The 114400-nt window shown below is 30.2% G+C and overlaps 10 protein-coding genes and 1 long non-coding RNA gene across 19 annotated transcripts; 3 read left to right on the forward strand and 8 right to left on the reverse strand.

The window, feature by feature from the left end:
* Positions 1-5103: 5103 nt before the first annotated feature.
* LOC126677601 (aquaporin TIP1-1) lies at positions 5104-6298 on the forward strand. The gene is made up of 2 exons (XM_050372291.2): positions 5104-5583; positions 5691-6298. The coding sequence occupies exons 1-2, from the start codon at positions 5203-5205 to the stop codon at positions 6060-6062; spliced, it is 753 nt and encodes a 250-aa protein (XP_050228248.1). The 5' UTR covers positions 5104-5202; the 3' UTR covers positions 6063-6298.
* Positions 6299-17707: 11409 nt separating this feature from the next.
* On the reverse strand, positions 17708-19293 carry LOC126678485 (carbonic anhydrase Nec1-like). The gene is given in 4 exon segments (XM_056105517.1): positions 17708-17899; positions 18471-18635; positions 18791-18861; positions 19230-19293. Coding segments are annotated over 4 exon segments (492 nt in total).
* Positions 19294-34057: 14764 nt separating this feature from the next.
* On the forward strand, positions 34058-40502 carry LOC126676221 (probable pectate lyase 12). 2 transcript variants are annotated; one of them, XM_050370380.2, is made up of 5 exons: positions 34058-34436; positions 35708-36171; positions 37557-38005; positions 39370-39578; positions 40112-40502. In XM_050370380.2, exons 1-5 carry the CDS (start codon positions 34303-34305, stop codon positions 40317-40319), a joined length of 1464 nt encoding a protein of 487 aa, XP_050226337.1. In that variant the 5' UTR covers positions 34058-34302; the 3' UTR covers positions 40320-40502. The 2 variants fall into 2 exon arrangements, with proteins under 2 accessions (XP_050226337.1, XP_050226338.1); XM_050370381.2 differs by having other exon boundaries at positions 34060-34436; positions 37563-38005.
* Positions 40503-46018: 5516 nt separating this feature from the next.
* Positions 46019-49275, reverse strand: LOC126677948 (transcription factor MYB27-like). Of its 3 annotated transcripts, none has more exons than XM_050372768.2 (5): positions 49192-49275; positions 46984-48278; positions 46769-46898; positions 46575-46672; positions 46019-46490 (listed from the first exon to the last, which is right to left on the reverse strand). In XM_050372768.2, exons 2-5 carry the CDS (start codon positions 47120-47122, stop codon positions 46114-46116), a joined length of 744 nt encoding a protein of 247 aa, XP_050228725.1. In that variant the 5' UTR covers positions 47123-48278; positions 49192-49275; the 3' UTR covers positions 46019-46113. The 3 variants fall into 3 exon arrangements, with proteins under 3 accessions (XP_050228725.1, XP_050228724.1, XP_050228723.1); XM_050372767.2 differs by having other exon boundaries at positions 46984-48712; XM_050372766.2 differs by having other exon boundaries at positions 46984-49220.
* A 90-nt stretch (positions 49276-49365) lies between these two features.
* Positions 49366-52055, reverse strand: LOC126677949 (uncharacterized). The gene is made up of 3 exons (XM_050372769.2): positions 51661-52055; positions 51484-51552; positions 49366-49597 (listed from the first exon to the last, which is right to left on the reverse strand). The coding sequence occupies exons 1-3, from the start codon at positions 51919-51921 to the stop codon at positions 49547-49549; spliced, it is 381 nt and encodes a 126-aa protein (XP_050228726.1). The 5' UTR covers positions 51922-52055; the 3' UTR covers positions 49366-49546.
* A 712-nt stretch (positions 52056-52767) lies between these two features.
* Positions 52768-57059, reverse strand: LOC126677945 (serine/threonine protein phosphatase 2A 57 kDa regulatory subunit B' beta isoform). The gene is made up of 2 exons (XM_050372762.2): positions 55391-57059; positions 52768-53331 (listed from the first exon to the last, which is right to left on the reverse strand). Exons 1-2 carry the CDS (start codon positions 56552-56554, stop codon positions 53005-53007), a joined length of 1491 nt encoding a protein of 496 aa, XP_050228719.1. The 5' UTR covers positions 56555-57059; the 3' UTR covers positions 52768-53004.
* Positions 57060-75538: 18479 nt separating this feature from the next.
* On the reverse strand, positions 75539-77430 carry LOC126677943 (protein NUCLEAR FUSION DEFECTIVE 4-like). The gene has a single exon (XM_050372760.2). The coding sequence runs from the start codon at positions 77353-77355 to the stop codon at positions 75622-75624; it is 1734 nt and encodes a 577-aa protein (XP_050228717.1). The 5' UTR covers positions 77356-77430; the 3' UTR covers positions 75539-75621.
* A 5190-nt stretch (positions 77431-82620) lies between these two features.
* On the reverse strand, positions 82621-84499 carry LOC130015445 (uncharacterized). Of its 2 annotated transcripts, none has more exons than XM_056105596.1 (2): positions 83654-84499; positions 82621-83421 (listed from the first exon to the last, which is right to left on the reverse strand). In XM_056105596.1, exons 1-2 carry the CDS (start codon positions 84395-84397, stop codon positions 83413-83415), a joined length of 753 nt encoding a protein of 250 aa, XP_055961571.1. In that variant the 5' UTR covers positions 84398-84499; the 3' UTR covers positions 82621-83412. The 2 variants fall into 2 exon arrangements, with proteins under 2 accessions (XP_055961571.1, XP_055961570.1); XM_056105595.1 differs by having other exon boundaries at positions 83599-84499.
* A 1420-nt stretch (positions 84500-85919) lies between these two features.
* LOC126677946 (uncharacterized) lies at positions 85920-87679 on the reverse strand. Of its 3 annotated transcripts, none has more exons than XM_056105644.1 (3): positions 87215-87679; positions 86911-87032; positions 85920-86829 (listed from the first exon to the last, which is right to left on the reverse strand). In XM_056105644.1, the coding sequence occupies exons 2-3, from the start codon at positions 86958-86960 to the stop codon at positions 85956-85958; spliced, it is 924 nt and encodes a 307-aa protein (XP_055961619.1). In that variant the 5' UTR covers positions 86961-87032; positions 87215-87679; the 3' UTR covers positions 85920-85955. The 3 variants fall into 3 exon arrangements, with proteins under 3 accessions (XP_055961619.1, XP_055961618.1, XP_050228722.1); XM_056105643.1 differs by having other exon boundaries at positions 87257-87678; XM_050372765.2 differs by having other exon boundaries at positions 86911-87679.
* Positions 87680-88741: 1062 nt separating this feature from the next.
* On the forward strand, positions 88742-96696 carry LOC126677944 (uncharacterized). The gene is made up of 14 exons (XM_050372761.2): positions 88742-89077; positions 92628-92844; positions 93523-93660; positions 93849-93930; positions 94063-94139; positions 94692-94807; positions 94912-95023; positions 95224-95340; positions 95431-95522; positions 95666-95732; positions 95808-95889; positions 96025-96116; positions 96212-96355; positions 96437-96696. Exons 1-14 carry the CDS (start codon positions 88962-88964, stop codon positions 96581-96583), a joined length of 1599 nt encoding a protein of 532 aa, XP_050228718.1. The 5' UTR covers positions 88742-88961; the 3' UTR covers positions 96584-96696.
* Positions 96697-96774: 78 nt separating this feature from the next.
* On the reverse strand, positions 96775-98351 carry LOC126677950 (uncharacterized). Of its 3 annotated transcripts, none has more exons than XR_007640650.2 (3): positions 98241-98351; positions 97103-97371; positions 96775-97022 (listed from the first exon to the last, which is right to left on the reverse strand). It is a non-coding gene; the product is annotated as an uncharacterized LOC126677950 (long non-coding RNA). The 3 variants fall into 3 exon arrangements; XR_007640649.2 differs by lacking the exon at positions 98241-98351 and adding an exon at positions 97589-98221; XR_007640648.2 differs by lacking the exon at positions 98241-98351 and having other exon boundaries at positions 97103-98234.
* Positions 98352-114400: the final 16049 nt, after the last annotated feature.

Here is a 114400-nt window from a genome sequence, read left to right on the forward strand (position 1 = left end):
TTTGAGTGTTGATGATAATGTGTGTGAATATGCATACCTCATGCTCCCTTATAGTAGTGAGAGCATTACCTAATAAAGTTCAGATAGGAATAGGATTCCTACTTCGTAGTAGATTCTCCTAGTTGAATCAGGATTATCCAGTAGGCTTTCTAGAATGTTTAAATTTTCTAGATGATTCTAGAATATTATAGATTGATAGAGTTAATATTCGAATAATGAGTCCATGCTTGAATAAGAAGCGTCGGTCTTTTCCGAACCTTAGAGGACGCAGTCTCGGTAGGGCGAATCCTAAAAGGCTCGCTTCAATGGCGGATTCTTTGAGATTCAGGCAGTTTGTCATTAAGTTGATTGCCTTCTTTTTTGTAGGACTCAAATATATGGATCTGAGATTGGACCCTCTTGTCTGGTTTTCATCATTACCAAAAAAAAAGGGTGACTATATCGTTTGATTTCAAAAAAAGAAAAAAATAATGTGAATTATAGCACATGTGGAGGGCCTGCGAGTAATACTTTCAATTGAAATCATATTTTTATGAAAATAAATAGCTTAATAAATCTAATTCAATATGTTTTTTTTTTTTGACATTTAAGTTTTGTACTTCATTTACTCTTTAAAGCTAAAAAAATAAAGAAATTATTATCTTCAAAATATTAAATGTTAATAAATGTTAAAAAATAAATTGAAGTCGTTAAATCATTAATTTTTATAATAATATTATTTTTATTTGAATATTAGAAATAAATTTAAGGAGTAGATTGAACTTTAATTTTTTTAGTTAAGTCATTCGGTTTAGTTTCTTAAACACCAAAATTAACGGAATTGACTAAAACGTCAATAGATGGCCATATTATTTGATTTTCAATTAATAATGACGAAAGTGTGAAATATGATATATGTGGAGGAGAGATTCTTAGATAGACTTAGTTTATCACGTCATCCGTAGACTAACCTATCATATTTTGACACGTCATTAAAATAATGGCACTATCGTAATTTTGTTCATTACTTGTTTACACCTTTGGATAGTAATATTACGATAGTGCCATTATTTTAATGACGTGTCAAAATATGATAGGTTAGTCTACAGATGACGTGGTGGACTGAGTCTACCTAAGAATTTCTCTATGTGGAGACTTGAGAGTAACTTGCTCTAAAATATATCGAGATACTTCAATATTGGTACCATTAATATAATTTTTTCTATATTTATTTTGTTTTAGATATTTATGAAATGTTTAATCTCTATATATGAGAATGAGTACTGATTTTCTCGCTTATAGAAGCTTACAATCAAATAATCAATTATAATGTAATAAAATGACAATTAAAACTTTGATACGAATTTTATTTTTTGAATAAGTTTATATTAATTAAAGTTATTTTACTTTTATATTTATTTGTAACAGCACTTTGGGTTTATTCCATGGAAGATACCACCCAACCAAAAAAAACATGAAAAGGCCTATCGTTTTCTAAATTAAAATAAAACAATGCCAAGCTGGGTAGATGTACCATGTTCTTATATTGTTTATGGGATAATGGTAGGATCATTCAAGAAAATGTTTTAAAAATAAATGTTCATTTTAAAAGGAATTGAAATTCATTACTTTAACATAAAAGAGATTTCTCTAATCCTTTCGAGCCATAAATTCGTTATAAAATATGTGGGTAGACTTTTCAGTATAAATATATATGTATCATACATGTAATGATGCATTAAATAATAGTTTGGTCGGTTGCAATGTCTAAATTGATAATAATCTAACAGTAGTAATTATCGTTTAATTCCAACTCATTTGGCTTCTTTGACAAGCATACAACTTATAAATAATTGGATTAATGTTAAAAAAAATTACGAACTGTACATATTTTTTTACTTTAATGACGAAGTTTGAATTTTGCATTTTCATGCATAAACTACCATTCTTTCCAAATTCATACACGGTACTGAGGTGTCACTCATCTATTGGTGTAAAATGACCTCCACCTCAGCGAACTATACCAATGGAGACGTGACACCTCAGCACCGTATATGAATTTAGAAAAAAATGGTAGTTCATGTATGAAAATGACAAAATTTAAACTGAAAATTTTATGTTGTATGATGGTGTTAAGAGATCATTTTTTATACTTTTTTTACATTTATTCACATTTTCCAAATATTATAAATCTATTTCATTTGATCAATTCGTTAAACATCTATTTTTTGACAAACATGATTTGGTTGTGCTTATTTATTAATTGAATATATAATTTTTAGAATTAAAAATAGAAAAAACAAGGGTTGTCAATTAGAATAGTATATGGTTTAGATAAATTAAAATTAAAAAATTAGATAAATTTTCAATAAATGAACAATTTGAAATAGATATTTTAAAAAAGCTTAACTCATGTAGAGATTTATGTATTTTATATTTTTTTTTTATATGTCCTTATTCTTTATTTTTGTATTATATGATCCTTTTATTTATCTATTTTCGATTTTCAGGTTCTTTTTAAGTCTTTTTCAGTCCTTTTATTTATAATTTTTTTGTCCTCCAGTCCCTCTGCTTACAATTTTTTTTTCCTCCAGTCACACAAAAGAACTGAAAAAAACTTAAAAAAAAGCTGAAAATAAAAAATAGGTAAATACAGAGACCAAATAATATAAAAATAAAATATAAAGACCTACGTAAAAAAATGTAAAATACAAGGATCTCTAAATATGTTTGGCCTTATAAAATTTAACGGATTATAAAAGCCACTTTATGTGCAAACCGTAAAGATACATCTTATTTACCATTTTACTATTTTTTTTCTCTTTTTTATCCCACATTATACTGACCTGAGTGTCAGAGCGGACAGGCGGTAAACCCCATCGGCGTTCCTTCTGACCTTTGTTTTTTCTGTTTTTTAGGCTACTTGGAGGACATCTCGATTGTTATTTATAACTTATATATACCGATTTGAGTCTTGCAGCGAATATCCATAATTCCTTTCCGGTTCATATATTTTGTTATACAAATCGGCTTATACTATCACTATTACTCAATGATTTATGCCTTATTTATATTTTTTCAATAAAAGACAATTCAACTAACAAAATATTATTAATTTAAGATAATCATTTGGCCAAATTCATCAAAAGCCATTGTACTAATAGATCTTATTTTATTTGATCCTAACTCAATTTTTCAATTTTAAAGAAGTCTTTTACTGTTAATTTATATAAATTCTTTTTCCTTCTTTAACAGAATATGTCATTATTTCATACAAATTAAAATAACGGCTATTTATATAAAAAGGGACTATAAATAAACACAATTATCAGTATTTACACTTGCTTAAATTGAATTATTTTAAATTAATATTAAATAAAGTAAAATTATTAGTTTAAGAAAATTTGAATAAGCCTAATTATCTACATGTGATTTTGTACCTTTTTGTGCTTAGATAAAATGTTTTTTTTTATCAAAGTTAATATTGTAAAATAACTCCATGGAACATTTTCTAAACATTTCGTTAATAATATAATATTTTTTTCTGTTAATTTTTTTATTAATATAAAAAAGACAATTTTTTTGAATCACAAAATATAAAAAAGTGACGAAAAGGGAACAAAAGGAATAAAAATAAATTGGTCTAATGCCTTAAAAAACCCAACCTTTTAGCTACTTTTCGATCCTACCCTGACGTCAAAAATTTGCCAATTTTACACTCTTTCACATTTTATCGTTTGAATTGTACTCCAATTTTTTTATTTTTGTCAGTTTTTTTTTACTTAAATGATATGAAATCATTCAATTAACAATTTTTAAATATAAAATTAAATTTATTTTCATCCAAAATAGTACAAATAAATATTTTATTTTTAAAAACCAACTAAAAATTATATATAGTCCAATTAAACTAATTTATATTGTTAATTAATTGAACTAAATCTAAATAAATTTGAAACATGTATAATTAATATACGTTATACACGAAAAACATTTTTGATTTTTTTTCAAATGAAAAAGACGTCAACTTAATATTTCAGGATATAATTGAAATGATAAAATGTAAAATAAGATAAAATTGACAAGTTTTCAGCGTTAGAGTAAGATCGAAAAAGGATTATAAGGTTGTAGTTTTTTTTAAGGTGTTAGGCTTAGGCCAAATAATTTTGATAAGATAATTTTGCATTTAATTTTTTCATTAGTAAATAAGGATTGAAATTCTCTCAAGTTCATTTTAAATTTGAGGAGGTTATATTCACGATCTACACCGTTCATTATAAAATGAACGGTATAAATTAAAAAAGTACAATTTTAATTAAATTAATTTAAACCGTTCATTTTACAATGAACGGTGTAGATCGTAAATATGACCCTTTCAAGTTTATTTGAACTTGAGAGTATTTCAATCCAATAACTAAGTATAACAAAATATAGAATGACGTGCATATTTGGTAGTTTAAAATACTTTACACATAAGGCATAAGGAACATTAGTTTTTTAGCGCACATAAAATGAAAATTAATATAAATTATCCTTCCATAGTTCCATCAATCATTAATTTCTAAATAAAAAATTACTGATACCTTTATAGGCCAAACTACCGTAAACAAATGAATTTAATTATTAAACTATTAGCTAAAAAATTAATCGATCATTCCAGAGATAAGATAAATATTCCACATCAGCTGCACGTTACGTGGCCCCTTTTAAAATGTCCACGTTTCAATAGTTATTCCCAGTATTACACAATTGCCAAGCTGTCTGAAAGTGATCACCGGTAGATAGGCTTAGACCATAGTTATACAAACTTAAAATAAATAAATTAGTTCTTTTTCCACCCTGTCAACCAATTCAATTTTAAATTATTTATTTTATAAGCTTAAATAATTATACAAATTTAAAATAACCAAAAAAATTTCTTTTTCCACCATGTCAAATAATTCAAATTTAAATTATTGATTTTATAGTCTTAGACCATAATTATACAACTTTAATATTTATTTTTCCACCCTGTCTAACAAATTCAATTTTAAATTATTTATTTTCATATTCAATATTTGACCGGTAACCGGCTATTACAGGTTTTTCCGGACCATTCTTTCAATATAAGTTGGCAGAAGTGGAGACCAGTACTCGCAGAGTCGCTAAAGAAACAAAGACCACACTCTCTTCTTCTTCTTTAGTGTCATTTACACCGTTTGATCTTAATCAGACGATTACAAAATGCCGATCAGAAACATTGCCGTAGGCCATCCAAATGAGGCAACTCAACCCGACGCTTTGAAGGCGGCGTTGGCCGAGTTTATTTCAACTCTCATTTTTGTTTTCGCCGGAGAAGGTTCCGGTCTTGCATTTAGCAAGCTTACCGCAGGTGGTGCAGCCAATCCCGCTGGCCTTATTGCCGCTGCTATAGCCCACGGTTTCGCTCTGTTTGTTGCTGTCTCCGTTGGCGCTAACATCTCCGGTGGCCATGTCAACCCTGCTGTTACCTTTGGTGCTTTCGTCGGTGGTAACATCACTCTTCTCCGTGGTATTCTGTACTGGATTGCTCAGCTTCTTGGCTCCACCGCCGCTTGCTTGCTTCTAAAGTTCAGCACCGGCATGGTTAGTAGTTAGTTAAACCATGCACGTATAATTCATTTCATTATATTAATATTTTTAATATTAGAAGTTAATTAATTTTTTAAACTAATTCTGACTGTGTCATGCAGACTAGCGGTGGTTTCGCTCTCTCCGCCGGAGTCGGTGTATGGAACGCTCTCGTTTTCGAGATCGCGATGACATTCGGACTTGTGTATACAGTCTACGCGACCGCTGTCGATCCAAAGAAGGGAAGTATCGGAACTATTGCACCCATCGCAATCGGTTTCATCGTCGGAGCTAACATTTTGGCCGGAGGAGCATTCACCGGTGCATCAATGAACCCTGCAGTTTCATTTGGACCAGCTTTGATTAGCTGGAGCTGGGAAAACCAGTGGGTCTACTGGGCCGGACCTTTGATCGGCGGTGGCCTTGCTGGGCTAGTCTACGAATTATTCTTCATTAACAGCTCACATGAGCAACTCCCTACCACTGACTACTAAGCGAGCGGTGGTTGTGGTGGTGGTGGTGGTGGTCGTGCATGGATGATATGGTGGTGGCCCCGCGGCTTTTATTTTCTCTGGTCTTATGTATTTATTTTCTTGTTTGTTTAATTTGTAACCGTTGATCTTTTCTTTTTTTCCATCATCGTCTGATCATCCAAGGGTGTGATTTGTGTATTCTGATCCGGTTGTATTATTCCCATTTTAAGTCATCATCTTTCCATTTTTTAGTCTTATTTCCAAGTTTCACTTCTTTGCCTTATCAATTCTTGTTTTAATGTAAAATTTAATTTTATCATAAGAAAATTATAAGAACGTTTAGTTTGAATGAATTAATTATTGATAAGTTTTTCTTTTGAACCCAAAGTAACTGCTGAGTTTATGAGCTATAATATGTAGCCTTGTAAATTAAAGAAAGACAGTAACATAATGGATACATTTTCGCTTAAATACTATCAATAAGTCAATAATATAAAATTATAATATATTAATTAAATAATTGAGGTTTTTTAATATAAAATTATGTTAAACAAATTATAAAAAGAAAATATGGAACTTTTAAAATAAAGGATAAGGTAGAGAGAAAAGTTAGGAAAGTTAACTTTTTTTTTTCTCAAAAAAATAATGATTGATGCATGACCATACATTTATGTAGAAGAAAATATTTGTAACCGTTAGTTTTTTTAAAAAGAAATTAGAGACGAAGAAGCGCTTATGGAATAAATTGAATTTACGATTTTGATAGTTTACTGTCTATTACTTATATCATTTACTGTTCGCTAGTTTAATATAACTGCTAAATCTAAAAAGATTTATGAATTTTTTTATGTAACCGTTGTTTTTTTTAAAATAAACTTAGAGAAGTGAGAGCACTTGTGAAAGGAATTGCATCCACAATTTTCATAGTTTATTGTCTAACATTTATATTATTTACTGTTCGTTGGTTTTTAGATAGCTGGTAAAAAAGGAGAGATGGTAGTTAAATATTTTATTAAAAAACATAAAACAATATATATATTAATTATTAATTATTCAATAAAAATAAATTAATATATATTTATTATGATTGCTAATAACAAACTAGAAGCTTCATAAGTTTTGAGTTGTGTATCAATCATTAATAAAAATTAAATATTGATCGGTCCATCAGATTAGGAATCAAATAATTTGCTTTATTCTATATACTATTGTTACAACTATAGAGCAAGCAAATCACACTGTTGACTTTTGAAAGTTGTCTAATTGAGTACTATGCGACAAGTCACTCATGAATATACATTTAATCTTAACAAATTACTGTGACAGCCCCTTATATTTAACATAACTTATACTTTAATTCTTCTAATTTGAAAATCAAATAATATGACTCCTCATTTTTACCTTTGTCAACTATTTAGTCCTTCTCTTCATTTTTGGTGTTAGTCAAAGAAGTCAATGAAACTATATGGTCTCGCACTTTTATTTTTGTCAACGATTTCGTCCCTCAATTTTATTTTTGTCAACGATTCCGTCGCTCATATGCAAAAATTAATTAACTCCTAAGTCCTTTGACTTAGACAGAGGGTATATTTGTTCCATTTTGATAATATTAAGGTCATTTTTAAGACTCAAAAAATATTAGGGGGTCAGATGAACCACAAAATAAACATTAAGGTTATTTTTGTACCTTATCCCAATAAAAAAATGATTTGGTAAGATGAATTTTGCGTACCAAACACAAAACAAAACTTTGTACCTAGAGATTCCTTACTGTATCTATCAATTATCAAACTGAAAAGAAGGAGACCACGTGAAGCTTTGGCTCCATTTTCACTCATCAATCTTATTTTTAACCCTTTGAGACTAGGAGCTGGACTCAACTCCTTTACATGTCCTTTTTTAATAATAATTCTCATTCTGAACCGTAAATAGGATGATTTTTGTTTTTTTGTTAATAGTTTCAAAATTGAAAATTAGATTGAATATGTTAAAATTAAAGGCAAAATTTATATTATTATACTTTTTTCATATTAGGTCCTTTCACTATAGTTTGCATATAATAATTTCTTCTATTTTTAATTTTATAGATATTAGATCTTTTCATCATACAAAAACTTTTAACGCTATCAAGTCACAGAAAAAAATCAATAGAAAAACTTAATAAAAATAAAAATTTAGAGATCCAATTTTAAAAAATTAATATGAAAAAGTAAATAAATTTTTTTATTTCAATTGTACTATCAACACGTGCAGTATAAAGGAAATTAAGAGTACCATATTTTAATTTTAACAAATAAATAAAAGAATTCAATTCAAAGAATATAACAATGCATATGTTCAAATATAAATTTTGCTAAAATTAAATTGAACCTTTCAATTTTAAGTTCAAAAATTGTTTTTCTATTGGGAATTCGGGGGGTATGATTGGTTAGAGACCTTTGAGCATTACCCAATGAGAGAATGTAACGTGGAAGAAATATGTCCACAATCAATTTGGCAATTGTGGAAGAAGATCAGTGAAGTGGATTTTAGGACCCACTTTTATAACAGCGTCGGTTCTAAATAAATGTGTTTTTATTACAAGGTATGATTGTCCCATAACGACATCCCGATTTGGCCGGTGGATATGTATAGTATAGAACGCCAAATCGTGGACTGTCTCGAACACTTGAAAACAATTACAGAAAAGAAAAGAAAATGTATATAAAAGAATTTTACATTTTATCAATTTTTTTTGAATACTAGGATTTGTATTAATTAAGAAACCGAATACAAATTACTTAACAAATATACTAGAATGTTTGGTTCTCAAAAGTCGACATCGGACATGGAATATGAGTCTCACGTTTACAAGTGAGCAATCATATTCGTAATCTTCTGATAAAAGACGATGAACTATTACGAAAATGACTAAGTAAAATCCTACTATTTTATAGAATATAACAGATATAAGAGTTATTAATATCAACCGTATAGAGAGCCTCAACAACAAGTTTGAAATCTGACTCAAACTTAACATTAAACTTGTTAAGTGCCAAGTCACAATAATCAGGGCCGGCTTTAGACGAAATGAGATTCTGAGCGGTTTGTTTTGGGCTATCTATAAAAGTATTCATTTTCGTCAAAGTGTTTTAAAAATACGCTCCATTTTTTTTTCCTAAACTATGCAAATTTTTCACTTTTTAATTTTAGGAAAATATGTATTTGGTAGATCATTGGAAATTTTTTAAAAAGCATATGTTTGCGAAAGAATTAAATTAAAAAAATGTATTTTTACAAAAAGTTAAAAACAATACAAATATTTTTTTAATAGATAGAGATAAATTAGGCCTTAGACGATGAAAAATATATAAATTATATATTATCTTCGATGGTATTAGTCAGAAACTACATACGTATTATATGGGCTTATATTTATTTTTAGAGTAAAACTTGGAGCACCCATTACTAAAAGGCCCGACAAAATATATATATATTTTAAAAAGATTACTTATATAATTTTAAATGACCTAAGATAAATATGAGCCTTTTAAAATTTACGGCTCTAATTATTAGAAAATCAAGTTAATTTTTAAAATAAAAAATTTAATAAATATCACTAAAAAGTTCAATATATATATATATATATATCTATACTATATATAAAAGCACGGATGTGGGGGGGATACAAGCAAATTTACCGAATAATCCTTTCTAATATATCATTAAATAACGGTTTTATGGTCATTAACAAATTATTTATTTAATTTATTACTGAAAATATAATATGGTTATCATTCTAACTCTAATAGAATTAGAGTCCTACTTAGAATTGTGTTATATTATATGTAATTTATTTATTTAATTCTTTATAAGGACCTAAATTTTAGAAGTTAACATACATATGGACTGCTCTCAGAGAATAGCCTTCTCCCATTCCTTAAATGATATGGCATCTAGGCAAAAAATAATTAGTGATCGAGGTACCAAACCAATTAAGTAAAATGGGAGAGTGTTTTGTAAAACAAAGAACAATGAATAATTAGGTGGCAGTTTTTAAGTCTCTCCAAACATTATAAATCACAAAACATAGTACCAGAATGCTCTAAAGTCTCAATAGAAAATTTAACTATAAAAAATAACTTCCAGCAATAAAGGTAATTCATAAAATAGTAGTCCTGAATGAAGCATGGCATATCACTCTAAACAACGATAACAACTCATTTTATCTAACATTAAAAAAAACAATCAATGATTTACTGTCATATAATCTCAATCTACTGAAAGATCTTTCTACCTCTTTTAGTCTCAGGAAGTCGATGTTATAAAGTAAAATTATATTTTAAAAAAGGCTTAATGTCTTAAAAAAAATCCCGAACTTTTATCCCCTTTTCAATTCTACCCTGACGTTGCAAATCTGTCAATTTTACCCTATTTTGTATTTTTTCATTTCAATTGTACTCTAGAGCATAAAATTGATCTTTTTTTATTTGGCAAAAAATTTCTAAATTGACCCTTTTTGCATTACATTAACTTTTTATATTAAATTGACCATTTTTTAAAAAAAAAATATTAAACTTTTGTCAAATAAATAAAGGTCAATTTTATGCTTCAGGCTACAATTGAAATGAAAAAATGCAAACTAAAATTGACAATTTTTTAACATTAGGGTAGGATTGAAAAGGGGATGAAAGGTCAGGGTTTTTTAAGGCATTAAGCCTTAAAAAAAATATAAAGGAAACAAAAATGTAACATTGATTTAATAAAAAAATGAGTCTTTGACATGGATTGGAAAACTACACTATCTATAAAAGATTAAATACTAAAACTTAACAAAATTAACATTTTAAATTACTACTTGCTACAAAATATTATTATTTATTTTAATTGTTTATTGTATTAACTATAGCTATAAATAAAGATAAATTCCCATATATTTTTATAATATATTATTTATTTGTCCATGTAAAATCAATAACAGAGAACTATTTGTATAAATTAGAATTCTTTTTATATATAACTATCTATTTATATTAAATTTAAATTATATCATAAGTTATAAATAAACGTCAATTAATATATCAAATAAATATTTGACGAGTCACACTACAAGCCACGTGTGAAACACGTAAAGCGACACTAATATATTTAAAAGGCCTAATGTCTTAAAAATCCTGACCTATAATCCCCTTTTCAGTCCTACCCCGACGTTGAAAAATCATCAATTTTACCCTATTTTTCATTTTTGTATTTGAATAGTATCTTTAAATATTAAATTGACGTCTTTTTCATTTAGAAAATATTCAAAAATGTTGTCTATGTCTAGCATAAATTAACTGTATATGTTTACAATTTATTGAAATTTAGTTAAATAATTAAGAATTTAAATTAGTTTTAATTTGATTATGGTTTTTAGTTAGTTTTTAAAAATAAATGACTTATTTGTACCTTTGTGAATGGAAATGAATCTAATTCTATTTTTAAATTTAGTTATTTGAATGATTTCATCTTTATAGTAAAAAAATTGTCAAAAATTGAAAATTGGGGTACAATTGAAAATGAGAAAATGGAAAATAGAATAAAATTGATCAGTTTTCAACCTCACGATAAAAATAAAAAAGAGTTAAAAAGTTGGGTTTTTAAAGGCATTATTTAAAAATAAATAATTTGTTTTCGAAGGAACCCGTATATATAATGGGACCCTTCTAAATTTAGGGTCTTAAGCATAGGCTTTAGGCATAGTCCTTAGGGTTTTTTTAACAAATATCCTACATGTGTCAAAATAATCTAAATTTTACTAGAGCAAAAAAGAAAATTGAAAAATACAATTACCAACTTTCAAATTGCACAAATAACTTATTTAATTAAAGAAATACGGTCAACTATTATTAAGGAAACCAACTGTTATAAAATTAAAAAATCCTACAAAATCTCAAACTTACATATATAGAAAAGATTTTCAAGAATATTCAAGAATCATTAATTACAATAATAATTTATTTAAAAGCAATTCCCATTTATAGCGACAAATATATGATTATTCAAATACATGATTCTTCAAACCAATAACAATTTATTTAAATCAACTGTAATTATTTTTTCAAAAAAAACCGATTTGAATTTTTTTAAAATAATAAATTTTTACTAATAGTTAACTAATGGTTAACTAATATGAAAATTAACAAATTTTTTATTTTATAAATGCAGGAATGGCAACATTGAAGGTTCTGATTTATTATGACGGAGTTTGAAGGAAGATCTTTATGTGGACATTGAGTTTATTTTCAGTTAACTAATAGTATACTACTACTCATTAAAAAATATTAATTTATTTTTAATAACTCAACATTTGGTTGAAAAGTAAAGTTAACATGAAGTTAACATGCAGTTAACTATTAAGATATTATTATATAATCCATTCTCATGTTATCTATAATATTACTACTTCAAAAGTTTCTTTATTTTGACATTGTGTTTACTTTCAGTTAACTAAAAGTATACTATTACTCATTAAAAAACATCAATTTGTTTTTAATAACTTAACATTTGGTTGAAAAATAAAAGTTAACATGAAGTTAACTTGCAGTTAACTAGTAGGATATTATTAATACACCATTGGTTAACCAACTAGAAAATCAAGCCATAAAATACAAAAATTGAGGTTGCTTCGCGGACATAAATTACAACGATTATATCAGATTCAAATGAATAGAGAATACAAAAAAATCGAATAAAAGAAATACAAAAACTCCATCTTGTTAAAGAAAAAATAGCACTTTTGATTCCATCTTGTTGTTGTTAACAACGAATCATCTCTCTTCTTTAAAACAATCGGAGCCGTCGTCGCTGCCGTTGAGAAAGATAAAGAATATGGATTTGCTGTTGTACTTGGGGATGGCACGAACGGTTGGCGATGAGTGGGTGGCTGCCGGAGCGGAGATGAAGAGATCGCCGGTGGAGAGAGGAGAGCCGAAGGAAAAGATTTCGCAAGAGGGAAGAGAAGAGATCGCCAAATGAGAAGAAGATGCGGACCGCCGTAGGAAAAGGAAAAATTGTTGGAGGAAAAGGAAAAAGAGAGAAACAATTAAAATGAAATGGAAAGATTTGGTTAATGGGGTAATGGAGAGAAATATGGCAAAAATCTATGAAAAATCTAAGAGAAATGGAAACATGCAAATCAATTATGAGAGTTTACCAATAATGAGAGAATCATGGGAGGTTACCATTTTAAGTAGTTGTATTTTGCTAATTTAAAAAGTATCTTTGTGCAAAGCAAAATCATTAAATTCAAATTAGAAAATTGATAATAGTATAATTCAAAATGGACTTTTGCTCCAGTAAAATTCAAAATAAAATGGCCTAAGCTAGTAACCTGGGTAATTTTCTCTAGTCCTTAGTGGCCTATGCATGCATAGGGCCGGGCCTGACGATAATGCCTCTTTAAGGCTAAGACCATCTCCAACCCATACTTATTTTTGGGTTTGGATCTTGATTTTCAACTCCAACCCATACCTACTTCCCACCCCATTTCTTTGTTTGTGAATAGTAGCAACCCACTTCTTGATATGCACTATTCACACAAACCCATTTTTTGGTTAATTGGATATTTATTTTTTAATTACAATTTATATAGCTAACTTTGTAAATGTTCATTTTGGTCCAACTTTTCATTTAATTACTATTGTACAAACTATTCATGAACCACGTACTCCGAAAAATAAATATTTTGCCATAAAGCAAGAAGCGTGTAGAAAAGATGTTGAGCGAGCATTTGGAGTTCTACAAGCACGATTTGCAATTATTGTAGGACCGGCCCGTTTTTGGAAAAAAGATGTATTGCATGATATAATAACATCTTGCATAATAATGCACAATATGATAATCGAGGATGAACGCGATTTAAATGCAACAATAACAAATTCAATGGAAGGAGAAATACCGCAAGTTGAAATGGTATTAAATGATGATGCTCGATTTGAAAAATTTCTTGCTCGCCACAGACAAATCAAGAACAAAAATGCACACCTTGCACTTCGTAATGAATTGATTGATCGTTTATGGAAAAAATATACTAATGCGGAGGCATGAAGAAGATTGTTTCAATTGTAGTTTTATTATTAATATTTGAATGTAATGTGTTATTTTATTATTAATATTTTAATATAATGTGTTATTATAATTATAATTTTATTGTTTCAATTTTAATTATTATTTATTTTATTTTTTATAATTGGACATTAAATAATATTAAAAAAATTAATATTTAATTTCATATTTTTTAAGCATTATTAAATAAATGAATAGATGAGGATGTATGTGTTTAAAATATAAATATAGATGTGAAATGGTAAATGATTAAATGTAATAGTATTAAATATAAAAGAGAATATATAGAGAATATTCTTTTGGTGTGAAAAATGGGGTAATGGGTTGGAGTAAAAACACTGTAGCAAACCTAAAAGTAGGTAAATTGAAACTTAAAAATAGGTTTTGGGTTGGAAATGCCCTAAGGACCTCTGCAAGAAACGGGTCAAAATGTATAGCACAGAAGTGTTATGAACTCTTACAGTCCGTCTGCTTGAGTCTGTAATAATGCAACCTGTACCAAGTCTGCATGCCTGTGCAAAAACTGCACCATCAAAGTTGCATTTCAGGAAACCTTGCTCAAAGAGAATTCCATTGAAGTCGGTCGTAAGCTTTGCTCATAACGACGTTAAGAACCGCTACACCATCCTTCCCTTGCATCTTACGATGTAAATAATAAGAGTCCAACAAAAGAAAATCAAGAGCTACAATAGATACAGGACTTGAAATGAGAAGGCCTGCTGAATATGCATGTAATGTGCAGGAAGGGACTCCAAATAGAAATATTAATAATATATGAAAACCTCATATAAGCTAAAGGTCAAATTAAGAAAAAGTCTGATTGTGGCAAAACATCAACACATAACATGCACTCTAAAGTAATAAACTAAACTGCATCAGCTCATAAAAGTATTACAATTTCTTTTTTTGATAATTGGGGAGGGAGAGCGCTTGTGGGAGGAATTGAACCCACGACCTTGCAGTTTACTGCCTAGCGCTTATACCATTTGTTCTGAAGTGAAACCTAAAATAGATATCACCTCGTAGCATAGCCTGGATCATCGTTTAATATTTAGGTTTTGTACTTATTTACATGCTTATTGAATGCAATATTTTATTATGATAGGTCTCCAAGCAGCAGTACCATTACGATGAATATGGCATTTGCAGGTTAATGTGTTCTTTAAACTGCTCCTTCTTGTTCTCCTTTAATCAGTGAACATAAATTACTTTCATATTTATCGTTGTTTGCTGACCCCTTGTTTAATTTTTGCTGTTTTTGGTGGTGCAGTACTGGAGGCATGGGCGGAACCAGGGAGGGTCGAAGAGGCTCGGCCAACCCTACTCACAGGAAAAAAAATTAAAAAACCAACAAATTTTTGGGAATTTTTCCAATGACCGACCCTAAAAACCGCCCCTACATGTGTTAAGGGCGGTTAAAACCGCCTCTACAATTGATAATTTACATATTTGATCTGTTTTACAGCCGTTTATTTTTTTTTAATTGCCGAACGTAAAAAAATTGACCCTCCTAAATTGGAGTTCTGGTTCCGTCATTGGAGGCGAGGAGAATGTTCTCCACTGTAATTTTTTTAATTTCACGCTAATATTTAAAAATTTATTTTTTCTGTCTTAAATTGATAGATACTTTTTTCATTACTTTATCGTTTAAAATCTAAATATTTACTTTATTAAATAATTTTTAATATATTTTTATTAATTATAGAGAATTTTTTTTTTTAAAAGATAACAAAATTCACAAAAGACAAAAATTATCACTAAGGACAAATATGGTATTTTCTTATGTCTTAATTTATATTATCTTAAAAATTTAAATGTTATAATATCCGTATATATACTAAGTAAATTTAGAACGGAGGGCGTATTAAAGAAAAAAATGTAACTAAATAAAAAGAACAACATTCACATCATTTTAGCAGCCAAAGTTAAATCATAATCGTATATTACGACAATTGTTGTAGTGCCACTGCTATTACATATATACTAGAACATAAGATATTTTATTACATTAGAAACACATAAGAGTAGCTGCAAATTTTATAAATTGTCTATTTTTCAGTGGTCAAGTACATTAATTATTGACCAATAAATTATAACTCAAATAGTATAAACGTTGAGCAGCAAACTGCTAGGTCGTGGGTTCGTTTTCTCCCACAAACGCTCCCCTCCCCAAATTATAAAAAAAAATACATTAATTATCGTTTAGAGAAGGCGGAGCAGTACAGCAGTGAGGTCCATTATATCTAGTTATTTCCCATTTAAGCGAACATATTTTCTTAGTTGCGCGTAACCTCCAATTGCACACATCATCCCGCTTGCATACTAACACAATTGAATTCTTCTTTGTTTCCTTGCTCTTAAACTGTCGTCCTACTCTGCTTGAATAAACTTTAGTAACGTTTTTAACTGCTTCTCTTGAAACAAAAACCATACCCTTACACAGCTCTTTCCAAGGCTCCCATTCTATTTCATCCTCATCACTTGAATCCATTTTTACTGTAAAATCATCAAGATCCACATGGCTACAATGATAAGGAAGTTTTGATGCCATAACTATCCTTCAATACCTGTTTAAAATCATTAAAAAAACACAAAATTATTATAAGTTCATGATACAATTATTTTAAACATTCATTAACAACAACAATATTTGAAACCAATTTACAAAGCCTGCACGCGAGCATCCATATCTAACAAAACATACCTCGTCTGAGATTGTTCTTCTAATTGATGGATAAAAAGTTTAAAAGCCCAGATAAAAAAAACAAGTGAAATTTTGGAAAACAATTTTTTGAGTGTGTGCTGAAAGGAAGTAAAAGTATTGTTTAAATAGAATGGTGTGCACGGTTTCTAATGACGAACACCATTGTCCGGTCAAATCTCATAGCGACTGACGCTACAGTCTGTGGCAGAAGCCATGTGACTGAGTTTTCTGCGATGGTCAAACGGCGGATTGACTCGCGAACAGAAAAAGTTGATTGTCTCGGGCAGTAAAAAAGTTGAAAAGTATTTGTCCGGTAAACAACTTTACTGTACACAATGGAGGAGAGTCTATATGTTTCTCTGGTGGATCAGGAACTTGGGAATTTTGGGTATGCTTCAAATTCCGTACATTAATCAAGCTTTGATATTCTTTTAGGCAAAATTCGTATGGAGGCTCCCTTATTTTACAAGTTTTGTTCGAGAAGCTCTTATTTCAAATTTATTTACATTTGAATTCCTGTACCTGGCAAAATTTTAATTTTTAGGTCCATTTAAGGGGTTGGAAGAAAAATAAACTACTATAAGTAAAGTACTCCCTCTGTCACAATAGAGTTGTCCACTTTGCCTTTATCACACAGTTTAAGAAAAACAATTATTGTTTATAGATTTTGCAAATTTTTCTTTACTTTTCTTGCCATACCCCTATTTAATATAGGGACCACTAGCAATTTACTTTTACTTTATTCATTAGTGAATTTTAAATAAGGGTTACATAGGAAAATTGGGTGTAAAAATTGGTTACTTTTTGCAAGTGGACAAGAATTTTGGGACAAAAAAATTTCTCAAAGTGGACAACTCTATTGGGACGGAGGGAATAATTAATATGCAGATATCGAACCAAATACCAACCTATAAATAGGAGCATTTCTACTCTTAGCACCATAAAATTGAATTTCACTTTTATTTAGTGGCTGCACTGGTCTTGAATTTTATATAAATTCTGCTAATTTACTTACATCATGAACAGCCTCCCTCAGTGCTTGAACTTGCTCTTTTGAAACAGTCCTTATCTGGAGTGAAGTTCAAAATGATTTTCATTTTATGAATGTAGAAAGTAAAGTATTTTGAAATTATATGTGACCAGGAAAGTGCAAATTTCGAGCTACTCCGAATAATTGTATCTAAACGATACATTCGCTTCAATTCAATTTGATATTGTAAACGACCCGGTTTTTCGGTTTAATATTATATAAAAGTTAGTTTTCAGGTTCCGTTTGATTTAAACATATAAAATTTGAGTTTAGTTTAGTGTAAATTGAACCAAAAAATTTACCGAACCAGTTAGTTTGATTTGATTTGGAAACAAATAAATTCCTTAAATTTTAATTCGATTTGCAAAATTAATTTTTAGGCCGGTTCATTTCGTTTTGGTTTGAACTGAATGCACACCCCTATATGTGATTATACTAATACAAATAGGGATGTGCTCTCGATTCAAACCAAATCAATTCTGAACTAAATTTGCACGTATGTTTTATTTTTCAAATCGAGAACTGAATTGATCTTAAATTAATTTTTTTATAGTATATATCAATTCAAACTGAACCTAATTTGCGTGTACACTCTTAAATACACATGAACGTCCTTGTTAATGGTCCAAAGAACAGCTTCAGTGCAAGGAGGGACAGTGAGTGAACCTTCATATCTATAGTATTTCTTGCCACCCATTTTTATTTCACTTGGGTCTATCATTCCCATGGTTTTCTCTTGTTTTTCATCAATTAAAGGCATCACAGTCCCCAGCAGCTAAAATAAACAACAATAACTATAAATTATAAATAGGAAACTTTTAAAACGTTAAATGATGCTTTCTACAATATAGATTAAAAATATAAAATTTTAATAGTGTTTTAAAATATAAAATGCCGAAATATAGAACTCGATACATTTTGTATGTTAACCCTGGAGAGGAAAGCATCAGGTTGACCAATCTTGTAAAGAAGTCCAATGACAGCAAACTTGTTTTTAATATGGGTTAATTTTTTAAAAAATCACGAACTTTATACGAAATTTCATTTTAATCATGACTTTTAATAGTTGCCATTTAAAGGCACGAACTTTCATATTGTTTCAAATTCATCATTTCAGTGTATTTTTATTGACTAAATTCTTCACTAACCATTAATAAAAGACCCAAATTATTAATCAACATCAAATCTTATTATCTTTCAGTTAGATTATATAGGATTATAAATTTTTAGTCAGATAAAATACACCGGATTTTATTTTGGTTATATATTTGAAATAAAATGAAAGTTCGTGCCTTTAAATGACAACTTTTAAAGGTCATGATTAAAATAAAATTTCGTGTAAAGTTCGTGATTTTTTTAAAATTAATCCTAGGGTCTGCGCATTCATGAACCATGTGTAGTTCCATGTCATACCTATCAAACAATATTTCCATCAATTTGCTCAACTAATTTTATTTTACTATAACAGTCTAATAAAAAAATGAAATATAATTTATTTGGTATCCCTGAACAGTAAACTATTAAATCATGAGTTCGATTTCTCTCACAAACGCTCTCTTCCCTCCTCCAATTATAAAAAAATGAATTTTTTTATTAACTTTTATACACTTGGTATGTTCCCTTACAAAATAAAGAAAGACGGTCATTAAATAATTAGGGCTGATAATTTTCTACATGACCCGTTAACACGATAAAACACAATATGAAATTAAGTGGGTTCGAGTTGAGTTTATATGAGTTTTGGTCATAAATGTGGTCAATCCGTTTATGACACGGTTAAATAGCGGGTTAAACAGGTTAAACCCGTCTAACCCGTATAAAACACGTTTAAATTTATAAATTAATTACAATAATTAATTAAATTATTATATATAACCAAATATATTATATATGCATATCATTTATCAAGAAAAGCCCTAATTGGAAAACAAAGAGTATATAACGGATCCAATTCATCAAATGAATTCTTCTTCACTTGTAATATAGAAAAATTATATTAGCATAGATTAGCATAGTGTATCATTATATATAATCAGAAACTTGAGATTTAAGAATGAATTATATGGAGTCAACAATATTAGGAATCTCATTTTCATGTGTTTGTACTCTTTTCGTGTGATTTCTTTTATCATTTTTACTATTAATTTTGCTAGTGATAAGTGACTAAATCCTAGATTGGGGATTGACATTGAATTTTGTTTAGGCTAAACCCATGTAGAGACCCTTGTACTATATCATTTTTATTCAAAAAGCCCTTTTACTATTTTTTTGTTCTTCAAGTCCTTGTACTTGACAAAATTCTGATTTTCAGGTCCTTTTAAGGGACTGGAGGAACAAAAAAATTGTAAATAGAGGGACTGAAAAAAACTAAAAAAGGACCTGAAAATCAAAAAATATGTAAGTAGAGGGACTTGAAGAACAAAAAAATAGTGCAGGGGTTTTTTGAACAAAAATAATATAGTATAAGGGCCTGTAGATGGATTTAGCCTTTTGTTTATTTGAGTCAGTGAAGTATGGTTTTTATTGATGTTGTATGTTGATTATGCGTGCTTAGTATAGTTTGGCCAATTAACCTATCATGTGTTGTGAAATTGACTTGAACGAGATTTTTAATTCAATCAAAAATCCACTTTTTATATTGAAGTTGAATTACATTGGTGTTTAGTTGATCGATAACCAAACTTCACTGTCTTTTACTACTTGTTCAAAATCCGTATATTTGCAAAAATATGTCAATATAAGTGAGGGTCTAGACTAGTAGCCAGTTCTTTTCATATACTTCGAGAGATCACAAATTATTTTCCATTATATAATCTAACGTCTGCCTCAGTCCAATAAATAAATAAATATCACACCAATGCAAATGGAGTTTCATCATGATCATACCATTTTCGAATTCTCCATTTTATGTAAATTAATGTTGATAAGCATAAGAATGTTATAGTATTGATTTCTTTCCCATTAAATTTTTTGAAGTGCTACTTTATATTTTCTTCTCCAAACTTCTAAAAAATCACATTGTTATGATTTTTAAGTGGCCCATTTCCATGGCAAGGTGGATCTTTTTTGTTAGGAAATGGCCAGAAAGTGCACCATTAACTTGGTGTTGTTACTTCTATACAAAAAATATCTTATCAGTGTACATGTAATCATCAATCAATCATTTAGGTCAATGTCTTGAGAAATGTACAGAACTGAACTGAATAAATTTCATTCAATTTTTTTAAAAAGTGAAGAAAATTTGAAAAACAATAACAAATTGTTTACACCGGCCCAAAAAATTGCTAGGCAAGGATATCAAATGAGTTTACTAGAGATTTAAGCCCAATAGAAAGCCTTTTTTTATTAGTTTTTTGTTATTCCTCTTCTTATTAAAAATTTGTAGCTAGTTAAGAGTGTTTTCCTTCTTAGAATTTTAATTCTAGTTAAATTAGGAATTTCGATTAAAAGGAGCTATAAATAGCTTAGAGTTTCATTTTTTTTGTATCAATCAATCAAAAACCAAGCCCAGTGCTTTTTATCTCGCAATCTTCGGATTGTTTTAACTTAGGAGTAGTTTTTGGTATTAATCTCGTCTGAGTTCGTAGCTCCCATATTATTACTATTAGATCACATGGTTAAGTGTATTTAACCAAACAAGCCCTGCAAATATCTACATAGGTTCGTTAAAGTATCAAACCTCAAACCGATTCCTACTATAAATTCAAAGATTCGAGTCCGGAATATTTCCAGGCGAACACAAATTATAAAAACCGTCTAATATTAATTTACTAATTTGAGTTTGATTTATTTATTAGTTTATATAAATTTATTTTCTAATGAAAATTTTATATACGTATTTAAACTTTAAATAAATAAACGTATTATATTTAATTATTTTTTTATTTAGCTTATTAAACGGTGGTTGAATCGATTTTCGTAAATTGATGGCCACATCGGTTCAGTCCCCGATTCAATTATAAAACACTAATTAATATATAGTCTATTTTTAAAAAAATTATCAATAGCTTTTCCTTACTCGACCTTCACAATCAGATATATTTATTCTTTCCACCCACTTATTTTCTCATTCTTTTCTATAAGTATTTCACCTTCTAGCACATGATCAAAACATAAGTTTGTCTTCCACAAATGAGCTAAAGGTTGAATTAAATAGAATATTTTGTCACTATGAAATTCATAGCATTCTTGTTGTTTCTTCTTGCAATCACAAATTTCAGTATTGCCTTGAATAGAAGGATGAAGGTGATGACTGGAGATAATATTTACCATGCGATTCAATGCAAAGGAATCGATATCGCGAGGTTGGAGATGACGGAAAATATTACAGAAATGGAAGGTGAAGTAGATTTGAATAATCATCATGCCTTTCCTAGGCAATCTTTTGGAGGTTATGTAAATAATCAAGATGGATCTTCAAGAGCTAGTCCTTAAAATACTCTATTTATTTTGATGTATATATAATTATATGTTTAAAAGTTATGCAATGAAGGGCATTAATATTAGTATTTTAGTATTTAGTAATTTAAATTAGGCCAAATGTTGTAAAAAGGCCAAACTTTTCACAAAAATTTCACAAAAGTCCTGAACTTTCAATTTTATCGATTTTGACCAAAAATTGATTATTTGGTTTCACAAAAGTCCTGACCTTTCAATTTTGTCGATTTTGGCCAAAAATGGATTATTTGGTTTCACAAAAGCCCTGACCTTTCAATATTTGGCATGCCACATAGACGTCACATAGGTTCCACATAGGCAAATTGATATCAAATTGAGAGTTGGCCACAATTGAAACCAAATAATTTGTTTTTGGCCAAAATCGACAAAATTAAAAGGTCAGAACTTTTGTGAAATTTTTATGAAAGGTTTGGCCTTTTTAAGACATTTGACCTTTAAATTAAGGTTTTAGTATATTTAAATTCATGAATTCTCATAAAATCATATCCTTCACCCTTTGTGTATGCATATAAACCTTTGTCATGAACGTTTGATTCAGTTTTGATGCCACTTCGTTGGAGTACTTTTCTCTTCGATTACTTTTTTAAGTATCCAGGTTATTAGGCTTTATTAGTTTGGGAATATCTTTTTCACTATGGTGAATTGTAATGAAATATTGTATTATTATTATTTTTATTTATTCTATTTGATTGGTAGCGAGAAAGATGATGCATATGCTAAGAGGATGTCAATCTAGTTGACATGTTCGGGTGCGATTTCTGATTTCTCGACTACAATATTTTATGGAAAATATATATCTACGTAATTATATAGCTATAATCAATTAATACTTCAATTATATATGGATTTTTTTCCGATTTTTATTTGTCTATTACTGATACATCTTTAAAGACTCCTTACTTGATCAAAATCTTTTGGATTTCCATATGAAAAATCCTCTATCAGAGTAAATTTATTAAAGCTTTCTCAAATTATATATTCAAAATTTCTTGGTCCGGCCAAGATCTTTGAATTAATTAAAGGATGAAAATTATTTTGATATTTAACAAAATGTCTGGCTGCTGTGTTGCCTAAAAGGATTTATTGATGGTTTATTTGAATAGATATAAAGTTACACCAAATCAAACTCTATATCGGCTTAATCGAATGAGATTAATAATCAAACTCTTCACTTCAACTAAACTTTGTCTATTATTGTGGCATTTTAGATTTAATACCTTAAAAAAATCTTACCTTATAACTCTTTTCAATCATATCCAGACATTGAAAATTTATCAATTTTATCATATTTCGTATTTTATCGTCTCAATTGTACCCTGAAATATTAAATTGATATTTTTTTTTATTTCAAAAAATTTCAAAAACGTTCTTTATGTATAGCGTATATTAACTGTACATGTTTAAAATTTATTTAAATATAGTTAACATAATTAAGAATTTTAATTAGTTTTAATTTGATTATATTTTTTAGTTAGTTTTTAAAAATAAAAGACTTATTTGTATTTTTTTTAATGAAAATGAATTTATTTTTATCTTTAAATATGGTTAATTGAATGGTTTCATCATTTAAATAAAAAAATTGACAAAAATTAAAGAAATTGGGATACAATTAAAACGATAAAATACAAAATTAATAGGGTAAAAGTGATAAGTTTTCAACATCAGGGTAGGATCGAGAAGGGGTTAAAAGATCGGGATTTTTTAAAATATTAAGCCGATATTTTATGATACTGTGCGAAATTTGTTATTTAACTCGTTTTATTTTGATTAGTTCTTTCTTTCCTAGGCTAAAATTTGTAATATGACTAATAATGTAATTATATATATTTTTTTTCAATTTGGTCTAAATAATATGTGAGCCATTTAAATTTATTTTTGACTAATTTTCGGCAGTTCAGACTTGATCTTCCTCTAGCAGAAATGGATTACATGCATGTTCATGGGCTGGGCGGGCTTTTTCTTTTATGTTAGTGCAAGCCTGCCCTGAGGCCGTTTCGGACTTCAAATTTTCTAGAAGAAATTACACCCAACACTTGATTATCAAAAATAATTTTAAAAATATTTGAGCATCTTTTTTTTTCTGTCAACACTTGATCCCACTTCTTAATTTCATCTAGCACTTGATTCCACCTTTTTATTCCATCCAGCACTTGATTCCACTTTTTTATTTCATCCAACACTTAATCGAATTTTTTTATTTCATCCAACATTTAACTCCATTTTTTTATTCATCCAACATTTAACTCCATTTTTTAAGATTTAGAATTTAGATTTTAAAATTTTAGAGTTTAGGATTTAGGATTAGGGTTTAGCATGATTTAGGATTTAGTGTTTAAGATTTAGGACATAGGATTTAGCATGATTTAGGGTTTAGGATTTAGTATGATTTAGGGTTTAAGATTTAGGATATAGGGTTTAGGGTTTAACATGGTTTAAGGTTTAGCATGGTTTAGGGTTTAAGATTTAGCATGATTTAGAGTATAGGGTTTGGTAGGTTTTAGGGTTTAGGATTTATGGTTTAGAGAAATAAGATTTTAAGTGTTAGGATTAATGTTTTTATTAAATCAAGTGTTAGGTGCAATTTATTTATTTTTTGTAAGTATTGTCCGCAAATAAAAACGAAGATAAATATTTTTAAGATTATTTTAACAAAATCAAGTATTTTTTAACTTTTCCTAATTTTCTATTCAATCTAACCCTTACATTCTATATATATGCGGGATCGGGTCAAAGAATTTGAACTTACTTAAAGAATTACATAAAACTAAAAGCCCAAACCTCCCATAAAATTGCAGGCTTTTTTCGGATTGGGGCTCGAACCAAACTTTATCCGGCTTACGTGAAGAATAGTATAAAATTAAAATTCCGAGCCCGTCCATAAAATGACATATTTTTTCGGGCTTCGGCTCGGGCCATATTTTAAACGAAAAATCACTATTCAAACATGACGTTAGGGTGTGGGCTTGGACAGAATACTCAAGCCCATGAACAAGTTTAGAGCATATGTCCGAAGGCCCCTTCCAACATTTTTTTTCCTTAAAAAATCCTTAATATTTCCTTTTGTACAAAAACTAAATTAGTTGTCAGGTTAAATTGTTGTATAATTAACTTCCCTAGGCTTTTTTTCCCTCCAAAACATCCCAGCAATTTTATTTTTTTACGAAAAATAATTATTTATACTATATATAAAAGCACGGATGGGGGTGGAGACAGGCAAATTTACTGAATAATCCTTTTCAGTTTACTACTAAATAAAGGTTTTATAGTCATTAACTAATTAGTTATTTAATTAATCATTATCATAATTAAAGTTCTAATTAGAATAGGTAGCTAAATAATCTCCTAATTATAAGTTATAAATAAAGATAGCTAAATTCTTGTAAAACTCAAAGTCTAACTATTAGTTTCATTACATTTTATATTTTAAAACAAATGTTTACCATTATAGTTTCCTATTTATAATAGATATACATAATCCGTTATAAAGGTTTTTAGTGAGTTGTGGTTTAATGATTAGAAGTTTGCCTCCTTCTGCAGTTCAAAGTCTTACAAATATATTTTTCATTGCATATCTTAACTTTGTTCTCTTTCTTTAAAAAAATATTTTCAATTTGCTCATTAATTCTTTTTAATTAACTAATATATAACTTATAATAAAACTAAAGATGACATCAGGTGCAGTTTATTTCAAGGAAAATTTAGTTTTACATTAATATGTGTATTTACGAGTTTTCAATTTACGGAAATTATATATTTAATTTTATTATTCTCATTTTCAATTATTCTTATTATAAAATAAAGATAAAAATTTAGTTATATATATTATTAAATTAATTTTATGTCAATTATAATTAAAATTAATTGATATAATCATAATATATTTAATTAATACATAAAGCGACGAGTTATACTACGAGTCACGTGCATAACACGTAACGCGAAACTAGTTAATATAAAATTTTATATATATTTGATCCCTTTTAAATTTTAATTCTGACTCCACCTTGTCCCTCTAGCAGTAGCTTCACTAAAATTCTACTTGTTTTTTTGAATTTTTTTATGCAATTCGGATTAAATGTTACTCAAATTTGATTATGATTTTTATACTATTTGTATTCTATCATTTTAATAAATTTTATTCATTTTCGGTAAATAAAAAATATTATGATATGGATAAGTTTGGAGGAGAGAAAAAGATGACATCTGAACTGAACCTAGAAATCTTGACTTTGCATATCCAATAATAACTTGAGATATGAGCCAAGCCAAAGACAGGAGGATGCAGAAGAACTGAAAAACTTTGACAAAAAGGTTAAGGGCGCAACGGCTAAAGGCTAATATGACCCTACATACCATTATTTCTATTTATATATGCTTTGGTCCTACAATTGAAATTTATAGTCAAAAGTGAATCTTTATTTAGGTGGGCCTCATCAGGAGAGCATAATAGCCAATGTAAGCTTAAATTGGATGGCAAAAACACCACTAAATCCATTAGAAGGTTATAAATTCAAAGCACGTTTCCGTAGCTAGCAAATTAACAATTGAGACTTTAAAGAGTCGATTATCATTTTTAACAACAAAAACTCCATTAATATATCTACTCTTTTCAATTCACTAATCGGAGTAGTTTTCTTGGATTGTGCATTTGAATTAATAGAATTGAATAATTCTTTTGAAATGAAATTGAATCAAAGGGTATAAAATTTTCAAATCAAAATGAATTAAATTTTAAATGATATAAAAGTTTCAAATCAAACCGGACAATTCAGTTTAGTTTATCTTTTTAATTCGGCTCAATGTTTTTAGTTTTGTTTGTACCAAAATTTAACTAAAACAAATTAATATTCAAAACCGAACCAATTAAATCGCCTCAGTTTATTTTTTTTAGTTTAGCTCATTCTTTTAGTTTAGTTTGCACTAAAATTTAATTGAATTTTTTTTATTCTGAAAACCAAATTGAATTGAAATGTCAAAAAAATTTATCATATCAAATTGAATTTGTTGTTTTGATATGGTTATTCATTTAAGTTCAATTTTTGCACACCTTACTAAATAGTTATAAAAGATTATAAGCTAGACTGTAAGAATTATTAATATATTTTATGATAATTTTTTTAATATATATGACAAAATTTAAACCCTACATGTCAACAGTAATTGAAGAATTTAGAAAACATTCGGGAAGTTTAGGTATTTACTCAAAAATGAAAATATTTGCACATTTTACCTCAACACAGAAAAGTTGCAGAAAATACCTCACGTTTTATGTTTTTACTCTGGGTTTAAAAATATTTATGATTTTACTCCGTTATCATCTGGTTATCATAAATCCTTCTCTAAGCGCACGTTATCATCCAATTATCATAATCTTATCATATTTCATTGTCATCTAGTTATCTTACTGCAGTGTTATGATAACAACATGATAATATACTGATACTGAGATGATAATCAGATACTGTTTTATCATAACATAATCATAGATATTATCATAACATTATCATATTTCATTATCATCTAGTTATCTTACTGCAGTGTTATGATAACAACATGATAATATACTGATACTGACATGATAATCAAATATTGCTTTATCATAACATAATCATAGATATTATAATAACATTATCATCTTGATACCATAAAATATCATCATCTCGGTATCATATGATAATGTTATGATAACGAAATATGATATTATTATGATAACGATTTTATAATCAAACATTATTTTATGCAGAATTTTTTTTCCCGCAATGTTATGATAACTACATGATAATACAGTGATACTCATATGATAATCAGAGGCTGTTTTTTTATAAAAAAAAATAATTTTTTCTGCAGTGTTATGATAATGTGATGATAATGCAGTGATACTCATATGATAATCAGATGCTGTTTTGTTTGCAGAAAATCGTTTTTTTCATCATAAAATCGTTTTTCATGCAGCTTTTTAGATCTAAAATTAAAAAAAATCAAGATTAGTTTATTTAGATCTGAAAGTTAAAATGAATTGTATTTATCACCACAAATTAAGAAAAAAATCGCTAAAATCAAATATGAAAGAACGGCGGAGCGACGACGAAACGATGGCGGAGCGACAACGGATCGATGAAGGAACGATGACGAAAAAAAGAATAAAAATGGAGAAGAAAAGAAGAAGAAAGAAGAAGAAGAAGAAGAAGAAGAAAAAAAATGGCGGAAAAAAAAAGAAAGCAGAGAAAAAAAAAGAAGAAGAAAGAGAAAAGAAAGAAAAAGAGAAAAAAGTGACAGATAGTATATTATTAGAGTAAAAGAAATATAATTAGAGTAAAATAATAATAAAAAGTAGATATAATTATAATATAAATATGTCTTAGAGTAAAAAAATAATTATAGTAAAAAGGTGAGGTATTTTCTCTATCTTTTCCTTCTTGAGGTAGGAAATCCTATTATTTTTAAGAAGAGAGTATTTTTCCTAATTTTCTCAAAACATTTCAATAACCTGGCCCAATTTTAGCTAAAGAGAGTGTGCACCACTTTCTACCTTTTTTCTCTTTTTCAATAATTTGTGTTTGTTTTATTTCTTCTTTTGATAATCTATAGCAGTAGAGTATTTCTGCTTTGCATGCTGAAGAGGAAAAGAATATACACATACCTACATTTTAGAGGTGCTTTTCCAGACTATTACAACATTAAAAAAAAAAAAGATCAAGCCATTTTAAGGTTTTTGAACTTTATATTTTTAATTTATATGTTCCTTAAATTTTTATTTAATTTTATTTGGTCCCTAAATTTTCATTTAGTCATATATGATCCCTGAACTTTACGTTTTTAATTCATCTAGTACATGAACTTTCATTTGGTCTTATCTGGTCTTTGTATTTTTTTTTTCGCTTTCTCGGATTTCAAAAGGATGAAAGTTCAGATTGATAAACTAAAAATATAAAATTTAAGGACCAGATAAAATTAAATGAAAGTTTAAGGACTTGATAAACTAAAAACGTAGAGTTGAAAGACCTTTAAATAGGTTAGTCCAAAAAGAAAACGATAAAAGGTTTAATACTCCTTCCGTCCTACAAAATAGACCAAATTGCTATTTTGGGCGTATCAAAATATGAACAAAGTTTCCATTTTAATTTTGTTAGTCTAATAGAGAGGTCAATTTTGCCCCTCATACAAATATTAATAGCAAGTTTAGTGTTTCAAAATTATTTATAAGCTTAATAAACAATTAAAGTTTTCGAAATATATAATTAAAACTATTTAACATGTCTAAATAATTAATCTAAGGTTATAATAACAAGTTAATCAACACTACCTAATTTACCTCCTATTTTTTAGTTCCCGCACAAATTCAATTTGACCTATCTATATGAGACGGAGGAAGTACGTCTTTTAACCTTCAAACTTATATTTATTTTCTTATCTGACTCTTATCTTTCAGTTTAATCTATTTGACATCTAAATTTATAAATTTTACCATTTCAATTTCCGAAAAAAAAAGATTGAGACATAATTATGTTGATGGGATAAAAGAAGGCTGACTGAGCTACCACATCAATAAACAAACCAATTTTTTAAAAATAAAAATCAGATGGGTTAAACTGAAAAATTTAAAGATAAAATGAGTGAAAGAATAAAAGAACTTTAAAATAAATAAACTAAAATTGTTTATCAAAAAAACTCATAATTATAAAAAATTAAAACTAAATGCAATTTAAAAAAACGATGGGCGACATTTTTTTTAGTTTACGAATTATATATTGAATTTTTTTATTTGTAAAATTGATTTTATTTCTAGAGTTGATTTTATTTTTTTATGATTACTATTCTTATTTGTTTATTATATTCTTTCAATAAATTAATGGGAACAAACATAGAAAAATAACAATTAATGCTTTTTGATATTCTAAAATGATAAATATCATGGATCAAAATAAATATTCTCAAATGCAATAAATATTTTGAGACAGAGAGAATTATAATTAAAAATAACAAATTTAAATTTGAAATGTATAAGATTTTAGATATGTATTTATTTGAAAATTGAGATGTTATTTTTCCTCAACTAATAAAGATAATTAAATATAGTAATCATAGCATTATGTTTTTAAAATTAAATCGATTATCGATCCGGTGTGGCCGCCGCCGATTCTATTTGTTAAATATAAAATAAATATAATTATATAACATAATTTTTTTAACAGTTAATGTCAAAAAAAATCACGAATTTTACACGTTTTTTTTATTTTAATCATGTAGTTTAAAATTTTCTCATTTTCATGCACGAATTACCATTTTTTCTCAAATTCATGCACGGTGCTGAGGTGACACTCATTCATTGGTGTAAAATGACCTCCACCTCAGCGAATTACAACCGGTTTAACCCAGAGAACCGGCTTGGTCCAAAAGTGCAGTATAAATATATTAGTTCAAAATTTTATGCAAATTCGGATTGTTCATATCACATTTGTCCCAATTTCGATTGGCTTTCCGACTACAACAGAGTTGATAGCGGAGTTGGTGTTATGGTCAACAGTCAAACTTGCATAATTTTGGGCAGTGTTTCAGTCAAAGATCAAGATGCATGATGGAGAAGTTAGAACATTTATCAACGATCGATATGTTCCTGAAATATGTAATAATCTCACCTCTCTATCTAATGTAGAAATTTATGGATATGAGTTTATGACAAGAATTGGATTTTAGATATTGTGAAATATGTCGTGGTGTTATTGAAAGCTCATAAAGTTGGTTGTTTGTATGAGATTGGTGGATCAGTTACGAATTCGCCTCTTTCGCCAGATTCGACTAATGACATTGTCATAATCAAGGCCAACAAATTCGCAACCGCGTGCTAATTGGTTGATAAGTTAATTAATTTATCTTTTCTGTCATTTTGCATTGACAAGTTCAAGATGTTCATGGACTTGTTTGGAATTCCTCAATTGTAGTAACCGGTTATGGTAAAGTGGAGAAGATAGAGTCTTATTTTTTGTTGAAGATGCAAGAGAATTCTAGTTAAAAGGGAGATTATTAGGATTATTCTAAAATTCTCATTAGTTTAAAACTGTAATTTATCTTAATCTGTGTTGGATATTAAGTATACCAATTGTTGGTCAGAGTGTAGGGAAAGAAAGTTTAATCCTATTGGGATTTAGATTCTTTATTATTCTGACATATTTTGAACTCTATAAATAGACAAGTTACAACTTGTAAAATTTAAGAGTGTGAGGCAGATTAATACATCCAAAACATTATTTGGCTTTATTTTTAGATTTAGACATTAGAAAAATATCTACCATTTTTTTGATTTTATATATTTTTTTCTAAGCTTGATTTTCTAATTAATTTTCTGCTATTTTACAGCGGTTAATCTCACAATATAATTCTATTTTTATAATAGATCCATAACGAACTAACACCCAATTTGCGGTCGAACCAATGAAACCGACCAATCCGGTTTGGTTGCTAAAAAACTAAATAGAATATGAAAGTGAAATTAGTAGTAATGACAGAATTGGAGTGAAACAACCATAGCTTCTTCCCATGCCTAATTTTGATTATTATGAAATGTAAGCCTAGAGCCCCACAAGAGATTCATAAATTTTGGGACAAAAACAGGAAAAAACAGACACATTTAGTTAATGGGTAATAGTAATTTTCTGTCCTTTTGGCTTTACTTTATTGTATCCTCCATTTCCATCAAAAGAAGAGAAATACATGCAATAAGCTCCATCGGCGCCCGCACAACCGCAACAATATTCATACTATATATACCTTAATTATAGGTTTTAAAAGGCGAATTTATACTAACAATGTTTAAACTTTCACGAATCTACTGTTTAGATACTTGAGCTTTTTATTCATTCATAGTGGTGTTTCAACTTTTTCAAATACAATTAAATAATTATTTTTATTTATTTTTCTGTTTTAGGAATTTTAAATAGACCAAAGAAAATGTTACATTTGGTTAAAATACCTTTCTAGACTTATACAATTAAGTTACAACATGCTTCCTCCTCCAGTCCTAATCGACTTCAAAAGAATATCCACAATTTTGAATTGCTTATTTATTTATTTATTTTAAAAATAAAAAAATCAGAATCTCATTTTTTAATGATTTTTAATTAATAATACACCATGGAAATAATTTTTAATTATTTATAAATGCTTATAAGTATATAAATGAAAATTTATGAATTATCAAAAATTTAAATATATTTTTAAAATTTATATGAAGTTAAAGATATTCCTGGGATATTTGTGTTACTAAAAGATTAATGAAACTAAAGAATAGACACTTTTGGCTTCATTGTTTGCCATTGCCCCTTTGAATACTGATTATTGAGGCCATTCCCTTCTAATAATATCCTCGTCTTTTTACTAATTATAACATGGTGCTAGGTTTTTTATATGGAGACTAATGATTTTTAACTCTCGTGTAAATTTTTAATTTTATAACCTTAGCAAAATACTGAAAAACCTGTTTGTTTCAGCTGTTTCTTGTAACGAATAGCAGTTAGCTCGTAGTAGAAATCTAATAGACTGTACGTATTTAATAAAATTTGATAAATGTTGATGTTTAAATATAAAATAACCTTAAAGAGTACAATTTTTATTTTTATTTATTAAATTAAAGATATATTATATTATATTTAAACTAACAAAAAAAATTAGAGTTAATTTTTTATATATAAGAGGCAACATCTACCGACAGTAAAATTCCGATTTAGCAATGGAGTTCAATCTTTTAGTGGCGGGAAAGTGATATATAGATGTATTTTAGCATTTTAGCGACAGAAATATCCATTACTATAAGATTGTTTTCTAGTAGTGTAATTTTAAATTATTTATATATTTTTTGAGAAACTTATAATTTATTTAAAATATTATTGAAAATCATAGCTACTCTAATATAGATAAAATAATTTTATATAATTTATAAATGATTAGAGTATTTAAAAATAATTTAAATAAATTTATATATTATAAAAAAAATTTAATAAAGATAATTTCATTTAAAAAATTATAAACAACTAACAAATGTTGGCAAAAAGCTCTAAAATGAAATTTTGTCTACGACAACCGTTGAAAGTTTAAAAATCTCCCAAAAAGAGCTACTATTAGAAAAACTTTACTAAACACTTAAGTAGAGTTTTATAAAAAAAACAAAAGTTAAAAATGCCACTAAAAAATTGAACTAAACGCCCATTAATGTCTTTTGAAATACATTACTACCTCACACCTTAAATAGTAGTAATTGATTTGGTTAAATCAGTTTCCGTTAAAATTAATGGTTTAATCGGTTCAGTTGGAGAAATTAAAAATTGTAGTAGTAATTAATTAGATATTACTCCCTCCGTCCCGTAAAGATAGAAAAAGTACCACCTTTTTTTGTCCCATAAAAATAGAAAAAGTGGAGTTAATTAAGTCAAAAATTATCAAAATATCCCTACATGCTTATCATAAAACATTAAATGCATATTTTGAAAAGATAAATAAATGAATTATAAGTGCTATAACTAGTAAAGTGGCTTTGGGAAATGTACATAACTAATTGATTACAGGGGATAATTTAGACAAATTATCACAAGTTACCTATAAATAACTACTTTCTTAATTCTTATAAAATGGGTGCTTTTTCTATCTTTACGGGACGGAGGGAGTAGTAAAATAGGTTGATTTTTAACCAAATCAACGAGTTGCTCACTCAAATTTCAGGCTGCTAAAAACTTTAGAATTAGACATAAAAACCTGAAAGAAAAATGACACCACCTTTTTCCTCGAGATTCTCCGAGTGGAAAAACCACAACACAGTCACTCACTCACTCCCTTTTTTCTTTCCTAATGAATAAATGAACCCCAAAAGTTCAGTAATTTCATGATTATATATCAACACACTCATCACCAAATGAAGACTATTAAATTTCTAGAGAGAGAATAGAGTCGAATCAAAAAATTTAGAGGGAGAAAATTAATTTAACATTTGAGAAAAAATGTTGGAAAGAAGCTACATTGTGTTTATTCTTCTTCTGAGCTCATTTTCTCAGCTTGGATTTGCTATTTATTCCAACCTTACATTTCCCACTCCTCATCCCAATCCTGAACAAGTTGTTCAGGATCTTCAAAGGTACTGCATTATACTTTCTTAAATTACTTGCCTCCGATTATTTTTAAAGAACTTAGATTTTTTAGTTTTTGAAATTATAAAGTTGATGGTTAATGGTTTAGTGCATTTCGTTTTGCTGTTTTTCTTGGTTTTTTCAGTTTCTTCCAAGAAAAATTTTCTTTCTTTCTGCCTAGTCTTTTTAGTTTTGACAGCATTTATGATTAGTGAGTTTGTTTTACATTTTAGTTTGCTTATTTTGGTTCGGTTTCATAGTGAAAATGTCAGAAATCTTTGAAGGAAATAGAAACTAAACCAAATTAAAAGCGTAAAATTTGGTTTGCTTATTCATCAAAAAAAAAAAAAAATTGGTTTGCTTCACTTTGATTTTCAGCTTTACCAAAATGTGTGAGTAATTAGCTCTTTTAGTTTTGTTTTTGTTATTTAGGTTCTCAATATTTTTAAACGTTGCAATAAGCTTCTTTTAACTTTTTGAAAAGGGCACTTAAGTCCCTTTAGTTTATGTTTTGACACTTTGCTCCTTATATTTTAAATTATTTATGTGTTTTTTTTTCAAGTATGGGGTTTATTTTCACCATTTGAAAACATTGAAAATTTATGTCGTCAAAAAATCTTAATGAGTTTATATGCTCTTTTTGAATAACGTGAAGAATTACTTTTACCTTCTGCTTCAAATTAAAGAAAAATAAACAATTAAGAGATATTAACTGTGTAAACGAAGGGGGATTGAAAGGTGAGGGATTTTCAAGAGATTAGCCTATTATAATTAGTTATAAAATCTAGACTAAGTTATGGAATATCATACATTTTAATATTTGAATACTAATGTTACTGTTAAAAAAATAATGTTATATACGGGGTTTGGTTGTTTTGAAAACTAAGAACCCAACCAACAATTTTTGATTTGATTCGGTTCAATACATGCCCCTATAGCATTATCTTATTTCATTGGAAAAACTACAAAACTATAAAAAAACTCTAAATTTTCATAAATACGATTTAAATTTAAAAAATTCACTTTTTACTCTTTTACTTTTTTTTTTTTCAATAAACAATACATCATATATATATATATATACATTATTAACCTTCAAGATATATATCTTTGATATATAGCGTGTAAAGTAAAAACATTTTAGATATAAAATGTAAACAAACTGAAAAAGCGGAATTTTAAAAAAAAAACTCACCGATCTTAAACTATTTTAATATTTTTTTCTATTTTACTATTGTGATTTATTTTTTCAATTAGTTCGTCCTTTTAACATGTACAGAAGAGTAAATGGTTCCATGTCAAGGAGGCAAATGCTAAACCTATCTCAAAAAGACCAAATAACTACATGCCATACGGGCAATCCAATAGACGATTGCTGGAAATGTGACCCCGACTGGCCCAGCAATCGCCAACGACTAGCCGATTGTGCGATCGGGTTCGGCCAGTACGCAATGGGAGGAAAAAACGGTGAGTTTTACCTCGTAACCGACTCGTCCGACGACGACGCAGTTAATCCAAAGCCAGGAACGTTAAGATATGCAGTGATTCAAGAAGAGCCGTTATGGATAGTGTTTCCTAGTAATATGCTGATTAAGCTAAAGCAAGAGCTGATTTTTAATAGCTACAAGACCGTTGATGGACGTGGGGCTAATGTGCATATTGTGGGAGGTGGCTGCATTACTCTGCAGTATATTAGTAATGTTATTATTCACAACATTCACATTCACCATTGTGTTCAGTCAGGTATGATCAATCTTTTTGGTTTTTGTTCTTTTCTTTGCGCTAAATATAAATATTTTTTAATGTTCATATCGGGTAAATACAGCTGCGGGGTGAGCAAATGATCGATTAAACTAGATTAACTGGTTTAACTAACCTATTTCAATTAGTTTAGTTAGTTCGTTAATAAAAGATGTTAATTTGGCTACCAAATTACTGAATTTATAATTTTATTTATTATATTTTATTTTATTTATCATTATAACCGAATTAAATAAATTAAATGACTAGTTAAGTACTATTATTGTCATGTAACATGCTTATGAGTTAATTATGACTGTCATTGAACGAAAGATGCAAGAGTGAATTTGGGGTAAAAAAAAGACTTAATTATTGAATAATGCCTCATATTTTTGACTTTTTCGTTCATGGTTTAAATTTTTAAAATCATAAATTTTAGTCTATTTCTTAATTTCCAATTTTAATTATAGCCATTTATTTAAATTGAACCGGAAAAAAGTATAAATTTGCCCATATTTGAAATTTTGATGATAGAAAGACAAATTGGAACAATATGAAGGGCATTTATCCACTACAAATCGCTAAAATTGAAATTGAAAATTTTAAAAATTGGCTAAAATTGACGATTTTAAAAGTTTGGACAAAAAAATAAAAAAAAGTCAAAAATATGAGGCATTTTTGGATAATTTAGCCAAAAGGAAAAAGAAAAACAGAATTAGAGCTAATGTTATGATTAAAAATACACAATTCCACTTTTTTTTTTTACTTTGTTTATGTGGGTCCTTAAGGTAAGCTGAATAAAAAAATGGGTCCTTAAAGTAAGATCAAGACAAATGTGGGTCCTTAAAATCCTAAAAGAACGCCCAAGATCTCACATTATGCCAAACTGAATTCCTTTTATTTGAAAAGAGAAGTACTGAAAAACCAGTGTTTTAAAAACCGGACCGGACCGGCCGTTCAAACCGAAATCCGGCCTGTGGTCCGGTCTAAAACAGCAAAAAACCCGGATTTTTTATTAAACCGGGTTGGACCAGTTCGAACCGGATTGAACCGATAAAAATTTGGTGTTGAACCGGTGAACTGGAGGTCGAACCGGTAAAAAAGCGGCGAATCCAAAAAAAAATTGTATTTTTTTTAATTTGTTAAACCGGTTGATTCGGTCATTGAACCTGTTGAACCGGAAACCGGTGGCCTCACCGGTTCGGTTTTTAAAACACTGCTCAAAACATTAGTTTTATTTTAAAATGAGCCGTTTTTTTTTAAAATAGTACTAAAATCATTCATAAAATTGAAAAATAAATCATTTCAATATTTGATTAAGGTTCATTTTTATTTACTTGATTCAGACTCATGTTGATTTAAATAAGACATTTACGTTGAATTCTAAGTTTCAGGCAACGCGAACGTACGATCGAGCCCAACTCATTACGGGCACCGAACGGAGTCGGACGGAGATGGAATCTCGATTTTCGGATCACATGACATATGGATAGATCATTGTTCGCTATCACATTGCAAGGATGGGTTGATAGATGCAGTAATGGGATCAACAGGAATAACAATATCAAACAATTTGTTCTCACATCACAATGAGGTGATGCTATTAGGTCACAGTGATGATTATGAGCCTGATTCAGGAATGCAAGTGACCATAGCTTTTAACCATTTTGGAGAGAAATTAGTGCAGAGAATGCCAAGGTGTAGAAGAGGATATATTCATGTGGTTAATAATGATTTTACCCAATGGGAAATGTATGCTATTGGTGGCAGTGGTAATCCCACCATTAATAGTCAAGGCAATCGATACACTGCTCCTTCTAATCGTAATGCCAAGGAGGTAACTACTATTTCTTGATTTTTTTTTCACTTTTTTTGGTGAATTTTTTTAAAAGATAAAAAACTACCGATCTATGAATTTAGGACAATTTTCATATTAAATTCTGATCTTTTACATTTGTAGTGATTTCAACCGGTTGCTTAAAATGTTGCATTACTCACTTCATTCTTTTTAAATTTAACATTTTATAGCACACTTCTATATTCAGGCATCGTTTTATATAAAACAATATTATTTTAGTACACATTTTGCACCTTTATATTTCGTGGAAAATGGAAACGTGCGAGGAAATGTAAAATTTAAGAAGAATGTGATGTGTGATGTAACGTTTTAAATAATATATTTAAATCACTATAAATCTAAAAAGTCGAGATTTAATATGCAAATAATTCTGGAATTCATGTCTAAATAAAAATAAATTGATATGCTATCAAGTTCATTTCAACACACTACAAGAAACTTGATTTTTGAAAACGTGAGTTGTCGTTGTGAAAACCTAAAATATGGTTGTTAAAAATTTTTAACAACGACAAATGTGGTTGTGCGTGTTGGCGTAATGTAATGTTTTTTATAACGACTTTTTTAAATAATGGTCGTTGCTATAGGTTTTACAAAATCTATAAAATTGGTTGTTAAAAGTTATTAGTAACTATAAAAAGTCGTTGTCAAAACATTATAATATTAATTATTATTTAAATATGTTATATAATTTTAGATTTTTTTTTATTTTTATAATTTAAAATACAATTATTATTAAAATTTAATATTTTTTACTTTTTGATTGATATATTACAACAAAAATAAAAATTATTTTTTAAGTGAAGGGTGGGTTTGTTTTATAGTGAGAATGCATCATTCTCATTTCACTTATTTTCAATGTGGGATTTTCAATATTCCTTCTTTCTTTTAGCAACGAAATTATTTGTCGTTGTGAAATGATAATATTTAAAAACGACAAATATTAAATCGTTGGTAAAGCAAATAACTTACAATGACATGATTAGTCGTTGTAAAAAATTTATCTTTAAAAACGATATGAATTAAGTCGTTGCTAAAAGTATAACTTTTAATAACGATTTTATTAGGCGTTGTAAAATAATTATATTTAGAAACGACATTAAAATAATCGTTATAAAAGGTATATGTATTGTAACGATTTTAATGGTCGTTGTAATAGACCGTTGCTAAAACTCACTTTTTTTGTAGTGACAATTGGGTGAATTTGCACTTTTCTTTATAAAATGAAAGGTATAGATAAAAAAAGTACAACCGATAAGTAAAACCTGAACCAAATCGGGATTTTTTTTTTGAATTAATTAGGTAATTATGTAAAGAACATAACATAATAATGATTGTACATGCAGGTGACAAAGAGAGTGGAGACAGAGGAGGGGGAATGGAAGGGATGGAATTGGAGATCAGAAGGAGATATATTGGTGAATGGAGCTTTCTTCATAGCTTCTGGCCAAGGTTTAGAGGTTAAGTATGAGAAGGCTTACAGTACTGACCCCAAATCTGCTGCTCTCATTGATCTTCTCACTTTGCATTCTGGTGTTCTTGGTGTTGGTGGCAGGTAATTTTTCATTTCTTTCTGGAAAAAAAATACCAAATTGAGTTTAATTCAATTTAAAATTATAAAATAATAGGCCTCCCTTGTTTTACAATTTATATACTTCCCAAAAAAATATAAGTGCCGGAAAGTTATTTACTCATAAAGTCATTGTCCGGAATATAGTTAATATTGGTTTACTTTTTAACTTCCCGAAAACTTGCATTTTATTTTTAATTTATCAAGTATTAAAGAGAATAAATTCCTCATTAATTAAGTTCCCTTTTGATAGAAATTGAATCAAAAATAAGGTTAGAATTAATTAATATAGGTTGGTAAAATTTGATCTTTTAAAATGATTGAATTTGTTATAAACTGTCAAAATATTAAAATTAATATTATTATTATATGTATGATAATTGAACACATGATACAATAGAAGTTTGCATTGGTCTAATAACAATAAAATGCTATTCTAGCAACCAAAATTAGAAAGTAAATGAACTCAATTTTGGCATTGTGATTATGGCATGAAACATATAATATTGAATGAACAGGGACAACAACCTGGGAAAGTGGAGCACCGGAGCCAATGACGGCGCCGGTGAAACCGGCCAAGACTCAGGGACCGACGACTTTTTCTACGATTATTCAGGAAGCAGTTCTACAATGTCACCATCTCCGGCCAATGTTCTAATTTTTCTTTTGATTGCAATCTCTTGCTTCGCATCTTTTCGCATTATAACCCTCACTTCTATGTTATAGCATTAGCAGGTGATGAACTACTTGTAATTTTTCTTCCTTTTAATTCAAATCAGCTTCGAAGACCAAAACAAAATTGTACATTATCTTTGTCTCCAGCTCCTGCAAGCAGGAGTATGCGAAAATTGACTCAAATCGATTAACTGAACTGAATCGATAAATTTAGTTACGTTCACTTTGACATTATGTTTTTTTTCTTAGGTTTAGTTTGGAAAACTCTAAATCCTTAAAAAAAATCAGTTTGATTCAATTTTATAAAAAATTTGACTTGATTGGTTTGATTCAATTCAAACCGAATGCTTGCCGCTACTTGCAAGATTATCAGCTTAAATTTCTGCATCAAGCATCATATGTCAAGCATCAATACACATTCTGTTTATTTTTTTACTTTAACTATTAAACTGTTGATTGGAAAAAAGATTACTTGATATCTAAACTTTTATTGTTTTTTTTTTATAATTTAAGTATTCCTAGTCATTTTTGAAGCAGTCAATATGAAGAACAAAATTCAAATTTCTTGACATAGTTTGTATTTTGATTTACATAGACAAATGTATTATCTGTTTACATTATTTCTAATATAACAATAAAATTTAAGTAGCATGGAACTTTTTTTTTTGACTTTTGGTGAAATAAAAATTTATATTATTGATATATTTTAAAAAAAGGCACAACATTTTATTGAGTTACCGGGTCTACAAATAAATTACTTGCATTACAATTTGTGTCTTTAACTTGTAAGCAATGTGTAATTAACATATAAATTAATTTTGTGAGCAAATCAGTTTTGAAGTCGGTGGTTATGGTCAATAAACTCCGTTTTTTCAAAATAACTTATAAGTTGAGGGAAAAAATGTCAAAGACGGAGTTAATTGACGTAAACGCTAATTTTAAAAATGATTTGACCATAAAATTAATTTATATTGTAGTAGTCCATTTTTTTGGGGGCCAAATTGCTATTAAATTCCTAATTATTTTATTATACATATCTTTAGGGAACCGATTTGGGCCTATCATGATAATAAGCATATACTTATCTTCTAGTGGGAAATTAGTATTGTTATTTAGAACATAATCAACAAGACATTCTCAGGATATTCAATGACAAGTGCACTAAGGTAATTGTACACAAATTAAGTTGAATACATATAATGATATCTTTTGGCTTTTGCTTTATTCATTCTTTAGTCAAAAACAAGTAACAATTGTGGGTAAAGGAACATTTTTTACACAAAAGAAAACAAAAATCAATTAGAGGCACATGAGGTCTCAATTTTGTTGAATGGGAACAATATATTAAATTAAGGCCTAATGAATATAAAAATTCAATTTTTTTATATAAATCTAATTGAATTTTAGTTTTAGTAATTTAGAAAATTGACACCAATTTTAAAAATTATTTAAAATAGCATGTATCGTGATATATTAACAAATTTAGTAGTTACTCGTTTAGATAAATAAAGCTTTCTTTTGAAGAAAGATAAATAATGCTATACTTTAATATATGTATATTTTTGTATATGTAATTTATTTCTCATTAAAACTATAAAAAAACACATCAAATTCAATAATGAGTTAAATGTTTTTATTAATTCGGTTTGTTCAATTAGTTTAGTTCGCCAATAACTTTTTTCAATTTGATTATTGATGGATCCGGCTACACAAAGAAATTATAAAGAGCCAAAGATCAAACCGAAGAAAGATTTAGAATACACAAAGTTGAAGATTGTATCTGTAAAGAGAAATTCAGTCATACAAGAAAAATTTAAAGAGTTAAAGAACTCTAAAATGAAGAAAAATTCAAACATATACAAAGTTGAAGATCGTATCTTGAAATGATGAGAGATTTACATATATAAGATCAATATTAAAGAATTTGAAAAATGAACCTCCAAAACAATTAGGTATACGACCTTATAAAAAAGCAAAATCAGAAAACTATACATATAGGAAACCATTCCAAATATAAATATTTGCATGATACGATACTGCGGAAGATTAATGATGGAATCTAATAAAATCTCACAATGACCACTTTATAGCCCAAAATGACATTGTTAGTTTACAAGTAAGTCAGCTCAGCAAGTTTTCATATAAGGCAAGCGAACGTATTATCATAGTAAATGAAGTTTTATTACCTCTTTTACATATTAATTTTCTATATGAAAATTGATACTTGCTTAAGTTTTAGAGTGGATTTCGAACCAAGCGTCTGAAATCTTATCTAACATTATTTGTCTTATAGGATATAACTCAAAATTTACTATTATCAAGTTTATTACGGAGCGATCCAAAAGAAGATAAACTTGCAGCAACCTGGAAGTCATAACAATTTTTTACAGGATCCGTCAATATAGTTAAGAAGTTTATAGATTTTGATTAACCAAATAATTTATTTTTATTTATTACTTTTAATACTTTTATCAGTTTAATCTAATCATTCGATCAGTTTAATTTTAAAATTTAAAATTTTGAGTAAAATCAAAAATTAAGCCAGTTTAATTAAAAAATTGATTTATTTAATTTTTGTTAAATCGGTCAATTTTTAACCAAACCTTCTGTTTGTTCATGCTAGCAGTGATGGAACCGCTTACAGGTGGAGCCGTATGCCCGCCTACGTCGGGATTGGTCAGAAGTGTAAAAATATTTAGAGAATTTTTCGATTATGAGCTCCGAAAAATCGCGGATTATAATTTTTTTTATAGTTAGCCTCTTCCAATTAAATTTTCTGACTATGTCATTGCATCATACTATTCTACTAGTAGACCTTAAATTAATGCACATAATCCTGAAAGATGAATGGGTAAGGAAGAACCTTTTGTCCATTAGAAAAAGGGGAATTGTGAAGATTTGATATTGAAAGAAAAAACAAAAGGTGACCAACTTCAACTTGTTACTTTGCTGATTGTAGATATTGTACTTAATATCACTTCAGAGATAGAACTAGAAGATGATGTCTAGTTTCCATTCAATTCTTATACATTTTTTTTAAAATTTAAAATATAAAATGCAACTTTGATGGCTCTTTAACTTTCTATCCAATCTAGTTAAGTTATTCTACTAATTAAGTCATTATGCAATACTATGTTGACAGATTTAAGAACTGATGATGTATGTCTTAGTAGGTTTTTGTGCTAAATTTGGTTCTTTCATATTTTTCTTTAAAAGGAAATATAAGGTGGTGTTCCCTTTAAATTATTTCCTTTTGTTTAGAAGTGTCCAAATATTAATTAAATCAAACAAAATAATCGGATTGATAAATTTGGTTTGATATAATAAAATATTTAAGCCTTTTTAATTCGATTCAGTTTTAGATATTAAAAAAATTCAGTTAAGTTTTAGTGCAAACTAAATAAAATTGAAAAACAATCGACGCAAATGGGCCAGGTCAATTTAGTTCGGTTATTATTTTTAAATTTTAAAATTCGGTTTGATTTTTTAAAAAAGATAAGTTCTGATTTGGTTTGGTTCAAATCAAATGCACATTCTTATTTCATCTCTCCTTCCCAGTTATCAGCTATTTTCCGGGTAATTGATTTTGAAAGTCATTGAACTTTCGAGTTTTTTTTCATTTCAGTTACTAAACTATTTTTTTTCTTTTTGATCACTGAACTTTTAATATTTTTCATTTTTCGTATTTTCCGGCCAAAACGCTTAGGCGGCAGCCAAAATTAATCTTTTTTTCCCTGAAAACTTGCCATATATGCATAATTTGACCTAAAAACTCATTTGCAAAAGTGAAATTATGTATACGTGATAAATTTTCAAAGTAAAATAGTAAAATCCGGTTGCCACATATTAATTTCTGGCTGCCACCTAAGCATTTTTTACCGGAAATATTAAAATGAAAAAAAATGAAAGATAAAAAAAATAGTTTAGTGACTGAAATGAAAAAACTTAAAAATCTAGTAATTGGCATAATCAATTACCCGCTATTTTCCTACTCTATCTTTTTTTTTCCGTCATAATATAAATTTTGTTTTTGTTCAGTTCATCTAGGCTCTTTTCTGGTTAGATCTTATAATATATATTTTCTTGATAGAATAGGTTATCTTTTTGCATATTTATCATAGCACACCGCACGATTGGCCTTTAAACGATTACAGGATCAAAACAAAATGTGATGCTCATGGCTTTTCCAATTTTAAATTATGTCTGCTGCATGACATGAATAGTGTAGAATGATGTTTCCAATCTCAATTCTGATGAAATTAACATTAATAAATTGATGATTTAATAGTTAGATTCAATCTAAAAAGTCCATGAATTTTATAAATTACTTTCTCCATGGATAAGAATTGTTGCATTGCATGTTCCAGAGAGGTTCAAAAATACATATCTGAGAAATACTATAAAAAACATATTTGAATATTATTTCCACTCCAATTTGGACAATTGGCTAAAATCATTGAAAGTAAAAATAAAAAAATTAAAAAAAAAATTAAAAATTAAAAATTAAAAGATGTGATTATAAACAAAAAAAAATATATTTTGAATAATTAAGTCTTTTATTTTTTACAAAGTAAATATACTAGTCCCTTCGGTCCATAATATTTGTCGCATTTGAAAATTTTTTTTGGTCCATAATATTTGTCACATTAGAGTTTCAAGAAAGCATTAATTGATATTTTTCTAAAATTATCCCTAACAATAAATACTTTGTAAGGTTAAAAGAACTTGTCAAACATAAAACAAGTGGTAATTAATATGGACAATTTAGTAAAACTATACACAAATCAAGACATATTTATTATTTTCTTAATATATGTGAAATGGCCAAATGCGACAAATATTATGGACCGGAGAAAGTACTTGTTAGTATTTTATTAGGTTGGATGAATATGAATCATGATCACAATCATAATTAAGGTCTCGCTTGGTTCGTAATTATGCACTTTTTGAAAAATAATTTTTCAGAAAGTTAATTATTATGGAAGTAAGAAATATTCTATTTAGTTTGTTTTTCAATTTTATAGGGAATTTATTTTTTTATTTTTATGCATTAAACGAAAAGACAATAAAATCTTTGACAAATAATTAAAACAATTAAATATAAGAATATTATCGTATTTTACATTTATTTACGTAGAGAAGTACAACTTACTTAGATTTTTTTTAAGAAAGTTACTTTCCTAATTAAGGGTAAGTTTGACTATTAACTTTCCAGAAAGTAAGACATAAAATGAACCAAACAAATATTTTTTATCACTTCCCGAGAAGTTTTACTTCCCTATTTAACTTACCCCCAACCAAGCGAGGGCTAAGCATTAAATGAATAAACTACACTAAAAATAATTGTTTATGTCACAAAATGGATGTGCCACGTCATTTTATAACAAGGCAATTAGCATTTGCGATATAAAATCTATATTTATTACTTATTTTTTTTTATTATTAAACATTTACACACACTTCATTGGCTTGTTGCACGAATGACGTGGCGCAACCGTTGCGTTATATAATTATACAAAATAAGTTAAAGATCTTACGGCCAAAGTGCTACATTTATGTTGTTGCAATAAATATTTAGCTGTAACTGCAAAAGTTTTACTAATTTATAAAATTTAAAATATTTATTAGTTTTCTCGCAACGGCTATTCTTTTTGTTTTTGTGTTTTTTAATATACTTTTGCAAGAGTTCTGAAATTGCTATTAAATTTTTTTGTTGTCATGGCCGGATTAGAGATAGCAGGGAAAACTGTAAAAGAACAGTTTAATTTGTACAAGCTGCTATTTAGCATTTAGCTAAGAACATCTCTATTTTACAGTTATCACATCAAAGAAAATGCTTCAATAGTTAATTCATATCCCAAACTGAGCCTAAGGAATCCCAAATGCTAAGATCTTCAGCATTCCATTTCATGAGATAACAAGAACAGTTACCAAAGCCACCACAATCACCATCACTTTTGATTCCATTTTGCTCACTTGATAGTTCTGAAATCCAATCATAAATCCTGGATTCGTATGGTGAATTTAAGCATGTTAAACCTGAAAACTCGTATCGCTCCAAGGTAGAATCTGTAGTCCCCGAGTTGTAATTCTTATCCATTTCTTTCACGGATTTAAAGTCTTCTTCTTCTTCTTCTTCCATGTTTGAATTCCAGGAACTCGTATCACTTTTCTGATACAGCAAATCTTTCTTTGTATTGTTCACTTTGCACTGATAACTTCCTGCTATCAAAATTACTATTTAGTAAAAAGAATCCATGTTCCCATGTCAGGTTAAAATATTAGAAAAATTTGCAAAAATTGCACCTTCTTGAGCTTCTATTTTCTTTCTTAAATGACATCTCCAATAGTTCTTTATCTCATTATCAGTTCTTCCGGGCAATCTTCGAGCAATTTTCGCCCACCTGAATGCGAATATCAATTAGTAGGTTAGCCTATGTAGCACGGAAACAGAAACGCCGAAATAAAAAAAGAATGGTATTCTACAAGCAAGAACATACTTGTTACCCCATAGCTCATGAAGTTGGATAATAATCTGTTCTTCTTCAGGACTAATGTGACCGCGCTTTAGATTAGGACGAAGATAGTTCAGCCATCGCAGTCTGCAACTCTTGCCGCTCCTTTTTAGGCCTATAAATAAAATCTTGATTAAGTAAAAGAGTTGATCTAATAAAATCAAGAATGGATGAATATAAAATTTCATATTATAACATACCAGAAGCAGATGCAACGAAGTCCCATTTTCTATCTCCGAAAATGGTTATAAATGTGACTAATTGCTCATCTTCTTCCTCATGCCAAGGCCCTTTACGCAGACTTTGTCCTTGAATATTAGATCCCACTTTACTAGCCATTATTGTTTGTTGTACTGGCCGTATCAGTGAGTTATGTTCATTCTTATAGGGTGGCAAAAGTGTGCAAAGTTATTAAAAAAGCGAAAAAGGGTCATTTCGGTTAGTATAAATTTATGTGTCTGAATTAATCAGGTCTACTGTTTGCTATTGAGATCAAATAGATTCTAAACTTTATAATTTCAAGTTAATTAGATCCAAGTTTTCTCATTCTTTTGGATGATTTACACTAATTGTCCCTGAACTATCTTCTCTCTCATAATCATTCTTAAAACTTTAATTTGTATTATAATTGTCCTTAAACTTTTATTTAAGAACTTGGTCGTCCCTCTTTTTAAAATTTTTAACTCCGTTATTTTTTTTATTAGGTGTCACCTGACTTGATAGTTAATTTGATGACATGTCAATCAGGTGAAATCATATTAAACATATTAAAATCTCAAAATTTTAATTGAACCTTCTAAAAAAAAAAGTCTCTCTAACAATGTAAAGTTTTTTGAAAATTTTAGTGGGTTCAGTTTTAATTTTGAGATTTTTTTTATAGGTTTAATATGATTCAATCTGGCTAAAATACCATCAAGTGTCTATTCAAATTTAGATCTATTTGACCTAATTTTGGCTTTTCCTTCTGGAGCTATATGGACATAATTGCTCAAATTGAATCTATTTAATTTGACAACATAAGTTTAGGGATGGAAATAACCCTTCTCTCATAAACCAAAAGAAATAGAATGACCAGAAAAGCTTACATGGCAACACAGGTGGATAACACTAGTTTGTGGGAACTCCACCTTTGGATTATGTGTATGAGTTCAAACTAAGCATATGTGAGAGATCTGTCTTTAATTAGGACAACCTTCGGCTTCTACTATTTTTACCCTTTTTGCATCACAAAATTTGGCTTTATTTTTCAAATATTGTCCTTCATTTCTACTACTTGTACTTCTAATTATAACACTTTACATTTAATATTATTTTCATTTCCTTTTCCCCAAGTGGATTAGCTAATAAGAATGATAATGTAGCTTCTCTTTTGCATGATGTGATAGCCGAAAATACCGTTAGAACTTCACCTAACAGTTTGAGCTTTTAAATTAAGTGATTATTTGATATAGTATGAAAAATATGATTGAATGGTCTAGAGTCGATCGTTGACAACCTGAAAATCATTAACATAGAAATTGTCTATTTCTCCATAGAAGAAATTTGTTCAAAACATTCTCGAGAAAATGTTGCTTGTAATTGGTTACGGAGAAAAAAAAAATTAATTAGAAAAATTAAACTTTTGAGTGTATATTATTTGACGATTGGAAAATTTTAATAAATAGAGTTATCAAATGCTTGTAATTGTTTTGTCTACTGATACGCAAGTCGTCTTGCATTTCAAGGTTTATAATGCTGAATTCCACAATTCTTTAAAAAATTAGACAAAGATTGAGATAGTCCAAAATCTGTATCTCATCCAGATCTTTGATTAGCTTTTAGTTAGATTTAAAGAACATATAAATTAAGTCATGTGGGTGTAAATTGGCATGAAGTGATATATGACAGCTTCACAAGAAATGCTCACCCATATTCTTTTGGTCTTTATTGCTGGAAATCACTACCAGTTAATTAGCATTTTGAAATTTATTTCTACATATATGACTATATGTTGCATGCATTTCTCCTATAATTTTTATAATGTGCTAAAATCAAACTATGCTATAATAAAATTTAGTTTTTTTTTTTCCGGTAAAATTCAGTTTTGAGGGTAAGAAAAAAAGTTTAAAACGAAAAAATCAACTGAAATGATCAGCTCAGATTGAAACATTTGAAATTCTTATAAAGCCGATTAGCTTCAGTTAAATAAAATGAAAACATCAGTTCAATATGGTTCGGTTTGAACCGAATGCACACATTTTTTTTATTATCAAAGTTTGAAGAATTATGAAATCAAAGAACACAAGAAAAACCTACCCTGAAACAACCTCTCATAACCTGAATCCAGGTACGAAGAAATCCTCAACCCCATAAACATGCAAGCGTACTTCAAATCAATAGAAAGGCGGTGGAGGAAAAAAAAAACTCACACAGATAAATGGCAAAGTGATTCGCCTTATCATCAATGATTTGGAGACACTTCAAGTAGGGGGTTTAACAATGAAATTTCATGCCTGATGCAACACAAATGAAAAAAAAAATCTATATTACAGAATCTCTGAAAAGAAAGAGAACAATAAGAACTGTAGAGCCAAAAACACATGTAAGCAGCAAAATCTTCTCATTTTCAACAACCAATGTGGATTACCTACGGAACTTGTAAATTATTATTAGAGCATACAAAATCATTGTAAAGGGAGATTTATTTACAGTCACTTTGCTTAGCTAGGCTTTTCTCTTGACAATCCAAAAAAAGACACTGCCAGCTGTAAATTCCAGGCTATACTAGCGATCTATAAATGATTTGTTCATGAGGTTGACCGCATTATCCATAAACTGCACAGAGAAGCAAATATAGATCATAAATCAGACATTAAACACGGATTACCAAGTTCTTTGTTTCAAAAAAAATAACATGATACTATAAAAATGTTAAAATGAGCATCAAATCATTCAGGTCAAAAGACTTGAGACCAAAGTAAAAGAGTGAAATTCAATGATGTTTCATGTTCGGTGCTTGAATGTAGTGAGAAATAACATAAGAAGGCTCTGTCCGGAAATATTCAAGTTGCACCCAGACGATGTGATTTAAGCTTCAATAAAATTTACTGCAGAATTGAAGGACAGTTAACGACTTTCTTTAATCAAAATAGAACATCATAGGGATTTAAATCTCACCTAGTCATTGCCTAACCAAAATCAACAACTGTAAGAGTCTAATACTGGAACAAGGCAACAAGCTCTGTGAAGATCTATTTAATGGCATCTGCAAGGAAACTCCAAATCTAGATTCTTATACCGTAATATGTTTCTACTCCCCCAATCAACAGTTTCCTTTTTGGGTATGCCATTCTAATTAACAATTTTCATTTAAAGAATACTTTTTACATTAATAATCTCTATTTACCCTCTTCAATTAATGTGTTATATAAGAAAATTGTTTAGGAAGATGTGATGCCGTTAACATAAGATAAGGATATAAATATAATATTACTAAATTTTCTTAAACGATGTGCAAATGGAATTTTCTCAATTAGATTAGGACGGAGATAGTATAGAATTTCTACATGATAATAAATAATAAACCTTACTCCCTTATTGATAAATGTTAGAATCACACCTTTTTAGTGCTTCAGATGCCAAAAGAAGAAAAGAAAGTTTCTGACAGTCAAAATCTTTCCCATCGAGCACATAATATTAAGTCTTTAAACTGGTCATGCAAACGAGCTGCCTACAATTGCAATTGAGAATAGCATTTGCATTGCACCCATATTGATTTTGAAGCATTTTGAATGCATCTATTTGTCTAAAACTTTGTGAGATGGTTCCAGCTCAAATCATGGATCAATTTATCTAGAATTATCATTATTTCATGTTCCACTTCCATCATAAATATGCATATGGTCAATGTCAGCTAATTATAAATACATATCAACTCCTCTCCACGGCCTGGACAAACAAGGTTACTAGAATTGATTCAAGTAAGTCAGAGTACATTTCCCGTATGGAATTCATTTTTTTTCATTCATAAAATACAACCATAATAAACATTACCTTTATCTAGAAAATTAAAGTGGAATGCAATGTAAGTGCTGATATTTACTTTATGTCACTTCTCAGACTTTATTCGTTAAAGCAGAAACTAGAGCTTGTTATGCTACATTTAAATCAGCTTCATATTTCCTTTAAACTTCTCTCCAAATTCCAATCTAATGCCAATTTTGGTAGCCTCAACTAAGTGGTGTGCATTTGAACCCACCCCTTAATTAGGACATCAATCAAGAATCAAAGTTTGCCAAAACCACGCCTAAGCATGCAGCCTAAAGGCCTTCATAAGCTATAATCATCACACAAAAATAATCTAGCAATATAAGGGTCCAACAACCGCAAAACATTATGTCCTTTGAGCCAATATACTACCGCACCTACATTGATGCTCATGCACCCGTATACGCTAGAGGCGCCTTGCACATAGTTATGGTTTTATGATTTTAAAAACAATGTTCCACTGCTATTAGGCTATGTTTGGTTCATGTCATGGAATGGAATGGAATAGCATGGAATACAATAGCAATTCCAACCAAAGTAAAGAACAATCATTCGATAAGGAATAGCTATTCCATTCCGCACATAATCCATGAAACATAGCCATAGGTCCATCCTAAATCCTAAAACATAATGCAGAACCCAAGTATTCCTATGAAAGTATACAATATGGTTACCTTCCCAAGCAGCTTAAGTTCTCGTCCAACCGGCTCCATAAACTTTAGGTCAACTTCTACTGGCCAAACCTGTCCAAGAACAAACAAAAATTAAACACCATAATGAAAATGAATAAAAATTGCAGTAATATTTCAGAGGAATGAATTGAAATTGAGATAAGAATAAGAATAAGACACCTTAATGCCGAGTAATCGGAGCGGTGTAATTTGACCGGGGACGATACAATCAGGGCCGGCGGATTCCAGAATGGCCTCAGCGGCTAATCCGTTTCCGATGGGATTAGGGTGCTTCAAGAGGGAGATAGCGTAGCTGGAAAAAGGAGTGTTGGAGACGCGCAGAATAGGAGAGTGGTGAATTTTAGGTAAGGGTTTAGTAGAAGTGGCTCGCCACGGTGCATCTTTTTGAAGCGTAGAACCACCGGCTGCCTTTTTAGACATTTTAATTTGATAAGAATGAAGATGATGAACGGAGTGACTGTGTTTTAAGGATTGGATAAACAACAAACTGCCAAACTCATTAATGGATTGGGTTTTTTTGAAGCTGCTCTGCCCTCCTTTTATTTAATTTTGTTTGTTTTTATTTTATTATGTGAGGAAAAACTACTATTATTTATTTATTTCCACGGATATGGTTATGTAATTAGGGGGGAATTATTTCCATGGCCATGAACAAATTAGGGGGGGAAAAATCAATTTATGCGATTAAAACCTCAGTTCCAAGTGCTTACGAAACTTTTTCAAATAATTCAATATTTTAAAAATCGAGCTGGTTACTGAAATAGTTTGGCCACGAGTATATCAAATTTAACTATTGATGAACTGGTTAAATAAAAATAATTAAAATATAGAATACATGAAAAATATATATTTAAAATATAAACACATGAATAAAATTTTAATTAGTAAAATACAAGATGAATTTTACGATTTAACCAATAAAATATTTAATGAATAGATTCTGAGAATTTTTACAATTTAACCAATATAATAATTATTAATTTTAGATTTTTATAGCTTTTCAGTTTTAAAGAACCGAACCGAACCAACCTAAACATCGACCGGTCTACTTCTCAAAACACTGATTTTTCTTTTAGAACAGAAATTTACTCCATTTCATTGAGAAATTTTTATGTACACTCAGTCTACCACGTCATCCGTGGACTAAATCAATCATAACACCTCGTTAAAATGAGGGTATTCTTACAATTTTATTTGTTATTTGCATACAATGATATTACAATAATACCTCTAATTCTCTATAATGTGGAAACAAGGAGGACAAAATGTTGTAAGAGAGACCTACAAACAATTCTTCATGTGCAAATTGTGCAGCATATTACTAATAAATTCAATACAATTTTTAAATTACATTTATGATTGCTATTTCTAATATCTTTTCAAGGATTGGATTTAGACAAAAAAGAAAACTTTAAAGACAAAAAAATTGCAAAAGAATAGCATCAAATGAGGAGCACTACTTCCAATAATCTCCTGTCCATAACTATCCAACCCTCACAATAATCAGTTAGCAGTTACCATATCCTCTCCCCCTCTCCGTGCTCCGGCATCGGCCAGTCTCTTCCATGTCTGTTCTCGATGCTCTTCCACTTCTTTAGCCCTTGATTCTTTCTCTGTATACTGCCTCTGGCACTCTTCGAATAACTCCGTATCCATTTCTAAGAACATCTTTCGAACGTTCACTGTGAGTCCATGAACTGCCTGGTTCCAATGGGTTTGAATGTTTTTCTCCAAAGCCTCAAATATAATCGGCAATATCACACTTCGGTTCTGTGCAATCAGGCTTACAATGTGTTCATTGTTCCACAGGAACAGGGCCCGTTCCGCCACCTGTAACACAAATTTGCATAAGCAAAATTTTGATGCCAACAGAAAAAAAAATGCCATTTCACTGCAGAGACCACAAAAACATACTAGTTAAGCTGATTTTATATCTGTTGAAATTTCTCTAGGATTTCTAAAAAATGAATGGGACAAAACACTAATGAAATGCATTCAGACATGCAACCTAATCGTAATTCTTAACCTAGGAAGCTCCAAAAGAATCACTTCGGGATTATTGTACACCTGATTTTCCATTGCGCATTTTATTGATGCGGGTGCATAATTAACGATGTAGAAAACTAGTTACAAGTTTTGAGAGAGTAAGAAATTTTGAGGAAAAACTGGACGCCAATTGCTTAAAAGGTTGTGTCAAAAACTTTTGCTTAAAATGTAAATGTTGGGTGTTGGGAAAGCTAAGCAGCAAACAAGTCCCCTGAACTGATAAAAAGAACTTGGTGCCTTCCATACCATGATCGTGAACTTGCTAACTGTGTTAGTGAAACCGTTAAGCATATTGTGAACTTGCTATTTGTGCTAGTGAAACCATTACGCATATTGTTAACTTGCTATCTGTGTTGGATAAACCATCAAGGCATTAACATTATCTTATAGGATAAACTTTTATAAATACAGACAGGAGATAGTAAGCATGTATCAAGATGCAAAGATATGCCAACTATTCTTGGATCACTAAAAGTTTATCCTATAAGATAATGTAAAAGAAAATTCAATTTCTGATCTCAGATCTATTACTATATATATAGTCATGTAGTTGCTAAAACATAGAGAGTTCTATTAAACAACAGCATAGACAGCCATCCGTCAAATGGCAGTAACAGCAACAGCATAATCCCATTGTAGATACTTCGTCAAGAAAAAAAAATATCATCAGAGATGACAGTTGGATAATCATTAAGCGTTCGTGTGCTCAAGACATGTGGATCAAAGATGATAAAAGTACGGAATAATAATTGCAGTCGTACATATACAAATAAGAAAAATTATAATAATTAGATTCTGAAGCCAACTCCAAGGAGATGGTAAGGTGATTGCACGTTATATCTATAGTAGAAAGTGCAGTTGGAACACAAAGATGATTTTTCAAAAATTATTCATCAAAATTCCTTTCCTTTTTGGATCACATTAAACAAATTAGTCATGTTTTACTCCCAAGAAAACAATGTTTCATAGATTTGAAGTAACAAAAGGCCAGTTTTAAGGATAATGAACAGTCCACTAAAAACGGCCAAGTGAGCAAAAAGTAGCAATTTGATGCCAGAGAGAACGAGATAAAAGAATGGACCATCAGAACATGTTAGCTGTCCAATGACATGACATATGAAAAACCAAATAAAATATCTTCATCCATTAGATGGTCAGTTATCCACAAATTGAAGTCGGTAAAAGGAGCAATTTTGATATTTTGTATAGATTTCAAGACTAATTTGAGTAGAAACAAAACCACTATCATGATTGAAGAAAACTATGCAAAGAAGATAAATAAGAAAATAAGCACAATATCAACTAAGAGATAATACATTATTTTTTATGATGTTAACTCTTAAAGAGAATGTCAACCAAAAGTTGTGCTAGCAACAATTAATTAACAGGAATAAAATAGAGAATCCACATGGTACTTGTAAGTTCCAGGTTACAGAACAGATTGTGATGAAACTTATAAGGAATGTCAATTGACTAAACATCAGCCATAATCAGCAGCCATAAATCAACAGAAAACGTACAATGCATGAACCAAAAAGTAGAGTCATGTGCCATGTGCAAGGGAAAAAATAATGAGAAGATACTACTAAAATTAAACATAATTTTTTTTTTTTAGAATAGTGAAGAGCAAAAACAACCATTAATTCATACAAAGTGAAGAGCAAAACCAACCATTATTTCAAAAAGTCATCATAGCAACAAATTAATATTTAGCACTCTGAGTTTCAGATTAGCAACACTGTAAATCCCATCCCAAAGTACAATTTGTAACCATGTCAAATTCTAGCATGCTATCATGTATTTTAAAGCAACAGCATTAAATAAATGGGAAATATTCAAAAACCTGAAAGTGGGAGCTAGTCAGGCAGCGGGCAATCTGTCTAAAAAGAGGCACCATACAACGTTGAAATTCTGCAGACTGTGTTGCTTCCAGCACTTCTTCAAGTTCTCCAAGAAAGAGAACTTCTTTCTGACAGTTGGTCAGAGGCCAATACTTCAGCAAACCTCGAATAACTGTATCTGCAAGCTTGTAATCCTTTTCCACAAACTGGACAATACAATAAGACAGCTGCTGATGATAGACCGAAATTGGCTTTGGTTTATGCAGTGGCATAAGTGCCCGTACAAGAAACAGCTTATGCTCCTCTTTCATAGGCAACGCAAAACCATTTATAATACTTCCTAGAATTTCCAAAAGTTCTCCTATCCCGCTGTGCCTCTCTGTCTCATATATAAACCGATAAAATATATTATTAATTGCCTTTCTAATAAAGGGGCGATGTACCATGAACTTTCCGTAAATCCTATGAAGAATAGTCTTCAAATACTCCCTCTCTCGTGGATCCTCAGAATCAAACAAATCAAGCAATTTCAACACAAAAGAGTGATCAATATACCTCTTAGCAACCTTTGTGTCCGTGTCCGATGAAACAACATATCTCAAAAGTAACTCATAAACAAGTTGCAAATGCGGCCACGAAGGTTCCAAATAAGGCTCCTCCTCTTCAGGGTCTGCTGCTTCTTGACCCGTATTCTCATGAGATGCTGGCGGCAAACACCGAAATATATTCACAGAAACCATTTTAATCATTTCCTCCTGACAAGTCTCCGTGATCTTCCCCGATCCAGATTGAATAAAATCCACCAATTCCAAAAGCGTTTGTCGCTTGATTTCCTTTTCGCGAACAGCTTTTAGCGTGTCAGTGAAATCCAACTGAAAGCAACAAACCTGAAGCTTCCTTAAAAACAAATTCTGTCTCTCCGAAACCTGAACATCCCGAAACAGCGGAAGTGGCTCTATAGATTGCATTGGCGGAGGAGCCACAACTACTGGTCCGACATTATTAGTACTTGCAGGAGCAGCAGCAGTCCGAGAAGCATGATTAACCACCACGTTAGAAGCAGGACCCGACCCGGGACGATTCCCACCGGGCGGTCCAAACCCGAAGTCATTACCTTCAGATTTGGAGGGCTTTTTATGCCCTCCTTTCATAATTTTCTTCAACATTTTTTAAAATACTTAACAAACCCTAGAAATTAACACTTCTCAGCTCCTAATAAGAATCAATAAATTTGAATTGGACGGTGATCCTCCGAATGTTCAGCGAATTACAATGGATCGGCATGCATGGGATAATATCTATACTAATTATAATAATAACAATAAAACCGAGAAGCGGATCAATCAATGAATCAAGCCATCAATTGGATCTAAAAGATGTGGAATTGAAATTGAATTTTACAAATTTACGTAGCGAACGGAAGCAGAAGAAGAATCGAACCTTTCGCGAGTTAAAAAAGCGAGTCATTTGCCGATAACCGATCACCGGAATGTTGGTCAGCTGAGCGGACGGTGGTGATTGATGAATCTGATAGAGATAAAGGAGGAACGAAATGTTAATGTTAGAGAGAGAAACTTTTTTTTTGGGTTTTAGAGAGAGAAAATATTATGCGAGGGACGAGGATGAAAGAGAGAGAAGGGGAGTGAGTAAGAGAGAGAGAGAAAGGATAATTAAGGATAATAATAAATTGAAGTTTGTAAAAGCAAATATTGCTTTTTAATTTATGGCTTCAACTTTTATTTATTACTTTATTTAGAGATATCGAGATGTTTCATAAAGTTATTTTATTTTTAAATAACAAACAATTTATGAATAAGTTTATATTATTTTATAATTTTATGAAACTGTTGTTTATTAAATTTCTGGTATTTAACATTTTTATAATATATACTTTAATGAAAAATATCATTTTTAAATGTATTTTTATAAAATTAAGTGAAACTATTCTAAAGAAATAAAATAATTATCAAAATTTGTATAATTTTTTTTTAATTTTTAAAATAACATTGGATATAAAAACTCTAGAAATACATTATCTAGTGCTGCTATTATTATTGTAATGAATAAAAATAAAATCAATTTATTGAAAATACTTCAAAATCAAAGAGTAAAAAGTGATTTATATTTAATAAATAATTTACTATTATAATGGTAGACGAAATACAACCTTGTAAAACATGTATTTGTTAATCACTCTTAATTTTTAATCTAATTTGGGTTTTAACTGTTTTGATCATTTATACTAAATAATACAATAACTTAAAACAAAAAAGTTTAAATAAAGAATTTAAGCATTAGCTCAAAGAAAAAGAGGAGAAAGTATTAAATAATAATTCATGGACTAATAATGCTATTTATTATCAAATAATTTACATTATCTCAAAGAAAGTATTTTAAGTAATTTTTAGTTTTAACTTACAACAAAAATTATTAAGTTAATTATAGGCTTAATTGCTCTAAAAATCACCAACTTTCGCGTGTTTTTGTTATTTGACACAAACTTTTAATTTTGGCATATAAATACACGAACTATCAATTTTTTGCATATATAACATGGGCACCATTTTTAACATAAAACGGCAGTGTTTTATACATAAAAGGGCACCGTTTTTCACCTAAAACGGAGACTTGGTTATATATGCAAAAAAATTGATAGTTCGTGTATTTATATGCCAAAATTAAAAATTTGTGTCAAATACTAAAAATATGTGAAAATTGGTGATTTTTTGTGCATTTAAGCCTTAATTATATACTCATTCTGTCTCAAAATTGATATTGAATTATTTTAATTTTTCTATTTCAAACTATAGACAATAATTATTTTAAAAATCAATTATAATTTTTTATTATATTAAAAAAATTGAAAAGTTAAAAAATAAAAACTACTACTATACTAAATAAAATAAATATAATACAAATTTTAATATTTATATATTTTGATTTTTTTTATTAATTTGATACATAAGAATATTAAATGTTATCATGGTCTTGTTCATATAGAAGAAGACACAAAACTACAGAAAGGGCATGACAGTGCCAATTATGGATTTTTTTAGAGACATATATAGCCTTATCTTGACTTTATGCAACTAATAGCCATTTATTCTAACTAAATAGTCAATGATGCCAATATTACATTATACTAAAAAAATACTATATAGAAGGAAAAAATTATAAATAACAAAACGAGAATTTTTTAGGTAGACTCAGTTTATCACGTCATCTGTGGACTAACCCTGTCATATAATGACACTTTATTAAAATGATGACAGTATTGTAAATTCGTTATTTATTTACATATTTGAATAGTAATATTACAATATTTTCATCATTTTAATGACGTGTCATTATGTGATAAGATTAGTACATGGATAACGTGTTGGGCTAAATCTACCTAAAAATTTCTCAAAACTTTAATGTTTTAAAGTTTGTTATAGTAATTTATTTATGGTAAAATTAACAGTAGTTTCTTATTGAGTTCCATAATCCATACTATTGTTAAAAATCATGTTTAATTTATCTATATAAAATAGAGTTAATGTAAAAAAAAAGTCACGAACTTTACACATTTTCTCATTTTAATCACGCAGTTTAAATTTTCTCATTTTCATGCATGAACTACCACTTTTTCTCAAATTCATGCACGGTGCTGAGGTGACACTCATTCATTGGTGTATAATGACCTCCACCTCACTGAATTGCACCAATAGAACCATGACACTTCAGCACCATGCATGAATTTGAGAAAAAAATGGTAATTCATGTATGAAAATGAGAAAATTTAAACTACATGATTAAAATGAGAAAACGTGTAAAGTTGGTGAATTTTTATAACATTAACCCTATAAAATAACATGTCTTTATCCAGAAAACAAACTAATAAGATAATGTATGCAAAATCTCGAAAAAAATGTATGCAATATACAGAATACAATTAAGCATTTACTGTAAAAAAAATTATATCATAATAAAATATTCTATAATAAAATAAATTTTATTATAATAAATAGATTTATTATGACAAAAAAAAAATTATAGCAACTAAAATAAAAATAAACAATCGATAACTTTATATTTTGTCAAATATATTTGCTACCAGATTTCAATTCTTTATTGAGATCTGCAGCTTTGTTTTCGCTATAAAAAGCAATTATTTCTTTTGTGACAAAGTATATATTTGTTGTAAAAATTATTTTCTCACTATATCTATATTATATATAAAAGCACGAATGAGGGTAGGGGGAGCAACATTTACGTTAATATCCTTTTCAATTTATAAAATATAATTATTAATTAAAAACTATTAAAATAATATTAAAATCAGATAACTAACTAAAACAAACTATTATATTAAGATAACTATTAAAATTACTAATTAAAATAAAGGCTTAATACATAGTTGTGTCCTTACACTTCTTATTTTTTGCACTGGAGGTCTCTGCACTTCATTATCCTATTATAAACTCCTGCACTACTTAATTCAGCAGCCCGTGTTTCTTGAGTTCAAGCGAGTGTTGACGTCGTTAGAGACTTACATCCATCTATATACATGTCAAATACAGCTCTTTATGTGGCATATGACATGGCAAAGCGTTTTTCTTTGAGTGTTCTTTTCCCCTCAGCAAATAAGTCATTTGGATATGACTTGGCAGGAGAGAGAAAAGAATATGTCATTTTTTCTTTTTCTTTTGTTTGTTTTTGACACTCCATTTTCTATATTTGTTGTTTTGGTTATTTAATACTTGAATTGGAATTTGTAAAATTTATATTTACTCTAATGTGTGGGGCCTTTCAAAGTAACATCAATAGGAGGCAAACATTATTATGTTTCCTTATTAATGACTTATTTCACAGAGTATGGGTGTATACTATGAAATTAAAGGATGAAGTTTTGAAAGTTTTCCCGATTTGGAAAAAGATGGTGGAAACTCAAACTTGTTAAAGGCTCAAATGTCTCTGGACAAACCATGGCGGAGAATAAACTAGTGATCCTTTTATGGAAATATGTAAAGATGAAAGCATTGTTCGACACTTCATACTCATAAATACACCATATCAGAATGAGGTAGCAGAACACATGAACCAAACGTTACTGAAGAAATTTTAGTGTATGATGTCCAAAATTGAGTTGGACATAAATTTTTAGGCTGAGGTTGTAACTTATACTTCTCACCTAATTAATCGCCTACCATCATTTATTATTATTGGAAGACACCTTTAGAAAAAACGTATGTAAAACGTGATAAAGATTATGTTTCTTTACATGTGTTGGTTCCATAGCATACTACCACATAAAGAAATGAAAGTTAGACGTAATAGAAAAAAAAGTCACTCTTTATGAGGATTAGCCAAGAAGTGAAAGTCTATCGTCTTTGGAATCTGGAGAGACAAAAAATAATATTTAGCAGGGATGTTACCTTAGATGAGTTTTCTATGTTGAAGAAGGTAACATCTCAAAACATACAAATTGATGGTATTTTACAACACGTTGAGAATACTCCAAAACAGGTGGACTTTGAAAGAAGAATTGTTAACCTGTAAGTGAATGAAGAAGTAGACGAAATGACTCATATTGTAGAAAAAGTCAGATGAAAAAGAGGTTCAAACCCAAGAACCTCCACCGCAACATGAATCAATTGCATCAATTAAAGATAAATGGATACAGAAACTTCCAGCTCGCTATGCTAATTTGGTAGTTATGCATCTTTAATTACAAATAATGAGATTCTTACCACTTGTTGTCCAAACTTCACTAGTAGAAAAGTGGAAGAATGTTATGCATCAAAAAATGCAATCTCTTTATGAAAATCAAACTTGGACTCTAGCAAGTCTTTGGAAGGGAAAGAAGGAGATTGGATGCAAATGGATATATGCAAAAAAATAAGGATTTCATGATAAATATATTATTCGTTGTAAGGAAAGGTTGAAAGCTAAATGATATGCTTAAACAGAGGGAATGACGAGGTTTTTTCTCCAGTTGTAAAACAATCCTCCATTAGAATCTTGTTGGCCATAATAGCATAATTGAATATGGAACTAGTTCAGATGGATGTAAAAATAATGTTTTTACGTGGAGACTTGGATGAAGATATTTACATGACTCATCCAGAGGGATTCAAGATTGCTGGTAAAGAGAAATTGGCGAGTAAACTTGAAAGTCGTTGTATGAGTTGAAGCAATCACCGAGACAGTGGTACAAGCGATTTGAAGAGTTTATGTTGGGGCAAATGTACACAAAAAGCAAATATGATCATTATGTGTATTTGGGCAAACTACAAGATGAGCGTTTCATATATCTTCTCTTTTATGTAGAAGGTGTGTTGATAGCTTCGAGGAATAAATGTGAAATTGAGAAATTGAAGGCTCAACTCAGTCAAGAGTTTGAGATGAAGAATCTAGGTAAAGCCAAAAAGATTCTTCGTATGGAGATGTAATAACCCGGAAATTAAAGAGTTAAAATATAGCCACGTGTCTAATATTTTATTAGACGGGGGTAGGTAAATTAAATTTAAAGATAAATTTAATTTACAAGTGTCCCTAAATTTTTAATATGGCTATAGGATTGCAAATTTAAATTTTTAGAATTTAAATTTGAATAGTTATATAGTTAACGGAGGGAATATGGATTTATGAATTGGGTGCAGAATAATTCATAAGTCCCTAGCGAATATTTTTGGTACTAATATTCGCGAAATATTTTAAAAAGGTTATCGTGAAAATTTGATAAAATTTGGAAGCAGAAATTTTATCAAGCCCAGTCAATGCGGGCTTAATAAATCAAAAATGATTTATTAAGGGTAAAATATAAGTCGGATGGGAATAAAAATTATATTTTTATTCTTGTTATATTTTATTAGATTTTTGGTAAAATTTTCACGAAATTTGGAAGTCGTTTTCGTTTTGGCTACGAACGACTAGTTTAGAAGTTGGTTTAAAGTGCATGATTGAGCTAGTATTAAAGCGCACTTTAACCAATAAGTATATATATGTTAAGTGGTAACCAAAATCAAGCAAACATTTCATTTCTTTCTTCAGAAAGAAAAGAAGCAGCTACTTGCTTCTCTGTAACTTCGGCGAGTTAGGGTTTCGAACCACTTCGTCCATTTCTCGATTCTAACTCAATTTCTTCAACGATTACTCACGTAATCGAGGTATTATATCCGTATTAAACGTTTATTTCGATTTATTTCGAATATAAACTCGTTTATAAACGGTTACCGTATCGAATTATCGTTTTAAACGTCCGAATTGATTTTAAATTGTGTATACGTGATTGTGGACGTTAGAATAGCGTTTTTGGACGTTTTAAGCAGGACGGGGGGTCCCGGGAATTCATTTCCGGGGCTGTGCGGGTACGCAGCCCGCTGTGCGCGAGCACAGCGAGCTGTGCGACCGCACAGCATGGTGTGCGTTCGCACACCATGCTGTGCGAACGCACAGCATGTGCTGTGCGGGCGCACAGCAATGAAATGCTGTGCGACCGCACAGCCAAGCTGTGCGACCGCACAGCTGCCCCAACGAGCGGTCTGGGGTCGATTTTTCTTCGGTCATTTGAGGACTTTCCGGGGGCGATTCCGACGTGCTTTCGCCTAATAACCCGAGGTGTTTCCAAACCGAAGCTAAAACATTTTTAATAAATGTTTTTAAACTAAAGTTAGATATTTTAAAATGATAACTTGTGTTAGAAGAAAGTGAAAAGGTTTTATATACTAAACCTAAAGACTTTTAAAAGGAGATTTTAAAAGTAAAGTTAAACGTTTATAATGGACTTTAAAAGAGTTAAAGTCAACGTTTAAACGGTTTTAAAGATTTAGCAATCGGTTTTGCTAGATACTTAGTATATGACCGAGAATTGTTTTGACAATTAGGTCTATACTATAAATGGTTTTCTTAGGGTATTGTGATACCTAAAATAACTTCCAGAGAGAAGTTAGAAAGTTTTCTCAAAACGATGGTTTTAAAAGAAAACAGACCATAAGTGTTGCGTGTTTATATTATTATATGTTTGACCTAGATCTGGGTTTAAGGACCTAGAAGTTTTATAGGAAACATATATTGATGTGTTTTATCCTGTTTGCTTTGTGTGTTTAGTCCGACCAGCTAGCGAGCAGTCTGACCACAACCACAGGATTAAGTTCCAGACCTAGCGGTGTTTGTGAGTTCATTTGTTTACTTTTGAATATTAGTATTCAATTGTTTTTAAATCCATAAATCGCACTAAGTATGAAACTTAGCCAAGGAAGATCCACTGAAACGAGCTATCTATTGGGCAACAATAGGACTGTGTGATCACCGGTGTTAATGAACTAGATGAGAGGTATATATTATAAGCATACATATTGAGATTAGGTTTTAAGCCAGATGCTTATAAAGCGGCTTAAACCTAATGGGTAGTCCTGAGGTGGCAGTGATTTAAGTTCCGGCCCAGCAACCCTATACAGAGTCAAGATGGCTGTGATACATATGTATACAGCTCATCCTGTATTAAACAAGAGTTGTGCATATGCATTATATATATGATAGCACTATAACGTAATCAGGATTAGGGTTTCATTTGGATCGAGGACTGGTAATATTTTTATATACCGATATTTTGTATATACGCGATTTTGGTATTTAACTGTAAACCTATCTACTCACTCAGAAATATTTATATTTCTGACCCCGTTGTTGTTTATCATTTTCAGGTACCTAGCTACCGGGTCTGGTCGAGCTTCCATCCTTTTCCGTCAGGGAAGCTTATCTTGTTGTTATGTAAATAACACTTTAAACTCTTAGCTGCTGCAATAGTGTATATAGGTTGGATATGCCTGTGGCCACGTCATGGTTCCTTTGTCTATATACTCTGATAGGAACCTGACTTTGTCTAGCTCTAATAAGTGGCTACTTAATAGGCATATGGTGTTTTATGGTGTCCCCTACGGGTGGGCCAAGCTTCGTGTCTTTGGTCTGCAAAGACACTGTATGTAGTTTTAGCTGGCCTTGCGTTTGTGTGCCTGCTGTGCATATTTTTAAATATGTTTGATATAACGCTTTGAAAAGGAAAGTGTTCGATATATTTTATTAAACATATTGTTCGGGTGCGCGGTTTGAAACAGGGCTGCCTGCGAGGCAAGGCACGTGAGCTAAGTCCCTGTACCACCGCACCGGTTTTCAGAAATGCGTGTGGGTCAGAATAACTAGGGTTATTCAACCAGCATTTCTGAAAACGCGATATCGCCTATATGAATATTTTCAGAATGTGTTTTTCACGTTAAACGGAAAAATGTTTTAACGATATTTTCTGAAAACGGGTCGTACGCGAGGTACGATCTAGATTTATATATATTTATATTTAGGAGGCGAAAAATTTATAGAGGTTTTAGGCTTGCTACGGGTTTCGGAACAACCATTCCCATTCCCTAGCGCCGGTCTCGGCTCGGGTTTCGAGGCGGAAATCGGGTCGTGACAAGTGTGGTATCAGAGCAATGTTTTAGGACTTGAATGTCTGAAGAATTGTTGCTGATATTTGTTAAGTAGAGGTACTAGAAGTCATAAGAATTCCTAGTGAACTATTGCAGCAACATAGGATTCGAGTCATGTCTTGATCAGTTGTCAGTTATTGAATACATTCAGCTATAGATAGCAACTATACATGTGTGTAGTGTGTATTGATGTTTTGATCAGGAACACATGAGTTGTTCTTGTGTTAGAGATACGTTACAACTGATGGAACATGTGAGATGTTCCTAAGTTGGAAACACGTTACAATCATGGAGTGAAATGGTCAGAACAGATGACCAGTATTCGAGGAGAATGGTTCTGTTTGAACACAGGACAAAGCGAAGATTTCCTTTGAATTTTTGTTCGAGAAAATAGTTAGATTTTCTCTGGATTGTGTGTGATTGTTATATGTTTTGCTTATATAGGTTTAATAGTTGATACATGTTATATGAAAATGTGATTTTTCTATAACTATTACATACGGTACTTATGCTGAAATTTCATGTGTTTCAGTATGTCTGGGCCTAGTAGAGCTCATACGCATGTGGGGTCTGATCCACATAATGTACCAGGTTTGCCTGTTATACCTGATACATCTGTTCCCATAGAGGCTGTTGACTCAACATCAGCATGTGACATGGACATATGGGAGGATGCTATTGGAGTAGAGGAATTAGAGAGAATGTTGAATGAAGACATAAACAGTACTGGAAATAGCCATAGCTCTGTGTCTGAATCGACTGCTACGTCAGCTTATCTGGGATTTAAGGTAAAAGAGTTCTTAGCTGAGGTGGACCATCTAAGGAGGGTTCAACAGCAAATAAGACACTCGCCGAATCAGTCATGGGAATACGTGAGCGAGTGGGAGGTGCAAGAGAACCAAAGTTTGGATAGGTTGAGGGATTATATGGATAAGTATACTAGGGAAGATTTGAATGTGGAGGCATATACTGTTGAGTTTATGCGTTTATGTGAAGAAGTACCTGAGTTAGTTCGTGATGGTGAGGAAGTTGCGAGTAGGTACGTCAAAGGTTTGGGGCCTGAGTTCGAGGAACTCATGGCGGTAAAGTCAGATTCTGTAGCATATCTGGCTGGGCGTGCAAAGCAGATAGAAAGTAAGTTGAGGAGGAATGACATACCCCTCCAGCCGTACTATTACACCAAACTTGAAGAACCTACTGCTACATTTCCTAGGGTAGGAAACTCTGGACCCGCGAGGCACTACAACCCCTACTTTGTTCCGCGAGGGGGAAAGGATAAGGGAAAACTGAAATTCCGCGGAGGGCGAGGTAAAGGCCCGATGATTCGTGAGGCGTTTCCGTCTTCGCGATCATCGTCAGGTAATGTTTAGTTATGTGTTTAATGTTTAAGTTAGTATGTTTATGTGTTTTCAATATCACGTTAGAATTGAAAAACATAAACTACAGATATAAATTATATCCTTAAACAAAAAGAAATACACATACAAGTAAACATTAAAAGATGAATGAGAAATGAGAATTGACAAGTTAGGGATGTCAAAAACGTGCATCCTTAAAAATAGAAATCAATAATTATTGATAAACAACCAAATGATGTGAAGTAATAATAATCCTAATGTGAGAATAAATTATTAGGATTAAGAAACTTGAAATGTTACGGAGAAGTAGTTTGAAAGAAGCTTACATAATGAGTATTGCAGTTTTGTTTTAAAAGAATGTATTATTGTGCTCAGATGCATCATGAATGCACATTGCAACAATCACTATAGAAAAAGGAATACTTGAATTCCATATACTTATACAAAATGATTTTGTTAGGACATGCATCATGTATATTAGTATATCAAAGAGAAAGTGGATTGTATAGCAACTCTTTGGGGATGAGAGATGTCATCACCCTGAGCCACAATTGTACAAAAGTTTTAAAATGTGAATTGTTAGATTCACAGTTTTGAAGAGATAAATTTAAAGAAAATCCAGCTGGTATACACATATACTTGTATATGTGGGTGAAATATGTGTATATGCACATATGTTTGAAACGATTGTTTTGAGAAACCATTTGTTTATTAAACAAAATTTTTGTGAAATAAATTGTTGAGAAACAATTTGTTTACAAAACAAACTGTAATTGTTTTAAAATGTAAGCATATTTGAACGAAAACTCTGTAATAATGTCAAGATAGGATACAAGATAGCGAAAATAAGATGTTGTGATTTTTATTGTTCATAATAAACAATAAAGACCTGGATTCTAATGTTTCATTCCGAAACATCAGAAATTACTAAGGATTGAGAAGAGTAGGAAGTGAGAATTTACATTCTTACTCTAAGATAGACTAAGAGATAAGTCTAGTGATGGACTTTTATGATAAATAGAAGTTCAAGAATAGATAATAGAAGATAATTGCGATTAAGATAAGAGAGAGTAGGATATAATTAAACACAACTCGGTTAGTTTGACTTCAAGTAACTGTCGGTGAACAAAGTCATACGCATGTGTTTAATTAAAATGGATTTGAGATTGGTCTTACAGACAGAGCAGATGTCAGTAATGGACATATCTCTTGAATCCAAACGAGTGGTTAGATAAACCAAAACTCATAAGTCTGAGAGGAGTAAACCTCAGCACTTAACTAATAAATAATAACGAATAGTTAAAAGAAAGATGATGAAGAGGAAAATAATTCTCAGAACCAAGTAGTTACACTACTAGTTCTGATTTGAATAAAGAGAGTCGTTAATTATGTTAACGACTGACAGACTTTGTGAAGTCGTGTCAAACAAGGTATTCATTAATAAATGATTATTAATTATTTAATTAATAAACAATATACTTAAACAGTATAATAAACCTTGGATTAACATAAGATGAAAATGTTATCAAGGTAAGAAGGAGATAAAAATAGTGAACTCAAGGAGTAAGTTTCAGATGTTATCTGGAAACTAACAGAATATAGTGAAACCCCATTAACTAGTAATCGAACCGTTAGATTGGTTTGATATTGGGATAGGATAATCCCAGGACGGTTATCTAAGTTTTAACCGTTGCGATCGTCGAACGGAGAGGTATATGATGCTTGAAGATGGAGGTGATGCTGTGAAACTTGCGTGAATTTTGGCAGTGAGCCAAAAGCGCAAGTGATCACGATAATAAGTATAAACTTTAATTAACTTGGAATTATCAACATAAGCTCCATATATGTATAAAAAGAATTTGAAAACTGTATTGAGACAGTAATTTCAGAAGATAAATTCCGAGAACCGGGCCATATGACTGTGAAGTCGAGGCTGACTGGTAACGGAATATACATGTAACGTACATGTATTTTGAATGTCGGGCCAGAAATGCATAATGCATGGCCGACTAAAAGTGGAAAATATTTAATGAACATTTTGTTTTAATGTAAAATGTTTTGAAAATGGAGCTACAGTTGATAGTCAGTTAATTAAACATGATAGTAACAGCTATAGCACAGTTATGAAAACTGTTAGCTGTGAACAAGGAAGATATGTATATGGAGAAGAAGTTAAGAAGTTTAATTAACATTGGATATCCCGAAAACTAGTAATGGAAATATAGTTTTGCGGTGATTGTGAAGGAAGTTAGAAGGTGCTCTATAGTGAGATAGTTAGATTACAACCACACTCTGGAAAGAGAGGAGATCAGTTACCCAATCTGTATAAGGAAGTTACTATAGATTGAGGAGTAAATAAAGGACATTCTATACAAGGTATAGAAATATAAGGAAACTAAAAGATAAGTAGTTAGTTTATGAAATAGTAATTATAAAACATACTAAAAGTCATCTCAATAATAAGATGAGCCATAAACAAACAATTAAGATTGAAAAGAAAAGTTAAAGAAAGAAAAATAATAAAGTAAATAAAGATGTGCGACAAAGGTGGTATATTAAAAGAGGAGTTATCGAAAGCTAGTAAAGGTAACCTAGTTTTATGATAACCCTGAAGTAAGTTAAATGATGCTAACTTACACACTTGGATCGCTTAGCAAGAAAGAGACTAGAGATTAATTCTTGGAATGCGTTGAAGGACGCTAAGCTAAGGAGTAAAAGATATTCCATACAAATAATAGGATCAAGAGAAGTATAAAAGTGGATAATCTGTTGCGGAATGAAAGTTCAAACAGATGATATGAACAATAACGAGGAATAGGGATATGATTGAGAACGCCAGACAAGATGGTGCTATGCTTTCCGAAGCATGAAGTGAGATTAGGTATAAGTGGTGGTTGGATTATAAGTGAAAAGTAAGTATATGTAAATTCGAGGACGAATTTATATAAGGGGGAGAGAATGTAATAACCCGGAAATTAAAGAGTTAAAATATAGCCACGTGTCTAATATTTTATTAGACGGGGGTAGGTAAATTAAATTTAAAGATAAATTTAATTTACAAGTGTCCCTAAATTTTTAATATGGCTATAGGATTGCAAATTTAAATTTTTAGAATTTAAATTTGAATAGTTATATAGTTAACGGAGGGAATATGGATTTATGAATTGGGTGCAGAATAATTCATAAGTCCCTAGCGAATATTTTTGGTACTAATATTCGCGAAATATTTTAAAAAGGTTATCGTGAAAATTTGATAAAATTTGGAAGCAGAAATTTTATCAAGCCCAGTCAATGCGGGCTTAATAAATCAAAAATGATTTATTAAGGGTAAAATATAAGTCGGATGGGAATAAAAATTATATTTTTATTCTTGTTATATTTTATTAGATTTTTGGTAAAATTTTCACGAAATTTGGAAGTCGTTTTCGTTTTGGCTACGAACGACTAGTTTAGAAGTTGGTTTAAAGTGCATGATTGAGCTAGTATTAAAGCGCACTTTAACCAATAAGTATATATATGTTAAGTGGTAACCAAAATCAAGCAAACATTTCATTTCTTTCTTCAGAAAGAAAAGAAGCAGCTACTTGCTTCTCTGTAACTTCGGCGAGTTAGGGTTTCGAACCACTTCGTCCATTTCTCGATTCTAACTCAATTTCTTCAACGATTACTCACGTAATCGAGGTATTATATCCGTATTAAACGTTTATTTCGATTTATTTCGAATATAAACTCGTTTATAAACGGTTACCGTATCGAATTATCGTTTTAAACGTCCGAATTGATTTTAAATTGTGTATACGTGATTGTGGACGTTAGAATAGCGTTTTTGGACGTTTTAAGCAGGACGGGGGGTCCCGGGAATTCATTTCCGGGGCTGTGCGGGTACGCAGCCCGCTGTGCGCGAGCACAGCGAGCTGTGCGACCGCACAGCATGGTGTGCGTTCGCACACCATGCTGTGCGAACGCACAGCATGTGCTGTGCGGGCGCACAGCAATGAAATGCTGTGCGACCGCACAGCCAAGCTGTGCGACCGCACAGCTGCCCCAACGAGCGGTCTGGGGTCGATTTTTCTTCGGTCATTTGAGGACTTTCCGGGGGCGATTCCGACGTGCTTTCGCCTAATAACCCGAGGTGTTTCCAAACCGAAGCTAAAACATTTTTAATAAATGTTTTTAAACTAAAGTTAGATATTTTAAAATGATAACTTGTGTTAGAAGAAAGTGAAAAGGTTTTATATACTAAACCTAAAGACTTTTAAAAGGAGATTTTAAAAGTAAAGTTAAACGTTTATAATGGACTTTAAAAGAGTTAAAGTCAACGTTTAAACGGTTTTAAAGATTTAGCAATCGGTTTTGCTAGATACTTAGTATATGACCGAGAATTGTTTTGACAATTAGGTCTATACTATAAATGGTTTTCTTAGGGTATTGTGATACCTAAAATAACTTCCAGAGAGAAGTTAGAAAGTTTTCTCAAAACGATGGTTTTAAAAGAAAACAGACCATAAGTGTTGCGTGTTTATATTATTATATGTTTGACCTAGATCTGGGTTTAAGGACCTAGAAGTTTTATAGGAAACATATATTGATGTGTTTTATCCTGTTTGCTTTGTGTGTTTAGTCCGACCAGCTAGCGAGCAGTCTGACCACAACCACAGGATTAAGTTCCAGACCTAGCGGTGTTTGTGAGTTCATTTGTTTACTTTTGAATATTAGTATTCAATTGTTTTTAAATCCATAAATCGCACTAAGTATGAAACTTAGCCAAGGAAGATCCACTGAAACGAGCTATCTATTGGGCAACAATAGGACTGTGTGATCACCGGTGTTAATGAACTAGATGAGAGGTAAATATTATAAGCATACATATTGAGATTAGGTTTTAAGCCAGATGCTTATAAAGCGGCTTAAACCTAATGGGTAGTCCTGAGGTGGCAGTGATTTAAGTTCCGGCCCAGCAACCCTATACAGAGTCAAGATGGCTGTGATACATATGTATACAGCTCATCCTGTATTAAACAAGAGTTGTGCATATGCATTATATATATGATAGCACTATAACGTAATCAGGATTAGGGTTTCATTTGGATCGAGGACTGGTAATATTTTTATATACCGATATTTTGTATATACGCGATTTTGGTATTTAACTGTAAACCTATCTACTCACTCAGAAATATTTATATTTCTGACCCCGTTGTTGTTTATCATTTTCAGGTACCTAGCTACCGGGTCTGGTCGAGCTTCCATCCTTTTCCGTCAGGGAAGCTTATCTTGTTGTTATGTAAATAACACTTTAAACTCTTAGCTGCTGCAATAGTGTATATAGGTTGGATATGCCTGTGGCCACGTCATGGTTCCTTTGTCTATATACTCTGATAGGAACCTGACTTTGTCTAGCTCTAATAAGTGGCTACTTAATAGGCATATGGTGTTTTATGGTGTCCCCTACGGGTGGGCCAAGCTTCGTGTCTTTGGTCTGCAAAGACACTGTATGTAGTTTTAGCTGGCCTTGCGTTTGTGTGCCTGCTGTGCATATTTTTAAATATGTTTGATATAACGCTTTGAAAAGGAAAGTGTTCGATATATTTTATTAAACATATTGTTCGGGTGCGCGGTTTGAAACAGGGCTGCCTGCGAGGCAAGGCACGTGAGCTAAGTCCCTGTACCACCGCACCGGTTTTCAGAAATGCGTGTGGGTCAGAATAACTAGGGTTATTCAACCAGCATTTCTGAAAACGCGATATCGCCTATATGAATATTTTCAGAATGTGTTTTTCACGTTAAACGGAAAAATGTTTTAACGGTATTTTCTGAAAACGGGTCGTACGCGAGGTACGATCTAGATTTATATATATTTATATTTAGGAGGCGAAAAATTTATAGAGGTTTTAGGCTTGCTACGGGTTTCGGAACAACCATTCCCATTCCCTAGCGCCGGTCTCGGCTCGGGTTTCGAGGCGGAAATCGGGTCGTGACAGGAGATAAGTGGAGATAGAAGTATGGATACACTTTGTTTGTCTTAGAAAAAATATTCGAGAAAGGTAATGAAGAATTTTGTTAAGAATGAAATTCACTTGAAAAAAAGCATTGATGTATGATATGGTATATAAGGCCCAACAATTCACACGTAGTTGGGTTTATGAGTAGATACATGCAATTCACTTGGAAAAAAGCATTGACAAGTTTTAAAATGAATTCTACAGTATATTCAGAATAATGTAGATATTGGACTAATATTTGAACAGGACAAGATAGATGGTCAAAGTGTAGTTGGATACCATGATTCGGTTATGCAAGTAATTTAGATAATAACGACTGACTACATAGACACTAATTAGTTGAAAGTCTACTTTCCACCCAACATTTTGTTTGTCTACCACATATACATAGTACATAGCAATTACAATGGTTGTTAAAGAAGAAATTTGGCTTTGGTGAAGTAGAAATTTAATAAAAAGCATGTGAGATACATTATGATAGTCAAAGTGCTATTTATTTAGCAAAGCAGCATGTTTTACCATGTAAGGATGAAGTATTCCGATGTTTGATAGTATCATTTTATTTGAGAGGTTATTGAAAACGGTGAAGTCTTACTTCATAGGATTTTGACCGTGAAAAATCATACATTTATGATGATAAAAGTGGTAATAATAGGAAAGTTCAAATATTATTCGAATTTGATTAGTATTTTCAAAATTTGAGTTGGCGTTTTAAACCGCAGTTGACGACACTATTAAAGATAGTTTGAATTTGTAGAGAGAAAAATTTCTTCTAGACTTAAAATTTGTTGTTGTAGTTGTCTCAAATCGCTTGAGTAAAAGGGTTTCTTTAACTATTAAAAAAAGCTCACTCTTCTTTCTAAGGGTATCACAACACATGCGAACTAGCCTAATAACTCCTAAAATTTTGATTTGCTCTTTTTTTCTGATTTGTATTTTTTATAAATATTAATGAGGTATTTTAGTCACTACTAAAAAACTGTGTTTTACCGACGGATTTTAGCGACGGATTGCTAAATTTTTTTTACCGACGGATTTAGCGACGGATATGAAATCTGTCGCTAAAGTTGGCGGGAACACTCCCGCCAATTATTTTTGATGTATTTAGCGACGGATTTCCATACGTCGCAAAATCCGTCGGTAATTAGCGACGGATTTAAATCCGTCACTAATTTAAAAAAATCGTAAAAAAATTATTAAATTAAATAAATTTTTTATCAAAAAATTATTTAGAAAAAAAATTATTAAAGAAAAAATAATTATTATTTTTTTAATTATATATAATATTATTTAAATATATCATAAATATATATGAAATATATATATTGAAAATATTATTATTTATTTATTCATTAATAATTATTTAAAATAACTATCAATTATAAAAAATAATTATCTTAAAATGTGGGAGAAAGTATTTGTCATTTTTTAGTTACATTTAAATATAAATATACATATATATATATATATATATATATATATATATATAATAAGAAGCTGAGCTGGTTCAGGTGTAGATACGCGCGGGAGAACTTCAAACTTAAAGAGCAATGAGTGGGAGCAATGGGAAGGATGGGTGACCTACTGGGAAGTTTGTAAAAATTGCGAGTGGGTGATGGAGGCGACGGGCGACGGATGGGGGATGGAGGGTGATGGGTGTGTGACCGATTAAATAATAATAATTTATTTTACGATTTTTTTTTATTTTTTGATAATTAGCGACGGATTTAAATCCGTCGCTAAAATCCGTTGGTAATTAGCGATGGATTTAAATCCGTCGCTAAAATCCGTCGGCAATTTTTGAAAAATCCGTCGCCAAATTTTTTGATCCGTCGCCAAAAATTTAGCGACGAGGATTTTGCCGACGGATTGAATCCGTCGGAAAATCCGTCGGGAAACGTTTTCCCGACGGGTTTCATGCTTTTAGCGATGGAAAAATCCGTCGCTAAAAGCAAGCATTTTAGTAGTGAGTAGCCTGAGAAGGTAAGCTATTTTGGCCGGACTTCATTAAAATTATGGTATTTTTTTATTATTTATTTAATCGTTAACATTTAAGTTAGATGGATTGATATATTATAATATTAGTTATATTTAATTGTCCAGAAGATTATAGTCTGCTTATTATCCTCTAATCTTTTTAGAATAAAATTATTTAGTATAATATATGACTTATTAGTATAATTGTTTGAATTCTGTAAATTAAGATCATGAGTTAAATTCTCATAAGCAGTCCCCTTTTTTATTATCAAAAAAGTTAATACTACTTTTTAAGCAAATATTAAGAATTTTATTATTAATACAACAGTATTGTTTCATTAATAATTAACCATAAGTACTAGTGGCCGATGCACTTTGAAGAGGTGGGATCCACGAATAATATCTTTTTTAATCAATAAAGTACATCCACTATTTAAAATAATCAACTCTTTAATACAATTTCTAAATAAACTTTTACTTTTATTTTAGTAAATCTATCCCCTACTATAAGAATTTAATATATTGAACTCTTTTTCTTTCAACAACTTAATTTATCTCTTTATTAGAGAAATTTTTACGTAACGTCATCTGTAGACTAAATTTATCACATAATGACATGTCATTAAAATAATGGTAATATTATAATATTACTATTCAAAGGTGTAAATAAGTAACAAACGAAATAAACCAAATTTAAATTCTTTTAAAACTTTAAAGTTAGGGCATGAATACTATATAAAATAAGACACATTTTAAATTAAAAAGTTAAAAAATCATTGTGCTATAAAATTACAAACAATTTCAATGAAAAATCGAATAAGATACACATGTATTTTAAATATTATATTATTTATTAAGTCATTATGTATGTTAAATTGTTATTTATATTTATAACTATACAATAAAAATTATATATTCATAAAGAAAAAGTATATAAATTTACTTTTTTTATTTTTCTACTAATTACTATTTAATTTATGACGTATTTATTTATTTGATATCAATAATTAAGATTGATTTATGAAATAAGGTGATGAATATTTTGACTTATTTTTTAATATATACTATTTTGCAGTGTGAGTACAACATAATTATTTAATATTTTTAGAATATAAAAATCCGTCGAGGACAATTATAAAAGTTTACTTTGTTATTTCTATATTTATTAAAAATATAGTTTTTTAGTATTTATAATTGAGTCACCATATAAATTTTTAATACGCTAATGACAATATTTATAGTCCTACACAATTATTTATTTGACATTATTAATATAAATTTGTAATTTTTTTATTGATATGCTATTAATATATTATTTATAATTTGAACTGAAAATTAATTTTTTTATTTAAATCAATTTATATAAAAACTTGAATGTTCAACTCAAATATACAAAGCATCATACAATATATGCTAAAAGTTTCATAATCCTCTACTCTACATTTGAAGAAACAGAGTTCTTCACAGCTTTATCATCTTCTGCTTCCTCTCTGAATTTCTTATAAATGTCACTTCTGTAAAATTTTCTAGTCCTCAACACCAAAATAATGGAAATTAAAGATCCAAAAAAAGTTGCAGCAGTGATTATAAGAAACGCCATTTTATAACACTGAACGCCGTTGCATGTCAAATCTTTACCTTCTTCTCTTTTTAACCCTAACTTTTTCATCTGCTTCATCGCCTCTTGATCGTACAAATTTCCGGCGATTCTTACGTTAAGAATATAATTACCGATTGGGCTAGCAACAGAGCCAAAGTTCAACAACGTTGAGTAGTATTTTAAACCAAATATTTCTGATATGACCGCAAACAGCAACGGCCATTGTGCTCCGTAGCAGAATCCGATGATCACCGATGTAACGTAGAGAGAATTCGGAACGCCGAATGCGATCAGAAGATGTCCGACGCAAGAAAAAAGCAGCACAAAAGTGAATAAAAGCGGCCGGGGAATTTTGTATTTTGTCAGTAAGATTTCGGAGAGGAAACCGGCGGTTACTCGACCGAGATAATTCCATATACTAACGAGTGATACAAAGGTGGTTATGCTCCGTTTTGGATATCCCAGTGAATTTCCGATCTGGGCGAGGTTATCTATTGCTGTTAATGTTCCTCCGGCTCCGAATATTGTTGCCGAGAATAGTATCAGCATGTCTACACTGAATAGCGCCTGTAAAATTGTGTAGTCTTCGCCTCTGACCGGCGGTTTGAAAATGTTTTCAACACAAGAAGAATGAGCCGTCGTTGATTGCTCCAACTGGGTTGTGGATTCCGTCAATTCTAGATTTTCCGTCACTCTCTTTACCGGAGATGAGTCATCATTTTTGTTATTCCGAAGACTATATTCTTCTTTTACTACGATTGCTACCGGAAGGAAAAGAAGGGCAAGAACGAGAGAAGAGCTAATGATATACTCAGTTTTTGAGAAACGGAATTTGTGTTGTAAAATGATCAGAATCATAAGAAAACCGGCGAGACCAAGTGAAATATAGAGCAATTTATAGAAAACTCCGATCTCGTTGGCCTGTCGACGAACAGTCTTGATTATTCGAATCGTACGAAGAAATACGCAAGAAATTACGGCAGGTAACCAAGCAATAAGCAAGATTAAAGCCTTAGAATTGTCACCGTAAACTGCATGATAAAGCTGAGTAAAAATTGCGCCGCTCAATCCGACAAAGCCTTTCAGTAAACCTAAAACGCTGCCTCTACTCTCCGGGAAGTTCTTGACAAGAGTGACCAGAGCTCCGGTATTAGCAAACGTCTGAGAATTTGAACCTATACAGATAAAAACACACATTTGCCAAACTTTAGGTTTAGCAATTTTTCCGGTTACAGCAAGCCAAATCATGAAATAACCGAAGAAATTCATGACTGCTCCGATTGAAAGAACAACCCAAGGTGGCGTTACTTCATTGATTAAACCTGATAAAATTCCAACGTTGCCACCCAAATCTTTGGAAAAACTGAGCAGATTCAGAGTAGTTTGATCGTACCCTAATGATATTTTTATGTCATTGGAGTATAAACCGAACATATAAGTTGCGCCGGAAACTGACATAATCAAGAGTGAGGCGAAGACCATGAACCACCTTCCAAGAATCACTGTAGAAATAAAAACCTTCATGTCTCTCCACCCACGGCTACCGGTCGGACCAACGGCTGCCATCTTTTTTCTTTCTTGCTAGCTATATAGCTCAAGGATTAGTTTACTGGTTCATGTGAATTTGAAAGATGGTTAATGGTAATATATACATGTCAATGCAATTGACTTTCTTATATATAATAATTAATAAATTAATAATTATAGTAAATAATAAAATTTTAGAAAATCAACTCCAATTATATGCCGCATAATTAATTAATTTATATAAATAGTAATTATGAATGAGAACTGTGTAAAAAATATATATACTAATTTATCATTCACTAGTTATTTATATAAACCATAATTAAAATGTTGTCCACGCTTACTTTATTATAATGCTAATATAAAAAATTATTTATTAAGTTGATGGAGCACAAAACAAATAAATAAATAATTTTGTAATGATTGTGAATTACTTGAAATATAGTAACTTCATATAATTTATAATTTTTTTTACAAATTTAATAAACTAATAATTTTTAAAATTAATGGTTTTTTAACCCACCATATATGTTAATTATTAGAGAGATTAATGTATAGAAAGAGCGGAGTTGGAAAGTTTTAGTGACCAAATTTATTTTTAAATTTTTGTTCTTTTAAAATTTTCTTATTTTTTGTAAACAGATATTTGTCGTCTTTATATTTAATTCATTTTCAATTTTTATAATCTTTTTATTAAATAGAAAATGAGCATTCAAATTTAAATCTCCATTTGATTTGAAAAATTGGGAAAGTGAGTTCCATTATCAAACCAGGTATTATTAGAGGGTTAAGGGTTTAAGGTTTAACCGGGTTAATCGGAATTTAACCGGAATTAAACCCGTATTATAAGAATATATGTATATAGAAAATTATAACTTTAAATAATATATATGTATTAGAAAATAAGAAATATATGCATAATAAATTAATGTAGTCTAGTGGTCTTGAATACTCCCACCAAATACAACGTGAACAAGATTTGAATTCCAGCACTATTATTGAATTCTTTATTTTTTTTTTGATAAGGAGAATGTTGATTTTTTGTTGTTGGTTGAACAGGACCGGATTTCACGGTTATTTAACCGGTTAATTACTCTGATTTAATGGCTATTCAGCCGGTTTGAAAAAAACCGCAGATCTTAAATTAAAGGGGTTTTAGAGTAATCCAAACCACTGATCTGACTGGTTAGCAGATTTTCCGGTCAAATCGGACAATCCGATTCGTATTTGACAACCATGGAAAGACCATAAAATATCAGTGTAGACAACACTTTAATAATGCACTAGATAAAGAGTCTGGTACTTGCCGTATTAAGTAAACAGACCCGATATTGTCATTTAATTGGAAATTTTTACCTAGACCTAATGATGAAAAATTCAACATACTTTTTTCTCACTTTTTATTTTACTAGCTTTTAGTTTGTTAGGTGTATGTATCTTTCATAGACAAAATCTTATGTAAAAATATTCCTTTATTATAGAAATAAAAAGTTATCAATGAAGCATATATTTATGTAATAAAATTATTTTTCTCGATATTGTTATAATAAATTCAAAGATTGAAGAATTAGAATGTGTGAATAAGGAAGGATATAGATGCTAGATAGTGGTGGGCACATGAAGATATTTGACAGTGGATCACTCGGGAATATCTAATCATTACTCACTGCCCATCCACTTCTCTTAAATTTATTTTTCAGCCACAAACTAGGTTTATGGATAATTTGCTATGTACTCCTTTCACTTTTTGATATTTGCAGTTTTCAACATAATAATAATAATAATATTTATTGTTTTATAATTTTAAAATAAAATTTACTTTTTAAAAAATAAATTATTTTTTATTAATTTATTAAAAGTATACTTTATTATAAATAAATAGTCAGTCATACATATCAATCAATTTCAATATAACATTTATTTAATGAAATATATATATATATATATAAATATACTTATTATTTTTTAATTCATGTGTCAGTTACGAAAGAGACGAGTATTTCAGATTGAAAGGAGTATTTTTTAAGATAAACTAATTAAATCTTATCCATAATAATCAATTTTTTAAACATTTTTTATAATTTGGTTCGTCAAATTTTATAAATTGTAATAATTCTAACAATAACTATAAAAAATAAAATTTAAGCAATAAAATAAAAATTTATACAAAATTACTAGAAAATATTAATAAATGAGAAGAAATCCTAAATATAGACCAAAAATCTCTACAGTTAAGAAGATTATAAATAAAAGATTAAACTAAATAAAGTTGGTATATTTTAGATGGAAGCAACGATAATTCTTCGAGCCAAAGAGACTAATTGATTTTCGAAATAATAAAAGAAATGTTCGTTTTAAAAGAAATAATAGTTAACTTAAAGTGTAAGTGAGTTGGTAAGTTCGCTTTCCTAATTTAAATGAGAGGTTTGAACCGTACTCATATATGCAGCAGTTTAAAATTTAAAATAATAGTCTATTTTCTGGAATGGACCTACACTACTCGAATAAAAATCAATTTGAATGTGGAATTTTTAAAAGTGTCGTTTCATATTTGAGATCAACATAGAACATATACTAAAAGAAATAGTTAGAAAAGAGATGATTTTTTTTAAAAGAAAAAGTTTCATTATAGCCACAACAAAAAAACATCCTTTTATGATATATTTATAGAAATATTTTTAATAAATATCATTTCAAATAATAAAAATTGACTTTTTAAACTATTCAGTTAAAAAATTATAAAAATATTGGTAAGAAATTGAAAATAAATGAGATACTAAAAAAATTACAAAAAAAAACACTTAAACTTGTGTAAAAAACATCAAAAGAAAAACCAATCAAACACTGCAAATACATAAAAATACCAAAAAACATTTAAAAAACACTCGTTCATAAAAAGCCAATAAAAATTAGTTGGCCACTAATCAACAGTGAACATAGCACGTGTTGACCACATTGTTGACTTAACAGCGCTATTGACCAACATTGACTGGAAAAGTTTTCAGCCATATTCTGATAACCGATCAACGAACTCTGACAGTGTTTTTTTTTGTTTTCAGATATTTTTTCAAAAATAATATTTTTGTAGAAAAAAAGAAAAAATATTAAATTGGTAAAATATGAGTATAATTTATAGAACTTTATATTATTTTTATAAATAAATTTAAAAGATACTCCAGTAGATTTCAGAGCAAGCTATTAAGTAAAATTTATATATATCGCGCTATAAAGAAGAAACTTTGCCTTTTCTAATTGAACCAGTCTGTGAGCTTCCTTGTTAGTGTCTCGCTTTATCCATTTGAAATGGCAGTGATCAAAGAGGTTGAAGTTAGCGATATGTCTTGGCAGATTCCCCAAGCCCTTGCCAACTAGCATTCACCCGAATTGACAGAATTGAAGATCTGAATGGCATCTCCTTTAAAATTACCTTGCGCCGCCCCTTATGTTTAGCCTATACCATCGCCTCTCTAAGGGCAAGGAATTCTAGTGTTCCTGGATCCCAAATGCCCTTGAATGAATTTGCAAATTGACCCATCACCATCCCTTCACTACTCTTTACAACTCCGGCAACTGATCCGGCTTTTCTTTCCTGTATTGATCCCCCACCATAAGCGATGGTGATGTAATCTCCCTGATCTATACCTGCCCCTCCCCTTCTTACATACTCCATTCTGCTTCTGGTGGCTGCTCTAATCACAGGCTGAGGACTCTGAAGTTTGTCCAGCATCTGGGCGTCCTCATATTCCTGCCTATATTGCACAACATATGCCTGAGTCCCTTCCACTGTTCATGGAATGTTAGTAAAGATTTTTGCATTTATGGCCTTCTATATAGACCAAATGGTGAAGCACATGATCGAAATGAGTTTATGACCATCTTCGGCAGAATTTATAGCTTTTAGGAGGTTCTTCCATACCAAGTCTATAGGCTCTTTTGATATAGCTCTACCAATCAAATGTAAATCAAACAGGGACCAAACTTGTTGGGCAAATGGGAAATGGAAGAGGAGATGATGAGTTGTCTCCTTATCAGAGCAATGAGAGCACCCCATTTCTGTTTTCAATATGTAATTAAGAGCCTCTGACACTGGTATTCCATGATGTACTTTCATCTAATAACATTTTTTGAGTAAATGTTCGGAAAATAGAAATCAGGAAACACACCCGAGCATCTCAACTAGGTTAACTCTTAGCATATACATCACGCTTCTATAAACCAAAAAATATATAAATGAAAATTAAAAAGTTTTACAAGATAACATCAAAAAACAATTAGCAGAATCTATAAGATGTCTGCCTACTAAAATCTCGATACATGTTGAGAATTAACCCAACTTGTAGTAATCCGGAAGTCGGATGTCGATCCCACGGAGACAAGAGGTTTAAAGTGAATGAAATTGACTTTGATTTTCAATTCGGAAAGCAACGAGGTTTGGATTTTTGATTAATAACTACGGAACTAAATTTAAGCAATCACTAATTAGACTAAGAAGCAATTAAAAATTAAACAACTAATTGATTAAAGGATTAAAAACAATAATTAAAAGTGCCTAAGGGTTGCTAATCATGCCAACGAGATTCCTAGGTAATAGGTCGGGTATACGGGTATTGGTTCGGGTCGAGCCATTATAAGGTATCTAAATCCGCTCTCTCGAGCCGGAAGTTGAAGAACCGACAATTGATTAATGATTCAGAATCCAACTCACTCTCGCGCAATTGGATGTCGACTACAACAATCAATCTGATTAATCCGCAAACTCAAACAACCGCTAAATTCCTAAATCACTCTCGTGCATCTAGGTCTTAAGCTTGTGCTCAACTAGGTCTATTCAATTGCTTAACTCTCGCCCTCACTAATCAAACACAAATCATAAATTAAGAAGCTAACTTAATCTAAGCATTAAGGTCATTAAGCACAACAAAACCCTAACCCATACAACCCTAGCCAATCATCTAACAATCATATATAGCAATCATAAACAACCCCTAGACTAGGGGTTTAGCTACTCATAACTAACCTAACATTAACTACTAAGCAACCATTAGTCAACATAATAAGGATTAGAGTAAATACCTCAAGTGAGAAAGGAATCAATAACATAAACAAGATAATGAAGATAGAAACTCAAAAGCTTGCATTAATGGAGATGAAACCCAAACTATAAAATCTGGAAATTAAATGAAGAACACTAAGAACTATGAAGATCCTATTCTAAAAGTAGAGAGCAAAAGGAATAAAATTGATTGATTCAAAGTTGTTGTTTACAAAAGTGAATTGTTCCTAACCTAAAAAGATAAGGATTAATTCCTAAAAAAATCACGAACTTTACACGAAGTTTCACTTTAATCATGAACTTTAAAAGTTGTCATTTAAAGGCACGAACTTTCATTTTGTTTCAAATCTATCGCCAAAGTAAAATCCGGTGTATTTTATCGAACAAAAAATTCCTAATCCTATATACTCTAACTAAAAGATAATAAGATTTAATGTCGATTTATAATTTGGGTTTTTCATTAATGGTTTATTGAAGAATTTAGTCAATAAAAATACATTGAAATGATAGATTTGAAACAAAATGAAAGTTCGTGCCTTTAAATGGCAACTTTTAAAGGTCATGATTAAAATGAAACTTCGTGTAAAGTTCGTGATTTTTTTAGGAATTAACCCAAAAGATAATGTGACTTATATAGTCTGGACAAATAGGAAAATAAAAACATCCTAGTACAAAGGTGTTAGGCTAAAAGAGGAAGTGGGCCAATTAGAGCTCTTTCTTCAAAACAGATTTCGTCTTCAGTTTTTTCCCATGTCTTGGTCGAGAAGCTCATTTAAGTTGAGCTTCTCGATCGAGAAGCTCCTTTGATAAACCTTCGTGCAAAATGGTCCTTCATGTCTTGGTCGAGAAGCTCATGTCTTGGTCGAGACATGTGTTAAATTACACATGTCTCTTTTGCTTCTCAGCTTCTCTTTTGCTCATGAACTTCTCTTCCAAGACATGCTTTAAAAACTTGATTTCTCTTTAACTCTTTGCTTTAGCTTTCGACTTTGATATTTTTTTAATTCTTCACTCTTTTTAGCCCAAATAGTTCCGCAAACACTCTAAATCACCTGAAACGCCAACACACATAATAAGGTATCGAAACACCTAAAAACACATGTCAAAACGTAATAAAGTGATGCAAAAACTATCTAAAATACTAGGAGTATTCTACTCCTATCAATACACATCCGCATTACAAAACAATGGAGTAGTAGACCACCAAATTGGTGTTGTTGTAGTTGTACCATGCTTTGCAAGCAAATCAGCAACTTCATTCCCTTTTCTGTAAATATGAGATACCTGAAAAGTCATATGAGAAACTTGATGTAGACAAGTAATCCATCTATGCAAATACACCCAAGGAACATTGATAGATTTAGAAAGAAACAGTTGAACCACATAAGAAGAATCACATTCAAGCCATAAATAATGCCACCCTCTCCTCCAAGCTATGTTTACTGCCATAATAGCTGTTGCCAACTCCGCCACAAAAGCAAATTCAACGCCTAAACAAAAAGAAAAAGCTCCTCTAGTGAAACTATTAGAGTTTCGAAATATTCCTCCACCGCCTGCAATACCAGGAGAACCCAACGCTGAGCCGTCCGTATTCACCTTTGTCCAGCTGCCAAGAGGAGGATGCCAAATCACATGAATAATACGAGGAGCAGGCCTTAGATTACCTTTAATTTGCAGCAACTTCAGAATATGAAAGTCTGACAAAGAGTTATGCATGCAGCCGAGCCTGAAGTAATCTGCTTCCTTAATACAGTTCCATATTAGACGAAGAGCATGACTGATATTTGGAGGAGAGTCTTCAAAAATTGCATCATTTCTTGTTTTCCAGATAACCCAAACTGCCTGAACAATAGCCGAACTCCAAAGAACAGCCACCTGCAAGCTGAAAGAGCGCTCAGAAGCTTGCTGAATTAAACTTTTTAATGATTCGGTTCCACTAATTCTAATGCCAAAAGCGACAAGAGATAGCTTGCCAAATAGACTTAGCAAACTTGCAATGAATAAATAAATGGTCATGGTTCTCTTCATGAACAGAGCAAAGCGAGCAACGAGAGGCAAACTGCAAACCTCTTCTCCTTAACTTATCTTCAGTAGGTAGATAAGTCAAAATAGCTCTCCAATAATAACATACTACTATAGAAGTAATATCTAATAAATGGCAGAAAAAATATATTTTTATTTTAATAACTTTTTGTTGGTGAAGACAAAAGGATTTTTATACGATTTTTTCTTTTGCATAAATATTTGTTTAGTACCTTTTATAAATTTTTACATTCTATACTAATTGTCTTTCTTTTTTAGAATAAAGTTTTTAAATTTTTTTATTCTATAGTAATTTTTATTTTCCAACATTTTTTAATTATTATTTTTGCTCATTATCTTTGTGCATTTATTATTTACTAGATATTCATTTTTTTTTAGCTTTTTTCTCATATGATGTCGTTTTTTTTCGTTAGTTTTAAACTCAATCAAAGATCAACCAAATACTAATCAAAAGATCAACTAAAAATGTAGTACATAGGTTAATTTAAATTTTTATATTAACTTTTATTTTTAAACATTTATTATTTAATTTTTTGCTCATAATTTTTATATACTTATTATGTACCATATATATAATTTTTTTTATATACAGTGTCATCTTTTTTGTCAATTCTAAAATCAACTAAAGATCAAAAAGACATCAACCAAAAATTGATGTATCATTATTCAATTTCAATACAATTTTAAGTTTTTTAATATTTTTTACATACAATGTTGTCTTTTTCGACAATTATAAAATTAACCAAGGATTAATTTTATCAATAATTTATCTTAGTACAAATTCATAAGATCAATTAAATAGCAACTGAAAATCAACACAAGAGCAATATATGTACAACTCTGAAACATTATAATTGTTTAATAATTAATTATTATTAACAAATCATACTGCAGAATTAAAAAGAGATGCAAGAAAACAAAAAAACAAAATTCAATCGGGCTATTTGTTCACTGTTCTTCATAGTAATTATGTAATGAAATATATAGATTTTTATTAACCTTTTGAAACAACACATTATTAAATGGGAATGAAATCGACCATTTTTCTTTTATGGATTGAGATTTTCTCAAGTTCAAATGAATTTGAGGGGGTCATGTTAATGATCTACACTGTTCATTGTTAAATAAACAGTGTATATTAATTTGTTTAAAATTGTAATATTTTGATCTATATCGTTAATTTTATAATGGACAGTGTATATCGTGAACATGAATATATTGAACTTGAGGGAATGCCAATCCTTCTTTTAATTTGATCCATTTTATATTTTAGAGCTGTCTAGCTCACAAACTTATAGATCTAAATTTAACCAATTATGAATTCAGATTAAATACACTCCAAAATTTCTAAAATTAGGTGAACTAGATCCAAATTAAAATATTTATGAAATATAAATTCCAAATCATAATGAAATAATAACAAAATTTGGATTCATTTGGTATGCAATTGTAAAATTCTGGGTATTTTTGATCCTAATGATGAAATTGTACTTAATTGAAATATGTCTCGGCCAAACTAATTATTTTCTCATTTTATAAATATTTAACTTACAGGATTTTTGGGTTCAATCTCTTCAAATGAATTCACTCCTTCCCTAAACTTTCTATAAAACTTTCTAGTCCTAAGCACCAAAATGATTGAAACAAGAAACCCAAAAAATGTTGCCACAGTAATTACAACAAATGCCATCCTGAAACAATGCACACCATCACACCTCAACTCCTTGTCAATATCTCTTTTAATCCCTAAACTTTCCATTTGTTTTAATGCTTCCTTATCATATAATTGACCAGCCACTTTGACATTAAAAATGTAAGACCCAATTGGGCTTGACACTGACCCAACACTATACAAAGTGGAAAAATGTTTCAGCCCAAACATTTCTGATATAATGGTGGAAGCTAATGACAATTGTGCCCCTAGGCAAAACCCAAGAATAATTGAAGAAAAATAAAGTGAATTTGGCAATCCAAAAGCTATTAAGGCATGTCCAACACAAGATAAGAGTATGAACAATGTAAGAAATAAGGTACGAGGGAAATTATATTTTGTCAGGACTATTTCAGATGCAAAACCTGACAGGATTCTTCCAAGAAAGTTCCATATGCTTAGAAGAGATATAAAAGTGGCTATGCTATGCTTTTTGTAGCCTAATGAATCAGAAATTTGACCTAAATTGTCGATACCGGCCAATGCTCCACCAACTCCACAGGTTGTTGAAATGAAAAGGATTAACATGTCAATACTGAAAATGGCTTGAAGGATAGTGTAATTCTCACCTCTTTCTGGTTTCTTGAAAATATCCTGAAAGTTGCAAATGACGAAAATGCCCTTCCAGCAAGAAAGCGGGTTTAATTTTGATTCCGAAGATTGTATTGGTAGGTTTTCAGCTTCCGGGGTGTGTTTCTTGTTCTTCCTGAGATTGAATTCTTGTTTTATGACAATAGAAAGTGGGAGGAATAGTAAAAATAGGACAATAACAGCAGTTAAAATGTACTCGGATCTAGTAAATTTCAGCTTGTTCTGTATGATAATAATAATCATCATAAACCCGGCAAGTCCAAGCGCAATGTAGAGGAAGTAGTAGAAAACCTGAAGCTCCTTCACTTGTTGAACAACCTGTTGATAATTTGAAAATAATATAAAATTCAGGTATTCAAGAAAATAAAGAAAAAAAAATATAGAAAATTCTTCAAAATTAATTAACTAAAATTTAATTAAAATACTTATATATAACTGCATATTTTAACTTATTTTTCAACATAAACTTTTTGATTCGAATCGTTGGCAGAAACACTAACGGAACGATGGACGGAAGCCAAGCAATTAGGAGGATAAGAGACCTGAAATCATTGCCATAGAAAGCATGGTAAAGTTGAGTCATAATTGCTCCACTTAGACCAATATACCCTTTCAGGATTCCTATAACACTACCTCTACTTTCAGGAAAATTCCTGACAGAAGTAACTAAAGCTACAGTATTCGGATACGACGCCGCATTTGTAGCCAAACACATATAAACACACATTTGCCAAACACAGTGGCGGAACCACGGGAGGGTCAGGAGGGTCGACCGACCCTCCTCGCCGGCGAAAGACCGAGGGACCGGTGCTACTCTCGACCGGTCCCTTGCTGTTCTCGACCCTCCCGTGTCATCGTCTTAGCAGCTGATGCAGGCTGACGGCGCTGAATTTTGTTTCAATGTTTAAAGTGGAAGATGAAAGATTGAAATATACTTTTACCCTAATTGTACTTTAAGGGCTGAATTGGCCCATGTTTTAATTAAAAAAGAACAGCCAAATTGGCCCATCATTTACGTAAAGAAGAGGGTCAAATAGGCCATGCTATTTTTGTAAACTAAAATAAAATGGGACTGATGTTAATATTTCTTGAAAATGAAGATGTCAATTTTATTTGCATCAGTTCCGTTTTCAGCGGCATATCCGCCATAATATTTTTAAATTTAATTATTATTTTTGTATTAAGTTTTTTATTAATTTTCTGTTAATTCTTCTATTAATTTCCTAAAACAATTAATCAAATTTTCTAAAAAAATTAACCTAAATATCTCTAATTTCTTCAATCAAAAGTTGTCAATTCTATTAATTCTCTGATTTTGTTTCTCCTTCAAAATTAATTCGATGTTTTTCTCTACAGATTGATTTAGTTAATATATTTATATTATTATATAATAACTATATTAAATTATAAAGTTAGATTATTCATACCAATTTTTGTCATAGAAAATAAAAATATTGATCAAAATACTACAAGTATTTTTATAATTATTGTAACTTTTTTTCATTATGTAATTTTGTTTGCTAAATATTTTATGAATATTTTAAAATAGAACTTATCAAATTCATCTATTTAGATTATAGATAAACTTGTTATTAGAATGCCAAAAAACGTCAACTCTTATGATAAAAAAAATAATCCGAACTCAACTTCAAAATAAAAAAAGACTTGTTAAATTGAGAGATAATATTTTATGAGAATTTATAACTTATCTATTTTACAACGCTTTCAAATTATATAGACGTGAACAATACAATGCATCATAGTAATCGAAACTAATATAAAAAGTTATTGTAATATTTGCTTGATAATTTTCTTTGCCATAATTTGATGAATTGATTAGGTGAATTAAATTGATTTTTTTTATTAATTTTTTAAGGTAAGTTTTTTACCATAAATTGAATTAAATTGATTTGGTGAATTGATTTTTTTTTTTGTTAATTTTTATGTGAAATCTCGACCCTCCTACAAAAGATTTCTGGTTCCGCCACTGGCCAAACATGGGGTTTAGCTGTACGGCCTGTGACTGCTAGCCAAATCAAGAAATAAGCAGAGAAATTCATGACTGAACCAATTGCAAGAACTAGCCAAGCTGGCATTAATTCAAAGACAAGACCTGCTGAAATTCCAAGGTTGCCCCCCAAATCTTTGAAGAAGCCTAGAGTATTAAGGGTGGTTTGGTCATAGCCTAAAGATGATTTCATTTCACCGGAATATAGACCGTACATGTAACTCGTGCCGTTGACAGACATGATCAGGAGTGAGGCGAATACCGTGAACCATCGGCCGGAAAGTATTTGTAAGGTGAAGCTCTTCATTTCCGTTCTCAAGCTGAATTCACTCATTATTTTTTACTTTAATTTATGGTTAGATTTAGAGCTAATTTGTTCTATATGTACATATATACAGTATACGAAATAAAAGTTGATTTATACTAATGACAAGTGACGATGTTTTAGTATGATAATATATGTTATACGGAAATTTATCGAGTGCTATATTTAGATATTTTTCATTCATTTAAAATTCCGATATAAATTATTCTCGTAAAAAAATGACTTTGTCAATTCGCAGTCTCATCATTTTCTTGTTGTTTCTTGATAGTGTTGAACCTAAAATCTTTTTAAAATTTCATATTAGAAGAAGGCCAAAAACATCACTCCAACAGTCCATAAGTAATCTCTAACCTAATATCAAAGATTAATTTAAATTGTATGTATTTCTCTTAATATTCACTCAGAGTTCAATGATATTTTTCTGAAACAATTTTTTTAATTAAATAAAGAGACTCTTGTGTATAAAAAATTAATAAATAAATTTTAATTTGCAACTCATTATTTTAGTTATTTTTATAAATATTTATTATTTAAAATTGGCATGTTTGGAAAGGAATCATTATGATCATTTTGTTGGCAGGTCAACAGCAAGCAAAAGGGTATTATTGTAGTGTTCATCAAGTGGACTTAAACTATAACTCTTTGATGACTTTGCAAAATTTTCTGTATGAATGCTTTTGTTTGCACTTCAAGTATAGCTTCCCAGATATAAATCAGATTATTTCTGCTCAAATTGTAATGACAATTTGACGAATAGTTACGTACTTTTAAAGTTTTGGTTAAATTCAGTTAAATTCGGTTATGTTATAGTTAGTTCAGTTCAGTCAATAAAATGTTCTAGTGGTTCGGATTTTAATAAGATTTAATTTTAGTTCACTCGGTTAATTGATTTTAATAAGATCTAATTTTTTGGTCGGTTTGGTCAAATAGATGAAATAATTCAATTTCAATTAAATCGATTGATTCGATCCTAATCAAACCGCCTGATTTGCTCTCCCTTAATTACAAGTCATTTGGTTATGTAGTTAATTAATTATATGTATCTGTCTGTAGCATATGTTGGCTTGTGTTTAGATTATATTCAGTGTATTTTCTATTCTTTCCGTCCATAATTTAAGGTTAATCAAACGGTTAAGTAAGACTGCCAAGAAGATTATCGTCTACAAATAGAGTGTTACACAACCGATGTGCCACGTCATTTTTACAACAAGTTAATAATCATTTGCGATAGGAAATCTTTTTTTATATATATAATTGGGGAAGGGGAAGCGCTTGTGGGAGGAATTGAACCCACGACTTAACAATTTACTGCTCAACGCTTATACCATTTGAGCTATAACTCATTGGTATCGATAGGAAATTTTTATTTATTTATTTTTTTATTATTAAATATTTTTACATAGCTAACGCTTCATTGGTTTGTTGTACGAATGACGTGGCGCAATCGTTGTGTTGTATAATTATTCCTATAAATATATGTGGAATTGATCTAAACGAATTATTGTCATGAATTAGCAGTGTATAGAGTATAGACGACTATCGTATTGTGTTACAGGAAAAACCGAAGCAGCCGGCTATGTTGTATATTAATAGGTGCTACATATCTATACTATATATAAAAGCACGGATGGGGGGGGACAGACAAATTTACTGAATAATCCTTTTCAGTTTACGGAGTATTAAATAAAGGTTTTATAGTTATTAACTAATTAATTATTTAATTAACTACTATTGTAATTAAAATCCTAATTAGAATAGGTAGCTAAATTATCTCCAATTTAGTTTTTAATATGTAAAAATTAACTAAATTGTCTCTAAATTAGTAGGAATACCTATCTTTTAGTTTGATTGAATTACAAAATTAAAATACTGTATTTGGTCAATATGTTATTATTTAAATTTCTATCTTATTATTTTTAAAGATATTATTAATAAAATAAAATTAATTTATTTAATTATGGTTATTATAAAACCAAAAAAAAAATTCAGTATGGAAAAAAATTTAATAACCGAATATATTATATTTACTTTTATAAAAATTCTTAACTAATTTAATATTAATTATAAATAAAAAGTTGGTATAATTATAATAAATTTATTAATATATTCATTGACAAGTTACGTTACGAGCCACGTGCATAGCACGTAATGCGAAACTAGTATATACAAATATTTCAATTGATAAATCACTGAAATTGCAACAACACAAAATTTTGGAAATCTATTTAAAGACCCTTAACTTTACGCTTTTTATTTATCTGATCCTTAAATTTCTATTTGGTATGTTCTTTAACTTCACATTTTTTGTTTATCTTGTCCATGAACTTTCCTTCGATCTTATCCGGTAATTGAATTTTGATTTTTCGCTTCCTTAAGTCCTCAAACGTATGTCTGTCTATTCTGTTGTATCACGTTTCGTGAAGTAAATAAAAAGCAAAAAAATTATTCATACGTATGAAAAAGCAATAAAAGCATACAGTAAGACCAAATATCAAAGTTCAGAGACCAAATAAAACCAAATGGAAATTTAAAAACCAGATAAATATAAAACATAAAATTAAAGGACCTTAAAATGGATTAATTTATAAAATTAAATAAAAACACGAGAAATAACATTATTAAAATGTTATGCACACTTAATTTTCATATCATTTCTGTTAAATATCAAAGTCCTACGTAAATTTATATTAGAAAAATATAAATAGAATGAAGATATATATAAAAATGAATGACTATGTTTAAAGTTTTAATTTGGTGTGGTATTTGATTGATGGCTGTAATTCTAGTTTTGAGCTCATGTACTATTAATAAATAGAACACGTATAAAATTTGAGATTGGAGATTTATCTTCCGCAATAAATCTATTCAACTCGAGTAGAAATTAATTTGAAAATGAAAGGCTCAAAAAGACGCTCTCTCATAATAGAGATTCATCAAAGACACCTCATGTATTTTTTTTTTTTTGATAATTTAGGAAGGGGGAAGCGCTTGTGGGAGGAATTTCACCCACAACTTATCAGTTTGCTCCTCATGTATTTTATATAAAAAAGATAGTCATATAATAAATGTTGTTTTATCAAAAATATATATAGTATTGCTATGTCTTTATCAATTTATGCTCTGTAAAAAGCATCACTCTATATCTTTATTACCAGAATATGTGATATTCTTAAGAAAAGTCAAAAATTAAGTAAGAATGAGTTTAAGGTCCAACATATGGACACAGTGTAATTAATACTAATTGATTACCCTTGGAACAACAACACTCTAAAGAAACAAAACAAAGGTTCTACTAATCTAAACTCAAACAAATATTTAATACTGTAATTAAACTTTCATAAGTATAACAGAAGGATGTTTAAATGCGGTCAATAACTTAATTAGCTAGCTAGACTTATAATTTGTCTTAGCTGGGAATTACTTCTAATTTCTTAATCAAGTATGTACAAGCATGGGGTCCAAATATAATGCCGGCTTATTATTTATTTTGATCATAACATTGTCACTTTCTTGTTTACAACCACTACTATTTAGTGCCACCAGAGATTTATATTAATAGGTTCTTTATATCAAACTGTAGTGATTCAATTATGGAGGATCCTAAGGTATTGGAAGAAGGATTGGGTCGTACAAAAGTTGCAAATGATGAGAACTTCAAAGAGAAATCATTAGATGGTGGCATCAACGAGCATGATAAAGAGGAGACCAGTATATTAATGGCGGAGCAGCCACCGGCGGTGAAGGCTAAGAGTAAGAGAGTCGCAACCTTAGATGCATTTCGAGGGCTTACCGTTGTGGTCAGTATATCAATTCTTTTAGGAAAATTATACCAACATTTCCCGAGACCTCGAGATTTTAATATTTTTTTTATTCAGGAGGCCTTTATCTTGAAAATGTTATCTTTTCACTTTCTATATTTGCCATATTTTAATTTTCATGCCTTTTTTTTGTGTTTTTAGTCTTTCTATTAACAATTTTTTTTTTCAGTCACAAAAAAGGCATGAAAAACAAAATTTGGTAAGTATAGAGATTAAAAAGATAATTTTTGTAAAATTAAGGCTTTCTGAATAAAATTGATAAAATATAGGGACCTCTAAATGTATTTTACCTATTATTATTTTTTACATATCTTTATTTCATTATAACTATGTGGCATGCTTTTTTAGTGTTAACTGAACTCAATCTCCACAAAAAATTATAAAAAATTCGTTGAATGTGTAATTTCTGACATTATTAAGTGAAAGTAATAAAATATTAAGTAGTATTTAAAAATAATTAAAACACTACTAATTGATGTGTTATTATATAATTGGTTATTTTCATTTAATAGCGCTACGTGTCATATATTTAACAATATTATATAATTAACTAGATTCATCCAAAAATTTGTTGTACTTTAAGGGTGTAATTTTGTCTTATGGTCTTCGGTTTAAATTCTAATACTCATTACTAGAGCTGCTCATTGGGTGGTGTAGCTGATGATTTTAGTAGATAATGCTGGGGAATCATATGCAAGGATAGATCATTCACCATGGAATGGCTGCACATTGGCTGACTTTGTTATGCCCTTTTTCCTCTTCATTGTTGGGGTTGCAATTGCACTCGCACTCAAGGTATCATTTATGCATTTTAATCGAACCAAATCGAACCAAAATTTTGTTATATTTTAACACTAAATCAAATTGAATTTATAGAGATTAGTAAATTTCAAAAGTTATAGTGTTAAACCGAACCAGACAGAATTTTTCGGTTCGATTATTTGGTTTGATACCCCTATTCCAAATCTCTTAACAATTTGCAGAGAATCCCAAGGAAGAGGGATGCAATAAAGAAGATAGCTCTAAGGACATTAAAGCTTCTGTTTTGGGGAATTCTGTTGCAAGGTATAATTCATAATGGTGTCTAATTTGAAAAGCAACAATGTCATGTTTGTGTACACTGAACCGGTCGAACCGGACGGTCTGGTCCGGTTTTTAAAACACTGCTGAAAAGTATGATCTAACTCCTAATTTCAGGAGGATACTCACATGCACCCAGTGATCTTTCCTATGGAGTTGACATGAAACTTATTAGATGGTGTGGCATTCTCCAGGTTGTTCCCTAATCTAACTTGACATTTTATAAGGGGTGTAAATGAGTTGGATTATTCACAAGTTACTCGAGATCAACTCGAAGAACTTTAAAATTGATTTTCAAACTACTTGGGTTTAACTTCAAGTCGAGCTCGAGTGTAAATGACTCATGCATCGTGAGTCTAAATGAGTCTAAATGAGTTTTTAAACATGTAGAATAATATTTTATTTTTTTTATTATATTAACACTTTTTTATAACTCTAAATGTACATGTATAATTAGTTGAATTTTATATCTTATGATAAAAAAAAGGTTTTAAATGCATCATGTATAACAGTTTTTTTACTATTAAACTCGAGCTTACTCGAGTTCAAGTAGTTTGAACTTCGAATGCCGTTTGAGCTCGAGCCTTGGAGCTTGATTCTCAAACTTTTATAATGCACACTTACTTGAATTTAAACATGTATAAACTCGAGTTTGAACTTGACGTAATTCAGGCTCGTCGCATTACATCTCTAAAATGTTATGGCTATGTATGCTCTAAATAACCAAATTACTTTGTGATAAGCAGAGGATAGCATTGGTATACATGTTGGTAGCACTAATAGAGACACTAACTATTAAGCAAAGAGAAACTGTGGTGGATCCTAACCATTTCTCCATCTTCACAGCATACAGATGGCAATGGTATTTAATTTTGTAAACATAATTACATAATTTATTAAAAAAACATTCAGGAATAACATGCAGTGTTAGATCAGAACTTAATTTTCTATCTTTGATAAATGTAGGTTTGGAGGGTTTACTGCTTTCCTCATCTATATGATCACAACATATGCACTCTATGTTCCAGACTGGAGTTTCAGTGTGCTTGATGATGATGGAAAGAATATCAGATACATGGTTTGTACACAATTCAAGTTCTTTGCAATACATAGCACGCAAACGAAAAAATATCGAAATAGAGTTTCAGAGTCTATGAAGTGTTTACGAAAACGAAAACGAAAACCAAACGCCAAAATACGAGAAGTTTCCGAGCTACATATTTGTTATAACATTGCATTTGTGCTGGAATTTCTGCTAATGATTATTTCAATATGCAGGTTAAGTGTGGGATGAGAGGGCACTTAGGACCAGCATGCAATGCAGTTGGCCATGTAGATAGGGAGATTTGGGGAGTAAATCATCTTTATCAGTTCCCTGTTTGGAGTCGCTTACAGGTTAATATTAGTAGTTCATAATTGAACATTGAGTTTAGTAGTGATTCTCACCAGGAACAACTGTCTCAGAATATTTAGCTTTTCTTGTAGGCTTGCACTTTTAGTTCTCCAAGTTCCGGCCCTCTCCGTGCCGATGCCCCGACTTGGTGCCTTGGTCCTTTTGAACCTGAAGGCTCCTTGAGGTTTGATAATTTTTGCACTAATATGTTGTACAAAAACTTATAAAGCACTATGTTTTGATTTTCGGTATCTTTTGTTTCAAGGTTTATGTCTGAACTTGACAAATAATTGATTTCGTCTGGTTTTGTTTTTGTTTTTGTTTTAGTTCAATCTCAGCTATCCTCTCTGGCACCGTTGGCATACATTACGGACATGTTTTGATCCATTTTAAGGTTATAGCTTGAAACTCTGCTAATAGTGTGATTCTTGAAATTCATGAACCTGAAGAAGGGAGGGTTTGGTTGCAGGGTCACTATGACAGGCTCAAGCAATGGATCTCAATGGGGCTTAGCTTGCTTATCCTAGCCATCATACTCCACTTCACAGATGGTAATATATCGTTTTTTATAGAGTCAAACCGAACCGAACCAAGTTTATAGGTTCAGTTTGGTTTTTGCATGCCCCCAACTTCAATTGAAATACAAAGCAGAGGATTACAAGTCCTTATTCAGTCCAGTTTTGCAGCTATTCCAATCAACAAACAACTCTACAGCTTCAGCTATGTATGTTTCACAGCAGGTGCTGCAGGACTTGTATTTTCTGGATTGTATATACTGGTACAAGGATTCAAATTCAATACTATTGAATAAAATCATCAAATTTCCACGTTAGGGTCCGATTTTTCACTTCCTTTCCTTTTTCATATCATCAGATTGATGTTCAGGGATTACGCACGCCATTTCTATTCCTGGAATGGATCGGAATGAACGCAATGCTAGTGTATGTAATGGCTGCACAAGGTATATTTGAAGGGTTTATCAATGGATGGTTTTATAAATCAGAAGACAATACACTTGTAAGTTTAACTTTACATTTTTACAGTAAATTTTTACTGATTTTGTTCAAGATTAATGAACTAAATCCTGAAATTTATCAGGTTTACTGGATTCAAGAACATGTGTTTAACAAAGTTTGGAATTCAGAAAAGCTAGGAAATCTCCTATATGTGATATTTGCTCAAATCACATTCTGGTCAGTAGTTTCAGGAATCTTGCACAAATTGGGCATATATTGGAAGCTTTGACAAGTTTAACACTACTTGTAAAATTGTCATACATGATTACAATATACTTCATGTTTATTGTGGTTATTCTCCAAGCTTTATTCAAATGACAGATTAGTCCTTCAGTCTTTTCACTTGAATACTCTGAAGGTTTATTAGATGTTAAGCAAATGCACATGCATATGGAACTAGGGGTGTGCAAAAACGGAACAAAGTCTAATAAAGGAATTGAACCGGTAAGTTCAATTCCGTTTATATATGACATTATAAAAACAAATTGAACCAATAGGTTATGCACCATTCAATGAATTTGAGCTATATATAAACAAAACTTACAAATTTGCTTAATCCCATCAATCTGCAACAACAAAAATCATGCAGTAAACTGCAGTTATTTTCAAAACATGTAGTCGTAGAGGCTTTCCTCAAGCCATATGTCGAATAAGAAGTCTACCATCTCCTGCAGATCCAGCCAAAGCAAAAGGCATATCAAACGTGTATCGTAAGCAATAACATGACAGCGTGTTTCGGCAAACTTACAGCTAAGGGTATCGACTGTTGGAAAGGTTGAGTAGAGTAAAGCAGGTCCTCTTATTTTGTGTTCCAGCTGCAAAACTAGAATGTATAGATAACTCATGGGACATGCAGCTAACACATGGGCCATAACCAAAACATAAAAGAATTCATCCAAAACATTGCCTACTGCACGACTAGGTAAGTCGCAAAAACCTCGTTCTCTAGGCATTTTCTGAGCTTTGTGAGACGGATCTCCAACCCACTATATTTGATTCTGATGCCAATTATCTCAGCTGCGTCATAAGGTCATCGATATTATCACAAAAAACAGGCAAGCTGTTGGTATTTGGACAAGTACAAGAACTTTCTATGTGAACTTACTGATTATGTCTTAAAAGAATTTCAAAAAGTATGATAAATTTATCATAAGTAGCAAGAGAAAAATGCAATAGCAGCAGGAAATATGTTTATGGATTTCATAATATAGACAAGCTCTTGAGGAAGACATACAGTGATAAACAAACACGTCGTTTGCGGTGGATTTCTCTTTGGTAGGATTTTGTTCATCATGGAAATGTGAATTGCTGCAATTATTTTTCATTCTTTCAAATTCAACCATTTCCCTCTTAACCTAAATAGCACCAACACTTCATTCAATCAACATTTTTCGTTTGAGAAACTTGTCAGAAACTTGGTGTTTCAGACACGAAACTTCATTGTGACCATAGGAAACCTTAAAATAACCTCATCTCGTCATATCCGTGTCCAAATTCCCCATTTTCCCGTATTGTCCGTTCTACATAGCTCTTAACTTGTACTAAAATACAGTCTTTTTCTTGAGAGTTTTGCATATAAGGCAAGTAATACAAGCATAATATATTTAAGCAGACTAACAACAAAAATTCAAGAAAGCTTAAATTAAGGAATTGACCATAATTATCTCAAGAACCAAAACATAGTCATAATTTGCTTAATCGCAGTCAATTATTCTACTTGATTTTACCACATAGAATTACTCAATTTTGATTATTTGTAAAACAAACCAATTATTGTATTCTTTTCTTTCACATGATTGGCAAGAACAGAAAACTAATTAAAATCACAACGTTGTGTTTTGAATTAATCAAAACATAAGACAAAGAAAAGAAAAGAATAAAAATACCTTCGTTTGGCTCAGAAATTACACTGACTGTTTCAAATTCAATGGCTTTATTCGTTCTGTTTTGTTCATTGGGGAAATTCGATAATTTTTAATGATTATTCTTCTACTGAAAAAAAAAATTAAATTTTTTTTAACAGTATAAACGGTATCTGTTAAAAAAAAACAGTATAAACGCTAGGCAAGAAAGTCCTTAGTCGTAGGTTCAATATTTCTCATAATATTCCCTCATCCCATTTATCAATAAATAAATCGTATATTGCGAATGAATCAAATAAATTTGAGAGAATTTTAGTTCCATTTTTAAATCTTATGCTTCAAACTAATAATTAAATGAGAGATTCTTAAGTATACTCAGTCTACCACGTCATCCGTAAACTAGCCTATCATGTTATGACACGTCATTACAATAATGGCATTATCGTAATTTTATTTATTACTTATTTACACTTTTGAATAGTAAATTACGATAGTGCCATTATTTTAATGACGTGTCATAATATGATCGGTTTACTGTATAGATGACGTGGTGGACTGAGTCTACCTAAGAATTTCTCTAAATATTGATCGATATTTTTGTTAGTTTCTCACTAGATTGAATTGACTTTAATTTTACTATTGACTACAACGTCTATTGAGAGATTATTTCCAGCAATAAAAGATATCAAAACAAATTTAAACAATAAAATAGAAGTTGTATAATATAGGCTTAATTATTTAAAAAACACTCATCTTGAATTTTTTTTCGTTTATACCCTGACCTAGGAAAAAATTCATTTATACCCTGACGTATGTATTTATGTTTCACCTCTACCCCGAGGCACTAAATTAACCTCTTTTTATTAAGAAAAAAATTTAAAATAGTTCTTCATTTTTAACCTAAGCTAATTAGAGTTTAATTAGAAATGAATTTTTCTCTAAATGAAGGACCATTTTAAACTTTTTTTAAATGAAAAGAAGTTAATTTAGTGCCTCGGGGTAGAGGTGAAACATAAACACATACGTCAGGGCATAAATGAATTTTTTCCTAGGTCATGGTATAAACGAAAAAAAAGTTCGGGTGGTTTTTAAGTAAATAACCCTATAATATATTATCATGCTATATTAGGAGAGATATTTACTAAGATTGATGACGAAGACATTTTGAAACATTTTTAAAATAAGAAATACTAATAGATTCAATTTCCATTTCATTGCTCATTCTAATGATTAGTATATCTCTGTATGTGTTGCTCTTTATTAATTTTAATGTGTTTATATAATTTATTTTTTTACTGACTTATCTGCCACCGACTTAAACTACCGATTTTCGCCAGTATTGCTGTCACGACCCAAATTATTGAGCCGAGACCGGCGCTAGGGAATGGGAGTGGTAGCTCCGAAACCCGTAACAAGCCTAAAACCACTCTAACTTTTTCCGCGGAAACGCAAACACAACTATCCTATAGACATATAATAAGAAAGACACATTTACAATCATAACATAACATCATATATAAACACATCATCGATACAATCATAGTGGGCATTTCACTTCCGTAACTGGTACGTACTAGCCCATCTATCGATCAATATAAAAACTGACAACCAAAAGATGTCACATCAAACAAACATTAAACACGTACACAACCTATAAGACCTAACTATACTAGGCTAAGACTCGTCACACGTATACTACTGCAGCACCAAGGGGTCTTGTACCCAGCACACCAAAGACGGTTTGTCTGATCCGACTCTATACACCTGGAAAACATCAATGTGAGGGGTCAGTATTTGGGGAAATACTGAGTGAGATAACACATTACTAAGGTATTATAGAAAATAACATCGCATTTAAAACAAAACACATATATACAAACATATTATACTTCAAGCATTTGATCCGATCGAAACCCTAGTCTCTTAGCATGCATACTGAACACCATCACAACATTTAACGATCGATCGATATGAGTCCGGGATAATTCCACCAGTCAACTCGCAGATACAGGCCCCGGGATAGTTCAACCAAGTAGGCCTTGTATCGCATGCACAAACAAGTATGATAAACAATCAATGCAATCTCTATCTATGACTTACCCGGACGCTGGTGATCACACAGCCTATTGACACCCAATAGGTAGCTTGTTTCCCCCGGATCATATACTAGTTTTCATAATCTATATATGTTCGATAATACGATGTACAAATTCATTTCTATCGATAAAATACTATAGCATGCGATGTAGTTTAATATTATATTTATAATATAAAAACTATCTATTGCGTAATAATACTCAAAGTAAAGTTTAACTCACAACGATCGCTATTCCTTATATTCAAACGTAAGCTCCACACGTCATTCACTCTTTTAACTATTCCAGCTCGTCGATCTCGTACCTCGTCGATGTATCCACTTCCTATTCAAATCATACGTACGTTTAATTCATAAACGTAAACTTAATACTAAAACTCTAAGTTATAAACTTAGGTTAAAACGATTGTATTCCCAATATGACTCTTAATATTTACTTAACATACTTACTCCAAAATCTAACTTTAATCATCACGTTCTAAATCCAAATTTCTCGTTTTCTGGGTCCGTATTCCCTTTTAATATCTGACGTACTTAAGGTCGGAAATCTAAGTCAAAACGGGGCAAAATAGCTTTAAACAACCTCGTCGTTGGTTGTGCGAGCGCACAAGAGGATGTGTGCTTTCGCACACATAGGTGTGCGCTCGCACACCTTAGTGTGCGATCGCACACTCAGTGTGCGATCGCACACTCAGTGTGCGATGCACATTGTGTGCGTTCGCACACCGTGCATTCGCACGGTCCGGAATCCGTCTCCGGCCGATCCCGACGTGCCTAATCTTAATTCCGACATGCCCCTATCTCATTTTAACACAATTTCAACTCCAAATCCATCAAAAACAACTATAGAAACGCGATTACGATTCGTTTAATTCGTTAAAACGATATAACCCTAATTTACTAATTCTCACAATAAAAATGTCAAGCTTATCTCGATTTGAAGCTTAATGATGATAGAGAATCGAATTCTGGACGAATCGATATAAAGAACTCGCGATTTGGACGAGAAACGGCGAAACCGCGGCGGATCGAAGTCGATCGTCAAAACCTTCTGTGAATTTCTTTCTCCTTCTGATCATTCTTTCTTTCCTTCTTCTTAAGAAACATATATATATATATATATATATATATATATCTTGGCTAATTAGCCACTTTCGTCCTTCATTTCTTTAACTTAAACCAATTCTCTTTTAAACTTTCAATTTTAACCGAACGGTTAATTATTCACTTAAACTCGAATATCTACGTATTATTTATATCCAAATAAATAATACTACTCCAAATATAACTATTCTCGTCGATAATCTTCCGATTGCTATTCTCGAGGCTAAATTGGCTAATTTGCACTTTGGTCCTTGAATTCTTCAAAATTGACAATTTAGCCCAAAATGAATCCGCGTCCAAATTTTAAAAGGTCTCCGATTGACCTGAAACTTTTACCACCAATACTATTAAAAAATTCGCGGACCTTGGCGAAATAATTCTATTTTCGGACTTAACTGGTTAAATTACCACTTTAGTCCCTGATCTAAAGTTTGTGACTTTTCTTGATATTTTTCCTTATTTTCTTATTCCAATCCATAAACAATTACGTCCTACTCCATATTATCCTTTTCTTTAGTATCCAATATCTTTATCTCTGCAACTCCGGTCCTTCTCTGCCGGACACGTTGCACTAAACGGCACCTGAACTTACAGGGTATTACAATTGCTCATAAATATTTATATAGATAATCAAGTCGGTTCGACAGAGCTTTCCATAAATGGCGAAAAAGATGCCCTTCCGGCTGAAGTGCCCCCATATAGAGGGTGAAAAGAATAGTAGTGGCCCCCTTAACACATAAAAATTGTAGAAAATAATTAATAGAAGCTCCTTAATGTGTTGTACCCAAAGAAAAATCAAAATATATACTAGAGAGTACAGACAATGTAGAGCTGGATTCTGACCCTTATTTACTAGGAGAAGTCTTCGTGATGTTGTTAAAACTCTTTGCTGCATAGTGCCTTTCGATTCCAATCTAGTGTCGGTTATGACTTATGAGTTTGTTTTTGTTAGCTATATACTATAGACAATTACATATTTTTTAAAAGTAGGAAAACATCCCAATAATATAATTAAAGTTTAGAGTATTGTTGTTAATGGCATCTAAAACATAGTTTCTCATAAAAGAAACAAATTAATATATTTTTAAGATAGTAATTTTTTTTTAATTTAAAGGCTTAAATGATGAAATTTGGTCGAAAAATAATGATCTAAGTCCAAAAACAATTAATTCTATATTGTTGGATTAATTATCAAACTGCTACTAGAATGATTTTTCTTATTTATTTAGAGAAGTACAAGTTTATTCGTCTTTGCGTGCAACATCAAATATCTAAATTTCAGTCGCAATATTGATGCTGATATATCTGAATTTCGAGCCAGTTATGATATGGTTTATATATGACAATATTTATATAGTTCGTATGCTTCTCTTTTTAATGAGAATTAGTTAGTTTCTATATCGATATTACGATTTTTTTTATTTAGATGTAGACAAATGTTATTATTCATAGTAGGATTTCTGCAATAAATTTCATGATCAAAATCTTATAATTTGTATATAAATAGCTCTAATAAATATTATTTTTGTTAGAGTTGGAGACCTCATCATTGAGCAAGCGTCATAACTCATAACAATCTTTCATTCTTTATCGAGAAATTTTGATGCTATTTTCAAGTCATTCAAATCCATACCTTTAAGGAATGGATCGTACACCATTTATGTCCTTGCATTTGATTCTACTAAGCATCCAATGTCACCTTCCACAAATATGCATCCAATTTAAACTGAACCGAATTACACTGTATTAAATTATACTTTTTCCATCACATAAAAATAAAAAATAATGGTTTTTTAAAAATTAAAAAACTCATTAATTATGATTAATATAAAATGTTTCTCCAATATCCTATAATTTCTTTAAGAGTGAAGTATTATGAAGTTACTACATTTAATGCTCATGTAATAAAATTATGAGCATAGTTTGATAATTTTATTCTAGTTATCAATAAATGTGGTTACTTTTTTATAGCGGGACAAAAAAGTGCATATTTTTTTATTTTTATAGGACGTATGGAGTAATTTTTATGGGTTGATTATAAAGATAACTTCAACACTATAGGTTAATAATAGATTAAATTCCACTGATATTTTTGTTATATATTAAACCCTAATATTATTAAATGTTTCAAAGTAACATTCAGATAATAATAGTATATGAGAATGATTAAAACAATTGACCCTGATTTCTTTTATCGAAGGATAAAATCAATTGAATTTTATTCTTAGTAATTTAGTCCATAATTTTAATGAAAAAAATTATAACTAAATGAAAAAAAATATTTATTTTAAATTATTATGTTAGTAAAATAATTAAACAATCATAAAAATATTTAAAATATTAAACGATTAAACTTGTTACTTTATAAGTATATATATACCTGTTATTAAATGTTTTAAATGTCATTATGTTATTTTTTTGCTTTTTTATATATATTTTAATTTATAATGATATCATAAAATAATTATTGTTATGAAAGTGCATTTGATAACATATAAGGAGATATATTAACCGGGCTTAATTGTGCTCAAAATTAATTTAAAAGTTTATGTGTACTTTTGAGAAAACTACGAGAGTTTTTTTGTACCTTTTGACTAAATTAAATATCATCTTAAGAAATAGGCCTAATGACAAAAAAAAAGTCAAAAATTTACCGAAAGTTTTCATTCTATCCAAACCTTTAAAACGTCTTGATAATGTTCGAAATTGTATTATATCGTTTCAAAAATGTCTCAATTTAAAAATGAGTGTTCTGATGCTGATGTGTCGCTGACATGGATTGCCACATGCTTGTCATATATGGAAAAACATATCTAAAATTTAGACATAACGCACGGAAACTTAATTTCGCTATATGTTTGACCTTTTTTTATCAGTATTTTTTTGTTAATATTTCCATACATGGCAAATAGGTGTGAATCCATGTCAGCAAACATCAGCGTTAACACATTCATTTTCAAGCCGATGCATTTTAAAAACGATATAATACGATATTGACTATTACCGATAGATTTTAATGGTTTGAATAAAATGCATTTTTTGCTAAATATTTGGCTTTTTTGAATTTTTAGACCTAAAAAATACAAAAAAAAATAAAAGCTCCTTAGCAGTAATTAATTTTATCAATATGGGACAAACCGAGAAATATATAAAAGAAAAATAATTCACCTATTATAAGATTCCTTAACTTTATATTTTTAGTTTATTTGGTCCTTAAATATTTATTTAGTCTTATATGGTCTCTGAATTTTATATTTTTAGTTTATCTAGTCTTTAAACTTTCATTTGGTCTTATGTGGTCCTTGAAATTTAATTTTTTTTGCTTTCTCGAATCCTCAATTAAACGGATGTAAGTTCAAGTGCTAGATAAATTAAAGGCCGAACCTTAAAAAATACCAAACTTTTGCGATTTTTGACAGTTATGACCAAATTTTTTAAAATTTGCAAATATAACTCATTTTGGCAAATTATGTTCTTTTCATAGACAAATTCGAATACAATCGATTTTGTTACCAACATGATAATCATGTATATAAGATTTAATCACAATAAAATATCAAACATTTGCATATTGTGTCATAATAAAAGATTTAATCATAATAAAAAAAAACAAACTGATTCAAAAATGGCTATAAAAGAAATATAAGTTGCCAGAATGGGTTATATTTACACATTTTAAAAAAATTGGTCATAACTGATAAAAATTGCAAAGGTTTGCTATTTTTGAAGATTTGGCCTAAATTAAAATATATAAAGTTCACTGTCCAAAGACTAAATTAAAATTCAGGGACTAGATTAACTAAAATATATAAAATTCAGAGAACAAATAAAATCAAATAAATTTTAAAAAATTAAATAAAAAAAATATAAAATTAAGTAACCTTAAAATAGATTAATATACAAAGAAAATATATGAGAAAAACATAACTGATATTCTAAAAAGAAAGAGATAAAACAATTAATTCTTTTATAAAATAAAAAATCTGCCTTCTTTTCTTTAATCTGCATTCTTGAATTTTATTTAAGGGCTAATATTTTTTTTTTGGTAAGCCCATCCGGTTTTAAAGGCTTCGCCCTGACTAATCCGGATCCGACCTGTGTCGCGCACCTGGCATGGTGGGTGAGTCTTCCAGTGAAAATTTTCTGCATTCACAAGGACTCGAACCCGAGATCTTGTTTAAGCGATACCAAGCCGCTTACCACTTGGACCAACTCCCATTGGTTTTAAGGGCTAATATTATTACTACTATAGTTTACTTGATCAATTGTCCTCACATTAACTACTTACGTGATGTGACATTTTTCCTTTTAATTATCACAGGAATACACAAACGTCGTGATGCTTTTATCCAATGAGTCATGTAGCATTAAAAAATAATTATCATATATGCCAAAAAAGAGGGTTTAATATCAATGATCAAATGCATTTTGTCCATTTATTCATACCATATTCTAATAAAATAATAATCATATGCGCCAAATTAAATAAAATAATTAACGTAATTACCAAATACATTTTGTCCAATTATTCATATAGCACATCTAACATCTTAATTAGTCCCATACTTTTTGTCTCCGTCTTCTTTAATTTTCGTTAAAAATATTTAAAAAGAATATATGAAATAAATGGAAATGATAAAGAAACTAAGAAAGCCTCTTTAAGTCCCCTTTGAAACAAATAGTAATAACAATAAACTCAAAGTAATTGTAGTCTCACCTAATAATTTAGGCTGAGTGCTTATCTCTTTTAAGAGGAAAAATAATTTCTGAAGAGAGAAAGTCTATTTTTATCGGTTTCAAGCGTAAGAAACGGTAATTTTTGACTTCTAACTTAAAATTATTGTCCCATAACTTGTCTATTTCATTATTTTTCTTGTTTTTAAATAAATTGTTCTGATTTTTAAAGATAAGTATGTTTTTTGCATATTTTCTATTCGATATTATGGTTGTTTTGTGTAAATTCTTGGATTTTTTAAGCATGCTTCAAATTTAAATTATTGAGAATTTAAGATTTTTATAAAGTAGTTTCCAATGTGATCATAATTTGCACTAGCAATTAATAAGGCACAAGACAAAAAATATCAAACAATTATTTATTTTGCCGCTACATGTATTGTCACATGAATAATTGTACATAATTTATCAAAGGGAGTTTTAACGTCGATAGCAACAATATAAATTGGGAGAGATAAGTCAAATAAAAAAATCACACATATATATATAAACTATAATCTATTAAGTTTTTGACTAAGAAAGTTATACTTTTTATAAAAAAAAAATATTTTGCAAATAATATCAATTATTCAAAATTTAAATTATAAAATGAAATTATAACTTTTTACACTAAGTCGGTATATTGATGTAGTTTGTCATACTGATAAGATAAAGGACTGTTTAGCTTTAAAGTATAGTTTACTTTTCTTAAATAAAAGATTAATAACATATGAATTGGTAAATTATATTAAAACTACGTGTTAAGCACGTAAAATTATACTAATATCAATTATTATAATAAAATTAACATATGTATATTGTATTAATATAAATTATATAATCATAATTAGAAATAAAACCTTTAAAAGGATAGTTTAGACTAGTATAATTGTCAATTATCAATTTTATTCCCATTGTTTTCTTATCTTTTGGTATTTTTTTCTCTTTATAATTGTCTCACTCTATCTCTTTTTCAATTAAAATTTTTTATTTTCTTGTTCCTAATCATACTAGATATATATATATATATATATATATATACAATCGACCCTCTAATAGGTAATATTCTATAAATTAATAATTCTAATAATTAATAGAAAATTGAGAGAACCAACTTCGTTCCACGTCGGATAATTAATAATTCTATTATCTAATAATTAATAAAATTTAAAATATATTCTACATGAATATTAATTATTAGAGAGATTTTTTTAAAGAAATATATAACAATTGATGATTTATTTGAAGCAATACTAACCTTAATTCATAAAGTGAAAGTTAAAATTTCATCAAATTATGACTTTCTTATTATTTTGAGAAATTTTATAAAAAGTTATTAGATAAACAAATTAAAGTAAGTAAAATATCTCTAATATAAAAAATATAAAAAAAAATTTTATTTTATGAATACAACTTCTTAATAATTATTTTTAGTTTAATATCAATTAATATTTTTTTAAATTGAATATAAAATTATTTCTTTTAAATTGAGTGATTGAAAAGTGTTTTTAGTTAGTTTTTTTTTATAATATAAGGTTTATTAATGTAGATGCTTTAAAATATCTTTTATAATTTTTTTTATATAAATTCAATAAATTAATAATTCTAATAATTAATAAATTTTTGATCCACCATGTGTATTAATTATCAGAGGGTCGACTGTATATGAATTCCATCCCTCGATCATATGTGTATATATAATATTTCAATAAACAATTCACCGTATCAATATGTGGATTTAATAATGTAAAACTTAAATAAATTAGAGATAGGATATGAATCAAATTTTATTTTAAAAAATATAATCGTACATATATGTCCTTGTATAAGTTGTTTGATTTGTCGGCCAAAGGGACGAAATATTCATTTTACCTTCTATGAGCTCTCTTTATCCCTAACCGACACAATAGTATGAGAGAATAAAATGGAAATTTAAGTTGATTTTGTTCATCTTTTGGTCTACAATTCAGGCTATTGTCTAGAAATCGAATTTTTCACATCTGTCAAACTACCCGACAATCCCACTTAATTTTAATTAAATTGGCCCTACGTATAATACAAGTTATACCAAAAAGTCATAATTTGATGACCATCTGAACTTTCAATTGATTTACTCGTGATATTGCTCTTCTTTGCAAGTTTTGGCATGTAAATATTAATTTATAGTTTACAGTATAAAAAGGGTGTTGCTATTCCCCGCCCGCTTTTACTTAGCACCGCACAGGCAAAAGACATTTCTGCCCCTCTAGCAAAATTTCAAAAAAAAAGTTCTCTCAACTCATTCGAACACACTCGAACAACTACGTAAAAAGTCGAGTAAAATGACGGATAACGAGTATAATTCGTCGGGAAACGAATATCGACGTTCGGAAACAAGTTTTTCCGGCTTTTCCGAGATAAAAAATAGTTTTTTTAAATTTTTATTTAAATTTTTTAAAAGGGTACGATTGCGTTTCACGTTCTCTCCAGAGGAGGGGACGCCGGAATTCGGCGTCCTCTCCGGAGGAGAGGACGTGAAAACCAACGTCCCCTCTAGAGGAGGGGACGCCAATTTTCAGCGTCCCCTCTTTTAGAGAGGACGTTCGGCGTCCTCTCTAGAAGAGGGGACGCCGAAACCAACGTCCCCTCTAGAGGAGGGGACGCCAATTTTCGGCGTCCCCTCTTCTAGAGAGGACGTTCAGCGTCCTCTCTAGAAGAGGGGACGCCGAAAATTGGCGTCCCCTCCTCTAGAGGGGACGCCGAACGCCGGCGTCCACTCTTCTGGAGAGGACGCCGGCGTCCCCCTTTTCCGGCCGCGACCGAAATGTCGCGGCCGGAAATTAATTTTTTTTAAAAAAAAAACGTTAAAATGATTTTTTTTTTAAATAATTACAGTGATTTTTTATTGCATATTATTACGACTTTGTATTACATATTATTACGATTTATTAAACGTAAGTATTTATGTTTTGCAGGTTCATTTAGAAGATTATGGCGATTTTCATCTCGTTCGGAATCCGACATTTTCGTAAAATATGAATTTGAATAGAGTTGAATGAGTTGAGAGGATTTATGTTTTTTGTTTATGAGTTGGTTTTCTATTCAAAAAGTGAAAAAGGCAAAAATATAATGTGGCTGTGCGGTGCTAAGTAAAAAGGAGCGGTGTTTAGCAATCCATCTGATTCGCCATAATTGAAAGTTGGAACTAATTGATTAATTATTCAGATAATAATTGAGATCAACCGCTCCATACCATGATAAAGTTTTATATATATATATATATATATATATATTATAGAAAATTTAGCTAATATATTAAGCAAATTTATTTAACATCATGTTCAACCAGTTAACTAAAAGATTTATATTTGTACATTTTCTTTTTATCATAATGCAAAGTTGAGATTAGTTGATCAATTGTATTCACATAATAATTGAGATCATTAGTCTCTATGTCATACTAAAATTATATATTACATATTCATAAATAAATCATATCTATTAAATAATGAGCGAATTATTCTGAGACCCCTCACATATATATGTTATAATTCACATTATCATTCCTCATGTTTAAAAATCAAACGATATAACTTTTTATTTTTATTTCCATCAGCCGTTTAATTCTTTTGTTTATTTTGGTGTTAGTCAACTAAGTTAAAATATTTAACTAAAAGATTTAACTAAAAAATTTAAATTTAAATTAGTCCTTAAACTTATTTTTAATTATAAATAAAAATAAAAATTATAAATTTATGAAATTCAATAGCTTACTAAATTCAGTTTATTTAATTTTATTTCTCTTACTTTAAAATTTAATTTTTTTAACTTCATTTAGTTTTTAAACATAAAAGAAAATACAAAATTAATTTTTTCAGAAAAATATAATATTAGTAAATATTAAAAATTAAATCAAAGTCGTTAACTCGATTAACTTTATAATAAATCACACTTTGAACACTCTTATTTGAAAATCAAACGATATGGTTTCTCACTTTTGTTTTTGTAAGTCTATTTTTGATGTTAGTCAATGGAGTCAAAGCATCAAATTAAAATAAATCATTTTAGTCCTTAAACTTATATTTTTGATATGTCTAAATAAAAATCATATTATTATGAGATTTAGTGAGTTAACAACATCAATTTAATTCTTAAAAAAAAATTAAATTTATTTTATTTTATTTTTAAAAAAAAAAAATTAAAGGCTAACCCATTTTGTGGTCCATACACTTTACTATTTTGGTTTATCAGATCCCTCAATTTTTAAAGGCTAAATCCATTTTTTGGTCCATACACTTTACTTTTTTTTTGTAATGCCCATGACTGTGCGTTCGCAAAGCATGGTTGTGCTCACGCACAGCCTCGAAAATCCATTTTCCGGGCTGTTCCGCTATTCATGACACTCTCCAAACATATTTGACAACTTTAACAGCAATACCCATATCTTAGTTTTCCCAAATTCATCAAAACCGACCTATTTCCGACGAATACGACATACTTATAATATTTAACTCTAAAACAGCCAACATATCACAATTTCACCATCATCAATCAACCTTTCACCTTGTTACGATGCCCGAGGATGATAAAGAATTCAATTACGAGAAAATCGATACCAAAAATGCGTGATTCGAACGTCGGAAGGCGAAACCTTCGTGATCACCGTCTTCTCCTTCGTTTTCTCTCGATCCTACTTCTCCTTCTCTGATTTCTTTCCTTTTGAAATGATTCTTATATATATATTGGTTAATATGCTATTTTAGTCCCTCCTTTCTTTATTTATTACAAATTTCTCTTCTAATTAGGGGTGTGCAAAACCGAACCGAAACCGAAAAACCAAACCAACCCGAAAATTTCGGTTCGGTTCGATTTGAGATTTCAAAGAAATTTTGGTTGATTGGTTCGGTTCGGATTTGAGTTAAAAAAAATTCAGACATATGGTTCGATTCGGTTCAAATTTTTTTCTTTTCCTAAAATTTCGGTTCGGTTTTTAAAAAGGCCAAAATCCGGTTCGGTTTGGTTTGGTTTGAACTGAATGCACACCCCTACTTCTAACGTATCTTCTATTTCAACGATTATTTAATCATTTTATTTAAACTCACATGTATTATTTATATCCAATAAGTAATACGAATCCAAGAATTAATACTTTTCCGTCAAAATGTTTTTTAAACTTCAATCTATGAGAATTGACTGGTTGATTACCAATCTGGGACTTAAACTTTATTTTCATAACTTCTCTTAATATTGTTCCTTAGTCCCAATTCCACCTTTTAATTAGGGTCTATTATCAAACTTCTCATAGTAATATTCTAAAAATCGATCTACTAAAGTCTTTTCCATTTTTAATTTTCCAGAAATCTTTCCATTATCGCCACTCCAGCTAATAAAATCTTGACACGTGGTCCAATTAGATAATTTGAACTTACGGGGTATTACAGGTTGGGTCTTCAGTAGGCAGCTACAACTCAGGTTCATGATGTAATCTTAGAATCTGATGCGCTTTCAGTGATCTGGCGTCTTCATCAGCCGAAAAGTGCCATAGATAATGTCCAACTGATAGTAGATGATTGTATTGCGATGTCGAAGAATTTTAACGTAGTTTTTCAACACTTTGGAAGAGATTGCAACCAAGTCGCTCATGCACTTGCTAAGTAGTGGGTTTTTTCGGAAAATATTGTAATTTTAACGGTAAAATTTCTTTCCCAGTCAATGAGCTCGTTTTTTCTTTTTGAGTTTAATAAAATGCCCTTTTCCTCTCAAAACAAAATTGAAAAGTTCAATAATTTTTGTATTTTAGTACTTTTCTCCGATTCAAAAAGGTTTATAAATCAGATTTGATAAGCCATTCATCTTCGATAAACTTGCATAAATATGTTCTGATCGGACTAATTTATTCGGTTTGGTTTTTAAAACACTAAGTAAAACTATTCATTAAGAAAAATTTGTAAAAAACTTGTGGTAGTGAGAGGATTTGTTTTTTTAATTCTTCTTGATTTCACATTAAATAAAATTGATCCCCAGGGTGCAACATATAGATGGATGGACCAGTTTGGTGAATCAAATGATTTTAATGAAATAGAAATGGGAATCAATTAGAGATGGATGCACGCTACGCTATAGCTTATTATCAAATCAAATATGGGACCCCATCTTTGATACCTAATGACCCACTTCATTAATACAGATCAGAGGTTGAGGTTCAAACACACCATTAACTTTTCTCATTTTATTCACATTAATATTGGCTAAATCAGAATCTCACCCATCTTTTCTTTATTGCATTTAGACTGGAAATTACCATGGTCAAACATCATTTAACATAATAACAAATAAAATTAACTAAAAGTAGATAAAAATATCAGAATAAACAAAAACAGTTTGATCTTGGCAGTTAAATTTTTTAACAATTTGGTACCTCTTGGTTGCAGCAAATCAAAATAAAAAAATTCAATATATAAAAATGTTAAGTTAAATGATGTTAAATATAAAAAAATTAACAGTTTGGTATCTTTTGGTTGCAGCAAATATCTGAATGAAAAGATTAACTAAGCATAAATAAATTTACGCGGTGCATACTATAACTACGTCCACATACAAAAGAATGCATTTATTCACCAAAAATTAAGATTATAAAAAGAATGATAGAGATTTCGCTCTAATGTCAATATTTTTTAAGAAAATCTAATTGGTTTAAAAAAATTAACAAAAATAAATTAAATCTAAAAGACGCTTAAAGTAGAAATAATTTGCTTCACATTTATAAATTTTATAAATCACAAGATTTGTTTATTTATAGAGATTAAAACTTGGTCAGAAAAAAATAGTCACCCTAGTAGGATTATTTTAAACTCTAAGAATAGGAGTAAGAATCATAGTATAATTATACTTCAGATTGCTATACAAAACACCAATATAATAAGCGTTATTCAAAAGATATTAGAATAAATTTAATCTAAATAATTTAATAATCTAATTAGAATTTTACGGATAATTCTTGTAATCTCCTCCTTGATATGACTATTAAGAAAGAGAAGAACAACAATATATTGATTGAGAAGAAGATTTTCAATACATTGATAATAGCTGAAGCATCAGCTATTTATAGAACCTTACAAAAGTAACTGCTCCTAACTGAATTGGAATCTAAGACCCACGTGACCAGCCAGCTGTATCCAGCTGTGACATGAGTTTGTTGCTGATGAATCACACGAGAAGCAGCATGCTTTCTTGGAAAGCTTAATCAGCAAGCAACCTGAGCAGGAGCATGAGTATAAGCTGAATCCTAGGAGCAGAAGATAGAACCTCAGTGTATAAGCTGTAACAATGACTTATCTTGCATTTTCGATAAATTAAAATGACAATTAACTTCACCTTCTCTACTGCGTCGACCTAAGTGGGCTACTTCAACTGAGAAATTTCGAACAAATCTAAAAATATTTTATGTTTTTCAAATAATGACATAAAGATAAATCAACTAACCTACCAATCCATGTCACAATGTGAATTTGGTGGTTTGATCTTGGCAATATTATAAGTAAAATCTGACAAAAAAATAAAGTTGACCAAGACTCGGAGAGGGTTTTCTTTGTTTGAGAAAAACTAGAAAGGACTCGTTTCATCAATCTCATTCAAGTGACCAAACTTTTTTTAAGCAATACAACATCTTTCAAAATCTCCAAAACTTCACTTCTCCATAAAGTTCGTATCCTAAAATTTCTAAATTAGATAAAATGATGAGATTATCACGCATTTTAAAAACATGTCGAACACTGATAAATATCCTGACTCTTCCATCATGTATTTTAATATTGACTGAACAAACTGGTTTAGTAAGCTTACCCTCAACCTTGATCGGTTCTAAAACCAGTCGACTAGGCTGAATTGATTAGGGAACCAGTTCACCCTTCTACCAATTTTGACCTTCAACCAGTACTCTACATAACCGGCTGTAGGTCCAGTTTAAAACAAAGAAAGCTAAAGAATTTAGATCTTTGCAAAACAACAATAGAACATGTTCATGGTTCTCATATGATTCATCTTTAACAATCTTGGCTTCAACACTAAGTTCTCTATAGGTTTCGCTTTATAAATTTTTTCAACTATCAATCTTTAGATACCCTTCTTCTTGCAACCGTAATAAGAAGAGTATTTATGTTTAGAGTTCTTGTTATCATAATTTGTCTTCATCATACTTATATTGATAATGAAGGCGCCACAATCAGAAATCAAACTAGCATTCAGATAGCTTTCTTATTTGTAAGATCCGGCAGATTTAATTCCCTCAAAAGAA

The sequence above is a fragment of the Mercurialis annua genome, linkage group LG4, assembly GCF_937616625.2.
Source record: "Mercurialis annua linkage group LG4, ddMerAnnu1.2, whole genome shotgun sequence".
Classification (NCBI taxonomy): Eukaryota; Viridiplantae; Streptophyta; class Magnoliopsida; order Malpighiales; family Euphorbiaceae; genus Mercurialis; species Mercurialis annua.

Excerpts from the sequence above, each read along its gene's own strand:
- LOC126677944 (XM_050372761.2), top strand. The coding sequence starts at position 88,962 with ATGATCAGGAGTGAGGCGAATACCGTGAACCATCGGCCGGAAAGTATT. Across the intron at positions 92,845-93,522 it reads TTCGAGGGCTTACCGTTGTG|CTGATGATTTTAGTAGATAA; the intron begins GTCAGTATATCA and ends TGGGTGGTGTAG. Across the intron at positions 95,523-95,665 it reads GAACCTGAAGGCTCCTTGAG|TTCAATCTCAGCTATCCTCT; the intron begins GTTTGATAATTT and ends TTTTTGTTTTAG.
- LOC126677946 (XM_056105644.1), bottom strand. The coding sequence starts at position 86,960 with ATGATGATTATTATTATCATACAGAACAAGCTGAAATTTACTAGATCC. Across the intron at positions 86,830-86,910 it reads CTGAAATTTACTAGATCCGA|GAAGAACAAGAAACACACCC; the intron begins GTACATTTTAAC and ends ATTCAATCTCAG.
- LOC126677949 (XM_050372769.2), bottom strand. The coding sequence starts at position 51,921 with ATGTCTAAAAAGGCAGCCGGTGGTTCTACGCTTCAAAAAGATGCACCG. Across the intron at positions 51,553-51,660 it reads TCCGATTACTCGGCATTAAG|GTTTGGCCAGTAGAAGTTGA; the intron begins GTGTCTTATTCT and ends GTTCTTGGACAG. Across the intron at positions 49,598-51,483 it reads AACTTAAGCTGCTTGGGAAG|TTTATGGATAATGCGGTCAA; the intron begins GTAACCATATTG and ends TTCTCTGTGCAG.
- LOC126677943 (XM_050372760.2), bottom strand. The coding sequence starts at position 77,355 with ATGGCAGCCGTTGGTCCGACCGGTAGCCGTGGGTGGAGAGACATGAAG.
- LOC126676221 (XM_050370380.2), top strand. The coding sequence starts at position 34,303 with ATGTTGGAAAGAAGCTACATTGTGTTTATTCTTCTTCTGAGCTCATTT. Across the intron at positions 36,172-37,556 it reads TCACCATTGTGTTCAGTCAG|TTTCAGGCAACGCGAACGTA; the intron begins GTATGATCAATC and ends TTGAATTCTAAG. Across the intron at positions 39,579-40,111 it reads GTTCTTGGTGTTGGTGGCAG|GGACAACAACCTGGGAAAGT; the intron begins GTAATTTTTCAT and ends TTGAATGAACAG.
- LOC126677601 (XM_050372291.2), top strand. The coding sequence starts at position 5,203 with ATGCCGATCAGAAACATTGCCGTAGGCCATCCAAATGAGGCAACTCAA. Across the intron at positions 5,584-5,690 it reads TAAAGTTCAGCACCGGCATG|ACTAGCGGTGGTTTCGCTCT; the intron begins GTTAGTAGTTAG and ends TGTGTCATGCAG.
- LOC126677945 (XM_050372762.2), bottom strand. The coding sequence starts at position 56,554 with ATGTTGAAGAAAATTATGAAAGGAGGGCATAAAAAGCCCTCCAAATCT. Across the intron at positions 53,332-55,390 it reads TGACTAGCTCCCACTTTCAG|GTGGCGGAACGGGCCCTGTT; the intron begins GTTTTTGAATAT and ends TTTGTGTTACAG.
- LOC126677948 (XM_050372768.2), bottom strand. The coding sequence starts at position 47,122 with ATGGCTAGTAAAGTGGGATCTAATATTCAAGGACAAAGTCTGCGTAAA. Across the intron at positions 46,673-46,768 it reads CATGAGCTATGGGGTAACAA|GTGGGCGAAAATTGCTCGAA; the intron begins GTATGTTCTTGC and ends ATTCGCATTCAG. Across the intron at positions 46,491-46,574 it reads GAAAATAGAAGCTCAAGAAG|GAAGTTATCAGTGCAAAGTG; the intron begins GTGCAATTTTTG and ends TTTTGATAGCAG.
- LOC130015445 (XM_056105595.1), bottom strand. The coding sequence starts at position 84,397 with ATGAAGAGAACCATGACCATTTATTTATTCATTGCAAGTTTGCTAAGT. Across the intron at positions 83,422-83,598 it reads TGATTTGCTTGCAAAGCATG|GTGATTTAGAGTGTTTGCGG; the intron begins GTACAACTACAA and ends TTGGCGTTTCAG.